Genomic DNA, 144,179 nt, shown 5'->3' with positions numbered 1-144,179 from the left:
AAGCTGTCGGAAGAATTGTTAAAGCTATACATTCACTCAAGACAGTAGTGATCAGGCTATAATCTTATGTACCGCAGTATAAGTTGCAACCACTATGGCTTGAAATATAATGCTAAAACATATTATCTCCGAAGTTGAGTATATTTCCAGCGGTAACGAACTAGTTAAAGCAAGGACAGAAAACGCTGTCCCACCTCATTTGACATCCTATTCCTCGCAGCATGAAAAATGTTAAAAGTTAACTGGTAAAACGAAAGTTCTCGTCCATTGCAAGACTTTAAAAAATGTGCCGCTGTTATCCACTCATACTGCAAATACTGAGGTAGACAGCCTCTTCAGCCTGGACGAGTAACCTGAAACGCGGCAATTTGATTTCTCTTCTGGCGCATACCTTCCTATTTCCGCTCCAGAAATATAAACACTCGTTCGTACTCTCTCCCAGGTATCACCACCGGCGCCTCCTCATGGCGATAGCAGAGACGGGACTTGCTAAACCACATCGCAGACGGATCGCCGTGTCCAGTACGAGCCAGGACCAAGGAACGGACCCTTTCGACGTTCATTTTATGATCTATGTATTTGGCATTGTGGTGTCCTGTGTCGTCCTAGGAGGAGAAATACTGATGGAATCGCGACTTGTAACGTCCTTTCGGAAGAATTATGCTAATCGCGTTAAAAGAACGTGCGACGAAGAAGCGTCGCAAGGGTCGGTGGAAGATAAAGAGTAAGAGAAGACCCGAAAACACTGTTGATCCCAGAACGGCTCATTCGAAACTGGTGCGCATACAGACAGGAACAAAACGAACTAATTACATTTCTTGTGTGTTAATGTGATCTACTTACACTCACCGCTGTGTGGACGTGGCGGATGTTGACAACTGAGGAGAAGACGATCAACATCATAGGGAGGTAATACAGGGGAGTTAGCGGTGAGAAGGGGAGGCGGGTCGACATGCGGCTTATGTTTTTTTTCCTACGGTACACATCGACTATATCTTGGACATAACAAGCTGAATAGGGAGCCGCGCTTGCATCGTTATGTTCAGTACTTGAATTAAAACGGTTTCGCCCACGCCGCCGAGATTAGCCGTCAGGAATGGCGCCCGTTGCTGTTAATAACCACTGCATTACAATACAAGGTCTCTGCGGAGCACCAAAAACCAGCGAATTTTCTGGTTTTCTCTTTTCCCCTCTTTGTCAGCAGTATGTGATTCCTCGCAATCGTAGTAGTGCGCGCTCAAGTAGCCGCGTAACAGGTCGCACAATGTACTGTGAGCATGCAGACGGATAGCTGCAGCCTCTAAATACATTGTACGATTGCCGCTGCACAGCGAAGAGGTATTTTTTTCATGCTCGCATCACAGTGGCTCACTAGCACTCCGGTGGCATACTTTGGAAACTCTGATAAGGCGAACAGACGCTCAGAACATAATGAGTGGGAGTAATCGATAACGATCCATTTTATTCTCCATTCTTATTCAACGAGCCTAATACCTGATCGTGCCGATAAGGGTGACCTAGTTTCGTCAGGGTCGATGACATTTGTCGAAAATATTGAAAAATCAAATGAATTGTTAAAACAATTTGTCAGACCCAACCATGGTTATCATCTACGTACTGAATATCATTGCGCGAATCGTTGCAGCAGGAGACGCTGACGCGCCGTCGACACGCAACGAGATTGTGGCGCCCTTGCGGCCGTAGTGTCGTTGCGTCATTTTCATATGGACTGGCGCTTTTAGGACACTGAGGGAAACCCGAGCCAGCTCAATCAGCGCGATGCTCGTTTGCGTCCCCCTCAATGCTATCAGTCCCGCACATCTGGTCTAAGTATTTGCGCTTGGAGGATGAGAGAAACTTCACTGGGCCGTGCTCCATTAGCAAACACTCAACGCGCTTCGGTGGTTCTCTGTCGTCCGCAGTGAGCTCACATTCAAATCGCTTGGCTGGTTCTCCTCCACCATCCCCATTGCTCGCGGCTGCCGGGCAAGGCCTCAGCTATATACTTGCCATCCTGACTGCATACGGCGGTAGTTATCTGCTCGTTTGCCCACGAAAACGGTGATGCGCAGAGATACGCCGCAAAACCTAGCTGGACTCGAAAAAGAATGCTTCGGACATATAGTTTCGTACAGCAATTACTAGAGGGAACTCTGGCTCTAGCATCTATGGGAGCGCCAATGGGAGCGGTAATAGGAGCGGTTCAGCCAGCATGGGAATTTCGGGAAGTACATGCATTTACCGAAACTTTGTCCTATTGGCGTTGAAGGTGCGTCATTTTAACAAAGTTATGCGTCAATAATAATTAAATAAACATTATACAAATTGTCTGACGGCAGGATTCCAGCACAGGTACTTCAGCACAGAATCACAATATTGAGACCATTAAGCCGCTTGCGCATCCACTGACAAGCGACATAAAAGACCCTTATGCATCTATCTTGAGCAAGCCTGTTCCTTGAGACTCTAGCCACGCTTCGATTTCGCCGCCTCAACAAGCTGAACCGTTTCAATTAGTAGCGATTATGTGTGCTCGCACTGTCTTCTGGACTACTAAAGGTATAGACTGCTCTGAAATTTACAATGAAGGCATATAAATAGCGTAATAAACAAAGCCATAAGAACGTTTCAATCCACAAGCACGAAGATCAGACCAATCCATGCACTTCCCATCATTCCCGTGGTGGCTGAACGATTGCAGCGCCAGAAGTCCCTCTAGTAACTACTGTAGGAAACTCTTTGGCTGCGCAATAATAACAGCAGCGATTTTACAGCGTTCGGTTAACTGTTCTACTGACCACGTAGCAGACAAACATGATCTTGAATATATCATTGATAGGTGTGCAATGTGGCTCCTGTCTCTAAACTTGTCGAAGTGTAGTTTCTTTCTCTCTAAAAACTGTCAGCTCTCACTTCTCTTATCATTTAAATTCTCACATAGTCGACCACACCTCAGAATATAAGTACTTGGGAGTTGTCCCCACGCACAATCTTTCGTGGACTAATCACATCACCTCCATTTCAGATATAACACCTCATATAACATATCATTAGGATTCGGGCGCTGCAACTTAAGAACTGCGCCTTCACCACTACAAAAACTAGCTTGCATAACTATTGCATGGCCCCAAATTGAGTACACCTCTTCTATATGGTCTCCTCATCAAAAATACCTTATCCAACTCCTGGAGAACATCTAGAATAGAACGAGCCGTTTCATTTCAAGAATTTATACATAACCAGTCAAGTGCAGTTCAAATAAAAGTCGACCTTTCGTGGGAATCACTAACTACTCGCCCTTCTATTAATGTTTTATACATTCCTTGACACAGTTGGCCTTTCCTTATAAAACCGGAAGAAAGCATCAGCAACGTCACAAAGACACCCGAATTTATGGCAATACACACGCTTTTAACTTTTCCGCTTTGTCCCACGATCCCTTTATGGAACGTTCTCCCAGGCATTATCGTTTGCCAATCGAAACGCAATGCATATCACAATCTTCTAATCGGTCAATATGCCGTTTCTACCGCCTAACACGTCTTGCTAACAAAATAATTCCAGCGATCCTATTTTTATTGTATTTATTACTGTATGCATGCAAACATTTCATAATGTTATCATGTTATGTGATAGTGTCTACTGTTTTTAATGTTGTTGCTTATGATACTGTATTTACTAATACCGTGATAATGTTCCATACTGCTGCGTCGCGTGAATATTCATTTCATTGTGCTAAAGCATTTTTTTTCGCTTACTCATTCCTTTCGAATACGTTAACGTATTCCCTCCCTCACACGATGTCTTCGCGAAAGCCTGCAAGGTGCCGGTAAATAAAATAAAAATAAATAAACAAACTGTAATGTGCGATAGGCATCAAATGAATGCGTCATGTGTGAGGAAAGCTTTATTTTACGATAAAGGTAGTTGTACTGAAATGGGCAACAAACTAGACACATTTCGGCCGCAAGTTGTGTACTATATTGACACAGTGGATATTGAAAACTTGTGGCCTATATTCAGAGAACATTCTTTCTTCGATAGACCAGTGCGTTCCTTGAAAGAGGTTTTCTTCAAAGCGTCGTATAGAAAAGGCTTGATGTAACAACGAGCTACGCCATCTATAAAGGAAAAAGTCCGGATGTTCAGAGAATACTGCAGAACCAAGAAGCAATATTTATACAGCCAATCGAACATTCTCGGTTCCCAACCAAGGGACAAAAGAAAATTGTAAAAAAGGAGTGCATGTTAGTTCTTGGAAGCAAGACTAAATAATATGCGAAGGAAATGCGGCAATACATTCAAACAAATTAAAAGATATATTTCTGGTGTACCTGCTAGAAAACACGAAGGAAACCTAGTGAAGGACGATATAAGCATAGCTGAACGTTGTAATAACTACGTCTGCCATATTTTCTTCCTAAACGCTAAAACACTGTTTTATATGCACTTAGGCAGGTAGTGAACATGAGGGCCACGGCGGCCGCATTTCGATGGGGGGCGAAATGCGAAAACACCGGCGTACTTATATGTATGTGCGTGTTAAAGAACGCCACAAGGGCCAAATTTCGGGAGTACCCCTGTACGGCGTGCTTCAAAATCAGGCCGTGGTTTTGGCAGATAAAACTCCACAATTTAATTTCACTTTTTACACGACGTGGCGATCATAGTATTAACCTAATCAGGCGTACGAACACTTCTCTGTAAGCTAGATCCACATGCCGCCCAAGGCCCTGATGCCATACCATGTGAAATACTTAAACGCTGCCGCGCACACGTTGCCCTGTATTTAACTGCGATCTTTAACAAATCGCGCCAGAGTAAAAAAAAGCTACTGCAGGAATGGAAGTTCGCCAACGTAACGCCAATACATAAATCTTGTGAGCAGCGCAGTGTACGCAACTACCGCCCCATTTTTGTAGAACACCGAAACATGTGGTGCACTCTGGCATCATTATGTAACTTCAAGACCACAATTATTTCACGGAGACCTAGCGTGGTTTTCGCTCAGGCATGCCTTGCGCAACGCAACTCGCTGAATTTATTTATCATCTATCATTAACAACTCTGTGAAGATTGACGTGATTTCATAAAATTTAAATACAGCCTCTGACGTTGTACCACATGATTTGCTATCGAAAAAACTGTCGATTCTCGGCGTGCCAGGATGGATATTGGGATGGTTCAAAGATTACCTTCTTGGTCGTGAAGAACGCCTTGTGATAAGCGGCTCGTTATCATCCGCAGTAAATGTTTTATCCGGTGTACTATGGGGATCAGTGCTCGGTCCGGTACTTTCTCAGATTTTTGGTAATAATTTGACGGATGAAATTAAACCAACGATTGTGCTATATGCCGACGATAGCGTGCTATATCGCCCGGTCACATATCTAGGTGACACAAACGTGCTACAAACTCCTCGGAACAAAGTTCTTTCTTGGTGTGATAAATGCAAGATGAATTGAAACGCAGCAAAGTGTTATCACGTTCATTTCACCAAAAAGAGAAGGAAAGTTGAAAGTGCATATTTTTTGAAAGAGGAAATGATTCAAGTGGCAGATTAAGTACCTCGGCGTCACAATTACTGATACACTGGCCTGGAGAGCGCATGTGGATAACGTAGCAAGCAAGGCCACACAGATGCTGTAATTCTTTCAGCAAAATTTCAAGCGAGCACCATAGTCATTAAAACAGACATTGTATTTTACCAATATAAGGCCCATAGTTGAGTATGCACCTACCAAAATATTTACAAACTAGAAAGGGCTCAGGGGCTCCCCGCAAGATTCGTCATGGGCAATTATAATTTTGGTGTTAGAAGCTGTGACATACATATAAGTGGATATAAGTAACACATATATAACATGCATATAAGTCTTGGCATCGCGTCGAAGATGCTTCGTTTATATATATATATATATTTTTTCAGATCATCCACCAAAAAACAGGCATTGATAAAAACAAACATTTGAAAGCAATACACTTCCAGCAGCAGGGACCCTTGTACATATGTACCTACAAGTGTCACATTAGCGCATTTCAATATCTCTTTCTACCTGGCACGATCGATAAATTGAATATTTTACCCAGAAAACTTGTTCATGCCTCAAATTTTTAACGAGTGTTGAAAAGATGCCTTGAAAGATGTATTTTTCGTTATCTTCTTTGATAATTGGTTGTATTGAATGTTCTAACAGTGCTTGTTTGTTTTCTTTGTTGTTTGCAGCAATGTTAATCCTTTATAGTATTGGCTAATACGTTTACGCGTACATTGTGATGTTTGGAGCGCTTTCATTCAATTTTGCAAGCAATTTTACTTTTCTGCAATAATGGCTTCTTGGCGCTCAAGGTAATCCTACTAAAGAGATGTGTGTGCGTATATATATATATATATATATATATATATATATATATATATATATATATATATATATATATATATATATATATCGCACAATAAGCGAGTCTCTGACTAAGGTGCAGCGTAAAAACGTACAAAAAGTCGAAAAGCACGGCAACCAGTGGCGCTGGCAGGTGTGTGATAATGTGCGCAAGATCACCGAGTCCGTGGGAGGAGACACTTGCGAGACCGTAGTTTTGTGTGGGTTTTGCGCGCCATAAAAAAGCAACGACGTGCCGCGTAAAAATGTCACGAGAGGGCTGAAAATCGCAAGAAATAAATTCCAACAACAAATATCTTATCCATGAAGTACACGGGTGACGAGAAGACACAAATGAAGAAGAGAAAAAGATTGCCTGGGCCACGTCGCCGTTTCGAATAAGGGAAGGTAGATAATGTGCAGAGGTGCGAGCTTGTCCGGTGTTTGGACATGGGCTCACAAGGCCTCTGCCCAGCCAGCGCTCCTCTTGCCATTCATCTTGCATCTCCCAGCTACGACGAAGTCTACCGTGTGGCGAAGACTGCCGGGGTGCACAGGCGCGATCTTGAGGGGCTCCTCGATCCGGGCCCACAGAGGCTTCTCACCCAGAGCAACGTGGCTCTCCGACGACCTGTAGCGTCTCATCTGCTATGAAGAGAAGCGGGTGGTGTTTTGACGACCTGGACTCAGCCATCCTTGAGTGTCTGAAAACGTCGCTGCTCGATCTTCGCCGTCGGGACCTTTTACGGGAGAAACCTTAAACCGGTGAACACTTTTATTTTTCTGTTGAGAATAACACGAACCGTAAGATTCTCATTTTCTTACAGTGCGAAGCTTAAGAAATTTATGTTTAAGCTGAGAAATTTAATGTCAATCCGTGCATGTTTTTACGTGTTCTTACTCTTTGCGCCGTTGGCCATTTTTGGTACCATCTTTCGGTCACGTCGACTACACCGACGAATTTTCGCGTACTGGAGCATATAATGCTGTCGCATTATAAAGCTCGTACCAACTCATCAGAAATGGCATCCACTTAGTGACGTTTAGCTTATTGGCAAAGAAAGAACTCGCACCAGTGTGAATATCGATGCCAGAGTTGACCTACCAGTCAGGTCAGGACTCCCGGGAGTGGAACTCTAAAAATGGGTTCGAAAGAAACTCGAAGTTGAAATAAAGGGCGGATTGCTGTCCAGAGGAAAATATTTTGGCAGAATTGTTTGCAAAAAAATTTAAAACGAGAGTGGGCCAGGTGGCGCTACTGCGGCTAAGGTTGTATTAGGTCATGGCACGCAACACGCATGCGCCAGTAATAAATAGCCGCGAACTTCCCTCATTGTATTCTTTGGTCAGGTCTACTAAAACGAGACACAAATAAGGTCAAAGAACAGATAAGTCTGAGGGAGAAAGGCTACAGGGAACAGCAGGACCTATCATTTGTAGGAGCAACTGGACCACAGCGAATGCTACGAGGGGACTTGTGATGCACTCGTAGTGAGAACGATGATGTAAAAAGCACCCTTTGACGACACCGTCTCGAAATCCATGGTGATGACCACCCCAAAATCACCACAGGAAATGTAGACACTATAGCAGATTTCGGAGTAGCTAAGAAAGCATAGGTGTAGTTTTCTCATTGCAAAGAGAATTACGACAAATCCCATCAGACGACGACACTTGACGAGAATGCGATTAGCATTCACGCTATGTAGCGACACACAACATTTCTGAAGCCATGTTTACTTAACACCTGTTGTGGTGATTCTGATACTTCCGGTGTTTTCGCGTATGCAGCATACTCCTGTATCGCCACTGTTTGCTGTAGTATTTGCTCGCCAAGGCCAGCCATTAGCACGGTGGAGCTACAAGGAATGCATGACGCCGACGCAATTATGACAATTGAATGATGAAGAAAGAACGAAGCAGATAAAAATACGAATGAGTTATGACAACAATGGCAAAACGACAATGCGATGACGATGAACGACTACAGCGTAACAGCGATATGACGACAATGGGGCGACGACAAGTGTCTAACGACGATGATGGCGTGACGTTCACCGTATGACGACAAAGTGAAGTAACGACGAAGCCGGAATCAAGACGATGGTACCACTCCGACACATGAGGACGGGGTACCAATGGATCCATTACACCGACTGTCTAATGGCGACGCGATCACGATGACAACAATAGTATATTCACCACTGAATGACGACAGCTTGATGATGATAGAATGGCTTAGGGGAATTGACGTCGGATGAAGGAGAAAGGTGTTATGACGATCGACTGCTTGATGACGATGACCTGACGAATACGGCATGGCAAGAGTCGGATGACTAAGTAATGATGACAATGAAGCGACCGCGGCGGCATCACAACGGCATGACAATACGAATGCCTGATGACGACCCTATGACGAGACACAATGACGACGATGGCATGACAAGTGTATGAGGACACTGTTGTGACGAAGACTGCATCACGAAGCCTGTGTGACGACGACTGCGTGATAACTATGGCACGACGAGTGTCGGATGACGAAGCTGGACTGACGACGATGGAATGACCGCGATTACATCACGACGGCAATGCGACAGCGACTGTATGGGGACTATATGATGACGATGGCGTGACGACAACAGCTTGAACACGATCTTATGGCAGTCGTTCTACAAAGCTAGAATGATGATGAGGCTGCTACCACGAGCAGAAACCTAGTGGCCCAAGCTTTTAGACAACTTGAACCAGTGTGTACGCGTAGAATGGACGACGACGACTGCGTGATGAAAGTCCGATCACGAAGCTGGAATGACGGCTATGGAACGTACGCGATGGCGTCGCGAGCACGACAGACAGACAGACAGACAGACAGACAGACAGACAGACAGACAGACAGACAGACAGACAGACAGACAGACAGACAGACAGACAGACAGACGGACGGACGGACGGACGGACGGACGGACGGACGGACGGACGGACGGACGGACGGACGGACAGACGGACAGACGGACAGACGGACAGACGGACAGACAGACGGACAGACAGACAGACAGAGAGATAGATAGAGAGACAGAGACACAGAGAGACAGACAGACAGACAGACAGACAGACAGACAGACAGACAGACAGACAGACGGACAGACGGACAGATAGATAGAGAGACAGAGAGACAGACAGACAGACAGACGGACAGACAGAGAGATAGATAGAGAGACAGAGAGACAGACAGACAGACAGATGGACAGACAGAGAGATAGATAGAGAGACAGAGAGACAGACAGACAGACAGATGGACAGACAGAGAGATAGATAGATAGATAGATAGATAGATAGATAGAGAGATAGATAGATAGATAGATAGATAGATAGATAGATAGATAGATAGATAGATAGATAGATAGATAGATAGATAGATAGATCTAATTGGATTAAAATAAAGTTGAATTGTCTAGCGAGGGATCCCCGGATTCCGAGAATGGGATTGCCCATGTGGCCCGCCCGCTGCGGGAGGCCAGTTCTTCCGAATAAAAGAAAGAACAATTTAGAAGGGCATTTCATGAAATGATATAGGTGCCACCATAAGTAGCCTTGTTCTTATGTCCAGAGGCTACCGGAATGAGTGTCCGTAAGTAAACAGCTTGTGGATTTTGTTCATGAGCCTTCGCAGGTTATTTTCGGCAATGATTTGACGATGTGGCTTGGCTACACGACAATAACGTAACAGCCATTTCTAGGGCAGAAGTACCAGACGAAAGGATTTCTGCTGATACCCCTTACTGTGTACTTGGACAATAATGCCCCTTAGTGAGATTTTTATACATCTGTCGCATTCTAGGATGAAAAGATCGTACGCACTGCACTGCACATCCCGTTTGACAATGGCTCGGGGCTGTCGCACTTTTGAGGTACTAAAATTGTGCTTGCTGTGCGTGCATATTTTGTGTGTGTATTTTACGAGCCTTATAAGGTTCATTTACAAGTGCGATATTACCTTCTTGTATGACGATGTGTGCAGTGTATGCAATGTGTGCATTGTTAGTCAAAAGTGGCCGCTAGGTACTCTCGAGAGCGCAGCAGCTGTGCGCGATAATTCACGTTGTTGAAATTATAGTCTTATACGTGTGCAAAAAACTAAGGTTGACTAGTTATGAGTAATTTAAGGTGAAATTTTAGACGACACACAGCGAGATACAAAGGATCGTCGTTCGTCCGGTGTATTTCGTCTTGCATTGTCTAAAATTCCGCCGTAAAAGCACGTTTCATAATATTTGTACACGTCGCACTCACATTCGAAACGCTTTCCTTCCGGGAAAATAATTCGAAACCAGTGTACCCATGCACTTACTGCAATAATTTGAGCAAAATGACAAAGGTCCAGTCATCGCAGCATTCGTGGTAGAAGACTCTTGCGAGACCGGAGTGTCGTGTGAGTTTTGTGCGCCACTGACTTATTGAATAAACTTTGAACCGGTTGCATTTGTTCAGGCTGAATTCCTCTGTTCAGGAAGCCGTGGTGGTCAGATGCCCTGATGGTCGGCAAGAGCTCAACCTCCATGTTCATGTTCGATAGCAGTGCCTAAGAGCGTGGTAGCGTTAATAGTAGAGGCCGCTGCACGTGGGGAGAAAAACGACAACGATGACATGCCGCTTGAGTATGGCATGAGCACTCTAGGCGTTGCAAGAAAAAAATTGGGCAGACTCCAAACATTGTTGGGATGGCTGTTACCAGGTGAACCAACGTGTTTGTGAATTTGGTAGTTGTGTGAATGGGTCGCAACCATACATGTGTATGGTGACCGCAGCACGATGGCGACCCTGTCGAAGACGATCGTATATGGCAGCAAAGATATTATTTCTACGCTGGCACTTCGATGCGCTCTTACAACGTGACGTTGGGTTCTAGATTACTGTGCAATAAATTGACATTGATGCTAGTTAAATAAGATTGTTTTACTACACTTGTTGAAATTTGCTTAGAACAAGCGACGTGTAGCAACGGTTGAAATGATCAAAATTTTAATTTGGATCAGTTGATTTATTGGTCTAAAGGATGCGTGAACAGTGTGGAATAAAAGCGAAAACACAACGTAATTTTCTGCCTTCTTTGGCAGTCAACGAATTATATTGCGACAGCAGGGATCTCCCTGTGTTAAGACCATCATCTTATTTTGGTTGCCCAAACTTCCCAAATTTATCTAGTTTGAAAAAAGGTTTATTATTCTCACTCTAATGGTGTATCATGTGTATTACGTTTTCGTATGGGTTTTGTCGTTGTGAGGTTGCCCTGTGGTCCCTGTGACAAGTACTGTAAACCCGCCTCCATTAGACTCTATGAAAGTGGATCTACAGCGAAGCTAGTGCGGACGTTTGAGAAGTGCCACTATCCCAAGTGACCAGGAGCAAAACGAAAACAAGATGAAAGCAGGAGCCAACGTTTCGACTAAAGAAAAAATTACTTCGCCGTCATTGAGTGAGCAGTGTATCCAAACGGGAATTTTCTTGAAGTATGCCGTATTTATTGAGACAAAGTATGGAAGTGCTAGCTTTCTGTGACAGTCCACATGCCGTTTTTCTTCACCGCAGCTGTTAAATTGCTCGCATGCTTATAAACTGAGAAATTGTCGTCTTTTTTCTTTTCATCAATTATCAGTTTTCTGAACACGGACTGAAGCAGAGGCTGGGCTGGGCAACCATCATAGGGAAAACGTGGTGGCTCCAAGTGCGAGCGACGATAACGAAATGGGGCCTGTTCACTTATATCCCGTAGTGTACATGTTCGGTTGCGCGATACCATGTGTGGCTCTATTGAAACAGTGCCAAGGTACGAGGATAGGAACACGAAAACAACCACGACAGGACGAGCGCTGTTCTTGCTACTGCAAGCATTATTCGTATGCCGCGCTGCAAATGTTCATGTAGACGTTGCCGTTGTGTTTGCCATAATAATTTGCAGGCACTGTATCTCAGTAACGCTAACATTAAGCAGAAATATACACGTACATTAGGACTACAGTGTGCCCACATTGTTACTTTCGCCGAGAATAAAACATTCGAAACGAAGAGAAAGACATGAAAAGACGAGCATTCGCAATCTTGCTCTTCAACTGCGAAACCGGCTATGATGTAGCCTGTCCAGTCAAGATTTCGTAGACCCGCCGTGGTTGCTCAGTGGCTATGGTGTTGGGCTGCTGAGCACGAGGTCGCGGGATCGAATCCCGGCCACGGCGGCCGCATTTCGATGGGGGCGAAATGCGAAAACACCCGTGTGCTTAGATTTAGGTGCACGTTAAAGAACCCCAGGTGGTCAAAATTTCCGGAGTCCTCCACTACGGCGTGCCTCATAATCAGAAAGTGGTTTTGGCACGTAACACCCCAAATATTATTATTATTATCAAGATTTCGTAGATCCATGTGAACCACTTGAATCAAACAGATTTTTCTTAAATTTCGACATAAACAAATACTGTATCACAAGTTTTACTGGCCGTCTACGTCTAGTCGTTGTCCCCAATCCCACCCACTGTTTAGGCAGCCCACTTTGCGAAAATTAGATCAAGATGGCCAGCTTTCCGTTTCCTACATTTCTTTATACAAGTGCGCACTTTGGTTACAGAAAACATCACAGTGTTTCGTTATCATAATGAGAGCCGTGTCACCTGTTGATTGCGGAGACGTCTCTAGGCGGCTGTGTTTGCAGGTATTATTTTTCCCGTTCGCCCTTATGTGGTGTTTTCCACTGCTCACATAAAAGTTTACCATTGGGTGCAATTGCGACCTCTAATAGAAGCTATGAGCTTACGTTAATTGCACACAGCAACGTCCGACGAGAACAAGGCAAAGTTCTCATCGCTGTCCTCCTCTCCATGCCGACAACCAATACGTGAAAAAGGTGAAAGCAGGAGCCAACGTTTTGACAAGTGCACCTCTCTTTTTGAAGGCGACATATGCTCTCGTCGGCACAGTACTAATGTATTAGTACTCTGTTGCGGCGATAGGTAATTCTTGACACATCCGGGAGCGCTTTTCTCAGACACACGTTGCTTGATAATATTGGGTGGTACCTTCGTCGGATGCTGTTTATGTTTGGGAGGGCATTAGAATATCTGGTGGTCCCTCATATTCAGGTGTAGGTTGTTTCTTAGCGAATTCCGACTACCTCTCTAATTTGATGCGATGCCATAAGTCCAGTCAAGAGGAATCTGTGGACTTCCGTTCATTTCGGCTAGTCTTACTTTAACGTTGTTTAGATGGTGGATATAATCGTTGTCTTCCCCGCAGATTCGTCTTGGTCGTTTCGTTTGTCTGACGAAAAATTGCTCGCTTGCAATGTCGAGGTTGATGACTGGTGTAGTCTAAATGCTACTCGCTATCCATAGGCTTCTAGTAAAGTCTCGTTCTCAGTTTTTCATTTTCTAAATAAACCGTCAAGTCTAGGAAGTTGATTTGACTAGGAGAGTGGTGAGCAGTAAACTTAATACTCGGGTGAAAGCGGTCGAAACGTCAAGTCAGGTCGGCTAGCGCGTTTGTTATGTGTTCCAACATTACGAATAGAATATGTCGTCAATGTAATGCAGGTAGGTGTGGGGTTATAAAGGGTACTATTTCATCAGGTTTGCTTCAAGCTGACCCATGAAAATGTTGGTATACGTGGGAGCGAATGGTTCTCCCATGCTTGTGCCGAAAGTTTGTAGGTAGGGAAAAGAATCGAATTTGAAATAGTTGAGCGTGAGAACTAACTCAAGGAGTGACAGGCAAACGTTAGAAGCGTGCATTTGAGGATTGATTGCGATGGATTTCGATACGGCTTCAATTCCTTCACTCATGAGCATGTTAGTGTACAGAGCAGAAACATCTAAGGTTACTAAAATGGCGCGGTCGGAGATGATTTGGCTTGCGGTAATAGAGTCGATAATTCGGAGGAAGTGGGACGTATTTTGAATAAAATATGGTAGGGTGATCGGGTTGTTTGGCAGATGGTGATTTAAGAGTATAGATAGTGACTCGGTAGGTGTGTTGTTATTTGACACTATATGTCTGCCTGGGATTTCTGTTGTAAATATTTCTTCTGCGGGAACCTTATGTATATTAAGAAGGTAAAATCTGTCAGCTTCTTTGTTATTGGGCACCACGGCGCGATATTCCGGCTGGGCGATTAGTTCCTGTGACAGGGGCTATTGTACTTCACTAACTTGCTGTAGTCCAAAGTTGGGTTAAAGATGAGTTTTCTGCAATGGCAATGGTTGCACAATTGTCCGAAGGCCTCATTTTTGTGCTTTTCATAGGCTTGATTACGATACTGCCGCCTTTGTCTGCTGGTTTTATAACAATATCTTTTTTTCCGCGAGGTCATCGAGAATTTGGTGCTGAGCAGGGGAGCGCTTATGGCGATATCGCGTTGACTCTATCATTTCCATTGAGATTAGCTTTTTTTATACAAATTGTGCTCTGCGCATTGTTCAGCTTCCGGTGTCCACGTGCTAGGTGGTCTAACAGAATCTCCATCCTGTTTTCCTACGTCTGGCCTGTAAGAAAAAAATTGTGCATGCGCATGCATCTTGAAAACTCACTTATATATGTTCTATACTATAGTACCATATATACTGTGCCGATGAGAGCATATGTCGCATTGAAAAAGACAAGTCTACGTGTCAAAACGTTCGCTCCTGCTCTCACCTTGTTCTCGTTTCGCTCATCGTCTTGAATTTCCATCTCCCGCATTCCCTGTGTTTTCCCAGCATTTTTACCCCAACTGATGTTACTCGACGTCACACAAGCACCCCTACCACAAGTGGCATACGTCATGCATGCACACACACGTGCAACATACATTCTGGATCTTCTAGGCCGTCCGCCAAGCGCATGTGCCTCAGGGCAACGTTGCTGTGAAGATAGTACACTGGTAGTGCTACTCTGCGATCATACAACCCAAACACGATTACGTAATTTCACAACCATACCAACGCGATCGCGGTCTGCAAGGAGACGCGGTTGTTAACATCTACACCAAAAGGTGGCCGTTTGGGATTTTGGCATAAACAAATTAGAACAATTCAACATCAAGAAAGACATCAGAAAATCTACCCTTGCCTTCCGCTGGAACGGCCATTGTGCAGGACCAGCGCTGCAGGAACTCAACCTCGCCGTGTGCTACCAAGTAGATCTCAAGCAATCCTAGTAAAATCCTCCTAAAGTGAGCCATGAAAAGACACTCCAGCCGGAGGCGGCTGCCAAACCCCTTGCAATGGTTGCACCAAAGGGCATATGCGCTGGCGGCAAGGACCAGCTTTCACAGGCGCCTTGGGGAGACCAGTCCCTCATGTTTAAGAACATCATCATCATCATCATCGCCTTGGCTACGCCTAGTGCAGGGCAAAGGCCTCTCCCACACTTCTCCAACTACCCTAGTCATGTACTAATTGTCGCCATGTTGTCCCTGCAAACTTCTTAATCTAACCCGCCATGGTTGCTCAGTGGCTATGGTGTTGGGCTGCTGAGCACGAGGTCGCGGGATCGAATCCTGGCCACGGTGGCCGCATTTCGATGGGGGGCGAAATGGGAAAACACCCGTGTACTTAGATTTAGGTGCACGTTAAAGAACCCCAGGTGGTCAAAATTTCCGGAGTCCTCCACTACGGCGTGCCTCATAATCAGAAAGTGGTTTTGGCACGTAAAACCCCATGAAAAAAAAACTTCTTAATCTCACCCCCCCACCTAACTTACTGCCGCCCCTGCTACGCTTCCCTTCCCTTGGAATCCAGTCCGCAACGCTTAATGACGATCGGTTATCTTCCCTCCTCATTACATATCCTACCGATCCTCATTTCTTTTTCTTGATTTCAACTAAGATGTCATTAACTCACGTTTGTTCCCTCACCCAATCTGCTCTTTTCTTATCCCTTATCGTTACACCTACCCTTCTTCTTTCCATAGCTCGTTGCGTCGTCCTCAATTTAAGTAGAACCGTTTTCGTAAGCCTCCAGATTTCTGCCCGCAGGGGAGTAGTGGTAAGACTCAGCAATTATACACTTTTCTCTTGCGGGATAATGGCAACCTACTGTTCATGATTTGAGAATGCCTGCCAAATGCACCCCACCCCATTCTTATTCTTCTGATTATTTTAGTATCATGATCCGGATCCGCAGTCACTACCTGCCCTAAGTGGATGTTCTCCTTTACCACTTCAAGTGCCTCGCTACCTATCGTAAACTGCTGTTGTCTTCCGAGACTGTTAAAGATTACTTTAGTTTTCTTCAGATAAATTTTTAGACCTAATCTTCTGCTTTGCCTCTCCAGGTCAGTGAGCATGCATTGCAATTGGTCCCCTGAGTTACTAAGCAAGGCAATGTCATCAGCGAATCGCAAGTCACTGAGGTAGTCTCCATTAGCTCTTATCCCCAATTCTTCCCAATCCAGGTCTCTGAATACCTACTGTACAACGTAAAGTACTGATTGTAGCATAAAATTAAAATGTAAGGTCATTCAAATGTGTAAGAGAAAAAAACATCCTTTTGGTAGAAACATGTCTTGGTCCGGTGAACCAATTCTGTGGCCAGTGAAGTTTGCCGCGTGGCGCTTCAGAGAAGTCCGCACGTGGCCTGCCTAAATAAGAGGCGTGACGTGCGGGTGCCTCCAAACCTTGAGCATTGTTCCCTCACTTACAGCACACACAGTGCACATAATCAGTGACCCAAGGTGTTGAAATCTTCATCGAAAAGCGGCACAAAGAACTGCAATCTTGGCACAGTGTATGGCAAGCTCTGATATTCTCTCAAGCAAAACCAATGGAAAAAAATGTCTGCCAAAAACGGATGCGCGGAGATAATTAAGCAGGCTCTGGTATTATCTAGACTGGTCATATCTTTTGCAAGCAGATTAAGCGCTAGTATTCTGCGCGCGTGCGGTCTCTCCTGCAAGTGGCCTAAGCCCCCAAATTGTTACGTTTCCTGTTCTTTAAGCTTCTTTGGTAGGTTTTGAAGCCATGGATCGAAGCGAGTAACCATAAGACGCAATATAGAATGTAAACATACTCCCGCCTAGAGCCTTGAGGGAGCAAGGTTGTTCCTTGTAGCGATCAGAAAAGAAGCCTTGCACCTGTTACGCATAAATACTGCAAACGACGACGGGCTAACGTGAATGACTACACGTGCGATTGAGTGTTTTGTTCTGCACATCGATTAGGAAGGATGATTGTACAAGGTCAATTTCAAGAAGTCGCGGCGTGTGCTTTGGTTAGCGTCGCCATGCAATTGCTTGATTGGAGCGGTTTGGAACATTCGGCATCTTGCAACCACAGCTTTGTGTGAAGAACACTGAAAAAAAAAATAAACATCCCGTGGAGGATCACGCATTCATTTTCTCTACGAATGGACTTCGCCATTAGTTACAGCCTTGTTAAAATTTTATTTCTCTGAGTTTGATCTTCTCTCTAATATATGAAGCCAGTGCTGAAGTGTCAAGTATTCTTCACACCCAGGCACATTTGTGCAAGTGTGACAAGACAATCCTGAAGCCGACGCTTTTCAGTGAATGCTGATTGTCCTGTCGAGTTGAGATATTTTAGCTTGAGTTTCAATTTGAGCGAACTGTGTTAACTATTCTCTTATATGAAGCATATCGTAAAGCTTAATTTACAGCTTTAGGAAAGTGGGATTTTATGGTGGGTAAAGTCTGTGCTATAACAAATTATTTATTTGAAGTCTGAGTCCTAATTTTCATAAAATCAATTTGTTAGATAAATACATTGCGACGTTGCTTCATATAGATGATTCATATATTTCATTCAAAAACTGAAGTAGTTGCGGCATATGGCTGTAGTTAGGCCACGCACTGGCGCAGCCTGCCACTGCTTAGTTTTTAAAAAGTAAAGTTTATTTATTGTTCTGCAGTTCTTACACATCGTGTACATTTTCAATTTGTAGTAGTTTGCCGGTTTAAGAACATAGTAGTCTCAGCACTGTACCTGTTCTTAGAGTCACGCTAAACCTCTACAGGGAGCAATTGTAGATCGCTCACCGCTGAGGGTAACGAAATTTAATAAAAGATATTACAGCGTTGTTGTCGCGGTTAAGAACAAAAAACTTGCGCAGCTGTCTTACACGAAAACTAGATTTCTCATGGGTGAACTTGTGCTCATAGATGCAAGAAACACCTAAACACAGCGATATACGAGCACAGGCGTCGTTCATCGACATCTCATCCATGCGTCAAGCGCACGAGTCTTGGAATGTTACAGTGTAGTGCCGGCGCTCGCGTGCTTTCATAACGTACAACGCTATCGGCATCACGCATGCAATCTGATTAGAAAAGATTCACTAGCCATTGAAGAGGCAACGACATCCGAGAGTGTTCCAATACATGAGCTTGCGTCTTGCGCCGAGCGATAACATTTTGAAAAGTATTGTCGCGTCCAACACCATCGCCGCAGAACTTAAGCCACCTTGACGCGTTTCAATATAATGGCTAAAACAGAAAAGTCACACAGCTTTCTTGTTTAAATGTTGTTTAGTAGGAACGACCCGAGTGGAAGGGTTCATTGACACCTTGTTCGAATGGAACTAGTAAATGGTTTTGCGCCTGGGCGGTGAACAGCCTCCTTAACCGCATCACCAAGGTTCTGTACATATTTAGTATTAAAATTTAATCGTAACATGTTTTGCTTAACACAACGACATATAGGGAAATGAACTTCAGATATTTTGGGTGCTGGGGTGTTTTCATAATAAGATATGCTATGTCGTGGTACTAACTTGCCTTTTGCTTAGGATCGACATTACCAAGTCGTTTGTCTACTTATGTACGTATAAGGTTTCATTATGAAGAGATGGCATGGAAGTCAGCCCCTAGCAGAATACCCAAGTAACCCATTGCGAATGGCGTGATCGTCTTGGATAGTTTTTGCTAGAATTTCTTACAACAAGAAGGCACAATCGATTGGAGCAGCATGATTGAAAATACACTTGAATATGTGCCTGAAAAATAATCTGCGTAAACAAAAATTAAGGGAAAACAGAATCTATTGAGATTTTGCAGGAACTGAATATACGGAAACTTGTTTTTTGGCAAATTCATATCATGAGCAGCGTTATAGCAGCCACAAACATTATGTGTTAAATCTTTACTTCGTGTTGCTATTCGTATGAATGGGCTTATATATTCGTACTACTAGGCGCTATCCTATGCTGAGGTAATCAATGCTACACTAGAAGTCGCGCTCACGTTTTCAGCAAACTGAGCGCTTTGCTTTCAAGCGGGACATCGTAAGTCACATGATATTGTGCTAAAAAGGCCATCATTAAAAGAATAGAAAATGAAGAAAACAGGGTGAATTGTTTTTGGTGACGCCTTCAGCATGAGGCGATGTTTAACAGCTACTGTACATATTGGCAGAATAATGGAGAAATGTTACTTGTTGGAACCTTTACCTGTTATCGCCAGTACAATGAATACCTGATTGGAACAGACAAGGTGAAACGTATCGTATCATTTGGTGACTTGATTAGCCAATATTTCACTGTGCCATAGAGGCTGTCCTTTAATACAAGGTAAACACGTTTGCAAAGCACATACTATATTACCGCCAGAAAAATGTCTCGTAGAAACCATCCCTAGCATAACAATATTACATGTTAATTGGGGTTTAATTCAAGCAACGTAGTGACGCACCGTATCTCCACCGCCAAAATGCTTAATATGCGAGCTGTGCTCTGCTGCCCCACTAATCTATTGTACTTCCCTCTTGATATGCTGCGCCGTATTGTGGCACCACTGTGAAGTCCAATCGTAGCACGTGTCTGAAAATGTGTGCAGACAAGATGCCTTAATTTGACTGACGCTGGCTGGATGCCACGCAACACTGGAGAAAAGGATATAATGCTGTTAGCGTTCTTTGAAAACTTCACCCAGTTTGTGGAATGTTTTTACATTCGCCTAACCTCTTCCCCGGCAACTTGGGGCACTGGGTAGTTCTTGATCAAATGAGTGGAATGCCATGTTGCTCTGTTGAATGAACTAGGTATGAAATGAACGGTAGGAGCAACTTGGGTGACAGGGTATGAAACAGAGTACGTGGTGCTGCTTCAATAAACCTGTGCAGCGCCAACCAGGGTCAAAGTGCATTTCTCACTGGGTGCGTGCCAGTCTTTAATAAACCTACCCTTTGCCAATTTGGGTGCATGAGTATGGGTCCTTGACTATGCACCACATTTTTACGCTAATTGTTATATGAAACAAACGAGCAATTTCTCAAAAACATAACGTAGATTGCTAATAGTACTAAAGTCACCAACCATGACTAAAGGATGAATGCAACCCGTTTTTTTTTGTTCTATAAAGCAGCACATACATAGTGATCCATACAGAGGGACCCAAGTTGGCGTGAAATAGGTTAGATACGACATATATCCCGCATGCATGGTGAAGTTCTGCACCAATGCTAATCGCATTCCCACATGATCGATAGCTGGTTGCGATTCTTCTAACCTAAAGTCCATCACCCGAACACTCTAAACGTAAAATCATGGTCCATACACTGGCCCAATTTGGTGCAGTAGAAGTCGGATACGGTCCAAAATACATATGCTAAAATTGGTCAAGTTTCAATGAATACTAATCACATTATAACTAAATTAGGTATACTGTAGTTGCAGAGCCGCGTTTCTTATAAATAGCCACGAAGTCAAGAACAAGTGTGTGCTAGCGACGAAGAGAATTCTTACCGGCATGTGACATGTCCGTGTTATTTGTTTGGGAGCACCTAAATACGGCATATTTGTGAATAGGATTCGCTTGACCATGAAAGGTTCCAGGGAAATCTTCTATTTCAACGCAAAAATTGTGCTGGGGCTTCAACCACCCCCTCGTTTTCTGCATTTGCTTGGTCATGCTGCTATTCCCGGAGACCGTCGCAAGCAGGCCTTCGAGATTTACGCGTTTGCCTTTTAGCTTCCGGTCGATCGCCACAAAGTGGTTTGGCTCATTTCTCTCGGCATGGAGAGGCAGCGGATTTTCTCGGCAACGGAGACCACGGATGTGGAATATCACGCAGCTGCCATTCCTACTCAGTACTCCTTCCTGCTTTTTTGTTACTGATACCACTTCGAGGAGCGGTATATTTTATACGGCGGTTGCCATGGTGTTCAACAACTGCAAGCGTTCCGTCAACGTCATTAGGTAAAGTTAGTGGTTAAGTCGTCGTGCTCGACGCGCAGACGTGACGGTAAAGGAAGACGTCATTATATTACAAATACTTATTAGAACTGCACAAAGGCAAACTTTACTGATGAAATGATACCTGTCCTGCTTTGTTCCAAAATCACAAAGTCTTCCTTTAGGGCTGCGATCGCTTTTTGGAGCTAGAGGTTGTTGTAAAGTAACGCCAGCCGCTATCAGACTGCCTCGCAAGCGCGGACGGCGATTGCGTTTATTATTTCATACCTTTACCTTGTCCTCCCTTCCCCCTCCTCCGCTTATTATATATACGCTCCGAGACGGAAGCCATAACCATTCATATCACAACCTTCGAACTGCGTGCTCTCGTATTCAGTAAGACACGCCACGTGTAACAGAGGGACATGTAACAGAGGGACTGTAGAGTGAGTACTCGCTCTCTCACGAGCTCATCCAATCAAAGATCGGTAAGACCAAACCATGTGTCAAGCTGAGGAAATTTGCGACGATGCCAGAGTTCGTCACGCAAAAGAGCACAACGCATTAAGCCACTGTCGGAACTTGCAGATTAGCATGAACGAGGTGAAAAGTGCGAAGCACCGATCGTGAAATGCAAAGTATCATAGATCTACGAGGGCGCTATTGCTGCAGGGTGGCTGATCGTCTTGCGAAGAACCGTGAACACGAGGCACGTAACGCGGAATGTCGCTGTAGTGACATTTGGCACATGGATTATATATCCTTAGGGGTCGCTGGGTGTGGGCCACGGGGTATGTGCCCAGGGTCCCACGGCCATCTAGCGCTCTTCAAAAACTAGTTTTTGACGTGAACTTGCGTCACTGAAACTATCATAACATCACAATTGTCCGGTGACATTCACGTAATGAGATTCTTCTTGCAAATGAGAAACGACGTAAATGTTTTTTTCGCCTCTCGAAATGCCCCAAATATGACACTCATCATCGCATTTGTACTCTTTATGGGCTGTGCGTAGCAAATAAAGAGCCAATAATCTTTCGCTAAGACCAAAGCGTATCAAGAAGACAAGCCTGATCTTTAGCTGAAGAGCGCATTGAGGATGCGTTTATCACAAGACTACAAAAATTACCAGAGCTACCGCAGTGGATGCGAGCGATAACACAAAGGCTTGTGCGTCTGCCATTCGGCTACAATAGCACTCCGCGTCAGCGGCTCGACACACTTTTCTATACGGAACTCGTGACCTCACCGACATAGCACTACGATGCTCAAACCATAGGCATGCTTCCCTCATGCCGACGTGAAGTACAGTCGAGCCCTTCAACAACGGACATCTCTGAATCGGGATGACCTGTATAACGCTGGAAAAACTCTGTCCTTGTTCTTGGGTGAGCTGTTCGCTGTGCGACCTTTGCAATGATGTGACCTGTATAACGAAGGATTCCGGAGGCGCAAGCATTCAGTTATAAAGGCGGTCGCCCGCATTACGCTTCTTTCACAGGACTGGCACGTATACGACACACCCCACATAGCACGACCTGGAGCATTTATGTGAACTCTAGCTTCCATTCGGCAACTAGAATGCATGACTGTCTTCCTTGCGTCATGAGCGGGAGAGTTTCCGTTCTTTCCATTCTTGCCTTGCGGCCGCTGACGCTTTCGGATGTTGTATTAAACTGCACCCCCACCTTCGGAGGCAGCTCTCATTACTTAGTCTTTCCCTCGTAGCAGAACCTTACGAAGCCGCTGCGAGACTTGTGCCGCCTTCGGATTTGGCCCAGGTTGTACCGTTTCTTTTTGGAGTGAAGAATTCACCGTCGATTGCGGCACTATGAAAAGGCGATACATGTTTTCATTTCGAGCTATATTGGCTGTCGCCGGCAATCTCTTCTGTGCGGCAAACTGCGAACGGAGCGAACTGTCGCGCGACCACCTGGCTAATCGTGAAATCGCGAGGCAGCGCCGGGGTGACGCGCGGGCGCGATTCTCAGCAGCCGCGCAGATAGACCTCCGCTAAAGCCGAGCTTTATTTCTATAAACGGTATCGGTGAAATGGTTTTTTGCAGGTCATCTGTGAATAGACGATGGGACGCTACTCTGGCATTATCGCCTAGCGGTCGTCTCCGCAGAGCCCGCTTTTCTCGGCACTACGCTTCGCACGCTTTCACCATACCTTCCTCCTTCGCTTTCCTCGCACTTTCTTCTCTATCGTCGTCCTTCATGCCCCGCTTCGCTTCGCGTTCGCTCTTTCATCCTTCGCTGTGCTCGTTCACTCGGTTACGCCGACGCCAACGCTCAACGCAGGAACAGGCTCCTAAGAGCGAAGTTATGCGCAAAAAAAGGTAAATGTTTGCCTCGCGATCAGCTGTGCCTGCTTGTCGCTATCATGAACCCCTGCGAGGGAAGCATGTCGGGGGCATAAATCACACAGCCAACGCTTGCGTCACTGCCCTGTTGCCGTTTGTGAGGCAGCAGAGTCTGCTAGATGCTATGTTCGTGTTGACAAAAAACGTTTGACAGAGATGCAGTCACGGCGCACCTCACGTGATATATTTTTTTCTATTTCACGGAGATATGCAATAGGCCGGAAAACACTAATACATTATGCACAGTGTATTATGTATTATGCATAACTGTTATGTACAGCGCTCTACAATGACTCGACTAACTTCACAATAAGGCAGAATACAAAAAATTGAGTGACTCACTGCATACTATACCCAGCAACGTACCATTTGGCATAAGTTTAAACACTGCTTAAACTTAGCTGGGGAACCCCGTATATATATATCTATATATATATATATATATATATTGCTACGGCATGAGCCGGGCGAGCAGAAGAGGAAGAAGACGTTAGCGTGTGCAGCCTCGGGACGCCATCTTGACTTCACCATCAATCTCGTCCCTTAAATAAAGCCGGTTTAACATTAACCGTAACAGTTTTGTGGTGGAGGTGCGGGGTACTTCGACCAAGACGACGGAGCTGCTGCAGCAAGCACCACGCCGGAGCCGACGCCTCGCTCAACTGCCCCCAATACCACTTGAGATCCCGATGTCCCACAGCGGTGACCAACAGCCTTCTCTGGCAGCTCCAGTTCGAACAACCGGCGCCTGGATGCATCAGATGGAGCCCCGCCCTTTCTCAGGCAAATTCGGCGAGGACGTGGAGGAATGGCTCACCCACTACAAGCGTGTGAGCAAGTACAACGGCTGGAACTCCACGGCTCAGCTCGACAATGTGGTTCTGTTCCTCACAGACACTGCGCTAGTGTGGTTCGAGAACCATGAAGATATCTGCACAACGTGGGACAGCTTCGTTACTCACCTTACTGAGTGCTTCGGCGATTCCACCACGAAAAGGAAGCGGGCGGAGCAGACATTGCTTCAGCGCGCTCAAGTCCCAGGTGAGACCTGTACTACGTACATTGAGGCAATCCTGAAGCTTTGCAGAACGGTCAATCCTCGAATGTCCGAAGAGGACAAGGTTGGACACCTTCTTAAAGGCATAGCCGAGGATGTGTACAATTATTTAATCGGAAAGGAGAGTCTCGCCTCGGTCGCCGACCTCATCAAGCATTGCCGCACATTTGAGGCCTTGAAGCTGCGCCGTATCACGCCTAAGTTCGGCAGGTTAGCAAATGTGACAACGGTGGCAAGCGTTGAAGACAATGACAACTACAGTTTTCAACTAGACCTTGCGGCAACTATAAGGCAAATTGTTCGCGAAGAACTTAAAAGACACACCAAAGGGGCGGATGTCGACCAGCTTGGGTGGGTTCCCAACCAACCTCAAGAACATGCATCTGCTGTGTCCGCATTGTCCGCCATGCCAGGCGTTGCAGAGTGTCGAGTAGATCAGCTGCGACAGCACCGACGTACCTTTCCCGACGACGTGACGCACGATCAACGAACTCGTGCAGCTACCACCACGAATCGGAATTCGGAAGGTCGCATTTATTATTCGCAGCGTCCCAGGATTGACCCCGAGGTTTACAACGTCGGTCGCGCATCGCCTGTGTGTTACAGCTGTGGCGCCTCGGGACACATTGCTCGTTTTTGTCGCCGGCGCCGACAGACAAGATATGGCCCACCACCAACTTGGCCTACTTTTGAACGTGACAGTTATGACGACCGTTGGCCGACAGACCCTGATAGTGCAACCACCACAGGCGCGCCACCCCGGAATACCTTCCGTCAATATAGTAGAAGGAGTGGCTCGCCAGCTTCAGACCGTAGCCTGACGCCCCCAACCAGTCGCCAACGCCGTTCACCGTCACCACGGCGACGTGCTGCGTCACCACCGCCGTCGGGAAACTAGCCGGCGCGACCGATGGAGGTAAGGTCGCCGGACAGTCTGCGTCTCTGCGAAATACTCCTCTGCCTATTATGATGGTGAAGAACAAAGTGCGTGTGTTAATTGATAGTATACCTGCAACAGCATTAGTTGATACTGGTGCTACCGTTTCCGTCATGAGTGTGACATTCAAAGAGAGGCTGGGTCGGAAAGTTATGTTCCCGTGGAATGGTGGTGTGACGTTTCGTGGTGTCAGTGGAGAGTGCCTAGTTCCCCTTGGTATTTGTGTTGCAAGTGTTTTGTTCGGAGCAGAAGATCTTATAACAGAATTTCTCGTACTACCGCGGTGCACTCACGACGTGATTCTCGGGATTGACTTTCTTCAGGATTGTGGTGCATCCGTTAACTGTGGCACAGGCGAAATTACTTTGAATAGCGCGCTTCTCGCCACCCTTGCCGACACATCCTTACCAGTGAAAAACTATTGTGTTGTTTCGAAAGATTTGTTGGTACCACCTTGGTCGCTGTCACGTATCCCTGTCAACTTCGCTGCTGCCGACCTTTCATCGTTTGACGCGCAAGTCCAGCCACTTACGTCGAGCTGCGCAAAGAAAGATGTACTCGTACCACGCTCTGTCGTGAGAGTAGTGAATGGCGTCTCAAATTTGTGGGCTTTCAATTGTTCTTGCGTCCCTGCTGTTCTTCCGCGTGATATGAAGCTCGCTGAATTTGACGAGATTACTTACAGCTCCATTACAGTTCTAAGCGAGGAGGAGCAGTCTCGTACTAGCGATCCTCACCAAAGCACTTCTGAAGAGCAGATCCTATGGATGATCAACAAGGCGCTGCCCTCACATGAGCGCCGCGTTCTCGCGGAAGTTTTGTGGGCACATCTTTCTGTATTCGATTTCGCACAAGGCGACAAGCAGGCTTCACTCCCTCGTTCTCGTGCTCGCCACAGAATTGACACCGGATCTGCGCATCCCATTCGGCAAAAGCCTTACCGCGTTTCTGCAACAGAGAGGACAGTTATTGCTGAACAGGTGAAAGACATGCTGCGGAAAAGTGTTGTTCAAGAGTCCTCTAGTCCGTGGGCAGCACCAGTAATCTTAGTCAAGAAGAAGGATGGATCGTGGCGGTTTTGCGTTGATTACAGGATACTGAATGCAGTCACCAAAAAGGATGTGTATCCACTTCCTAGAATTGATGATGTCATCGATTGTTTACATTCCGCTGCCTACTTTTCATCACTGGATTTGCGATCAGGGTATTGGCAGATACCCATGCACCCAGACGATAAGGAGAAAACGGCCTTCGTGACACCAGATGGTCTTTATGAATTTAACGTTATGCCGTTCGGCCTTTGTAACGCGCCAGCAACATTCGAACGATTCATGGATACTATCCTCCGAGGACTTAAATGGGAAATTTGTTTGTGCTACCTCGATGATGTGGTGATTTTTGGCAGCACATTGAGTGAACATAACAGCCGTCTCAGTCTTGTTCTGGATTGTGTCAAACAAGCCGGCTTGATCCTAAATTCCAAGAAATGTCGTTTCGGGGAAACTGAGACGTTAGTACTTGGGCATCTGGTCGACAAAAACGGTGTGAGGCCAGATCCACGGAAGATTGAGGCAGTCAGCTCCTTCGAAGCACCGAAGTCAGTGCGGGAGTTGAGGAGTTTCTTGGGCCTGTGCTCGTATTTTCGGCGCTTCATCCCAAGGTTCGCCGACGTGGTGTACCCCCTAACATGTCTTCTCCAAAAAACCGTCCCCTTCAACTGGACATCGGCTTGCGACGACGCGTTCCGCCAGCTAAAATTTCTACTAACGTCAGGGACCGTATTGCGTCACTTCGATGCATCCGCACCTACGGAAGTGCACGCTGATGCCAGTGGCATCGGCATCGGTGCCGTACTAGTGCAACGTCAAGACGGAGCTGAACACGTTGTGGCTTATGCTAGTCGCTCTTTGACTAAGGCGGAACGCAATTACACTGTGACCGAGCAAGAATGCTTGGCAGCTGTTTTCGCTGTCCACAAATTTCGGCCCTATATCTACGGACGCCCGTTCACTATCGTTACTGACCACCACGCGTTATGCTGGTTGGTGAATCTCCGTGACCCGAGTGGACGACTGGCACGTTGGGCTCTTCGACTGCAGGAGTACGACTTCGTTATTTTCTACAAGTCCGGGCGTCGCCACGCAGATGCGGACTGTCTCTCCCGCCTTCCGCTGACGACGACGGAGTGTGACGCCGACAATTTTGATAACTGTTTTGCTCCCATTTCTTCTACATTCCCAGACGCGACGACTTTCAAAGCAGAGCAGGAAAATGATATTAGTTTGGAACCTCTATTTGTAGCCGCATCGCGTCCTGGAGCCACTGGCCGATTTTGTGTCCGCGACGGCCTGCTTTACAAGACCAATTATTCAGCTAAAGGCGCACGCTTCCTTCTGGTGGTGCCGCAGAGTCTGCGAACGGACATACTGAGAGCCATGCACGACGATGTGACCTCTGGCCATCTAGGATTCATCAGAACTTTGAACCGGACTCAGGAGCGTTTTTACTGGCCCAAAATGCGGGACACAGTCAAGCACTACGTCGCCAGTTGTGAACAATGTCAACGCTACAAACGCCCTATGACCGCTCCGCCAGGTCTTCTCCAACCTCTGCCGCCGCCTCGCCTGCCATTTGAACAAGTGGGTATCGATCTTCTGGGCCCATTTCCCCGATCATCTAACGACAACCGATGGGTGATCGTATGTGTCGACCATCTGACCCGTTACGCGGAAACGGCGGCCGTACCATCTTCAACAGCTGTGTCCGTTGCAACGTTTTTGCTTCGATTCATTATTCTTCGACATGGTCCCCCCCGTGTCATCATTAGCGATCGCGGTCGTCAGTTTGTTGCGGACGCCGTAGAAGAACTGCTTCGTCTGTGCAGTTCACAGTTCCGTCATTCAACGCCTTATCACCCTCAGACAAATGGGCTTGTAGAACGTACGAACAGAACTCTAACTAACATGCTGGCCATGTACGTATCTTCCGATCACAAGGACTGGGATGACGTACTCCCCTTCATCACCTATGCTTATAATACTGCAAAGCATGAGACGACCGATTACAGTCCTTTTTATCTCCTTTACGCACGTTCACCGCTAAGCTGCATTGACACTATACTACCGTTTGACTTTCACAGCGAGTACTCTGTTGCCAAGACGCTTTGTCTTGCCGAAGAAGCCCGGCGTATCGCTCGCCTTCGTACTGTGGCATCGCAACACCGATCGAAAGAGCGCTATGACAGCCGACACCAGTCTGTCTCGTAGGCTAAAGGAGACTTTGTGTGGTTGTGGACTCCGGAACGTAAACGTGGCTTATGCGAAAAGTTTTTACCCCAGTACACGGGCCCATTCGTCATTGTAGATCGCTTGAGTGACTTGACGTACGTGGTGGCACACTTGACGTCCGCTGGTCGTCGGTCTAGCCGGACCCAGTTAGTACATGTTGCCCGTCTTAAGCGGTTTCACCCTGCGCTTTCCGAGTGATTTGGACTTGCCCAGCGGGCTTCGTCTGGCAACCGGGGATTGCTACGGCATGAGCCGGGCGAGCAGAAGAGGAAGAAGACGTTAGCGTGTGCAGCCAGATGAATAAATGGAAATTATAGTGGATGAAAGAACAACTTGCCGCGAAATGCGAAGGTTATGGGTTCTGTTTCCACCTGCGGCAAGTTTTTTCATCCACATTTATTTCCATTAATTTATCGTTTCTTTATTTCGTTTATCAAGCTCAATTAATTTCTCCTATGTTGTCCTTGGTGTCAGTGTTTGTTGGCTTCTTATGATATGACTAATAAAAATCGGGCCCCTAGGTTAACCCCTTTCTTCTCATTGACTACATAACGAGGGTCTCGAATCCGGCAACATTGATGCCTTCAGGTAGCATATGTGGGTTTATTGACCAGCTGCCTTCACCCAAAAAGTTCACGTTCTCGTGACGCCTGCGGCACAAAGGACGTTCCACGTCCGCCGCCAAGGTCTGTGAGTGGTGACGCTGGCTAACACTCCCAGGGTTCTACTAGGACACATAAATACCCAAGAAAGTGGATGGGAAAACAGCGCCGTGGTAGCTCAATTGGTAGAGCATCGCACGCGAAATGCGAAGGTTGTGGGTTCGGTTTCCACCAGCGGCAAATTGTTTTTCATCCACATTAATTTCCATTAATTGATCGTTTTTTTATTTCGTTTATCAAGCACAAGTAATTTCCCCAATGTTGTCCTTGGTGTCAGTGTTTGTTGGCTGCTTATAATATGACTATACATATATATATATATATATATATATATATATATATATATATATATATATATATATATATATTGACACCCACTAGTTACGCTAGAAGTCGAGGAAGAAGAAGTGTGCGTGGTAGCTGCTGCAGAAACGAACTGTAAACGGCCGTTCGCTTAGAACTGACTGACTGGCTTTTCCTCTCGTGACAAACTGGTGGAGGTGCGGGGTACACATCCATCATATGCCTACGGGCCCTCAACCAGAAGCTACCGACGCCAGTACCTCGGGGACGGCAGAAATCTGTCGAAGCAGCCGTCGCCTCCAAGGTCTTCCACCGCAATACAGCCTCCTGGCAAGCTCCGTGAGGAAGATGTCAACAATTACCGCAAGCCAAACCGAGGGGATCCCAAATGCTGCCGTACCGTGCATTCTCAACCCGCCTCGCACGCCTAACCCGTTCCATGGCGACGCCTTTGAGGACGTTGAAGACTGGTTGGACCATTTCGACCGGGTCGCCGCCTTTAACGACTGGGATGGTCGCCGTAACTTGAAGAACGTCTACTTTTCCCTTTTAGACGCGGCGAGAGTATGGTACGAGAACCACGAAGCCTCATTTACCAGCTGGCAGGAGTTTTACCGACTGCTTTGCGAAGCCTTCCGCACTCCTGAAAGGAAAGAAAGAGCCGAACAGGCACTGTCTTCGAGGTTCCAAATGACAAACGAAACCGTCGCCATGTTCGTCGAAGACATCCCGCGATTGTTCCGTCGGGCCGATCCACTAATGCCAGAAGACAAGAAGGTGCGTCTGTTAATGCGAGGCGTAAAGGAACAGCTTTTCGCGGGCCTCGTGCGCAATCCTCCTACAACAGTCTCTCAGTTCATTCGTGAGGCAACAGTCATGGAACGTATGCTTCGGCAGCGGCTCTCGCAGTATGAACGCCAGACCACCATGACTGCTGCATGCTCTCGTACCTGCAAATGATGACAGGGAGTCCCTTACCGAGCTAATACGACAAATTGTTCCAGAAGAACTGCAGAAGTCCTATGCATCGGCTCCGGCACCTCCCAGTGCCGCGGTTCTTACGGATGTCATTCGGGAAGAAATCGGCAAAGTGGTTCATCCCTCGCCACCAACACGACCCGAACCTCCCACGTTCTCGTACGCGGATGCTCTTCGGGCTTGCGCGCCGTCGACGGGCCGTTTTTCGCAGCTGCCTGCTGGGATTTCTCGACGCTCCCCAAGTCCGATCCACCGCACGAATCCGCAAGCACCCTGTCATCCTGGTCCGCGCAAATCTACAGTATGACGCGCCCCCGACAAGTCCGTTGTGCTATCACTGCGGGGAGTCTGGTCACATGTATCGTGACTGCCAGTACCGACGGATTGGTCTGCGGGGATACCATCCGGAAGCCCGTTGCCCGCGCTATGGCGAACGCCCGCACAAAATCGAGCAATACTTAGAAAGTAAGCGGCTTCCTCCTGCCCAGCAGCGAAGACAGTCGCGGTCGCCTTCACCACGTCGGTACGCGTCACCAAACCGTGCTCGACCTGCCTTTGATTCCGCTGGAGTCAACGGTGGAAGCCCGCGCCGGGGAAACTGAAAACGGCGACCTCTGGGGGTGAGGCCGCTGTCATACGAACCGTCAAATATCCTCCGCCGACGCTATGCCCTCGCGACGCACCGCTGACGCCTTCATTCGAAACTGCAAAAAGAACTTCTGCTGCTATTACTGCTTCAATCGACGTTTATCCGGTAACTGCACTTGTAGATACGGGAGCTGACTACTCGGTTATGAGTGCCTCACTGGCCATTCGGCTACGCAAGGTGCTGACAGCGTGGGATGGCCCACATCTGATTACGGCCGGAGGACACCTCGTGTCACCCATTGGACGATGCACCACCAGACTTGCAATTTCTACTTCGACTTTCGTAGCGTCTTTCCTTGTGCTGCCCAAGTGTTCTCGGCTAGTTATACTGGGCATGAGTTTTCTCCAGGAATATGGGGCGATCATTAACCTTCGTGAGTTCGTGACTTTTTTTAACTATGTTTCTTCGGACTCGAGTGTGGAGGATGAACATCACCGCGCGGCTTTACGCGTGGTCGATGACTGCGTGACGTTACCGCCTCGAAGTAGCATCTTCGTCCTCGTTGAATGCCTCCAAGAATAAGGAATAGGCATTGCCGAAGGTAGCCTCACCATATTGCTGGATCGCGAAGTCGGTGTCGCACGAGGTCTCGTAGAGCTCCAACATAGGCAAACCACGATTCTAGTTACCAACTTCAGTGGCGAATACAAGCACTTCGCGAGGCATACCACCATGGCCTACTTTGAAACGGTGGCCGAGTGCAACGCCTGTGCTTCGGTAACGACAATCTCGATTCCGGAACCCAGCGATGTGGACTTGACCAGTCACATCAACGTCAACCCACAGCTAGACCAAAACGAGAAGGAGAGGCTCCTCACTCTGCTATCGTCATTTAGCGACTGTTTCGCCACCACGTCGAAGGTCAAACAGACTCCTTTAATTAAACACAGAATCATCACAGAACCGACCGTCCAACCTGTTCGCCAACACGCTTATCGCGTGTCGCAAAGAGAACAGGATGCTATTGGTCATCAAGTTAAACAAATGCTCGACGATGATGTCATTCAACCATCGACAAGTCCTTGGGCTTCACCTGTTGTATTAGTTAAAAAGAATGACGGTTCACTACGATTATGTGTCGATTATCGCAAACTGAACAAGGTCACGAAAAAAGACGTTTACCCACTTCCTCGAATTGACGACTCCTTGGATCGCCTGCCACATGCCCGTTACTTTTCTTCAATGGATCTGCGTAGTGGGTACTGGCAAATTGAAGTTGACGAACGGGACCAGGAAAAAACGGCGTTTATAACACCCGACGGTCTCTATCAATTTAAGGTCCTCCATTTTGGATTGTATTCCGCTCCGGCCACATTTTAACGCATGATGGACACAGTTTTATCTGACCTCAAGTGGAACTCGTGTTTAGTCTGCTTAGAAGATGTAGTTGTTTTTTCCACCACGTTTGAACAGCACATCCATATATATATATATATATATATATATATATATATATATATATATATATATATATATATATATGCATTCTTTTGTCTGTGTTCCATCGTGCTTTCTCTGACAACACATATGTATGGTGGTGAATAGGAAGCCAACACACAGTGATACTTAGGATTGTATGTAATATAAGGGAACTATAAAAGTTCCGAATTTAAAAAGTCACATCACTGCTAGGCATAGAAAGCCCAATCACAGCGTTAGCTGGAGGAGCGTCCGCGGGGTCTCAATTTTCGGTAGCAAGAACTAGAACCTCTTCGAACTGAAGTGTCTTCGTCTCGTTCTGACAAGAACGATCTCAACTGTCCACCCGGCTTCGATGGCGAGCGGCGGCTCGTCCTGCTGTCTGGACATCGGACTGCTGACCCCGACGTTCCTTGGTTTCATCCGCGTGCGTAGCTTCTACGATTCGCTTCTTCAGCAGTGATTGGTACCTCGCGAGTCGGTGCCATAACGTGTACCGAAGATATCAAGACTACGCAGCGCACACTTCAGATCTCTTGATCCGTGGCACAATAAGATGCTACTCATGATTTATCTGCATCCTGTTTGATACGTGGCGGCGGCAAGCAGTCACCAAACCCGTTTGTGTTAACCAAGTTCGGCTACACGTAGCATGCATCTGTTACATGACGTAACATCTGGTGTAATACAACGCAGTTGTGATCCAATGCTGGCAGGCATCGACACTAAGCCATACGTGCCATCGCATGACAATGGGCTCAATTGTAGGTGGGCGCTATGTCAATATAGACCGACACGGGCGTAGTGGTCGTTGCAAGTCGGCGGCGACGGCGTGGAAATCGAAACTTCAAATTTAAAAAACCGTTTCGCTGCAAACTTCTTTACTAAACTGGTTGAAATTCTGGCCTTTTCATAGTAAGCGCTGATAGGGCCGCACACAGAGATGTTGAAAATGAGAGAAATACAAAACGTATTCTGCGTTCTCTGCTTTTCAGCTGACATATTTAAAAAAGAAATTTGCATACATATGTATAAGCGTCCGTGTTGAGTGTGTTTGTACCTTTTTTTCTCCTCGAATAGGCGGGGCCTTGCTGTTGCGTCATAGTTGCAATTGTTTTTTTTTGTGCCTTGGTTTATACAAGGTATTTTTTCCCATTCTGCAAAGAGTCAGTGAACTCGTCTAGAATTGCTATGCCAGCGCTGCCGCCCGTGCCACACTTTAGATATGTTTACCTTGCTTTCACTTGTTCTGAATGAGATTGTGTTTATACAATATGCTTAACGTACAGAACCAGACCTCATCTGTGGGCCACTGTTCATGTGTTCAGCTCTTAAGCTGTCAACCAATCAGGACATTTTATAACGAATCTTCCCGACTGGGCAAAAAGTGAAATCAACTGTTATGAAAACTGGTCCACCTTTTCCTGTGTAACTTTTCTGGTAACGTCCTTTTTCCCTGAAAAAACAATTAAAATATTGAATTTTTGTGCAGAAGGTGGTCATTTTTTTCTCTTTTCAGCTGAGACATGTTACGATGCAGTAGAATACAAATTTTATCAATTGGTTAAGTCGTCGTCAGCAGGTTGAGTGAAGAAATTGTGGATTAGTAGAAATACAGGTATCACTAAGAAATGTACAAAAGCTCCTCCAAATGCAGCGGCCCGAGTAATGGGAAACCTTGGAACCGGCATGCTAAACACATCGTGGCCAGTAATTTCTATGTTGCTGCAATTTGCATCTCTCGCGCTTATGCCGTTATCTGACGTATCGCCGATTTTAAAAGAAAATAAACTACCTATAACCCTCAAGCCGTGATACCGCCTTTTTGAGGCAGCTGTACGTAACTTCTCGTTGCGCCATATTGCGCTTTTGGACGAGAAATTTCGGGAGCCCACGTTGCGCTGACTTCTGACAACACGCACACGCCGACGTATGGAGAGCAGGGTTACTTTTGTTTCCCCTCTGTTATTCATTGCTTCCCTGTTTGACATGTTTCTATGCATAATAGAGGCAAAAGAATTAAACAAGACAACACAAAATCTCAAGCGAAGCTGGATTGATCTCAAAACTAAATCTTTATTCCCATTTAAATTGCGTGCCGATCTCGCCCGCAGGAAACATCGGAGGGGGCGACGGCACAGCTAGAATTGCGGGTGGCGGCGAGGCGTGCGGTGGCGGGCCACGTCTCGGCGCGCAACTCTAGGCGCTTTACGATACTAACGATGATGATGATGATATATTTGCTTCACTTTGAAACGGTAAATCAGCTAGACGACTTGATTTGACCAGGTGTGCCAAGCATGTTTTTCATTCTAGCATTTTTCATACAAACTCTTAACCTTCTTTTACAGCTAAGTTGTTTTGCGGACTCGGCGCCGTCGTTGTCGGCCTTCGCAAGAAATGGGGCCACGTGACCTAGCGGGAAATAAACACGGCATCAACAGGGGCAAAGGACTCAGAGATAACCCTTTCGGCCGGTGCGAATGTCATATTATACCTGAAACTTATACGGTTGTCAAACAATGCATTTTCGACGATCGACCCAGATGGGCATCGAATTTATCTACAAATGATTCCACCCTGCCGCGAAAGATATAAATGTTATGCCGGCGGTTTCCGACCAACGAGCAGCGCCGAGCGATTGGAAAGATTGGAACGCGATAGTAGGAGTGCGTGGCTGCAGCCACTTCTGGAGCCAGCAAGAAGTGCCGACAGCACGTCAATAGTTGGACCAACCCAACCATTTGTAAAAACGATTGCAGCGCGCGCATCTCTAGTGGTGCGCCTTGTGCCCAATATACGGTGTCTTGGATTATGGGTTCCACACATTCCATTGCAGCTACAACTATGGGAAGACCTCGAGTAGTGCCTACTCCTGAGGAAGAAGTTTCTTAACGCTAGCGTAAGCGATATTGCTTGGGAAGATTAAATTGCGATGTGGAAACTCGGTGTTTTTAGAAATATTTGCTTTGGAATTGCGGCTGCTGCGATTCAGTGCAGCTGACAGTTCCCAAAGCCATCTTCTGTTGGGTATGTGCCACTGCATTTGTGTGGCAGTTGTCACGGCCTCAATTTCATGCCATCGCCCTCCCATAAACATCGTTGCTCCATCCCCGCCATAATCAACAAAATCATAGTCGTCTAATTCTTGTCGCATTGTTGTCGTCACCCCTACTGTGGTGACGTCGTCTACTTATTATTGTTACAATTTTTACTTCGAGAAGCGCATGAAGAAAGAAGCTTAAGAATGCTGAAGTTGTGATGTGGAGGTGACTGCACGATTTTGCAGCGTACCACTAAATGCGCACAGAATCAGCTTTGCGTGCCTGATGCACCTCTGAAACGTTTACAAGGAAACATTATGAAGATAGTGCAGTACTAGGCGGCCCGGTGGCGGAGCTTCAGCAGGCATGAAGCATTCCGCATACGTGGGCCGATCCCGAAGATACTCCACCACCAGGCGAACCCACAGCGGAGGTGATGCAGGCGTCAAGCCCTCCCCATACGTGGGCCGATCCCAAGGATATTGCAACACCGGGTGGACCCGAGGCGGAGGCCATGTAGAAGTTAAGCATTCCCCATATGTGGGCCGGTCCAGAAAATTGCGCGGCGGAGGTGGTGGGAACATCAAGCACTCTGCCTACGCGGGCCCATCCCGAAGACAAAGCGACACCGGGCCCACCCACGGCGGAGGTGATGCAGGCGTAATGCACGTGGAGTGGTCCCGAAGATAGTAAAGTTGCGGGGTGACCCGCGGCAGAGGTCAAGCAGGCGTCAAGCAGTGTCCGTACGTGGGCCGATTCCGAAGTTTTCACAATGCCGAGACGATCCGCGGCGAAGGTGAAGCAATGGTGAGGCAGTCCCCATGCGTGGGCCTAGCCCTAAGATCCTGCAATACCGATCAGAAGCGCGGCGGAGGTGAAACAGGTATGAAGAACTCCTCATACGTGGGCTGATCTCAAAGATAACGCAACATCGGTCCAGCCCTCAGCGGAGGTGAAGTAGGCGTCAAGCACTGCCCATACGTAGCCCGATCCTCAAAGTAGCGCAATACCAGGCCTACCCTCGGCCGAAGTGAAGCAGGCATGAAGCACTCCCCATACGTGGACTAATCTCGAAGTTATATGCAACACCGGGCCTACCCGTGGCGGAGGTGAAGCAGGCGCGATGTACTTCCCAGACATGGGCGGATCCCCAAGATAGTGCAATAATGGGCCGACCCGTGGGGGAGTGATGCAGGCCTCAAGCATTCCCCATACGTTGGCTAATCCCGAAGCTTGTGCACTAGCGGGCCTACTTGAAGTGGAGGTGAAGCAGCCATGAAGCACTTTGCATACGTGGGCCCATCCCGAAGACAAGCAACACCGGACCGACCCCCGGCAGAGGTGAAGCAGGCGTGAAGCACTCACCATAAGTGGGCCGATCCGCATCATAGCGCGGTACCCGGCCGCCCGCGGCGGAGGCGAAGCAGGCGTGAAGCATTGCCCAAACGTTGGCCCGTCCCTAAGCTATTGGAGGGCAGGTTCAACTCACGGGGAAGGTGATACAGGCGTTAAGCACTCTCCGTAGTTTCGCCGATACCGAAGATACTGCGATGCGGGCCGACCCACAGCGGAGGAGTAGTTCGCCGTTAAGTGGCCCGCATGCACAGTTTCGCTAATTATCCTAAGAGAGTGTAAGGGCTGTGACTTTTGTTTTATTTTATTAATACAGTGATGATCACTTGATGGTCACTATGTTACACGGTCATGGGCTCCGCGACAATGTTGGAAAGATTTTTATCAAATGTCAACTCTATACACGACCGATGACGCTTAGTTATCACGTTTCGATGTGTAAATAAGTAAATACATTGAAAGCCGAAGCTATCCTCATCGCGGTATTTGATGTAACGACCAGCATGGCGCGTACCCTTGACGTTCGCGGCCCCCTCGTCGTCGGTGGTCTCCTTTCGGCACAACAATGCTCATTCCCGTTTCTCCTTGCGAAGGCAACCTTCACGGGCACCGTGCTGTCCTTCGTCGGAAGGACGGCGGTTACGTGACGGTGCACGCCCGTCGACCAACTCGTGGTGGGCATCAGCGGCTTCCTACCGCATCAGATTTAAGCGATCATTGCCCAGTCTTCCTTATTTACTCCTCTCGTTCCGCGGAAAGGGATGCCAGATCTGAGCCTTTGATTGTTCAGCGAGTTACACAGGACAGGCTCGTATCATTTAAACAAGACGTCATGAACCATGATTGGTCATCTGTGTTTCATAAAACCAATGTAAATGATGCGTACACAGAATTCCTGCAGGCTTCTGTGCGCATTTACAAACGACATTTCCCGCTCATAGCGATGAAGGTATCTAAAAAGATATGGAAGCCTTGGGTGACTCAAGAACATATAAACATGATAAAAAATAAAAATCGCCTCTATTATTCTTTTTTGCGGACGCGTTCAGAAAAAACGCTCAAACAATTTAAGAGATTTAGAAATCAGCTTAACACAGAGTTGCGGCGATCCAAGATAAACAATTATCAACACATTTTTCGACATATTACTCGGCAACGCCCTGATGTTGCTTGGAAGACAGTAAATGATGTTCTCGGTCGTAATACCAGTATGCCTTCTATCAAAACGTTAACTGTAGGCCACCGTGAACTTAAAGGCAAAGAGCTTGCAGACTATTTTAATACTCACTTTGTTAATGTAAACGTAGCCGATAATGGCCCACCAGACATCGGCACACAATATAGCAATCTTGTTGACAGTATATTTCTCGAACCAACTAACGAACATGAAATCCACAGCACGTTCATGATATTGCGAAATAGTAAGGCTCTAGATATCGACAACATCCAAGTTGAACCCGTCAAGCATGTTTTGCCGTTCATCACTTCCCCACTTACTTACATCTTTAACTTAGCGATGGAGAGTGGAACTTTTCCTGATGCCATGGAAAAGGCTAGAGTATCAGTAATATACAAGGGGGGAGACAAAAACAATGCATCGAATTACAGACCAATCTCTGTTCTATCTGTTTTTTTCTAAGGGGTCGGAAAAAATCATATTTTCACGATTAACGAAATTCTTCGACATAAAAAATGTAATAACAGATTCTCAATTTGGCTTCCGAACGGGAAGATCTACAGAATTATAGCGTTATTATCCTTAAAGGAAACCATGCTGGGAAACATTGAACAACAATTATATACAGTAGGTCTTTTTTTGGATTTTAGTAAGGCTTTTGATTCCATTGACCTCGACGTTCTTACGACAAAGCTTACACAATACGGGATTCGCGGGAAACCTTTGGCCTTGCATGAGTCATACCTGCGTGACCGACAGCAATGTGTTTTTATTAACAATAACAAATCATCTTTTTTACCCGTCACGCACGGAGTGCCTCAGGGTAGCGTACTGGGTCCACTTTTATTTAATATTTATATTAATGACATTGTCCTGATAGACACCGAAATTAAATTTATGATATACGCTGATGATACCACTTTTACTGTCTCCGGTTCTACTTTAGATCAAACAATTATGAAATGCAATGAAGTTCTCAATAAGGTGTCTTTATGGGCAAAAAAGAATAGACTCAGGATTCATGCAACTAAAACGAAGGCGATCATATTCTGTGCAAACAACAAAAAGGTTTCCTCGTCCCATCAGCTTAGTTATGAACACCAGCCTATTGCCATTGTCAGTGACCACAAAACTCTAGGAATATATTTTTCTTCAACTTTGAAATGGGATACTCACATCGCATTTCTTTGTCGAAAGTTATCTGCAGTTACAGGGGTACTATCGCGCTGTCGTAGTATTCTTCCACTACAAGCAAAGCTTCAAATTTATTACGCTCTGTTTTACTCACACATAAACTACTGCAACCTGGTTTGGGCTACCACAACAAAAACTAATATAAATAAGATAGTCACCATACAAAAAAGAATTATACGGCAAATTTCAAATCTTGAACGCACAGATACCACGAAAGAAGCATTTCTAGAGCATAATTTAGTTCGCGCGGATAAAATGTATGCATTTCGGTTATTGCAGTTGTTTAATTTTTCATCAACTAAAATCGTTAATTACCTCTCTTCTCTGGCGTCGTTACAACGTTACTCGTCGACTGTTAAAACGCGCTGCACTGATATGTGGGCAATACCACATTTTCGTACGAATTACAAACTTCAGTCACTTGCTCACAATGTTCCCCTAACACTTAACAAGCACCAAAATACTGCTGGATATAGTAGAAGGCAGCTTCGAACATATGTTGTGCAACTGTAACTAAATAAAAGATCCAGCGTATTGTGAATGACCATTTGGTTTGATATCGTGTTTTTGGCCTATTGTGTATTGTTATGCACAGAGTGTTTGCGATTGCTTATGCATCGTGTTGTAAGACATATTGTTTTTTTCATTTTGTGTTTTCATGCCTACTGATTGCGTATATTGCATTTTGAAATTGTTATTTGAGAATGAACTTCAACTTTGCGTCTTTTCGTTACCTGTTCTCAACTTTGTTTGTTTCTTTCAATACTTAATTTGCTGTTCTTTGACGTATCTTGCAAAACTGATTTCTTAAACGGAAATCGTGTTTGATTCCATTGCTTGCGATTATACCTGTTTTTTTTATGTGACTTGTCCGCTATGCCTTGTAACGGCTTCCGGCGCCTTTTGTCAAGCTGCTCTAGCAGCTTTTAGCCAGGAAGCCGTCCAGATGTTTCTGGGAAATAAAATTGAATTGAATTGAATTGAATTCGCGACCGTTCCCGCTTCTGCTCCTGCGGTCGACCTTGGATGGCAAGCTACTGTTCCTCGGTGTGCACAATACGCGTCCTACTCATAGCACGGCCAGCACGCAAATGCTGCTAACGTCACTTGGCGATGTTGACGTCACAGTTAAGAGCCGCACACATAATGTCGAAATACAAACGCGTCGGATTATACACGCACAAGCGTGTATAATCCGACGTTCTCGGCGCGGGGGCGAGCGTTGCCCGACGCCGGGCGTGTCTGAGGGCTGTAGTTGACTATATGTCTTGCTCTACGCGAACATGTGCTACACAAGCGGACAAAAAAAAAAAAGAAACCTTGTCCATATACAGCTTCGGTCTCAAAAGATGCTCGAGGGAATACTGGGTTAAGAGCACATTCTTGGTAGAGGCACCCGTCCAATGGTTGACGTTGTGGCAAAAAGAAGTCATTTTTGAACTAAAGCTTAGTTCTTTTATCAGAAACAAAATATGAAATCCACGATAAAAAATATACATCTGACGAAGACTGCTTAAGAGGTCTCATCAAACCCACAATACAACAGACGTGATGTGTGACAAGTCAAACCGATGCACTATAAGCATGGACAACGAAAGATGGCAGAACTATAAGAAAATTTTACAAACTAATAAAAAAATTCACGCAAAGTACTGAAGGTAGCAAAAAATGAAAATTTAGGTCGTTGTAATGTGTGAAAGAAAAGAACATCACTTTTAATGAAAACATGCCTTAGTCCGGCGAACCAAACCCGTGGTCAATGCAGTTTTGCGAGTAGCGCTTCAGACAAGTCCGCACGTGGCGTACCCAGATGAGACTTTATCCATGCCGGTGCCTGGGAGTCCTGATAATTGTTACCTAAATTCGGCGCCCACAGAATGCAGATACTCAGTAACCGAATATGGCGACACGTTCATCGAAAAGCGGCAATGACCCCTGCGCTCTGGGAGCAGCTCGCGAAAGTTGTCGTGAAGGAGGTTCATTAAAAAACGGAGCATACACAATACCCGAGTACCCCATAAATTAAAGGATCTTTTTCCTTGTACTTGAACGACCCATTCTCAGTGGTAAATGCCTAGTTAGCCAATTCGGCGTCCAAGACGTTTGTTGAAAAATGGCACGCGCCATCTCGCACATAACCATTCACCCAAGTCGGCATCAAAGGGGTTATCGACGACCACAACAAACTGAGGGGCACGAACCGCTTGCGCCGATTCGGCGTCAAAGAGTTTGACTGAACAGCGGTCCATGTGTACTTATTGCCACACACTCAGTGGTCCAAGTTGGTCTAACGGTTGGTTGCGGGCACTGTTTCCTCAGCAAAACAGCCCGATGTACTAATTTGACCAGAAACTGCCCAGCAACCGAGGTAGGCGGGAAAACGGTTACACACAAACATAGATGCATTGATACGAACAAAGAGAACCCCGAAAAGTGCACGAAATATTCTGAAAATACTAAGGCCTTGTCAAGGTTAAAAAAGGAAGAGAGTGAACAAGGCAGGTGGGAGTGTGACAGAAGAGTAATAATAAATAGTCACTCACGCCGATGCACTTCAGGAGGCTATGTATGAGCTTATCACCTCTAGCAAAGGCCGTTGACAAGGTGTTTGGAATCGAGACGAATGCGTACGTGTTTTTATACTACGGCTGTTAGGCGGCTACGACGAAGGCTCCTACGGCGGAGTGTGAGATTTAGACCTCAACATCACGGCCGATCGGTGTCAGGTGTCGTAATTCAGTGCCGTAAATACAAGAAAGAATGTATGGAGAGGAAAGGTGGGGAAGTCGACTACATGATCATTCTGTTTGACGAACTTCAAAGAATAGAAGGCAAATTAAGAAGTCACAGCGAAAAACAACAGGAGAGTTAACAATGCGGGAAGATGGGGGCTTGTTGTACGAGAATTATACATGGCCAATCAGGTAAGTCGACTTTACGAAATAAAAAATCTACGAAATTACACACTATTCACAACTATTCCTATATACTCGGCCTTCTACCATCGACGCTTCTGTATAGCATCGTTCGTAGCACTCGCAGCAAAAGTGGCGTCCGTTGTTGCTTTCATCTATATGGGACGCAGACCAGAAACGCAGCCAGTAACGCACGACATATCTCCGGACTTGTCCTAATGTGAAGTGCAACTGCTGACGGCCGAGAAGCCATATCTGTTTAATCTCTCTTACGAACAGGCGGGCACCGTAGTAGAGCAGCAGCTTCTAGGTTTCTTTGTTTCATCGGACTACATTGTGTTGATTACTAACAAGCAAAATTATATGCAACTTATATGTTTGGACAAGAAGAAGCGAATTAAGGGTCAAATTTTGTTTCCAGAAATTCGGCTTTTTTGGTATTCACAGAAAACAGTGAACAGATATTATACAGTTTTAGTACTGCGTACGTTGCGTACGCAAAATCGCTACGTTCTGCAAAGTGCGCATGTGCAGAGCACAACACGAACTCCCAGCGATGCGTACGCGGCCGCCGCGTACGTACGCAGGGAGCTTTGAGTGCTGCTCTCGTGGTTCTCATTTGGTCGGGAGAGCGCGAGACAAAAGTTCTGCCAAATAGCTGTGCCGACGGCAACCAGCGGAAGACTGTTCTTTTCCATAGGGTACGATTTGGCTTTGCTGCGCGAAGTAAATACGCAGAACCCTTTCCAGGATCCTGCAAGGTGGGAATGCATAACCAAAAATATGAACTTTGCTTTTTCGAAAGACTTGAGCGTGCGCTGTTTGCGCAAAAGGCTGGAGCTCCGCTTGGCGCAGTTGGTCGCACATGACCGTGCCAGCCGAGAAACTGAGTACTCAGTTTTTATTTTTCTTGGTATGATTCGTGTATTGCATCAGTAATAAATATAGCAGCATTTAAAGGGGTAGACGAAACGCGAACGCGCGCGCACGTGACGTCACGTTGGCGAGAACATCGTCTAGTTCGAGGTTTCGACGCGCTGGTGGACGCGGCCGACGCGCTCAGACGAACGCGGCGTCTAAAGACCCTCGCCTGCGCCCCGATGATACTGGTCTACATGCGCGCCTTAACCGAGGCGTTTCACGTTTGTCCGCGCTGTTTGCGCGCTTTCATTTGTGCTCTTACCACCGTGCTCTGCCCGAGCCGCTGGCTCGAGTTACTCGGCGCCGTGGTTTGTTGTGCGCCCCGGCCAAATGTGTGGCAGTGCGAGCATGAGCGGAGGGTTTTGGGAAAGCAAGCGATATGTCCTGCCCGCGTACCCACTTGCTTTCTGCCTAAAGAGCATGATAGTCGCTTTTCTATTTTGTGCGCAGTGAAGGAGGGAACGAGGGTGGTGTGTAACCGAGTGCTATAAAGAAGATCATTGGAAAGAAGGAAGATTGCCCATAACATATTAGAAAAATTTTCGCGTAACGTTTTACCTCTGCTATTTGTGCACTGTGCTGTCCAAATTGCACTGAAGTATATACGTCAAGTAAGCGCACAATTTAGGATTGTTGCTTAATAGTTGTCAACGTGTGAAATGATGTTTACACCCGTGAGCAAAAGTACAGGGACACCAGACTCCCCTGAAAAAGAAAACTGAATTTATTCGTAATTCAAGCACGCAAACTAAAATCAGAGATTGCATAGGAAAGTTTGCAATGCCAAGTAAGGACTGCAAACGTGAATTCCAAGTCACATGTTTAGCCGATAAATGAAGCGGATTGATTGCGAATTTCTAGTTGATGTATTTTTGCCCACTGGACTACAATTAAAGGTAAGCATCTTGAGCTGGAATACATTTGGCTGGGTTAAACTTCGGCAGCCGCACTAAAGCTGATGTACTCCAGGGACATGAAATGGCTTATCATTAGAGCACGCATCCGATAAAGTGGCGTGTAGAAGAGAAACATTTACGTTAAAGAAAACTTTACCAGAACGCGCGCACAACACAGAGATAAGCTTCATGTAGTTAAAATCGTGAGAATACATGCGGCATGAAAATAAATTATCGGATTTTACGTGCCAAAACACTTTCTGATTATGAGGCACGCCGTAGTGGAGCACTCCGGAAATTTCGGCCACCTGGGATTCTTTAACGTGCACCTAAATCTAAGGTAAAATTTATACGGTTAGACCAAATGCATTAAACAGAATATATGCTGCGAATAGTTATACCAAATAATTTATTATTTAATTGGATTTACAATCCGCAGCTTCCCATCCACTCAGTGGCGTGCAGAGGCGAACCATGAGCTTTTGCCACACAAGTCTTGGTTTTCCCCCGTGTATAAGACATGACTAAGTTACCTTTTAGGTCGGGTACCAAAAAACAGTACGAGCAGAAGGAACGACTCCTTCAGGAGATCTGGACGGTTGCGAGGAAACACGGCTACAAAATCAGAAGCCGCAAGACACAGACTCCTATGGCTCAAGAAAGTGTTGCTACTGCAGCCCGTGACAGCGCAGCAGCTACAGTGGCAACACCGGTGCTGTTAAGCAAAAGTTCAGGTATGTAGTGGCGCGTAGAACAGCTGCTGTGTACAAATCATTGCTATGTAGCCTGCAATGAAGTAATACTTTAGATTACTATAGGTGCGCGTTCACATACAGAAATGGGAATTTTTCGTTTAACCGCTTAGATTATCATTTCATTAGCGCTTTCACAAGTTAGGTCGTATAATGTAGACACTGCTTCACGAAATCCTTTAGGACAGGTTTCCCGGCAAAGCAGGGTCATTCTTGCCCATGCTGCATTGTAGAAGTTAGATCGCGCTCCATAACTAATTACTGCGCTAGTTACAGAGAGAGCGTGATTGTGAAGAGGGACAGGCGCTACAATTACACAATGATGTACGAATCATGGGAACAGCAACATATCTAAAGGAAAAGCGCATTCAACAGCAAGTTTTCTTTTGTTGCTGCGTTGCACTTTTTCATAACACAGCTTTCCAACCGTTTGCACGTGCTGGATGTCACATTTTGTATAAAGTATTGGGAGCAACGAATGTGCAGAGAAGAAATCAATGACGTTCATTTCGGCCTCACTGTACACGGAATGTTCAATATGCGCAACACTTGTGAGACGGTAAGTCTAGAACATCCCTATCTCTTCCACATAACGCAGAGCCACTCAATGCTGATGCGAGCTTTGACGACACAGCTGACAGTGTCACAGAATTGTTGGAGAGAGTGACACGTGGCACAGACTGGAACCGCAAGGTTCCTCTACAGGCAGCGACGACACCCAGCACAGCCAGCGACAAAGGTTGTCGAGCGCCGGCCCGTTAAGACACAATGAGGAGGTAGGGACTGAGACAGCAGCTGTGATAAGCGCGCCTAGTAAGTGAATTGTTGTTCTTCAATAAATTATTCATGAGCATGGGTTGCCTAGGTAAACAAAATTTACTCATACATATTTACAGTACATAATTTTGCCTTAGGCTCACGAAGACTCACCTCACTAATATTTAGGTGACCTCACTCGAGCTGTGCTCGGAAGAACTCGCAGCAGGCAGCTCATTTCCTTTATGAAGAAAAAATCACTCAGGTAGGCTTAAAAAGGGTAATGGAATCGCGGGCCCAAGTTTACTCGCACAGATACACGCTGATTTAGGCTCACATGACGCAGAATTGCACGTTCGCAAGCGCGAATCTGAAACTCCAGCTCACAGTAAACGAGTTTGCTCAATTAGGTGTCATGTCTGTGCATAAAAGCGTCAAATCAACGGGATGCATTAGCGAACCATAGGCGGAACACGTTAGTGTTTGTTCTAGAAGGTCTGGCACAAATGTTTAGTATTGTATGATTACATGTTTTTTTTAGTAATGTCTTGATTCGCAGTAAATTACAGGCTACACACATTGAAACACCTGCAGAAGTTACTTGATAGCAAGGTTCCTTATCATTGCAAAGGCATTGTACACGAACCCTTTAGGCACCAGTCATCACAAATGTTTGTCTCCTGATTTCGTAACTTCGGATCATGTGCAAACATGCTTGTATTTCGTCTCGAACTCTAACAGCTAATGTACTAACACAACGGATGCCACTTAGGCAGATTAAAACTTGCACAAGCTTTCATTGACTGACACTCGCTAAACATTACTGTCCAGTTCCTCACATAGAAGTTTTAACCAGAGAGACTCACTGGAGCTCTCTAACCGTCAAACTCTTGGGTTGCTCTGAGTATTAGCGAGTACGCTCAGGATTTAGATAAGCGACCTGCACTCACACTTTGTTTAGTAATAATGGAGTATTCCCAATGAAAAATTTGTGCACTATTATGTTTTATTGTAATGATGACGTCAATTTTCAAATGTGAAGGAAACAGTGCCTCTTGCTAATTTCGTGAAATTTCAAATTTTACAGGAAAGCGGAGGGCTGAAGCTGCGGCAGCAACTGCGTACCACGAGTTGCTGGAAAAAAAAGATGCAGACATGAAAGTGCCCTCAAGGAGGAAGAACATGAGATAGAAATGGAGTGGCTCGCCATAGAAAGAATGAGAATTGAGCCTAAACTTCTGGGAGAAGAAACATGAATTGAAGCAAACAAAGACGAAACGCAAATTGCAACTGCGCGAGCAGAAATTTCAAATGAAATTAAATAATCAGTCGAGAGGGAGCAGCACTGATGGTAATACTAGACTACTCAGCAAGCAATATCTACTATTGTAGACACACTAAGTAGTAAGCTAGCCAAGTAAACAACATAGACGGAATACCTTTTCCAGTCACCCATTAAAGGGACACGAAATTGATACAATAAGTATATTAACAAACGGCTTCTTTGCATTACAACATAAGTTACGCTTATTGTTAGAAGACGCTTAGTAGGCCATAAAAGGAAAAACAAAAGCCATGTGGCGATGTTGCCTTGAAGTTCCCGCAACAAGGGGCTATGACATCGTGGATTTTGACAATTTCCTTTATTTAGTTACATTTTTCATCTCATAAGCTGGACTGCATTCCATTCCTCATATTTCGCTTCTAACTGCTCTTCTAATATCGCATTACCACTGCATATTATTGGAATAGAGCTTTGAAAAATACTTTATAAGCTTAAGATGCTGCAATTTTACCCTTCGGTGTTCCTTTAATTTATTCTTTCTTCTGTTTTGTCCACAATGTATATTCGGAAATGAAGTAAGAAGGCAATGGAATTGAACAAATGTACCTACGTAGCATATCGAACATAGAGTACTTAGGGGGTTCAGCCTTTGTACCAGCATTCGAAGTAAGACAAGTGTATTTGTGTAAGCTGCATTAAACTGCAATTCACTACTGTCTGGTAGGCCTCAAGTAATCCATGAGTACAGGTAGCTCCACATCAAGATAAGTGGACACTTGGTTGCCATACAGGCATGCATAGAACATAACAGCTACGCTGTACACCCGTGAGCAAAAGTACACGGACCAGGAGTTGCACGATAAAGCCATCTTTTTTTCTCTGCTGGTGAACACAAGTTGAAATTGAGGACAGCCGTCCAAACATGGCATTGTGAACTTGGCAGTGTACTCGTTAATTGCAGTTGATGTTTGTTAATTACGAAAAAATTCAGCTTCTTTGGCGACCCTGTGGTCCGTATACTTTTGCTCACGGGTGTACATACGTGGCACTGCCTGAAGGAATATTTTCTCCACCTTCTCATACAGTTAGCTATCTCGGAGTATTCCTGCAAGCAGAAATAAATATCCCATACAATCCATTTCATTCAACACATTGCACACAATCCGATTACAAGAACTGTAAGTGTTCGCAGTCAAAGCACTGCTAACAGGGTCATGATAGAAACATGTTTCTTTATGCGTGTGGGCACTGATTCAAGTACACACCAACCTTCGCAACCTTCGAAAAGCTTCGCCACTAACCAAAATCGTGTTTTCGTCCCGGGTATGGACCATCCATCTGGCAGATGAGTCCGTTTGGGCAAATCAACGACTAGTACTTAAGGACATGTAGCCGCCTGTGCCCGGAGAAGTACAAGCGTTGGTCTTGCGAGGGTCGGCATATTGGGCATGCTGTACCGTCGATAAACGACCAGCAGTTACTCAGAGCAACAACATTGCGATGAATAGCCTAGGGGCAAACAATTTGTGGCATGATAACAGGCACAGTTTATTTCAAGACAACGAACAACCTTGTCGGAACTTTTCTATGGAAGCAAACGATGCAGAACAAACGCACGACTCACCTCGCTCGTTGCCTCCAAGCCTGAGTGTTTTAGCCAGTGGTGCATTGTCAAGTCAATCAGAATACAACCGAACTTCCCTATGTTGTAAAGGGCCTTAATTCACACGCTGGACACCAAAGAATAGCGTCATCCAAAAAATTCTTGCAAGTCGCACAGCCTGTTCGGTACGCGAGTTGCCTCAGACAAATGCAAATGGCTTCCGTTGCCGAGACGCTCATTCCCTGGGCACTTGTGACGCACTAGGAATCTGCAGGGCACGGACTAGCAGTCGAAAATCTGATTTCTCAAAACGGAACTGTCGTCTGAAAGCCTGGCACCAGATTGAATCAAAGTTCAGCAGGCCATTTCGCGACACCTATCCCCTACGCGGCTGCTCTTTCTTACGCAACAAGAGAGCCTCTATGTCCGTCCAACTGAGGTACGCGAAACAGTACGAGACCCAAAGAACGCTGGATTACACCATGGTTGCAGAACCATGGTGTACTCCATGGAACCATGGAACCATGGAACGTACCATACGACAGGACAAAAAAACAAACAATCGCGAACACTTTGCCACGTGTAGAACGTGACGTTTCTCCGAGTGCACGTTCATAATCCGTTTCGTATGCGTCTACTGTGCCGTATTCCGGCTAGGAATCAGGCCAGCACATTCGAATTGGCTTGGTTTAATTCTAGACAACAAGCGCCTTCATTTTTACATTCCAGATGGCGCAGTGGGCTTACTTACGTAGCCTTTTCGCAGTACTAAAGGCCCTGACGCGACACGCGCTGCTGGGTTTGGCAGCGCGCTTGCGTGCTGCGTACGTAACATGGGCACGCAGCACTAAAACTGTCTATTAATATTGAAGGGCCAGGAAATACCTTGGTAAAAGGATACAGATATCTCGGAGTATGGATAAACGAAGGCGATAGATGCCTGGAAACAAAGTAGGGAACAATAACAGAAAGAGCGAAGAGAACTGCGGCCATAATGAAACAAAGAGCGCTATGGAGATACAATATGTAAGAGATGTTCCGGTACATGTGGAAAGATCTAATGCTTCTATGGTTTACATTTGCAAATGCGTTTTTTTTCCTTGAAGTAAAGGTTACAATGAGGGGACATGGGCAACCGCTCATCAGTGGTACGGCTCGCATTTGGCGATAACGGGAACACTAGTAGTGAAGCTGTGCGGAGTGATATATGCCGGACAAATTCTGAAGTCAGGGAAACTGAAAATCAAATTGAATTTGAGGAAGCACGGAGAAATGCAAAAAGTAAATGGGTTGCGAGAGTGTTCAGCTATTTGTAGAAGAAAAAAGTTGATTCGCCGTGTAGGAAAAGAACTAAGAAGCTTACCACTAAGTATGGGGCCGGTATGATCAGCGCCATGGCAACACAGAAGGTCAAACGGAAAGTGATCAAGGCTCAGACAATTTAATGAGCAGCTACAAAGTAAAAGACACCTGCAGTGGGTAACTACGTCACAGGAGGAAACTAAATTAGGACAAACTCTTTAAGATGACTCAAAATAACGTTTCTTGCTTTTTGTTAAAGATCACGATGACTCAGAAGGCGCAGTTAGAAAGTGAGGTGCGCGAAGGACGATAAAGCATGTGCTTGCTGCCATAAAGCTAGGGAAATGATAGCGCATGTTTTAATAGAATATGGAAATATCTACCCAGCTGCCGGTTTAGATTCCGCTGGCCTCCTTGAGGACCTTGGGTTCAGCGATAATGGGAAGAAAGTAAACATGTGCGTCGTAGACGTTAAGGATTGGAGGATGGTGGCAGAAAAGCAATGCATATCATATTGACCACAAATAAAGACGGGCGCAGCGGAAGAGAGCACGAAAACAGCATGGTACCACACGCGTCGTTTTTGTCTTCTCCTCTGCTTTCCCTGTCTTTATTTGCGGTCAGTATGCTATGCAATAAACACCAAGTAGGCCAAACTGAAGTTCTTTAGAAAAGCAATGAGACCGCTATAAACAGAAGTGTGCAAAAGCAGAGTTTCGAGTAAAGGTTGAAAAACTGTCATGCTGCGAATTCTTTTTCTTTGTGTTTTCTCAAAATATAGGCAGGCCTTGAATCAAAACAGGAACCGGAGCTTGGCGGCACAAGCCACCCCTTCTTTTAAAGGGGACGCTCATAGCATCCACCTATTCTTCCTTAGGCTCCTTTTTTGTCTTCGCTTTATGTTAATGCCGTATGAGAACGACTGAAAGTCTATGAATTGAGGTTAAGATAGAACAGAAGGCCTCTGGACAGGTCTATCTGGAGGACATAGTGCTAATAGCGGACAATGCTTAGATTTAGTGAAAATTGCGAAAATTTGTGGCAACACCGCAACAAATCAAGGCCTTCTGTTTAGCACAGAATAATCAGGAATCATCATCATCATCATCATCATCAGCCTAGTTACGCCCACTGCAGGGCAAAGGCCTCTCCCATACTTCTCCAACTACCCCGGTCATGTACTAATTGTGGCCATGTTGTCCCTGCAAACGTCTTAATGTCATCCGCCCACCTAACTTTCTGCAGCCCCCTGCTGCGCATCCCTTCCCTTGGAATCCAGTCCGTAACCCTTAGTGACCATCGGTTATCTTCCCACCCCATTACATGTCCGGCCCATGCCCATTTCTTTTTCTTGATTTCAACTAAGATGTCATTTACCCGCGTTTGTTGCCTCACCCAATCTGCTCTTTTCTTATCCCTTAACGTTACACCCATCATTCTTCTTTCCAAAGCTTGTTGCATCGTCCTCAATTTCAGCAGAACCCTTTTCGTAAGTCTCCAGATTTCTGCCCCATATGTGAGTACTGGTAACACACAGCTGTTATACACTTTCCTTTTGAGGGATAGTGGCAACTTGCTGTTCATGATTTGAGAATGCCTGCCAAACGCACCCCAGCTCATCCTTATTCTTCTGGTTATTTCAGTCTCATGATCCGGATTCGTGGTCACTGCCTGCCCTAAGTAGATGTATTCCCTTACCACTTCCAGTGCTTCGCTACCTATCGTTAACTGCTGTTCTCTTCCGAGACTGTTAAACAATACTTTAGTTTTATGCAGATTAATTTTCAGACCCACCCTTCTGCTTTGCCTCTCCAGGTCAGTGAGCAAGCATTGCAATTGGTCTCCTGAGTTACTAAGCAACGCAATATCATCAGCGAATCGCAAGTTGCCAAGGTATTCTCCATCAACTTTTATCCCCAATTCTTCCCACTCCAGGCCTCTGAATACCTCCTGTAAACATGCTGTGAATAGCATTGGAGATATCGTATCTCCCTTTCTGACGCCTTTCTTTATAGGGATTTTGTTGCTTTCTTTTTGAAGGACTACGGTGGCTGTGGAGCCGCTATAGATATCTTCCAGTATCTTTACATATGGCTCATCTACACCCTGATTCCGTAATGCCTCCATGACTGCTGAGGTTTCGACTGAATCAAACGCTTTCTCGTAATCAATGAAAGCTATATATAAGGGTTGGCTATATTCGGCACATTTCTCTATCACTTGATTGATAGTGTGAATATGGTCTATTGTTGAGTAGCCTTTACGGAATCCTGCCTGGTCCTTTGGTTGACAGAAGTCTAAGGTGTTCCTGATTCTATTTGCGATTACCTTAGTAAATACTTTGTAGGCAACGGACAGTAAGCTGATCGGTCTATAATTTTTCAAATCTTTGGCGTCCCCTTTCTTATGGATTAGGATTATGTTAGCGTTCTTCCAAGATTCCGGTACGCTCGAGGTCATGAGGCATTGTGTATACAGGGTGGCCAGTTTTTCTAGAACAATCTGCCCACCGTCTTTCAACAAATCTGCTGTTACCTGATCCTCCCCAGCTGCCTTCCCCCTTTGCATAGCTCCTAAGGCTTTCTTTACTTCTTCTGGCGTTACCTGTGGGATTTCGAATTCCTCTAGGCTATTCTCTCTTCCACTATCGTCGTGGGTGCCACTGGTACTGTATAAATCTCTATAGAACTCCTCAGCCACTTGAACTATCTCAGGAATATTGATCTTTAATGAATATGCGTGTAATTGCATGGTATCTATTACAGAGCGAGCCATACCTACAGTCGAATAATATAAATAGCTCGGCTTATACATAAATAAACAAAAATCTTACTCAAGCTGCCACCAGGATAGTCTGAAAAGAAAGTGGAAGAGGAATGCAACAATAACGACAGACAGCTCTTCGAAGCTATATTGAATATGATGCTGGTGTGGGGAATCGAGAAAGGAGTCATGGTGCCAGTGCTGAAGTTCGCAAATGCAATCTCATGTTATAAATCAGAAACCTAGTCGGAGCTGGAAATTGGCCTGTGGGCGCTGGGCCGACTGGCTTTGGGGCCTCAGGTTATAAGCACGACTGAGGACAGTGCCAGGTGACATTGATTCGGTTTAATTTGAAGTCATAGAAGCGCAGAGCAAGATTATTTTGGAAGATTAAGGAACATGAATAAAAGGAAATAGCCCGCTAAAGTGCAGGAAAATGCGTTTCAAAAGCATGGATATAGAATGGACGAACAGGCTAGTTGGCAACGAAGTACAGGGCTATTGAAAGTGTAACTAGAAAAGTAGGTGTCAAAAAAAGAAAGATAGAGAAACAGAGATGTTAAACTGCATGCAAATGACGGAAACAAAGATACACTGGAGATTAGAAACAAGGTAGGAAAAAAACAAATCAGGAATAAAATTGATATATTAACGTGAAGGAGAGTGTCTTGCTAGTTGAGGCCTATTCTTGGCTCTTGCTCGAGCGTGTCTTTTCTGAGAAAAACGCACAGACAGACTAGACATATTGAGAAGGAATGCCAAGAGATTCATCCAGTCAGACCCCAAGGAAATGTCCGCCTTCCAGAAGCATTGGGGTTATAATAAGGTTGAAGCGTCAACTGGTCACTAGTGCAGATAGGTAAGAAATGAGTATAGATTTGAAGTGAAAAACAAGAAAGATATTGATAGAACCGGATTCATCCTAAGTGTAGGTAATGAAACATTATAGTAAGATAGGTTTTTAACGCGAAAGTTAAAATAGGGATGTGATAGGCAAACGCCTCCAAAGCGATGTGTATAGTAAAAGGTTAACACATTAAGCAGGCACGTGAACGCTTCTGCCGGCCTCGTTTCCAGAGGAATACCTGGGGCGCGATCGGAGATATCTTGTTCGATACACGTTCTGTACGGTTGCTGCAACGTCGCAAAGTGGCAGTATGCAAAATTTGTGACAACGGGGAGGAGAGAGCAGCCAATCATGAAGCGGTGACCTCCCTGGAAGTTTACTTCCGTCAGTTGTCGTCTGCTTGCAGACAGTATATTACAAAACGTAATGTTTCTCGTCTTCTAAATGAATGAAATCTTTATCTAAACAAATGTATTTTTTCTTCTCAAGCCCAAACACGTTTTCAAATAGTAGTACGTGTGAATACTGCAATTTATAAGTATTATATTTCTTTGCGTCGTCCCTAGGTGGTGACGCGCACATCGAGAAGAAAAAAGAAAAGGAAATGACGGGAAGAGTGCCGCACTTTTCAAGAGGCAGCGACAACATTCCAGTGGCTCGCTGGCACCGATGATGGCATCGATTTCGCTGCACAACCAACGAATTATTTCTTTCGAGAAACAAAAACGACGCCGGGATTCAGTTTCTGCCATTTCTTCAAACTCGTTTCCCACCGCCACCCGCTCTCCTCCTGCCTCTAGAAACGCCAGCGCAATCGCTAAGGAAGTGCCATTTTCTCGAAATAAACTATGGATTGGATCCAAACGTGCCATGCCGCAGCCGCCGGTTGGATCCAATCCAATCCACCAGATGCGTCATGCGAAGCCGTATGATCGCTCCAAACTTCCCAGCTCCCATCCGGTTCGGCGCCTAGCAGAAGAAATGTTCGGTGGGAGGATGATTGACAGGTGCGTGTCGTCATTTTGACGTTACGAAAACGTGGCCGCGCCCCGCGTCTGGCGACGCCGGCGCGGAGTAGGCCGATCGCACGCGCCGGTAACCGAACGAACGCGCCGAACAACCATAACCGATCGCACCCCAGGAACCGTCATCGTGATCATCATCTAACGGCGTCAGAGGTGGCAGTGGGTGGCAAATCGCCACAAAATATCAACGTGCAAATTGCATCCCTTATTAAGTTTTGCAGGAGAACTTTGTAGTGGCTGCACGCCTACAGATAACCGATGCGTGCGCTTATGCGACACGCACCTTTGATAAGGGCTTATATACCGGGGCGCCGAGCGTAGCCCGCGCACTTCTTCCCAGCTTATCACAGGCGGCGGCCCAGCTGTGCTGGCGCTCGCTAGTCACCTTGTCCATGGAATAAATTAATTCTGCGTACTTTCCCTCCAACTACCTGGTTCCTGCCGGCCTGGAAGAACACTACAAACTTCACGGGATATATCCGCGGCATTTTTTCAGCTCTGCTTGAATGTTTTGCTATATGGACCAAGTTCTTTTTTTAAATTATTTTCTCTTGTACCTTTGTATATCCTTGCCTACTAATTTCGTAATCCGTATAGTCCGCACTTATTGTATGTTTATCACGTTAATGATGCCAGTGAACTGAGCAAGTTGGCATTCATAATACTGGAAATTGAGCCCTAAAATGACGACAATGGAGGAAGATTGTCATTGCATTGTGGCATTGCCGACGACACAGTGCCGTGATCACTTCGCAACACCATAATAATGTCGTTATGCCGCCATGGTTAAGCCACCGTCGTCATAAACCAAAATCATTCTAGTTTTGTCACGTTATTCTCTCCATGCCGTCCTTGTAACTATCATGGTCCTGTGATCCCCCTTATTCTAATGTTGTGATCCCACTGTTGTCATGATGTCATCTGTCATCGTGACGTTGTCGTCATCAGTCCATACTGGCCATTCACGTTATTCGCGTATTCGAGCATAGCTCTTGGGACCTTTTTTTCTGCATAAGCATAAATGCTGCAAAAGGTTAAAGTTGTGACCTTCGAAGCGGATAAGAAAAAAACTATTGGATGACATTCCACGTTGCCTACATGTAAAGCAAACGCTTTTTTTTTCATTTTACTGAAGCTGTGCATAACATAGCAGCAACATGTACGTTAGGCGTGCGTAATTCTTACTTAATGGATATCATATGCTCAGGTGGAAAGTTTCTGCAACAAGAGCGCAATTTTCGCTTCTTCATTTCAACAGTTACGAATAGGGGACCTAAAGAAACATGCACAAATTTCGGCAACAAATTTAGTAGAGACATTTGAAAGAAACAGCTCTACATTCAGAATAATCAAGAGATGAGAAGACAGCACTGTTTGCCTCAGCGCCTTTCTCGTCACCTCTCGTCACCGTTCTGTCTTTACGCCTTTTACGTTCAAGTTCTCTAATATACTAACGAGACCAATTGTGCGAGCTGGTTACTAGAAGAATTAGTGCACCAAAGAGGGGAGTCCTCCCTCGAAAGCCTAAAGGACGTGGGGTTTATGTCTGCTTCTAGGAAACTGCAGATCTTACGTCTCTTTTGATGCTACTTGGCAAAATAGGCACTTCCTTTCCTTGTGTATCCTTATGATACCATAGAAGAAACTACTAACAATGCGAGAGAATAGTACAAATAACCAACACGGCTGAACCTTCAAGGCAGCTTAGCAAGAGGAATTTTCTCCTCAAAGTAAGTATTATGACAAGATCAAGTGGCTTGAAATATAGAGAGTGAGTTTAGCGTAAGATCAGAAAGTCGCTCAAGCAAAACCGAAGTGAAGTACGGATCTGCCAAAAACGGACGCAAAACGATAATTAAGCAGGCTTTATAATTATCTAGATTGGCCATGTCTTTTCCAACAAATTAAGCTCTAGTGTACTGCGTGCGTGGGATCTTGCCTAAGGTCCCAATTATTGGTTGCATTTGTTTTAGCTTCTGTGGTAGATTTTGAGTCTTGGATCGAAGCCAGTACCCATATGACGCGGTTTAGAATATAAGCTACTCCTGCCTAGAGCCTTGCGGGAGCAAGGACCTTCACTGAATCGATCCGTAAGAAACTTTTGCGCCTGTCATGCATCATTGCTGCAAAGGGCGGCGGGTTAACATGGATGACCGCAGCTGGGAATGAGTGCTTTGTTCTGTGCACAGAAAAAAGGAGGTTTGTTGCTCCAGAAGCTCCGTTTCAAAAGTCACCGTGTGTCCCTCGGTTAGGGTCGCCATGTGATTGCGTGGTTGGAGCCGTTTTGGACATTCCGTATCCCCGCAACCGCAGCTTTCTGCGAAGAGCACTGAAGGACACAAAAAATTTGACATCCCGCGGTGGACCACGCATTTATTTGTACTGCGAATGAACCTTGCAAAGAAGTTGTTGCAGCCTCGTTAAAATTTTATTTCGTATAGCTTCATATTCTGCCTGATATATGAAGCCAGTCCTGAAGTGTCAACTATTTTTCACACTCAGGCATATTAGTACAAACATGAGAAGACAATCCTGAAGCCGACGCCTTTCAGTGAATGGTTATTGTCCTGTCGATTTGCGCAGATTTCTGCTTGGATTCCAAGTTCAGGAAACTGTGTGAACTATTCTCTTGTATAAAGTATACAGTAACCTGAATTTATAGCTTTTGGGCATGTAGGAGTTTACGGTGGGTAAATGCTGTGTTTAACCGGGTTATTTATTTGAAGTCGTATTCCGACTTTTTATAAATCAATTTTTACAGAAAGATCTTGTGTTGTTGCTTCATATAGATGATTGATACTTTTCATTCAGAACTCACTTCAGAATTCCGAAAACTGCCTTACTCGCTGCCAAGCTATGCTGTCTAGCTATGCTGCGTTAAGTACTTGAAGTGAAATATCGCGAACGCGGAGATATTCGAAATGGATGTTTATAATCTATTCCTTACCTAAAAATTCTTCCTTGTGGAAGGTGAGCTCTTCCTTGGTGATTTTTTTCAGCGCTACTTCCTGCCTGCTACTGGGCTGTCTTGAAGGCTTCATAGTCTTTGCTTTTGGCTATGGAGGCGGTGTTCTTTCATTTCAAGGAATGGGGCCGTTTCTCTTTCTTTATGTCACATTGTGGTACGGGTAAAGAACTCTAACACTTTTTCTCCAGCCATGGTGGTGGTGAAAGTTATTTTTTAAGCAAAACCAAGTTTCGAATATCCTAAGCACGAGCGTTCACAGAAGCATAATAATTCCGCTGCGACCAGCGCCCACAAATGCACGTGCCCCAATTAGTATAATATAATTATTTATTATATATATATTATATATAATATTATAATTAGTATAATAGTCGCATTCTTAATGTTTCCTGGGGATCCCTGGATTCGATAGACACTTCTTATAAAGAGCCGCCAGTTTTCCAAGCATTATGTTTCCCCCTTCTTTCATTAAATCGACTGGTGTTCCATCTTCTCCTGCCGCACTTTCTCATTTCATGTCTAGCAAGGCCCTTCTGACCTCATTGCTACTTATAGAAGGTGTTTCTGTATCCTGTTCATTACTCCTTCTAATTGAGGTATCCCGACTCCTCTGTCTACTGTACAGGTCAATATATAATTCTTCAGCTCATTGCACTGTATCTTCGAAGTTGCTAATGATATTACGCTGCTTATCTTTCAGTGCATACACCTTGTTTTTTCCTGTGCCAAGTTTTCTTCTCACTGATTTCAGGCTGCATCCATTTTCGACGGATTCTTCCAATCCATTCTCGTCTTGGGTGATAGTCTTCGACCGTTTCTGCTAGAATTTTTTACAAGACGCAAGAAATCGGAGCAGGATTATTGAATATATGGTTGGAAATCTCCCTGAAGAATAATTAGCGTAAAGAAAAGTTTGAGAAAAAGCGGAATACGCTATGAATTTGCTGGAACTCACTTTGAAGAAAGTTGTTTTTCTACAAAGTGGTATCATCACCAGCCTTAAAGCAGCCTGGAACATTATGAGCTAATTTATTGCCGCGTGTTGCTGTTCGTATGAAGGGGCATTCATATTGGTAGTACTAGGCACCATCTCGCGCTGACATAATCAATGCTACACTGGAAGTTTCGACCACCATTAGAAAAAACTAAGCGCCTTGCTTTCAACCCGGACTTTGAAAGTCCTTGAATTTGTGCTAAAAATAACACCATCCGGAGAGGAGGAAATGAAGAAAACAGAGCAATTTTTTTTTGCGATTCACTTTCCATGAGCTGACTTTTAACCCCTGTGGTGCACACGGGCAGAAGAATTGAGAATTGTGAGTTGTTAGAACTGCTACCTGATATGACCCCCACTATGAATACCTAGCTCGAACAGGGATGATACAACTTATCGCATAATATATCTATTGATTAGCCAACGTTCAGCCAACGTTCAAATATTATGGTAATTATGAACCATCGCAAGATAACAGTAACCATTAATTGGCTTATCATTCAAGCAATGGGCCGACGCACCGTACCACTACCGCCAAAATATGCTCCGTGGCTATGGTGTTGGGCTGCTGAGCACGAGGTCGCGGGATCGAATTCCGGCCACGGTGGCCGCATTTCGATGGGGGAGAAATGCGAAAACACCCGTGTGCTTAGATTTAGGTGCACGTTAAAGAACCCCAGGTGGTCAAAATTTGCGGAGTCCTCCACTACGGCGTGCCTCATAATCAGAAAGTGGTTTTGGCACGTAAAACCCCAAATATTAAATTATTACCGCCAAAATACCTGTAGTGCGTGGCGTGGACTGCTGCCGCACTATTCTGTTTCCCTTTGGACACGCTGCGCCGTATTGTGGCGCCACCGTAAAGTGCACACGTAGCGCGCGCCTGAAAATGTATTCAGACAAGATTGTCTTAATATATTTTACGCTGGTTGGATGTTTCGCATTACTGTAGAAAAGGATACAATGTTGTTAGCGTTCTTTGGGAAGTTCACCCAGGTTGCGCAATGTTTATATATGTCTGTTTAATATGACATATAATGTTTATATATGATGTGCCCAACTTTTTCCCCAGCAACTTCTGTCACTGGGTCATTGTCAAATTGGACATTGTGAAATGGGTAGAGTGTCCGGTTGCTGTGTTGAGGGAACCGGGTATAAAACCAACTGTTGGAGCAAGTCGGTAACAGGGCATGATACTTTGGGTGCGTGGTCCTGCTCAAGGAACCTCTTTCGCGCCGTTTATGATCACTGGGAATCTGACGCAGTGTACTGACTACTCGACCATGATCCTCGTTCACTGGAGTCAACTTACGTAACAAGTATGTGTCACTGTGTACGTGTTGCTTTTCAATGTGCCTCAAAACCCCAACTAGCGCCATAGGGTATTTCGCTATTCGGCGAACCTCGTTCACTGACGTCAACTAGTGGAAATGATGTGTGTAACTGTGTACGTGCTGCTTTTCAATGCACATGAAGCAGACAACTAGGGTCGTAGAGCATTTCTTACCGGGTACGTGTCTCTTGAATAAAATTCGTTGATGCCGACTTGGATCACAGAGACTGTACTGTAACTATTAGTATGCTGCTTAAGGAACCTCTCTACTGCGAATTCGAGTCTCTAGGTTTGTGACGCTGAGTACAAGCAGCTCTTAAAGTCCAACTTCGGTGATTTGACGAAATAGTTCTGCGGAAACCCGCAAGGTGGAGAAAAGCAGGGATATAGACTCTTGCCTTTCCTTCGTGTTGTCGACAAATCCGACTTCGCCCTGCCATCTGCTAGCCGCCTGGTTAGCTCAGGTAGTAGAGCGGCTGCCCCGGAAAGGCGGTGGTCCCGGGATCGAGTCCCGAACCAGGGCGAGTTTTTCTTCAACTGTGCGGTTTTCTTTCGAGGATCCCGTATGGGTTTCCTTTGTGGCAATCCCTACGAATGAACGGCTGTCGGTGATTTGTTGATCGTGTCAAGGTAATCGAATATTTATGTTCCCGAGACCCCCCCCCTGACAAGCGTCTGATACATTATGCAAATAAAAGTGAGGCATGCAGACAGGACACAGGAGTGGAGAAGTGGACAACACGAACGCCGACTATCAATTGAAGGGAGCACTGAGGCGAAAAAAAGAAAGAAGACACAAAACTCATCTGCGCATGTTCAGGAAAGGTAACATCACGTGTCAACCGTGTACACGTGCCGGTCTACGTGAGAGATAACTGTTAAGGCACTCAATCTCTTCCTTATGTAAAGTAATCGAAGGCTGACTCACGCACGCACTTCCACCATTATAGATATGCCATGCCTCTACCATAAGACGCGTATCTTCATTCTTATGCCTGTACAATATCGTGCATTCATCTAACTCTGGCGAGCAGTTAAAATATCGGCAATGTAGCGAAAGATTAGAAGGCGATCCACCGGTTAACAACCTTTTATGTTCCATTAGCCTGTGAATGATACACCGTCTCGTTTGCCTTACCTAGAACTGGCCACAGCTAAGGGGAATTTTATAAACCACACCCATACGACAGTCAGTAAAACTGTTGTTCTTATTGTGCTTTACTGGACACATATCTGTTCGTTTTCTGCCTTTTACCCGCTCCTCTTTATTCTGCCCGGCAGCGCATATCTTACCTAGCTTATTGGGAGCAGCGAAAGCAACATTAACATCATATCTACGAGCAACTTTTTTAAGCCTGTGCGAGACTGAATGAATATACGGAATAGCCACTACTCTTTTTTTGCTATTACTGTTTTCTGTAATCACGTCCGTCCCTCTCGAAACCGATTCTTTAGGCGCTCAGCCACAGTGGCCACCGCTGCACTAGGATAACCTGCTTCTAATAGGCGCCGAACCTGCGCAATAAACTGGCGCTCATTTTGTGCATGCGTGATCTGGTGAGGGAGGACCTAATGCACGACATGGCAATTCCGTTTTTTACTAATTTAGAATACTTGGATTGAAAGTTTAGCAACGGCTTCGGAGATCTTGGGGAGTACTGCCAACAAACATGATTTTGTTCGAAGATCAAGGAAATGTCAAGAAACTGAATTACGCGTTGCTGAGGAAATTCCTTGGTAAACTTTAATCCTCCCCCATAAAGCTTACATTGCTCACTTACTGACGTAGCAGCGGAATCGAATTCTTCCCTATTGCAGAAAATCAGGTAATCATCAAAGTAACGAAATATCTTGATAACGCTACACCTAATGCTTTCTCTAAGCAGTTGTCAACCTTACTCAGGTAAATGTTGCTAAGAATAGGGCAACCTTTGGGCCAATACAAATGCCTGATTTCTGCAGAAAAACACCATCTCTCCACCCAATCAGCGTCGATTTCAAGTACATTGAAAGAATTTCTAGGAAAGCTCCCGTGGAAACACCGCATCAGTCAATAAAAGCTGACTCTTGCGCTTGTTCTTTAATGCACTCATTTACGGAATTTAGCAACCCGTCATGCGGCAACGAATAATACAGGTCTTCGATATCCATACTAAAAGCTGTACAATCACCAGGATTTTCCTCTCTCAAATACTGAACTAGTGCCTGAGAATTACGTAGGCAAAAGGGGTCTGAAGAAACTAGTGAAGCTAGGCAGTTTTGTAGGTAACTAGCGACACAGACCAGGCCACGTCCCTTTCTCTGACACTATAGCACGAAAAGGAATTTCTTGTTTATGGGTCTTGGCCGAGAAAAACAGTTCTAAGGTGAGGGATTTAGCTTTCTTCACATTACAGATAAGCCGATCAAGATTATGCCTTGACAAGAAGTCAACCGCACATTGATTAACTACCGAAGGCTTGAGTTTTACTGGCTGCAAATTCTTTTCTATGACTGAAATCGCTTTTTCTGAAAACATGTCATGTGGCACAATCACGAAATAACCTTGCTTGTCAGATATTACTGGTCTAAGTTTATGCTCCACAAGGTAATCAACCCCCGCAGGGGCGTCTGCGCAAGCAGGCGTTTGGTGTGTTGCGACACCACGTACCCGAGCACACGAGGGTTGGACCCTCCCGCGTGTAGCCGTGCGCGGCTTAGCCGTGTCTGGGGAAAAGGGGATCCTGGGGGTTGAGCCGATGCTGGGTGTTTGGACCTTTAAGGCCCCCTGGCTGAGGCAACACACCCCTTTGGCCTCTGCTTCACATAGGCGGCACCCCCGAACTGACCCACCCGGGGGAAATCGGCAGTCGCCTTTTCCTGTCTCTTCCTCTTGAATCTTCGTCTTTATCTATTACTTTTTGACCTTTCCTGTCCTCTCCTCTCTTCCATTTACTTCATTCTCCTCGGCTGCAAGGGTTAACCTTGTGTGGGATAGCCAACCTTGGTTATAACAGATTTGGTTATAGTAGTGTCGTACAGCTGTCGCGCGCAGGCCGTCTTTTCACGGTCCTGCAGCGTCCCCTTGTTGGGCTCCATGGTGGGTGGCTGGCGGTGCTGCCGAATTTTTACACATATCTATGGCAACTTCTTTTCCAACCCTTCCTGGTCGCCCTCATAAACGAGGGCGCACCGAAGAAGTTTTCAAGTTTTTTGGCCGAAATAATGACAATTTTCCAAGATTTCATATAGTACATTCAGAGAAAAAAGAAAAGGCAGCGAGAATGATCTCACCTTTTCTTGTTGCGAAGACACTTAGTGAAGCTTTTGGCCCAGGCTATTAGGTCTCTAAGTTGGCAAGTGGCGACCTCCTCTTAGAACTGCGTGATAAGACACAGTACGAGAAACTCTCTAATCTAGTATCCTTTGGGAATCTTCCAGTGACGGTCACACCGCACCGCACAATGAACACCACCTGCGGAGTCGTTTCCGATGCCGATCTCATGGAACTGACTGAAGCCGAACTACTGGAGGGCTGGAGCGATCAAAATGTGACCAATGTCAAGAGAATAAAAATCAGGCGCGATGGCAAGGAGATTGAGACAAAGCACTTAATTTTAACTTTTGCATCAAGTATGCTACCTGAGACCATTGAGGCTGGCTACATAAAGATCCGAGTCAGACCGTACATCCCCAATCCTCTCCGATGCTTTAAGTGTCAAAGATTTGGCCACAGTTCACAGAACTGCCGAGGCCGCCAGACTTGCGCAAAATGTAGTGCCCAAGAACACCCATCTGACAATTGCGAGAATGCTCCACACTGCGTGAACTGTGATGGGGAACACGCCGCGTACTCGCGGTCCTGTCCATCATGGAAAAAAGAAAAAGAAATAGTCACAATCAAAGTCAAGGAAAATATATCGTTCAAAGAGGCACGCAGGCGGGTAGCATACCTGCCAAAGGAAAGCTTTGCCGAAGTGGCGCGTCAGGGGGCAGCGTCACAACGGCCTCCGGCGGCTGTCCGACCCACACGCAGTGAGTCGGCAGTTACGCCATCTGCCCCCACGGTGGTTGCAGCTAGCGCTGCTCCGCCAACTGAGCAGAAGGGACCATCGGCCCCGAAGGTGTGCGCAGCCGAGGCTGCCACAACCTCCCCGGCCCCTTCCAGCGCTGGCCACAGCCGGCGCAGTCAAATCCCTCAGGGAGCCCCATCGACCTCCGGGCTGGTGGGCGCAGGGGTCTTGCCCTCCAAGGCGGGACTCCCTCTGAAAACGTCTCGCTCGCAAGAGCACGTGTCCGGAGCCTCACTAGAGGCAATGGACACAACACCTATCCTCAAGGCGCACCAAGCGCCTAAAGAGCGGCGAGGCTCCCTCGAACGCTCCAGAAAGGGCAAAACTCCCGTTACAGGGCCTCGAAAGGGCTCTGTAATTTAATCTCTGTAACTTTCATAATCACTACTTCTGTTTCTGTACACACAGCACCTACTGACCTCCAATATGGATACACAAATAATTCAGTGGAACATCAGAGGTCTTCTAAGGAACCTTGATGATGTGCAAGAGCTTATCCAAAAACACAATCCAACTGTGCTGTGTCTGCAGGAAACACACCTAAAACCACAACATACAAACTTTCTCCGACCGTATGTCAAGTTTCGCAAAGATCGCGATGATGCAGTCGTATCATCAGGCGGTGTTGCCATTTTGGTTCGTAAAAATATTTCCTGTCAGCGTTTACAGCTACAAACGACCCTTGAAGCAGTGGCGGTTCGAGTTGTTCTTTTAAATAAGCTCGTCACCATTTCCTCGTTTTATATACCCCCATACTTCAAATTAAACAAACATGAATTTCAGTCATTTATAGACGAATTGCCAGAACCTTATGTTGTTCTTGGCGATTTGAATGCGCGCAGCTCCCTGTGGGGCGACTCTCGTACAGACGAACGAGGTCGTCTTGTTGAACAGTTCCTTTTTTCTTCAGGTGCGTGCTTGCTGAATAAGAAGGAACCCACGTATTACTCCCTAGCAAACAGAACCTTTTCTTCTATTGACCTGAGCATAGTTTCCTCGTCCATTCTGCCTGAACTCGAATAGGAAGTTATGAACAATCCTTACGGAAGCGACCACTTCCCCATACTATTAAAAACACTTAAAGAAAACGAATATCCGCCACAGGCTCCCAGGTGGAAGATTGACACAGCAGACAGGGAGAGGTTCCGAAACTTAACTAGTATATCATTGGATGACATGTGTTCTTTAGAAGTCGATGCTGCTGTGGAGTACTTCACAGCCTTCGTAATAGATGCCGCATCTAAATGCATACGTGAATTAAGCGGCTCGGCATGCAAACGGCATGTCCCGTGGTGGAACAATGAATGCAGAATCGCACGTAGGAATCAGAACAAAGCATGGGGGTTGCTACGCGCTTCGCCCACTGCAGAAAATCTTGTAAACTTTAAAAAAGTAAAATCACAAGGTAGGAGAACCCGCCGACAGGCCAGAAGAGAAAGCTGGCAAAAGTAGCTATCGAGTATTAACTCGTTTAGGGATGAGGCCAAAGCCTGGAACAGAGTAAATAGGATTAGAGGGCGGCAAACACATTCACTCCTCCTGGTAAACACAAAGGGCGATACACTGCAAGACCAGGCAGACTCATTTGGGAAATATTTTGAGAACGTGTCAAGTCCAACAAATTATACACAGTCCTTTCTCATATACAAAGAAACAGAAGAACGTAAGCCATTAACAAGAAAAGGTCGAGAGAATGAGCCTTACAACCGTCCTTTTTGTATTGCTGAATTGAGAGCTGACTTGAGCGTATGCAACAGCTCCGCACCAGGATCTGATAGAATCATGTATGAAATGCTCAAAAACTTACACAATGACACGCAGGTTACACTACTCACACTTTTCAACACCATTTGGGATGCAGGGTACCTTCCAACCGCATGGAAGGAAGCCATTGTGGTCCCTGTTTTGAAACAAGGCAAGGACCCTTCCTCAGTGGCAAGTTACTGCCCGATAGCCCTCAGAAGTTGCATTTGTAAGGTGTTTGAAAAAATGATTAATCGGCGACTCATCCATTTCCTTGAACTGAGCAAAATCCTTGATCCCTATCAGTGCGGCTTCCGAGAAGGGCGCTCCACAACTGACCATCTTGTACGTGTAGAAGCAAATATCCGGGACGCATTTGTACACAAACAATTCTTCTTATCCATATTCCTCGATATGGAGAAGGCGTACGATACGACGTGGCGTTACGGAATCTTAAGAGATTTGTCAGAAATGGGCATTCATGATAATATGCTAAACCTAATAGAAAGCTATCTGTCCAGTCGTACCTTCCGGGTAAAAGTAGGAAATGTACTTTCGCGTCCTTTTACGCAAGAAACGGGTGTACCGCAAGGAGGCGTGCTCAGCTGCACACTCTTCATCGTGAAGATGAACACGCTTCGCGCTTCATTACCACCGGCAATCTTTTATTCTGTCTACGTGGACGACATACAAATAGCTTTCAAATCCTGCAACCTCGCAGTGTGAGAGAGACAGGTACAGCACGGCCTGAGCAAAGTCTCAATGTGGGCAGACAAGAATGGATTTAAGATCAATCCTAACAAAAGCTCTTGTGTTCTTTTTACAAGAAAGAGAGGCCTGGTTCCGGATCCTTCCTTAGAACTGTGTGGACAACGAATACCTATCAGCAAACAGCACAAATTCCTAGGAATCATACTTGACTACAGACTCACTTTCATTCCACACATTAAATATCTGAAAGAAAAATGTCTAAAAACAATGAACTTAATGAAACTTCTATCCCAGACTACATGGGGTAGTGTTAGGAAGTGTTTAATGAACCTATACAAGAGCCTAATTCGGTCTCGATTGGATTATGGTGCTGTAGTATATAACTCTGCCGCCCCGAGCGCACTAAAGATCCTAGATCCTGTCCACCATCTAGGAATCCGACTGGCCACTGGCGGTTTCAGAACGAGTCCCATACAAAGTCTATATGTAGAATCAAATGAATGGTCTCTGCACCTACAGAGATCATACATTAGCTTTACATATTTCCTTAAAGTACGCTCTAATCCTGAACATCCATGTTTTGATACCGTTACTGATATGACGTGCGCTACACTTTTCAGCAATCGTCCTTCCATAAGACAGCCTTTCTCGCTGCGTGTGAAGGAGCTTAGCGATGAAATGCATGTCCCACTCCTCGAGCATTGCTTTATGCGCCTAACCAAGCTCTTACCTCCTTGGGAGTGGCAGGTGATACAATGTGACATATCCTTTATAAAAGTTACAAAGCACGCTCCTGAGGCCGAAATCCGAATGCATTTCCTAGAACTACAACACAAGCACTCCTGCGCAGAGTTCTACACGGACGCTTCGAAGTCAAATGCCGGGGTATCCTATGCAGCCGTCGGCCCATCGTTTTCGGAATCCGATGTACTGCATCCGGAAACAAGTATATTTACGGCCGAGGCCTACGCATTACTCTATGCTGTAAAGCACATAAGAAAATCGAAACTTCCAAAAGCAGCGATCTATACAGACTCCCTCAGCGTCGTGAAGGCCTTAATGTCACTCAGCAAACATAAAAATCCCGTATTTAATGAACTATATTCGGTCTTGTGCAAAGCGTACTCATCTAACCAGAATATCATAATATGCTGGGTCCCTGGCCATAGGGGAATCGAAGGTAACGTTCTGGCGGACGAGATGGCCACGTCAATCACATGGCAAGCTGTTAACCCTACCGCTGCGGTGCCTGTCATAGATCTGAGGCCTTTCTTGCGAAGGAGGCTGCGAGATCACTGTCAACACATGTGGGATGCGGAAACGGATAATAAGCTCCACCTGATAAAACCACAGTTAGGATTCTGGCCCTCTACTACAAAATCGCGCCGAACAGATGTCCTATTCTGTCGTCTCAGAATAGGACACACGTTTGGCACCCATAATTTTCTACTCACCGGAAGTGAGCCTCCAACCTGTGGTAGATGCGGGGAGAGGCTGACCGTACTCCACGTCCTCCTGGAGTGTCGTGAAGCCGAATCTGAGAGAAAGAGATATTTTTCCTTAGCATACCGCCGGCACATCCCTCTTCATCCTCTAATGTTTCTCGGTCCAGAACCGCCTTTTAATACAAACAGTGTCCTAGGTTTCCTCGGAGATGTCGTCTTACATGTTATTAGTCCCATGAATTCGTAGCGCCTCCTCTCTCAAGAGGATGCCACTGCGATAATTGTTTTGCGTAGCACATGCCTCCAGGCCCTTGTGCTTCAAGGGCTCTAAGGAGGCAGTAGTGCTCTGGCATTTCTTATAATCGTGATATATTTTACCTATCGTATCATTCTTTTTATATGCATCTAAATTTTCATAGTACAAGTCATACATCATCGCCATAATTTTATCCTACAGATTTTACGCACTTTAGAGCGTATATTTTAAGGCCTCTTTACAGCCACCTCACACCAACTTCATAGCAATCATAATTACACCGCAAACTCATTACCACAGACATGGCGCTCTTTGGCCACACCTGGCCCTTGCGCCATAAAACTCCACACATCATCATCATCAAGGTAATCAACTAACGATCGGACAGGGTGAGGCGTCTTAAAATGAGAATTTGATTGTTTAATGCTAGCAATGCAATCCGAAATACAGCGTGAGCGTTCTTCTTCCGGGACGAACCTGGTTATGCAGCGCGGTATGCTTAAAACGTCAACGGGTTTTATTTTAGGCCTAAAACAGTGCTTAGGACCTAAAGCAAGGGTTCTTCTATGGTTATCACTTACGAAGGCGTCTCCAAGAACCAGTACATTATTTGACGGTGAATTATTAGACAGGTGTTTCCTCTTACTTTGTTGAAGCTACGAAAGTTTCATCCTCCATAGGAAGTCCGCATGTTGCCCGGCTAACTTATTCCAATCGGCGTAGGGGCGGTTCTAATGGCGACCGTCTCCCAGGGCCGCGCAACGGACCCTTAGACACTCCTGGTAGAACCTAACATGGCGCAATGATTCAGCGGAAAGAATAGCTCCAGTCCTCCTGGCATGCCCAGTTGATGGTTAAAGAAAGCCGCACATTATTTGAACTTCCAATGCGACGACACGATTACGACTAAACCACGACATGGTTCTAGCGCGGAACATACAAATGGCAATTAGGGAAGCTAATGAAGCAGGATTGCGCAGATAAGTAGGGGAACATGGAAAAGGGCTCAGAGTACTAGAAATGAAGCTTAGAAGAAGAACCTTAGAAGAAATGAAGGGAGCACTGAGGCGGGAGCACTGAGGGAGCACTGAGCACATGAGCATGCGCAGATGAGTTTTGTGTTTTCATTCTTTTCTTAGCCTCAGTGCTCCCTTCAGTTGATAGTCGGCGTTCGTGTTGTCCACTTCTCTTCTCTTGTGTCCCGTCTGCACGCCTCACATTTATTTGCATAATGAATCCTTACCAACTAGCTCAGCTTTCTGTCGTTCTAAGCGTCTGATAGTAGAATTGTTTTGGACATTTGAAAATAATTTTAAATAAGCAAGAAAGCGCAAAAACGAAACAAAAATCCGACTTAGCAGCCAAACGAACCCCTTCGTGTGACGTAACAGCTGTCTCCACCGGGGAATGCGCGCAAGGCATGCTGGTCTCGCCCGCTGGCAACGAAGAGCGGACGCTCGGCTGAATCGTGACCGCGCCAGACCTTGGGGTGACAATGTCAGCTGCAACAGCTCTTCGGATCCGTCCAATATTGACAAGAATGATTCTGACGAATTCGATACCCATGAATCACCGTTTGTATTCGGCCCACCATCCCGCGAGCCAGTATACACGCGCTACATATCGTGTTGCGACATTAAGACCAAGCGTAGCCCAAACCATCTATTTTATACATGCTGCTTGCTATCTTAGGTTGTATACCCATTCTCAGGGAAACGCTTCGCATGCTCACTGTAAGGTGTGGAGCAAGCCTTTCCCCATTTGTATCTCGCAAAAATGCCGCTGGAAATCCAAAGCACCGAACTAAGCATTCGTTTACACTGATCGGCAGATGCAGCGACCGCTCGTCGTTCCCTTGAGACATAATACCAGCCGCTCATCGTTCACAACACATAATGTCATACCATATCAAAACAGGTAGATTTTGTGCATGTAAGCAACGTTGCATCACACTCAATCGCGCTGATTTGTGCGACCACCCACCTTCGAAAACAGCGAGCGGGAGACTGTAGTACGAGAGCGTTATGCTGCCTGCTTATCATTATCCATGTTCTCTTCACGCACACAAGAGGTTCCGTAAAGGGGACATAGATTAGGACTTTGCACGTGTTATTGTTCATTTAGAGAACGCGTAGTTTTCCCGCGGAACCACGATGCCAGTGAAGACACCCTTGGCAGCTGAACGAGGCTGCCCATTACTAGCTGCCCATTACGGATACGAGGCAAGCAGTGCATCTCGGAAGCTAAATATAGAGTCGGCATCACAGCTTATAAACATACACTGATCTTCATAGTCGCATTTAATTTAGGGAAGCGCCGTTGAGTGCGGCAGGCAGCTTTCTGTCAAAACTGGCAACGTACCGATGTTGATACTGCTCTGTCTCGTCGCTACTTGCTTTTTGTGTGTGCAATGTACGAATGAGGAAGGGCTTATATCAAATTCGTATGGGCGAAACTGAACCACTGAAGTAGTTTTTACCATTATAATGGCCTAATTAGCTTCCGGTCAGTGCTCAGGTCCGCCAGCAGCAGGCGTAGGCTTAACCTCAGCTAAACACGATAGACATCGGCACAAACTGTGTCTGGGTGACGAGGGCTGAAATTCGTGCAGGCAACAACGCATAACCACTTGCCACCCTCCAGCACCTGCCCGTACCCAGGGAATGCAAATTGTCGTGACAGCAATTTCTCTCGCAAAGCACTAGCTCACTAATGTCGACTCCTCTGCGCTCTCGTCGCTGTCGTCTGCATGATACCGGCATGGCCTCAGGGGGACTCCGCTGACATCCCACACAATGTTGACTGTAACTGAGGGCAAGTAAAGCAAAAGTGCTCGAGGCCATTTATTAAATTCATTTGTACAAAATCTGTACAACTCTCGAACCTGCTTTCTTGAGGTTATGACGGGAGTGTGCGGAGGAATGTACCCAGCGAATTTCATCGACATCCATTAAATCGAAAAGAAGCTGGAGTTGCCCTTTAAACGACCTTCTTTCATGCCGCCTTGGGTCACTTGTATATGCTAGCGGTTATGTGCGGCTCATCAATCAACCTGCAGTGTCGACGCCGCCTAGAGTCACGGGTATCTGTCTCTGGGTACGTGGCGCTGTTGAATAAACCTAATTGTAGTCAACTTCGCTTATTCGGTATGTGTGCTGGAGTAAGGGGTACATTTCATGTGAATTAAATATATGAAGCGCGTGAACAACAATACCGAAAAGCTAAAGATAGATTGCTAATAGTAATAAAGTCACAGATCACTTCTAAAGAATCAGTGCGCCGCAAATTTTCTTGTTTTTAAAAGTGGCATATACCTAGTGGCGCATACCCATTGACCCAAGTTCGCGTGAAAGCTGTGTTTTACAACAAATATACCGAAAGTACGGTTAAGTTCTGCAGCAATGCTAATCGCACTAAATCATGTCCGACGGTTGGTTTCGAATGCGCTGCCCACAGCCCAGCAGCCCAACGATCTAGCCATTAGACCATGGTCAAGTAATTTACCCAAGTTGGCGTGGTGGATGTTGGGTACGGTCAGACCGACGTATGGCAGAATGGGCGAAGTTCGCAAGGAATGCTAATACGATTATAACTAAATTAGGTATACTCTAGTGATGGAACCGTGTTTCCTGTGACTAGCCACATAGTGGAGATCAAGTGTGTGTCGTCGAGAAGCGAGGGTACGGGCAGTGATTAAAGAAGAGAATGTCTAGCTGCATATTACTTATCCATGTCATTTCTTTGGGAGCACGTAAAAATGATATTTTGGTAAACAGGATTCGTCTATGAAGGACAATTTCCTGGCAAATTTCCTTCTAGTTCAACACAATGAGTGTCCTGGGACTTCAACCACGACCTCCTTTTCTGCATTCACCTGGCGATGCTGCTACTCCCGGAGACCGCCGAAAGGACGCATTCGAGATATACACGTTGGCCTACAGTGCGTTTCATCTTGCGGTCAATGGCCCCAAAGTTAACCTGCTCACTTCTCTCGCCAAGGAGAGGCAGCAGATTTTCTCGGCGCCATATAACGCGGTTGTGGAATATCACGCAAGCTGCCGTTGCTATTCATTACTCCTTCCTGCTATTCGGTTACTGATAAGAATTCGACGAACAGCGTATTTTATACTGCAATTTCCGCGCTGTTCAACCACTGCAAGCGTTCCGTCAACGTAATCACGAAAAGTTAGTGGTTCAGTCGTCTTGCTCAACGTGCGCGTGTGACGGTAAAGGTATAAGTCACTACATTACGAATCCTTACTGCAGCTGCATTTTGGCAAACTTTACTGATGGTATGAAACGTGACCAACATTTTTCCAAAATCACAAAATCCTCACTTACCGCTGCGATTGCATTTCGGAGATAAAGACAGTGTAGAGTAAGTACTGACTCTCTCACGAGTTCTACCTGTCAACAAACGGTAGAAACGAACCGAGTCAAGCTGAAAAAATTTGCGAGGATGCCAGAATTCATCATGTTAAAATAGCACAAAACTTTACGGAAGTGCCGGAACTTGCAGATTAGCGCGTACGAGGTGAAAAGTGCAAAGCGCGCGATAGTGAAATGCAATGCGTCACAGAACTTCGAGCATGCTATTGTTTCGGGGCGACTGATCTTCTGAACAGCCCTGCGGACAGATTACGTAATAACAAATGTCGCTGTGGTGAAATCGGGCGATTTGATTATGTGTCAACAGGGGCCGCTGGGTGTGGCCCACTAGCTATGTACCAGAGGGGGGAACGGGCGTCTGCCACTCTTCAATAAAACTTTATTTTGACTTCCACTTGCGCCACTGCAAGTATCGCAACATCACACTTACGTGGTGAATTTCACGTAATTAGATGTTCCTTGCACACAAGGGTTGGCGTTAGATTTTTTTTTTCGCCTCTCAAAATGCGCGTTCTTTTCAAATATGACCTTCAAAATGGCGTTTGTGCTCGTTAATAGCTTGCGCGGAAGATAATGAGCTAAGAGACTTTTCACACTGCCAGTATGGTTCAAGAAGGCTGCGCCCCTTTTCTCGTTAATCATGCATTGACAAGTCATTTGTCCGAACAGTACGAAAATTCACAGAGCAACTGCCGCGGTTATGAGGAGGAACATGTAGGCTTGCGTTTCCGGCATTCGGCTCCAATTGCAACCGTACACGCCTTCTTTCCTTACTCCTCTTGTATCCAACCCCTGTCGCATGTTCAAACCGTACGCACACCTGTCTCATGCCAGGAGAACTGCAGTCGAGCATCTTTACAACGAACGTCTCTGGAATATAATGACATGCATAACTAAGGAATAAATACGGTCATGTAATTGTGTTAGCTGTGCACCGTGCGACCTTTAAAATGAAATGACCTGAAAAACGAAGGACTGTGGAGGCGCCATGGACTTACTTATAAAGGCGTACAACTGCATTATACTTCTTTGACATGACTAGCACTTAGATGTCACATCGCAGATTCACATCGCCCACTAAACTGAATGACGTGGGGTATCTTTGTCACATTCTCGCCTTTTGGCACGTAGCGCTTGCGGACGCTGGGTTAAACTGCAACCCCGCCTTCGGAGTCCGCTCTCATTCCCTGGCAGCGCGACGGGGCGAAGCTGCTGCGAGACATTGGGTCTTCGGGTTGGACTCAGGTTGTAACGTTTCTTTCTGAAGTAAAAATATGCATCGACGATTGCGGCGCTCCCTATTGTGAAGTCTGGACAGGTTTATATTTTGTGATATATTGGCTGGCGTGCACAATCTGTCTCGTGCGGCAAACTTTAATTAAAGCGAAGCGCTGCGTGACCACCTCGCTAATCGGGAGATCCCGAGGCAGCGCGGGGGTGACGAGCGGGAGCGATTCACAGCAGCCGCCGCATAGAGACCTCCACCATATTTCTCGATCGCCAGTGGCCCATTGGCGCAAGCTGCGAAAGTGAGTCAATCGTTAAAAAATACGATCGCGATCGGAAATGCACCGTGTGGTGACCGTATAAGATTCGCGGAATAAGAAGCAAGTGAGTCAGATAACTTTGTTTATTATCCGGGGATTGGGGAGGCCCGGGCCTGTGGCCACCTAGATCACCACTTGATATGAAGCAACAGATAAATAATAAAATCCTGTCGCAGACAAACGCGTGCTCGTCGTAGCACAGGCGCGAATGTAAGACGCTATCTAGCTTCAACGCCACAAACGGTGCCCCTGAGAGAAAAATAACAGCTAAACTATCTGGCTGACGCGTGCACGTGCATAAGGCTCTTGTGTGTACGTCTCAAATCATGTGAGAAAGGCCGCGGCTGCTTGTAGTTCAAAACATGTTGAATCGCTTACACCAAAACGGAGAAACCACTTGCTTCGCGCTCTATAGTATTATGCGGGCTAAATAGGAATATCAACTAGTGAATGCTATTTCTTTGTCGCGTCAACCGCGGCCCGTTTGTAGATTCAAACCTATAAATAATGACATTATACGGCACACACGTCGCACGCCTTTCTTGCAAGCAAAAATATGTTTCTTTACCGCAAGCACAGAAAAAGGCCCATTCGAATCTTAGTTTTAATTCGATACAATGGTTTCTTACATTTTACGATGCAACGGACTCAACCTCCGTGCTTCACATGTCGGTGGCCAGATCACACGATGCCGGCCTTAGGGGCGGTGGCTAAGGGTTTATAAGTAAGTTAATTTCTTCGGAACAGATATTTAACGTATCCCACATTCCGTGACGAAAGCATATGAGTATTTTACTGACTCTGTTTAGTTGAAATACAAAAAAAAGAAGAATATGGACGACGCGAAATTGGCTGCAGGCTGAGGAAGAGAGGGCTGGCAGAGCAATCGAACTTTGCGCGTCACACAAATGACTCGCATGGAGGCGCCATGGGATGTCCTCGCCCGGAATGTGGTACCTGTGAACGCGCTGTCCGCATGCCATCGGTGAGCAGACGACGGCGCGCTACTCTAGCGCCATCTTGTAGCGGTCGTCGCCACACAGCCCGTCTCACCATCTCAAGGTGTGGCCTTAACTTCCTCGTCCGCTTTCCTTGCGCTATCTTGGCTATCGGCGTCTGCCATGTCCCACCTCGCTTCGCGTTCGCTCATCCATCCTACACTATGCTCATTCGCTCGGTTACGCCAACGCTCAACGCAGCAACGGACACCTAACAGCTGCGCACCAAAGTTATGGACAGAAAAAGGGAAAGTACAACTCCTTTTTACTTGTTTTTTGAGCTGCTTCGCCGATCGCACATGCGTCGGTGAGTTCCCGTTTGCTGTTCGTTGTAATCATTTTTATATTTCCATTGCATCGTCATTCTTAGGGTGCTAGAAACTATCGCAATCTTAACTCATGGTTCATTTCACGCCATACGATAAATTTACAATGTCACTCAGGCAAATGCAATATAAAAATAAACAAAAATTATGTGAAATAAACATTCTGTCAAGCGCCGTGCGAGAGGTGTTTCTGATTCGGTCGAGTGCGTACAAGTGTTGAAACTACTGGTGTTCTACGGCTACGAATAAGGAGATTACGGCTGTGGCTGAGTGCGATAGACTGAGTATGTCTCCCTAGCTTCTCACGTGCGCATGTATGATAAGAAATTTTAAGAAATGAGAGCGATTAGCGTAGCTCCGGCGACTGTTATGCGTCGGCATTGGTTTCATCGCATTTCAGTCTCTTTTCCGCGGATGGATGAAGCTGGCGCTTCATCCATCCGCGGCCATCCATCCATCCATCCATCAAGCCAATCCAAGACAGATTGGCTTGAAGAGCCAATCTGTCTTGTCATTCTTTATTTGACTCTGCAGTAGGCTTCGAATGCCTCGCTTCACCTGCCCCTGCCGCTACATTTCTATTGCGACTGAGCCCTCCGACTACGACGCCTTGTTTACGCTGTTTACGCTACCGCTCCGAAATGTTGTCCACTTTGATCGTCTGTTTAGATACAACTATTCGTCACATAGCCTCGGTATTTTTGTGCGTATATGCTCTTGTATAGCATCGCTCGTTCAACTCGTAGCAGGAGTGGCGTACGTTGTGGCTTTCATCTACATAGCGCGCAAAATAAACGCAGTCAATAACGTAGCTATCGGAACGGGACCCGCTGTGGTTGATTAGCGGCTATGGTGTTGGGCAGCTAAGCACGAGGTCGCGGGATAGAATCCTGGCCACAGCGACCACATTTGGATGGGGAGAAATGCGAAAACACATGTGTACTTAGATTAGTTGCAGGTTAAAGAACCCTAGGCGGCACGAATTCTCGGAGCTCCCGCTATGACGTTTCTCATAGTCAAAAAGTAGTTTTAGCACATGCAACCACATAATTTAGTTATTTTTATCGGAACAGTCGATACATCTCCGGACTTGCCCGTATGCGAAGTGTATCTGTTGACGGCGTAGAAGCCATGTCGGGTTAATTTCTCATACAAATAGCCGGGCATCATAGTAGAGCGGGAGCTTCCAGGTTTGTTGGTTTATTTTTTTTTTTGGACGGCATTGTGTTGCTTACTAAAAAGCAAACTGATATGCAACGTCTGGCTCGTATGTGTGGAGGAAAAGGTGCGAAATTAGGACCAAACAGTATTGTGCAAAAATTAGGATTTATGATATTCAATAAAAACAGTGAACATACATTGATATTACAGGGCGAGGAATTATACCAGGTAAAAGAATACAAATACCTTGGTGTATGGATAAACTAAGGCAATAGATATCTCGAGGCAGCGGGAAGAAACAATAATAGAAAAAGGGAAGGGAAAGGCGGCCATAATGAAACAGCATGCCATGGGGACACAATATGCAGGAGGTGCGCCGATGTATGTGCAAAGGTCCAATGGTTCCAAGACATTTACATTTGAAATTACGGTTGTTTCTTTTGGTCAAGGGTAATATCGGGACTCGATGGCAAGCACACGTTAGCCTGTTCTCGCAGGAAGACTAGTGGTGAAGCTCTGCATTGTTATATGTGCCGGACAAATTTTGAAGTGAGGAACGCTAAGAAGAAAACTGATTTTGAAGACCAATTGGGCAATATAGAAACTAAATGGGTTGTGATAACGTTCACATATTTGTGCAGTGAAAATGTTGACTCGCAGTGGAGGAAAAGCGCGAAGACGCTTCCCACCAAGTGTGCCACCGCTATCGTATGCAGCATCGCAACAGAGAACGTCAAACGCAATGTTAGCGAGGCTGACAATTTCTTGGGCGGCAGCAGTTTAAAAGAAACCTGCTTTGTGTGATTACCTCAAAAGAAAAAAAACACGTCAGGAAAGAAACAATTTATGAATCCTCAAAAGGAAGCTCTTTGCTTTTCGTATCAAGATCAGGATGCGATATAACGGGCAGTTATAAAGCGAGGTACACCGAGGACAAATAGCGTGGGCGTGCTGCGCTGAAGCTAGGGAAATGATAGAGCATGGTATATTAGAATGTGAAGGTATCTAGCAAGCTTGCGGTTCAGGCTCTACTGGCCTCCTGGAAGCCCTTCAGTTCAGCTATAGCAGGCCTAAAGTAAACATGTGCGCCGTAGAGGCTGGAAATTGCCGATTTGGTGGCAGAAAAAGGCGGCAGACCGCAGACAGCGTAATCGCGCAACAGGTCTTCCAGTAATCATTGAAAAAGTATGACCCTGTGAATTCGTTTACACCGAAAGCTGTATATGAGTGACCTTCCGTAATTTTTTCGGCGTCTGGCAACAGAATCAAAATTAGTGATTACTAACACACGCATTAAGGGTGCAGCGCGGCGGCGCAGATTAGAAGGCTCGCCGCGAACAATAGCATGCCGTCAGTGTTATCGCAGTATATAAGCAGGACAGGTATCGGCTATAAATACACCTTAGTTATCGATGGGGAAGACACGTATTGTTAGCACACCTGAAGAACAACATGCATACCAGGAGTGCCGGAGGGAACATCAACGGGAATGTCAATTGCGCCGGCGCGAAACAACCAGCGACGTGGAAGGTCAACGTGAGCTCGAACGAAAACGACAACAGCGAGCCCAGGCACCTTCGAACGAGCAACGATGCCTGACTGGCAACGCAAGAAAATGACAACCATTCCAATCTATGAAGATGGAACGGCAAGCGAAAGCAATTTCTTCTCGTTTGATATATCTTAGGTCAACAGACAAAATAATAGCAGGAGCTTGGTGGCGCAAACCAACCCGTTAAAGAAAGGACGCCTATAGCATCCATCCATCTATCCATGGTCTTAAATTTTTTCCCACTTTATGTTAAGGGGGTATTAAAACACGTGGATATCAAATAATTAAGGTTTGATTTATACTACACTAATAATAGAAAACAGGTGCAACAGAAAGTCCCTGGACCGAGATATGAGGACGAAATAGTGCTACTAGCGAACAATGCAATAGATATTCAGAAAACTGCGAAGATGTGTAGTGACGCAGCGACAAATCTGGGCTCTATGTTCAGCGCATAGTAATAAGGAATGATTATGCTTATTGAAGAGACAAGCTGTTACTTGGTAATAATTGCAGAGCAAGTCGTTCCCATAGTCAAGCAATATATATATATATATATGCATCGGTGTATACATAAATGAAGGAAAGGCTTTCGCATGCACCCACCAATATAATCTAGAAATAAATAGCAAGCGAAATGCAGCAGTAACGAAAGATCGCAGTAAATAAGCAGGAGAGGTATCAGCGCTATACACAGCTGCGTTAAAGATGGCGCGGAGAAGTATATTTCGTACACCCGAAGAAAAACATGCGTACGAGGGGCGCCAGAGGTAACAGTAACGAGAATGTAAACTGCGTCTGCACGAAACGATAACCGACGAAGAACGTTCCCGCTATGCTGAACGAAAACGACAATAGCGAGCCCGATGACATTCCGAACGAGCAACGATACCAGACTTGCAACGCAAAAAAATGACAACCATTCGACTATATGAAGATGGAATGGCAAATGAAGCAGCTTGTTTTTCTATTGGACTGCTGAATAAATGTCAGTCGGTGCAGGCAATCCCGAAATGAATAATGGTGCAAGTGCAAATCTATATTTGTGTTATAAAGAAGAAACCTTATCACATTTGGAAATTGACCTTGGGCGCTGGGCCGCCTGGCTTTGGGGGCTCACCTTAAAGCGACGAATGAGGGAGTGGAAGGGCATATTGGTTCCGTTTATATTGAAGTCAGAGGAGCGCAGGGTAAAATACTTTTGAATATTAGGGACATGAATAAAAACAAATTGCCTGCTAAAGCGCACGAATATCTGTGTCTCAAAAGCATGGACACGGAATGAAGGAAGAGGTCTCGAAAGTGGGCAATCAAGTACAGAGCGATTGAAATTCTAAACACAAACAAGCAGGTCTAATAGACGGGAAAGTGGCAGAAACAGAGATGGTACTTTTATTGCAAAGCGTGGCAACAATAGCACCATGGAGATATAAAAGCACTGTTGGAAAAAGAAATCATGGTTAAAGTTGGTATAAAAACGCAAATTATAGTGTCTTCCTAGTTGAGGCCCGTGCTTGCTCGTGGCTGTTCACGAATACATACCGGAGCAATTATGTGCCACAGGATTCTGCGAAATATTCCCAGGCTCCATTGGGCACATTGGTATTGAATGCCAAGATATTCATCGAGTGAGATCCCTAGAAAGTGTCCACCTTCTAGAAGAGTTGGGATTCAAGAAAGTCGGACGCGTCAATTGGCCAGCGGTCGAAATAGGTAAGAAACAATTATAGTTTTGATGGAAAAAATCAGAAAAGATATTGGTAGAACCTGAGTCACTGTAAGCGGAGGTAATGGAACAATAAATTGAGATAAGCTTTTAATACGAATGTTAAGATAGGAATACGATACGCTAAGCCTACGTAGCGATATGTATATTAAACGCTGAATACATCAAGCAGGGTAGGTTAACGCTTGCGCTCGCTTCGTTTCCAAAGGGGATGCCAAGACGCATCATCTTAGCCATCTAACGGCCTAGGAGGCATCGAAGGCAATTTGCACTAGATGTGAACGAGTGCATTGCATCCTTTTTCAAGTTTTGCAAGCGAACTTCTCGGGATATATCAGCGTCATTTTAACAGCTCTGCCTGAACATATCGGTATCTTAACCGTGAAGTACTTTTGCGCCGGTGTTTTATCTTGTGCTTTTAATATCCATACCTACTTATTTTGTAATGTCCATAGTCGACATTTTCGGTATGTTTGTTGTGTAATGAAGAAAAAGAGCACAGGAACAAGGCCAGCCAGGTCGTCTCTTCCATGCCTGCTGTGCAACCAGTGGGCCAGCCGGATCGCCAGTGCTTGGCACGAGTGTGAGCCGTTCGAGCTACCAGCTGTTCCTGCTCTGCGTCACCTGCCTCCTCGGTTACGAAGAGACGTTACCATCGGAACTGTTCAGTGCACCCATTACAGTCAGGTGAATAAGGACAACGAAAGGAGCAAGTTGGTATTGATTCATGCTGTAAGTTTAGCTCTAGAAAAAGCGATGACAGTATATCATAACATTCCACGTTGCTTGGGCCAAAAGCAAACGCAATTGGAGTTATCGGCGTTTATTTTATAGCATTTATTTACCCATTTTACTGAAGCTTTCCTTCCAAAGCACAAGCATGTACGCTGGATTTGCGTATTTTTTACCTATTAGGTGCACCTTCCTATATTCGAGACTCACGTGGAAATATCTGTAACCAGGTGTGCATTTTCGTTTCTTCGTTTCAATACTTTTGCAATCGTGGACTTAAAGGAACATGTACGAATTAGGGAAACAAATTTAGTAGTGCGATTTGTAAGAGAGAACTCTAAAATCAGCGTAATTGCGAGAGGAGAAGAACAAATCAATGTTTTTCACATCACCTTTTTTGTCCCCTCTCGTCGTCATTACTGATTTTGCCCTCTTATCTTCAACTTCTCTAAAGTAGTAAAGAGACCAATTAAACGAACTGGTTACTAGAAGAATTAGTGCACGTAAGAGGGGAGCCCTGCTTTGAAGGCATAAAAAACGCTTGGTTTAAACCTCTTCACATACCACTCGAGCATTATAAGAAAATGTACATATTACGGACCTTTTTATGCTACCGGGCTGAAAGCAGTGCTTCCTTTCCTTGTGTATCATTATAATAATAAGGAAGAAAATACTAAGATTATGGTGATGACAGTATGAATACACGAAACGAGAAACCCTCGAGAGAGCTTAGCGAGAGGGATAGCCACCTCAAAATAAGTATTATGAGACAGATGATGCGGCTCGAAAAGTATAGACCGAGTTTAGGGCAAGTTCAGAAAGTCTCTCAAGCAAAACCGATGTGAAGAAAAGATCTGCAAAAGACGGATGCAAAGAGCTAATTAGGCAGGCTTTGGTATTATCTAGGTTGGCTATCTATTTTGCAAGCAGAATAAGCGCTAGAGTTCTGCGCGCGTGGGATTGCATGGGGAAAATTTTAATAAATGTACTGCGGAACGCACGTCAGCGCGCAGTGGGCGTCTCCCACACAGGGACCGACGGGGAGTACCTGGCGGCCGCTGTGCCAGCCTGCTGGACGGCTCATTGCTGGTCTTGTAGGAGCGGGCTTCGTATAGTCTTCTCCCACTTGTCATAGCACGAGTCGGGCAGAGCGATTCTGCACTCACAGAGCAGGTGTGCGAGTGTCGCCGTGACCCCGCATGAGGGGCATGCATCGTCGGGGTAAACATCCGGGTAGGTGATGTGTAAGGTGGTGGGGTTTGAATAGGTATCTGTCTGTAATAAGCGTAGCGTTATCGCCTGCGGCCTGTTCACTTTGGGGTTAGGGGGCGGAAAGAGACGTCGTTCCAAGTAAAAGTGTTTCGTGATTTCACTGTAGGTTACTGGGGCGTCCCTGTTCGCCTCCAACTCATCGAGACGTGGTTGCCGGGGGTGACGGCGCGGTCGGTAAGCGCGCGCGCAGCGTCGTGGGCTGTCTCGTTGTGGTTCGGGAGGGTCGCCCGGGATCTTACCTAGGTGTGCGGGAAACCAGATGACAGTGTGGTGTTTCATCGGGGGCCCAAGGGGCCGCTTCACTACCTGTCGGATGGGTGTATTGAGCTTGTCGCGCTACGATTGTTTCCACTTATGCATTGCTGCGACGTAGGAGAAGTGACATAGGACGAACGCGTGTACGAGGCGTAGCAGATTGTCTTCTTTGTGGCCGTGGTGACGATTGGCCACCCTGCGTACAAGTCGTATTGCGTTGTCCGTCTTTGTCGTCAGCTTGTGGACCGTTTGGATGTTTGATCCGCCTGCCTCGATAATCATTCAGAATAATCGGACGAAGTCGCCCCTGGGGATTGGGCGACCGTCTCTGGTGCACACGGTGATGTTGCGCTCGGTCGGTGGTTTCCATCCCTTAGGCCTTCTGCCTCGTCGTTTTGGGCTGTACAACAACAGCTCCGATTTGGATGAGGAGTACTTGAGGCCCGTGTGGTCGAGGTAGGATTCGGTAGTTTCGACTGCCTCCTGTAGCGCGGATTCGATGAAGCCGCCGACCGCGCGGAGCACCAGATGGTGATGTCGTCCGCGTATACCACATGCTTCAGGCCTTGTATCTTCGAGAAACGTTCGGAGAGCCCAATCATCACCAGGCTTAACAGCGTCGGCGAGAGGACGGAGAACTGGGGGTGCCGCGCTGTCCGAGCTCAACTTCTTCCGACGTGAGGTCTCCGGCACGGAGCACGGCCTTGCGACGGGTTAGGAAGGAGCGGACGAACTCGAAGAACCGGCGCCCGAGCCCTAAGTCCGCGATCGCCTTAAGTATTGCCGAGTGCTGGATGTTATCGAAAGCCTTCTCCAGGTCAAGGCCGCGTATGGCGCGGGTGCCCAAGTAGCCCCGGCGTCTATGATCTGCTGTTTCAGGAGAAGCATCGTATCCTTAGTCGAGAGCCCGGGTCGGAAGCAGATCATGTGTGTGTGAAGCAGTCCTGGTCTTCGAGATACCGGCCGACTCTGTCGAGTACGACATGCTCGCCCACCTTGCCCACGCCCGACGTGAGCGAGATGGGGCGAAGGTTGTCAACGCCAGGCGCCTTTCCCGGTTTCGGAATGAGGATCGTCTGGACGAGTTTCCAGGCATCAGGTAACTCGCCCCGCCCCCACACGTCATTGATGGCGCCCGTGAGGCACACGAACGAGGGGTCGTCTAAGTTCCGCAGGAGCTTGTTAGTTATGCCATCGGGGCCCGGGGCGGAATGGCAGTTTAGTTCGTGGAGAGCCCGGCGTATGTCTTCGACTGAAAATTCGGCGTCTACGAGGCTGTGGTCGGTACCTGTATAATCCGGATGTAGGGTCGGCGGGCCTGTGGTTATCGGCAGGTACTTATGCCCAAGCCTCTGGACGATGTTATCCGGTGAAGCGGTGTCGTTTGCCTGGTGAAGGACTTTGGTGAGCGAGTGGCGCTGGTTCGTGCGTGTGGTTGGTGTCGTCGAGCAGGTGTTTGAGGAGGTTCCACGTCTTCCCGTTGCGGACCTGTCGGTCAACGGAGTTACAAACCTCGTCCCATTGCTGTTTCGGATAGGGTGCTGCAGCGTTCCATTATGGCCTGGTTTAGTTCTGCAATGCGCTTGCGGAACCTGCGGTTGAGACGCTGGCTCTTCCATCGTGTCAGTAGGGACTGTTTAGCTTCGAGCAAGTGGGCCATGCGGCTGTCCATCTTCTCGGTTGGCATATCAGTGCTGAATGTTTTGGTGGCCTTACTGATGTCGACCTTGAGCTGAGCCATCCACATCTTGAGGTTCGGGGCAGTGTCTGGAGGGAGTCGTGAGGCGCGAGTCTTGCGAAAAAGGCCCCAGTCGCCCCAGGTGTACGACATGGGCTTCCTGACGAGGCTGGGTAAGTGCACGGCCAGTATGAGATGGTCGCTGCCAAGATCCTCCGCAAGATTGGACCTGCGGGCATCAAATCAAATCAAACCAAGTTTATTCATTACAAACAAAGAAACGGTCACATTTTTGTTTTACAGACGAGGGTCCCAAAGTCGAAGACTGCGACCGGGACCCTCGGTGGCTAATTATAAGAAAAAAAATTACATAGGTGGCAGGACAGAAATAAAATTTATAGAATGTACACTACGAGAAACGAAGAGCTCTAGTGCAACAACAGAAAAATGATTATGATTACAATGTACACTAGTACTAACGAAAAATACAAATAATATCGGCGTACAACAGAACCTTTAAATTATGTAAAGAAGGAACAGAACGAAATAGAGAAAAATATAATCGGCAGGCTGAAATGAACATGAAGTAAGAATATGTGTGCTAAAAATATACATATACAAAATTTCAAAAGAGATAAAAAGCATGAGAATACATAAAAAGAAGCATTTATGAACAAAACGACTAAATGCAACAGCAAGTATGTGAACAGCAAAACATAGGGAAAATAGTGATAATAAATAAAACATTTGGAGCAACAATTGTGTCACTGCATCAAAAGGAACTCTTTAAGGGATTTTTTGACGACATAGAATGATGTGAGTGTTCTTATGGTTGATGGTAAGAGATTCTATAATGATCTGCCAGCGATAGATGATGTTAGTTTACCATAGTTGGCACAGACACGAAGTAAAAAATTTCTGTTAGAGGCAAACCTAGTTCTATTGTAGTTACGTATATCGTTTAGGTCAACGAATTATTAAAGCAATTGGTTCTTAAGTAACTTGAAAAAATAAGATTGTTAAATTATATTGAAACAAGTTCACGGTCGTTGCAATGAGGTTTTGGCGAAGCAAAATAGATGCATTCGACTGGCGAGGACTGCTAGTAATGATATGAATGGCTTCATTTTGTAAATGCTGAACTGACAGGTGGTAATTGTACGTATTGCCCCAGGCAGCGATTCCATAGTTAATATGACTATGAATAAAAGCGAAGTAAAGTGATAAAAGAGCCTTGTGAGAAAAGAAGTAGCGTGCTTTTATTAGAGCCCGAATGCCAAATGCCATTCTTTTCTTAATATTGTTAACGTGGGAGTCAAATTTGAGGTTAGCGTCCAGGAGAACACCGAGGAATAGAACCAAGTCACCGGCTGGAATTAGATGAGCACCAAGTGTTAACGCTAGTGGAGAAGTTAGGACCCTGTGACCACTATTGAATATGATATATTTAGTTTTCTGGGGATTAATATTTAGGTAATTACGGAGGCACCATTCAATAACGTCAGTTAGCGCAGCATTTAACTTTGATGTTAATGAGAATAACGACGTGTCTGATAATGATAAGGTGGTGTCATCGGCGTATAAAACGCAGTGAGATGAAAGTAAAAGGTCGGGTAAGTCATTAATGTAAATAATAAACAGTAATGGACCGAGAACTGACCCCTTGGGTACACTTAAATTAATTATTTCAGTTTGAAAAAGGGCACCCGCTACAGAAACCACGTACTGCCTATCCAACAAACAGCCTTTTATTAGAATTAAGGCGGGACGAGTAATACCGTATGCTTCAAGTTCAGTGAAAAAAATGCTGTGATTTATCGTGTCGAAAGCTTTGGTGAAATCCGAAATGACAGAGCAAACGAATTTACCGCAATTTTCTTCACGAAACAGAGATCTGGAGTTGTGTCCCTGAGCGTGGACGTGCCGATGCGGCTAGGGAATGTGTTGTCTACCACTAGGGTGAGATTGAGCTCGTTCGCATGCTGCAACAGCGCGATACCCTTGGGGGATGTCATATACGTAACCCCAGGTGCGATGCGCAGCGTTGAAGTCGCCAGCTATCACGAGCGGCTTTGAGCCTGCAAGACGGATGGCTCTCTGTAAGAGGCGTCGGAAACGGTGACTCTTTTGTCTTGGGCGGCTGTACACGTTGAGTATGCAAACACTTTGTCAGGACGCGTCGCATGGGAAAATCTCCGTCATGACGTTGTCCACCTCGGACGTGCCGAGGTCATGCACGAGGCAGGTGAGCTTTTTAGAGACCAGCGTGGCGGTACCAGGTGCTCCCGTGAGGCCTGGTAACCACTGGTAACCGGCGAACGTGGCGGTGTGTGTTAGAGTTTCTTGCAGTATGATTACGTGGGGCTTCGCGTCATGGCTGCGTAGGTATTGCTGCAGGGAGGCTTTCCGCGTAGTAAAACTCCTGCAGTTCCACTGCCAGATGCGGAACGCTTCATCTCGCCTGGCCATATTGATGCCTGAGGGGGTCTGCCCGGGCGACTGAAGGTTTGAAGGGGGCCGCGTGTGTGGGTGGATTGGGCGTGGGGTGATGTGGCGAGACCGGTTTAGCAGCGGCAATGGCGGGGGTTACGACGTTTTCGAGATATTGTTCGACTGTCCCCAACCGATTACCATGGGCCGTGAGGGTTGACTGTACGCGGGCCATATTCTTTCCGGCAAAGCGAAGGCTCTCTTTAATTGGCGACCGCGTACTTTTATTCTCCTCTAACTCGGGTTTCAGTTCTGATAGGGCGCAAGCGACGGCGCGTTTCTTGGGCGCGCCCTCGCCGTCGGCGCAATCAGCGCTAACAGGTTGTGGCGGTTGTGACGGGGCTACTGCCTTGGCGGCGTTTTCGGCGGCGGGCATATTGGCTGCGCCCGCGCTCCTGTCGTTCTGTAGTTCGGCAATCGCGGCCGTAAGTTTGAGGATTGTCTCTTTCATGACGGCGTTTTTGCGTTTCAGTAACGATATCTCGGATGTGTTAGTGTCTGTAACGTGCTCTGGGAGTGATCCCGACCCTACCTGTGATATGGTGTCGTTTTTTCTTCCGCGGACGACGTCTGTCCAGGTGAAGGTGCCTCGTTTCTTGTTGTGCCTTGGTGGTGCCGGCGAGCTTGGTAATCGTTGATAGGAGGGCCCGGAGCGGCATCCAGAACGGGAGCCCGAACGGGACCCGGGCCCGGACTTGCAGCGAGACACGGAGCGGTCCCGAGATGCTCCGCGCGGCGCACCACGGGAGTGGGCCCGCGGTCGGCGCCGGGATGTCGATGCCCGCCAGGAGCGGCTCCGAGATCGGCCTCTGGATCTAAACTGGGATCGGTTGTTGTCAGCGGCCCGTGAACCTCTAGGGAGTTGCGGGTAGGCGTCTTCGGTGGTAGCGATGGCGGACTTGGGCATTGTAGTACAGTCGTCGCCCTTCCTCGTCTAGCGTGCTCTCTCCCATCGCCGTCGACGGACCACGTATGGCACGTGGTAGCATTCCTTGCAGGCTTTGTCTGCGGTGATATGGGGGCCACCGCATAGCTTACATTTGGATGCATAGTGGTGCTCTCGAGTGGGGTTTGGTAGAGTCACTGGAAAAAAATTTGAGTACCGCAAAGGTCGGGATTTGATTGGCAACACTTAGCGGCCACCGCCATATACCTTCCAAGCCGACTGCGTCGCGGCAAGGCCGCTGTGTTGCAAGAGCTTTATATTCGGCGACACATCGGGTTGAGTGTTTACTGAAGTACAAATACTTTGTGCCCGGAGATAGTGGTTGCCAAGAACGTGAAGGACATGTTATTTTGTGCGATGTTAACCAGCCGGTGGTTGTTTTGCACGCCGATCGTGTTTACAGTTGGAACTGTGCTACGATAGCGGGCAGCAGTTTAGCGCTGCTACCGCGAGCTTGTGCACGCGTTTTTTTCCCCTTCCGCGGAGCAAGCTACGAAGGAAACATTTCGTCACTTCGAGCCGCTATGAGGCAAGCTTGCGCTTTTGGGCATGAACATCGTGGACCGCCGTCGGCTTCTCTTGAATATTTCCAAGCAGGACGAAGCACCTGACAGTATGACAGGTGCGTACGTTCATTGTATAACTTCACGAGCTAAATCGGATACATTTTTTTTGTTTAATTTGTAATCGAATACCGCGCGTTCTCGACGCTGCCTGGCGACTTCGTCCGCCGTATACGCACGACACACTGCGAATGCCGTGTGCAGACTGGTGTTTGGCCGTGATCGTAAGACGATCTGTGCACAGCAGGCGTAAAATCCAACTGCGATGGCCATTTTGCGCACTAAATCTTGTGGAAGACCAATATGAACCATTTGCGTGATTACAGCGGCGTATATGTACTTCTGTACACTGATAATGAGCGAGAGATTGCTGCATTGCGATTTATGAACGCGTCTGTCTAGTGCATTCCCCCCTCCCATGAGCAGCTACTCTTCTCAACTAATTTATGACTGTTTTCTTAGACTGCTAAGATTTCCTGCGTGCGTAAAAAAAAGGCAGGAACGCCCGCAGGTGACGCAGCACTTCTTTTTCTGAGTTACATGTGCGATGTATGAAATTATTGCGCTTTTAGAGCGTTTTATGTAACATGCATAGTGACAGAGTGAAACTAAAGTAACTGCGCGTTTTGTTTTTTATTTCTTATTATGCATTAAGCATAGCATTATTTGTGTATGCACCGTAGCATTTCAACATAAAGCATAATATGTATGCTGACTTCAGTTCATTATATGTGCTCGGCTTACAACCTCAAAGTTTGAAGCATGCTTTGTGAATATCACCTGGCCGTTGGTTTCAAGCTCAAAATGCATATGTATGAATGAGCAAAGGATAAGTGGAAAAAAGGAAGTATCAAGGGCCTCGTATTGACCAAATATTACGAAAGGACTGCAATGTGTCAGATTCTGCAGTCCTGTGTGTGGGTGACCAAAGGAAAATAAATCAAAAGATGAGTTACTTGATATTACATGAATGCAGTGTTTGGTAATATTTTCCTAAATGTAATGTGTATAGGTCAGTTTCATTTGTAATATAGATCCAGGTACAAATTACACATTCAATTAAAGAAAGGCAGTAAACAATATGAGTGCTGCTTGTGCGTTAAGCGATAGCCAGCTTGCATACATTTATTGACATTTATAACATATACATTGCACTTTCATTTTCCCGACCACAAGCCTACGGCTTTAGTCATGAACAAAGTGGAACTTTGGGCTAGTTGGCAATACTTTTTACAGAGAGACTTGCCGAAGAAACAAAGCACGGGGAAAAAAGGATGGGGCAAACGCAAACAGACCAAGAAAGAGTTTATTTCAGAGGCATACTCAAGGAGACCGACATGTCGGTGCTCACCGCTGATGCAGAAAGCCTCTTTCAGAAATAGTGCAGAGAATATAGATGGGCCACTGTCCTCAGTGCCACAAAAAACAGCAGAAGAAGAAATTTCAGATTTTGCACTCCTTCCACCGTATCTCTCTGTTCCCAAATGGTAGCAGAAAAGTTCTGCACAGACGTAGCCTTTACAGGCTCCCGCTGTCCGCACAAATGTCAAGCCTTTACACATTTATCAGCCGAAGTATGGTGAAAAAACTGGTTTGTAATATGAAGCGTATCACCAGGTTTGTTCAATGTGCAGCACTCATGGTTTGCAAGATATCTCTGAGCTGTAGGTCTGTTTATATAGGGCAAACAGGTCGTTTCCTAAACAAATGACGAAGAGAACATGGTGCTTCACCTAATAAAAATAATGTTCAGTATCTCCGTTTGCACTGTAATGCTTGTAGTTTTTATCTGCTCTACAGAAACACAGACGTCTTAGGACGATTAAAAGACAAGTTAGCTAGGGGGATTCTTGAGGCGCCTCTCATTCACAGGTTAGGAAGAGACGCATGTGAATGATATATCTGGTGTTCAATTTCTTCAAAGAGCACTTAGGTTGGTTAATTCTAGATAATATAGTTTTTCTTTTACATTTTAAGTTAGGCTTTATCCTGTTTTTTAATTTTGCTACAGGTATGAAGCTTTCACCTCCTTTGCTTTCGATGGTTTTTGCTGTGATAAAAATTTTTTCATGTAATCACAGAACATTCATCATTCCTGTTTAAGTGTAGTGGCAGGGCGCACACATTGCTTTCTTTAATGCTGTTGTCAATTCGAGCTCATCCCATCCTTCCTTCATCATTCTGTATTTCTGAGTAAAGTCTGCCTGTCAAATGTGATCATGATGCAGGTACACCATGCAAACTTAAAAAATGGGCAGACTAAGACACTTTGGCACCTAAAAACACAATGCACGTAAATGAGTGATAACGTTTTTTTCTCTCTTTGTGGCACATAAGGCAAATATGCTTATGCTGAAGAAACTTGGAAGTGGAGGTACACCTGAAGTAGAAATTAAGGATGGCTTAGTTTTGCGCCTTGCGACTAACAAACTGCCTGCAACATCCATCATGTACGGAAGCTACAAGTTCTGAAGCCTAATGAATTTTATTATTCACTTTTCTCGGATTTATAAAAATAGCTTTAAGTAAGCTTCAATGCGTGTGTTGCTTGGAACGTATCACGATCAGTTTTTACTGTGCTAGCAAACTAGTTTCAGTTGCAGCGCCAATCATCACAATGGCAGTGAGGTGAAGCGAATGCCCCTGCTGTAGTGACCTGGGACTAAGCGGGGTAATCATTGACTAAAGAATAAATAGTAGTAATCGTGGCAGCAACTGCATTTCTTTCATACATTAAATTTTGATGGCACTTCAATGATGGCACTGATGGCACTGCAAACGACGGAGGTCTAACATGAATGACTGCAGGCGGGATGGAGCGTTTCGTTCTGCACGTCGATTAACAAGGTGTGTTGTACCAGAAGGTGAATTTCAAGAAGTCACGGTGTGTCCTTTGATTAGGGTCTGGGATATTCTGCATCCGTCAAGCACAGCTTTCGGTGAAGAGCACTGAAGCACATCAAGATTCGAACATACTGTGGCGGATCACGCATTTTGTCTGTACTACGAATAGACTTTCTGTAAAAGTTGTTGCAGCCATGTTGAAATTTTATGTCTCTGCGCTCCATCTTTTCTCTAATAAATAAAGCCAATTCAGAAGCGTCATGTATTTTTTACACTCAGGCACTCTTGTCCACATCTGACAACAAAATCCCGAAGACGATTTGAATGTTTATTGTCCTGTCGAGTTGTATTATTTACTCTAATTTAAATCTGAGCAAAATGTGTTGACTATTCTCTTATATCAAGCTTATCGTAACGATAATATATAGTTTTTGGCAAGCAGGCGGTAAAGGTGTGTAAATTCTGTCTTGTACCAAATTATTTTTAATACTTTAGTCCTAACTTTTTTAAATCAGTTCTTTTAGAGAATGCCTTGCCTGGGTGGATGATTGATAAATTTAATTAAAAAACTTTATTAGATACGGCATATTGGTACAGTAAGGCCTCGCACACGGGCAGCCTGCCACTGCTTCTAAAGTTCATTGTTCTGCAGTTCTTACACAACGTGTACATTTTCATTTTGTGGTAGTTTCCAGATTAAAGAACATAGAAGGGTCAGCACTGCACCCGTTATTAGAGTTACGCTAAACCTCTATACCGAGAAATTTTAGAGCCGTCACTGTTGAGGGTAACAAAATTGAGTGAAAATATTTAATCGTTGTGGTTGCGGTTAAGAACAAAAATACAGCGCAACTGTAAATGACAAAAACTAAATTTTTATGGGTGAAAGTGTGCCCAGAAATGCAAGAAACACCTACAATCTTTCCATCACCATCGGCTCTGTAGTTTTTGAATGTTTGTGCAGCCATCTTTACAACCATCACGGATTCAAGCACATCACAGGATTGGTGAAGTCACCGGGAATTGGCGGACACCTTTCTTTAAGGTGGGACATCCATTTTTGGGACTTTTACTGGCCTTTCTTGGTGCAAGAGCCAAGTAGGCCTACTGGCCTCGCCGGGCCGCAATGGTGGAAACGCGCATGGAAGATGAAGACGCTACCGGATTAGAAGAGAATGAGTAAGATCTAGGTTGGCAAATTGTGACAAGCCGAAAATTTCGCTCCACCACAAGGATTGCTGGCCATGGGAGAACATCGCCGCAGAGCCAACAAGAGCAACAGCAGCAAGAACAAGCATCCTACAACCACTATGTTCAAAAACCGGACTATCAGGGGATCAAGGATGGCCCAATTGCCCGAGGAGCACAGAAAAATCATCATCCGCCCACGAGGAGGTCTCAACTTGAGCAAAGTGAGCACCACAGCCATAAGCGTGGCGATTATTGAAGCATCGGGCCTGACTCCGCAAGAAGCCCGAGAGGATGTCGTTTGTCCTAACTTCACGCAAAACATCGTGGTGGTTAGTACACCAGATCCCAGTCATGCTGCCAGGTATGTGCGAAGCAGGTCAATCATTATATTGGAAACCGAATATGAAGGTAACGCCTATGAGACAGCTCCATGTACCACGTGTAAAGGGCTGATTCGGAGAGTTGACTTCAGAGACAATCAGGCCACGATAATGAAGAACATTGTGCATACTTTAACCCACTCGCATTGGCAGCCAAATGTTTTAAATCGACGGGCTCAGTCATTGTTCTGTTTAGTGGGCTCAAGGTACCCAATTATGTCAGATACGCGTCGACCCTTTTAAGGTGCTACCTGCATAGGGTGCAGTTTGATGTCTGCTAGGCTTACGGAAAGATTGGACATCAATCAGATGTATGTCCAACACCGGACGTGGTACGGTGCAGAGGATGTGGACCTCAAAAGCCGAAGGACAATCACATGTGTGTGCTAAACTGCAAATTCTGTGGAGGGACCACCCAACTGGGGGCAAGACTTGCCGACAGCAGTACCAAATTCCATACGTGCTGCGAATTCGACGACGAGAACGCAACAGAACTGCATCGGGGGCGACATCAGCTTAGCTGCAATGGGATGCTCAAACGGGCACCAGGGGGCGCCCGCGCTCAAAACGCCCCACACGGTCAAGAGGCTGTACGCCGTCGAAGGGCAGAAGCCGCTCCAGATCACGTGAAGTGCAGGTGCGCTTCGTAGGAGGAGGGCAGGGGCCTGGTGACGAGAAGACATCCGGAACAGCCTGGGCCGACAAAGTGAAAGGTACTGGGAGGGCTGCCGAGAGCTGTGCGGGGATGCCGGTCGGAGATAACGATGCCAGGATAGAACAGCTAATTAAAGAAGTAACATATCTGAGAAAGGCAAATGAAGAACTTACTTAGCAGGTTGTAGAACTTCGCAAGAACTCGCAGACTAGCTCCACGAAAGTAGCAATAACCAAACCGGTGAATAATGACAACAGTCAGGATGAAGAAAACACACCAGCTCCAAAGAAGCGGGCAATAAGCCCAGTAGAAACGACAGTGTGCTCTCCTTTGGAAGAGATCAAGGAGGCGATAAAACAACTTAGAGATTCCATAGATAAAACTACCTTCAAAGTTGATTAGTTATGGAAATGGAGACTGAGGACTGAAAAGTGGCTTACCAAAGTGGAAGCGCAAGGCGAGGACGACGAATACCTACCCTCAGAAGCAGAAAGCGTGAGATCTCTCCATGGCTCGTCGGGGGGTTCTACGAAGCGTACTCTAGCGGGGAGCAGTAAGGTGGGTTCCATAAGCAATGGTTAGCAGGGGCAGCATTACCGTGCGGCAATGGAATTGCCGAGGATTTTATCATATAAAAGCACCTCTCATGCAGGTAATAAAAACCTCTCCAGACAAACAGAAAATAATTATGCTGCAGGAAATCGTGGCGGATGAGATCAGCCAATCCGAATACAAAGCGACATGCAGGGGCAAAGAGCCGGGTAGGGGGCTAGCCACACTCGTAGATAAGAAAATAATATACATAAAACATTACTTGCGCTTTGGACTAAACAAGTTGGAATACTTACATGTGGAAATAATTTGGACAGGAATAGAAGCAAACCACAAAGCCTCCTTCTTCTCAATGTTTATAGCAGCCCTAGCGACATGAAACAGATTTTGAGGGCAGTTCTTAATAAGACTATGGCTGTTACTAAGCACGCTCCACTCATTATTGGAGGGAATTTCAACGCCCCACATCAAACCTGGGGATATCACTGGAATACTAAGAAAGGGGATGGACTGTGGCACCTAGCTACAGATCTTAATCTCTCACTGATCACAGACGCAGCTTATCCCACTAGGTGTGGTACATCTACATGCAGGGACTCCACCGCAGACCTTACTTTTGTATGAAGTTTAGCGAACGCTGGCTGGAATAACTCCAATATTGACCAGGGTAGTGATCATTACCTATTATAAATACTATTGGAAACACCCAGTAATGAGATAAAGCACTTTAACTACATTGACTGGGTTTTTTTAGAAAGCAAGGAAAAGCAGAGCTGAGACAAAGACAGGACAAAAGAAAACACTCCAAACTTGGACCACTCAGCTCAGGGAAGACGTAAAGGCGGCAACAAAGGATATTACCACAGAGGAGGATATCGAAATCATGGACAGTAGGCTGGTGCACTTGATTGAAGCCAAACAATCTATGGTAAAAAGATGGAAAACGCAACGGCTGAACAGGAGACTCAGGAAGCGCATAGCCATGTGGAATAGAGAGATTGATGAACACTCCAGAAATTTACAGAAAGAACAATGGGATGAGCTTTGTAAATTCATATGTGGTCCAATCAAACGTGGTGGAAATTGGAACTTATTTAGACATTTGCTTCATGAGAACGACACGGAATCTAATAGGAGAACAGCATTAGCATGGCTCGTCCATCGTGAGAGTCGGGACACAACGGAGGAGGACATTCTGGATCCGCTCTAAGCTAAGTATTTGCCACTTAAGGATGGCAATGAGAGTACAGACCAGCCTGAATATACAGGAGGAGACTGTGAGCCTAAGGATCAAGACTTGAGAGAAAGCGAAGTTCGCGCAGCCCCGTACGACCTCAACAGTATATCCGCTGCGGCTCCAGATGGCATTTCCAATAAGCCGTTGAAAAATCTGGACGATGAGTCTATCAAATATTTAACAAAGTATTTCAATGAACTCTGCAAAAACGGTGATTATCTGAAGGAATGGAGAATTGCTAACATTTCGTATTCCAAAACCAGGCAAGCAACTCAATCTAGATAACCTAAGACCAATATCGTTAACATCATGTCTGGGCAAAACCATGGAGCATGTCATACTCAATAAACTGAATAAGTATGCAGAAAACAGAAATGTTCTTCGTATAGCCTGATCGGTTTCCGTCCTGGGCTTTCGACTCAACATGCAATGCTTTTAATCAAACATCACCTTATTCTCGCTAGCCCGCTACATACGAGAGCTCTCCTAGGCCTAGATGTAGAAAAGGCCTTTGATTGCATCAAGCACAGGGCCATATTGGATATCCTCTCGGAGATGGGATTCGGTAAGTGATTGCACAATATAATCAAAGCCTTTCTCGGTGGCCATTCTGCTTCTCTCAGGTTAGGCGAACTCCAATCGACAACCCTGGAACTTGGGAATCGTGAGACACCACTAGGTTTTGCCCAATCTCCCATGTTATTTAATTTGGCAATGTCAAAAGTGGCTCGAGATCTCGCGCAGATTGAGGGTATTCCCTTTGCAATATATGCGAATGATGTAAAAATCTGGAGTGCCAACCGTAATATAGGACAGACAGAGACCAAATTACACGAAAGCATTTATGTGGTGGAAACAATACTTGAGGGTATGGCACTGAACTGTTCTCCAAAAAAATCGGAACTATTGGTACTACGGAGCAGCAAGCGTGGCCGCAAGCCGAACGGATATATCCCAGAGGTAGAACCCCGCATTGACATATACGCCAAGAATGGAGAGCCAGTCAGGCAGGTGGAGACTATTAGAGTGCTAGGCCTTCTCCTGCAAGCGAATGGATCTAATTGCACGATGATACAACGTACCTCTAACAAGTCAGAAGAAGTCATTAGGCTTCTGCATAGAATTACCAACAGGCTTAAGGGGCTAGGAGAAGACAGTGCCACAAGACTGGTACACGCATTCGCCTTTTGCCACTTCTAGTACGTGGCAGGCATGCTACAATGGACACAGGCTGATAAGAACAAGCTAAACGCTTTAATCATACGACTTATAAAAACTGTGCTAGGACTTCCCATCAGCACGGCCAACTATAGCTCATCGCGCCTAGGGCTGCATAACACACTAGAAGAGATAGCTGAGGCTGAACAGGTGGCCCTCCAGGAGAGACTAATGAGGACACGACCTGCGAGGGCGCTACCTCAAGAATTTTGCGTAGAAAATAACAACCACACCAATGAAGAAGTATTATTAACAGAATTGCAAGCGGGACTACGAGAAACAATAAAGACGACTCCGTTCCCTAGGAACATGCGCCCAACCCATAACCTCGAGAGACGGAAGGCAAGGACGAAGGCACTCCTTCAAGACACAGATCAACATGAGCAGCAGGCGGTGTTCGTTGACGCTGCCTACGTTAAAAATAAGGATGCGTATACCTCCGTTGTTGTAGACACTCAAGGTAACATACGGGATGCCATCACCGTCTATACAAAGGACCCAACAGTAGCAGTACAAGAAGCAATCGCCTTAGCCATCCGTGCTAATCGGTGGACACATATTTACAGCGACTGTATAACAGCCAGACGCAACTTTGCTAACGAATATATGACATGGATAGCCACAAGATTAGCAGAGAAGGTCAGCAGTGAAAGGATTGAAATCCGCTGGTTTCCTGCACATTTGCGGGTGGTGGACGGAGCACGGAGAAACCTCAATGAGGTGGCAAATGAAGCAGCACGAGGACTTTCTAGCCGTGCTCTTCAAGGCCGATCAACTTACAGTTCACCCGGGGAACACAGGGGTCGATTATTAACATATAACGAAATCATGAAGCATTATTATTTAAGCAGAAGGGAACACCCATTACCACACGGTAAGCTTTGCAGAGCACAAGCGGTCACATAACGTTTGCTACAGACAAGAACAAACCTAAGTCCAGATTTCATTAACGCGATCTCTCCGTAGAGGGAAACTCAAACCAACTGTTAAAGTGCAATGGCATCTTTACTCTTGACCACATGCTTTGGCAGTGCCCCGCAGGCCGGCGATGTGGCTGAAGGGCTCGGCCTGACTGCCCCAATGTGGGAGCGTCCTGCGTGAACCTAGGGTTGACCTTCAGGACCCAATAAAGTTATTCATACCATATCATGCCTACATACAACGACACATGAGCACAGGCGTTGGTCATCGAAATGTGATCCATGGTGTGGAGCGCGTCGGTCATCTATAAACGAGTCGTTGAACATTTCAGTGTAGTATCGGGCCTCGCGTGCTTTCATCACGTGCAATATTATCGGCGTCGTACATGCAATCTGAATACAAAAGGTTCCTAGCTATAGAAGAGGCAACAACATCCGAGTGTGTATCAATACATGAGCTTGCATCTCGCGCCTAGCGATAACATTGTAAAAAGTATTGTCGGTTAAAACACCATCGCCGCAAGATTCCAACCACTTAGGCGCGTGTCAATATAATGGCTAAAACAGAAAAAGCACACAGCATTCTTGTATAAATGTTGCTGAGTAGAAACTACCCGACCAGAAGGGTTCGTGGTGGCCTTGTCCGATGGAACTTGTAAATGGTTTTGCCCTTGGTCGGTGAACGGCCTCGTTTCTTTCTTTCTTTATTTATTGACTTATAAAATACAATGAAGAGGTTGTCTTAGGGGACACAGCTAAAGGCAAACATTTGCCTCACTAGGCCGTGTCACCCGTACAAGAACACCATCATCAACTAACCGCGTCGCCAAGGTTCTTGAAATATTTATTTTTGGAATTTAATCCTAATATGGTTTTGGTCAACATAACGACATATAGAGAAATAAACTTCAGACATTTTGGGGGCTGGGCTGCTTTTATGATAATATATGCTATGTCGTGGGATGGGTTGTATTGTGCTTGGGATCGACATTACCACGTCGCTTGTCATCTGATCTACGTAGGAGGTTTCATGATGCAGAAATGGCATGTAGGTCAGACCTTACAGCTTACCAAAATAATCAGTTGTCGAATGGGGTGATGATCTTCGAAAGTATTTGCTAGAATTTCTCACAGCATGAAGACACAAGTGATTGGAGCAGGATGACGGAAAATACGATTGAAAGTGTCCCTGAAGAATAATCTGCGTAAGCAAAATTTAACGAAAACAGAATACGTTGAGAATTTGCAGGAATTGACGACTAAGAAAGTCGTTTTTCGGCAAAGTGAAATCAGCAGCAGCGTTACAGCAATCGCGAACATTATGCGTTGCACTACTACTTCGTGTTGCTATTCTTCTGAATGGGATTTTATAATGGTAGTGCTAGGTACCATCTTACGCTGAGCTAATCAATGCTACACTAAAAATGGCGTCCACCTTTCAAACGAACTAAGCGCTTTGTTTTCAAGCGGGACTTCGCAATTGCTACGAATCGCGCAATAAAGGCAACAATTACAAGAGGGAAAAATGAAGAAAATAGAGTGAGTATCTTTTAGGGGGTGACGTTTTCAACATGAGGCTATATATAACGGCTACTTTGCATATTGGCCGAAGAATAAAGAAATGTGAATTGATGGAACCTTTACCTTGCATTAGGAATACCCACATCGAACACAAAATATGAAACGTATCGTATGTTTTATCGAATTGATTAGCCAGTATTTCAATGTGACATAAAGGCTGTCCTTTAATACAAGGTAAACGCTTTTGTATAGCCTATACTATATTATTGCTAGAAAAATGTCTGGTAGAAACCATCCCTAGGATAACAACAGTATATGTTAATGGGAGTTTAGTTCAAGCAATGTAGCGACGCACCGTATCCCCACCACCAAAATGGGTAATGTAGGATGTGTGTACTGCTGTCACGCTAATCTAATCTACTTCCCTTTGGGCACGCTGCGCCGTATTGTGGCGCCACTGCTACGTCCCCTTGTAGCGCATGTCTGAAATTAGATTCAGACAAGATTGCCTTAATATGTGTGACGCTGGTTAGACGCCGTGCATCCCTGGAGAAATGTATATAATGCTGTTAAGGTTCTTTGCGAACTTCACTCAGTTTGCGGAATGTTTCTACTGTCAAGAGGTGTTATAGTCTAATTGATGAAACCTCAGATAGTAGAGCACCGCAGCGAGGGGACGCAAGGCTTCGGAAACACAGCCACAAGGCTTCCAACGACACGTTGGCGTCGTCTTTCTCGAAGCAGTGCATGCTGCTCGTTCTTCTCCAGTACACTATATATATTGTAACGATGTTAGTAAAACAAGAATATTTATTAAAGGCGAACTTGTGCCCACAAGTAAAAGTCACTGCGGTCGTGCTGAAATCCGCGGCAGTCGCGTTCTCAAACTGGGCTCGAACCGTGTTCCTCTTCTCCTCGCGTGATACCTCGTGCGCGTGGCGCATGCGAGCCAGGTCCAACTGGCTGCCCGTGCCACGAAGATCGCTGCCTGTTGCTGAACAACACCACTGTACGGCGTGCACAGTTCCCAATGCAAAGGGCGCGCAACTTGAATGTCACCAAGTTTGTCGTGGCATTATCCCCCTCCTTACCGCATCGGCCCGAAGCGTAAGAGGAAGTAGGGGTTCCTGTGGGCTCTCACTTTTTTTTGTTGTTGTTCATGACCTCTCCCGGTAGGGTTTCATGCGGACACCATGCACAACTTCCGTGGAGTTGCGCCGTCTTGGGCTCTCGTGTCCAGCGGATTTCACTTCGTAAGTGACGTCGCTTATGCGACGAAGTATTTCGTAAGGGCCGAAGTATCGGCACAGAAGCTTTTCAGACAGTCCACGGCGTCGCACTGGGGTCCATACCCACACCTTGTCACCGGGCTGGTAATGAGCTTCACTACGGCGCTGGTTGTACCGGCTGGAGTCGATGCGTTGTTGGCGGCGTATTCGGTACCTTGCCATCTGTCGTGCCTCCTCGGCTCGTTGCAAGAAATCATCTAGGTCAGATGAGTTATGGTTTTCTTGACCTAACGGCAACATAGCATCCAAAGTTGTGGTTACTGCTCGGCCGAATACAAGTTCAAACGGGGCGACTCCTGTTGTTTCCTGAACGGCCGTATTATACGCGAAGGTGATGTATGGCAAAATTTCGTCCCACAGCCTATGTTCAACGTCGACATACATCGAAAGCATGTCGGCCAGTGTTCTGTTAAGCCGTTCAGTTAAACCGTTTGTCTGAGGGTGGTAAGCCGTAGTTTTCCTATGATCAGTATGTGTCATTTTCAACAAGCATTTGATTAGGTCCGCAGTAAAGGCCGTTCCACGATCGGTAATAACAACTATGGGAGCGCCATGCCTGAGCACGATATTGTGGACAAAGAATTTTGCAACTTCGACGGCCGTTGCATTGTACTGGCAATCAGTTTCTGCGTAACGGGTCAGATAGTCCGTGGCAACAACTATCCACTTTTTGCCTAAAGATGATTTTGGGAAGGGTCCAAGGAGGTCCATACCGACTTGTTGGAATGGGGCTTTTGGTGGCTGTATTGGCTGGAGGAGGCCGGCCGGTTTTACGGATGGAGCCTTGCGCCTTTGACACTCGCGACAAGTCTTGACGTAGTGCTGCACTGATGCTAATAACTTGGGCCAGTAGTATTTCAGACGAATCCTGGCGACTGTACGGCTCATGCCCATATGTCCAGACGTCGGCTCATCGTGACATGCATGCAAAATTTCTTCTCGCATAGATGTGGGTACGACAAGTAAAAACTTTGTCTCGCTGTTCTCGAAGTTTCTCTTGTAGAGGACACTTCCTCGCAGACAGAACGAGGATAGCCCCCTAGAGAAAATACGCGGCAGTTGAACGTCGAGTCCCTCCAGGCGCTGTATAAGTGGAAGCAATTCCGGGCCATCTCGTTGTTGTTGAGCAATTTGTGACGCGTCAACAATGCTAAGGAACGGGAAATCCTCTTCTTCTGGCACGGTTGTCTCGACGGGTGCGCGTGACAAGCAGTCGGCATCGCTGTGTTTCCTCCCGGATCGGTATACGACAGTAATGTCATACTTTTGAAGCCTAAGGCTCCATCTTGCTAGTCGTCCGGATGGAACCTTGAAATTCGCCAGCCAGCAAAGCGAATGGTGATCGCTGACTGCTCTGAATGGTCTACCATAGAGGTAGGGCCCAAATTTACATATTGCCCAAATGACTGCAAGGCACTCCTTCTCGGTCGCGGAGTAGTTTACCTCTGCTTTCGAGAGCGTACGGCTGGCATAAGCAATTAATTTCTCCTGGCCGTTATTCCACTGCACTAGTATGGCACCGAGGCCGACGTTACTCGCATCGGTATGAACTTCAGTGTCGGCTGTCTCATCAAAATGGGCAACGATTGGAGAAGCTTGCAGGCGTTTCCTTAACTCGTCAAAGGCGTCTTGTTCGCTTTTCCACATGAAAGGTTGATCTTCTCTTGTCAGTATTGTAAGGGGCTCAGCAATGTTTGAAAAGTTTTCCACAAATCTTCTGTAGTATGCGCATAAACCCAAGAAACGTCGCACTGATTTTTTGTCTGTGGGTGTCGGGAACCTCGCAACCGCTGCTGTCTTTTCCGGATCTGGCCGAACGCCTTCAGCAATGATGACGTGTCCGAGAAACCGAAGTTCATCGAAGCCGAATTGACATTTTTCCGGCTTAATTGTCAAGTTTGCTGCGCGAATAGCTTCTAATACTAGTCGCAGGCGCTCTAGATGTTGGTCGAAAGTGGTGGAAAATACGACCACATCATCCAAATACACTAAGCATGACTGCCATTTCAATCCTGCAAGCACAGAGTCCATCATTCGCTGGAACGTTGCGGGTGCGGAACAGAGGCCGAATTGAAGTGCTTTAAATTCGTAGAGGCCATCAGGGGTTACGAATGCTGTCTTTTCACGGTACCGTTCATCCACATCTATTTGCCGATATCCACACTTGAGATCCAGGGAGGAGAAAAACTTTGCACATCGGAGCCGATCTAACGTATCGTCGATACGCGGAAGGGGGTACACATCCCGCTTGGTTACGCTGTTCAGTTTACGGTAGTCGACGCAGAATCGAAGTGTGTTATATTTTTTCTTAACCAGCACTACCGGAGACGCCCATGGACTGCTGGAAGGCTGAATAACGTCATCTGAAAGCATCTCCTCTACTTGCTTCTTGATGATCTCCCTTTCTTTTGGTGACACTCGATACGGGTGCTGGCATACCGGTCTTGTGGCGTCCTCTGTTATGATTCTGTGCTTCGCAACAGACGTGCGCCGTACCTTCGAGGACGTGGATAAGCAGTCAGAAAAATCCTTTATCAGGGCATATATCTGTTTCTTTTGGGCTTCAGGGAGTCTCGGGTTGACGGTAATTGATCTGTCGACACTGCAGGTTCCTGGCAGGGCAGTTGACGTAGTTAGGCTGCATAATTCGGTCGCTTCACAGAACTCGTGGAAATAGGCAATAGCTGTTCCTTGTGCGATGTGTTGGAATTCATTACCGAAATTTGTAAGTGCGACATTTGCACGGCCATCGCTTAACTGAACAAGGCCGCGAGCCACGCAAATACCTTTGTTGAAAGGGAGCTCTATGTTTCCAACCGCTATGCCTTCGCGGTCAGAAAATCTTTCATTCTCCACAAGAACCATTATACTGCAGCGTGGCGGCACAGTTACGTCATCGTCAACGACACGCAGTGCAGCGAGACGTCGCTCCTCCGATTCTTCCACAGGTATAGCTTGTTTTGCCGAGAAAGATACACTGGACCTACGTAAGTTAATTATGGCGCCGTTAGCTTGTAGAAAATCCATTCCCAATATAAGTTCCCGTGAACATTCTGGCAGTACAATAAAGTCAGAAACGTAAGTGAAGCCTTTTATCGTAAGTCTTGCGGTGCATCGGCCAAGGGGCGTAATAAGATGGCCACCTGCCGTGCGTATCTGCGGACCAGTCCACTTCGTCAACACTTTTTTAAGGTGCTTCGCCATCTTGAACCTTACTACCGAATAATCAGCGCCGGTGTCGACTAAGGCATTCAGCTCGCATCCGTCTATTATCAACCGCAAATCTGACGTAATCGTTTCGTTCCTGCACCTGTAGACTGGAATTATCTCGTCACCGCACAGGAATCGCGTTGGAGGATCTTCGTAACTCTGGTTATCAGCGGCCTCACCTCCACAGGTCGCTTGCTTCAGTTTTTCTGGTGTGGGCTTGGTGAACGACGCCTAGGCAATCTTGGAGACGCGCGTGGGCTAGGCGATCGGTAGCGCATGGGCGACGGTGATCGTGGTTGACGTTGGCGAGGAGTAACGGGGCTTTGGCGCGTCGACAGGTATTCTTCGATCTCCGCTGGCCGTTCGCTGTTTCGGGGGCATGGTGCGCTTAAGGGAAAACCCCTTAACCCAACTTGACGGTACGGGCTGAACCTATACAGGTGACCCGCTTCTCCGCGGTAGAAACACAGAGGCCTGCGCTCGTGGTCACGCCAGACGTCACTTTTCCGGGGCCTTTATACCACAAAACGAGGTGCACTACGTGCTAAAGGCTGATAGGCAGCCGGTGGTTCCAGTAGACGAGGTGCACTGCGTACTGTAGACGGGTAGGGAGCGGTCGTCGCAACTGCTCCACTACTGTGTACCGCATGTTGCCTGAGTATGTCGGCGTACGTTCGGGTGCGCCGCGTCGGCTGTAGCTCACGCTCTGGATCCCGTATGACGTTTCTGAGTTCGTCCCGGACAACGTCGACGATAGATAGTGCAGCTGGAGCCTGAGGTGTCAGCAACTTGTTGAGCTCTTCCCTGATCACTGATCGGACAAGCTCCCGCAGGGCTTCCAGGTCGTTTGGCAGGCCTCAAGGGAAGACATGGACAGGTGCGCAGCTTGCCTCACGGTTGTATTACCGAGCCCGCTGTTCCAGCGTCTTTTCGATGGTCGTTACTTCACATCTGAACTCGGCGACCGTCCGCGGTGGGTTGCGGACGAGAACTACGAAGAGTTCCTGCTTTACTCCACGCATGAGATGGCGCAGCTTCTTATCTTCACTCATGGTAGGATCAGCACGCTTGAACAGGCGGGACATGTCCTCGATGTACATCGCCACGTTCTCGTTTGTGAGCTGGTTCCTGGCTCGAAGTGCGATTTCCGCCTTTCTTTTACGATCCGTGCTGGCGTACGTTGCTAGCAGTTGTCGTCGAAATTCCTCCCAAGAGGTCAAAGAGGGTTCGCGGTTTCATACCACGTTTTTGCGAAGTCTTCCAACGCGAAATTTACGTTACGGAGCTTCTGTCTCTCATTCCTATCATTAAAGCTCGCCACTCTCTCGAACAGTTCCAACCAATCTTCCACGTCTTCGAACGAGTCACCATGGAATGTTGGCGGCTTGCGAGGTTGGGTTACGACTAGCTGTGCCGGTGTTACCTGGGTAGTCATTGTGGCGGCGTCCGTTGTGGCAGTTTCTCTTGGCAAGAAGACAAGAGGGCCGAATTCGGGCGAGTCACCTCGAAGACGGCGGCTGGTCTGCTGGTGTACAGGGGTCAGTTCCACGGGGTGGACTCGCGGGTTGTCGGGGCTACGCTGACTTTCGTTCGTGGGGCTTCGACTCATACCCCGCACCTCCACCAGAAATGTAACGATGTTAGTAAAACAAGAATATTTATTAAAGGCGAACTTGTGCCCACAAGTAAAAGTCACTGCGGTCGCGCAGAAATCCGCGGCAGTCGCGTTCTCAAACTGGGCTCGAACCGTCTTCCTCTTCTCCTCGCGTGATACCTCGTGCGCGTGGCGCATGCGAGCCGGGTGCAACTGGCTGCCCGTGCCACGAAGATCGCTGCCTGTTGCTGAACAACACCACTGTACGGCGTGCACAGTGCCCAATGCACAGGGCACGCAACTTGAATGTCACCAAGTTTGTCGTGGCAATATATATATATATATATATATATATATATATATATATATATATATATATATATATATTGTAATGAAGAAGAAGAGCACAAGAACAAGGCCAGCCAGGTCGTCTCTTCCATGCCTGCTGTGCAACCAGTGGGCCGCCGGATCGCCAGTGCTCGGCACGAGTGTGACCCGTTCGGGCAACCAGCTGTTCGTGCTCTGCGTCGCCTGCCTCCTCGGTTACGAAGAGACGTTACCCTCGGAACTTTTCAGTGCACCCATTACAATTGGTGGAAGGGGCGGGGTACTGAAGAGCACCTACACCCTAGAACTCCAGTCTCTGACTCTGCCTCCCATCATGCCTGACTCTCCCCAGCCGACGCCGACGCCACCCCCTGTTGCCTGCTCTGGCGCTGTCCCGCAACGCCATCCAGCGGTTTTCAGCGGTACGGATGAACAGGACGTCAATGACTGGTTGGCTACGTACGAACGGGTGAGCTTGCACAATCAATGGGATCATACCGCCAAGTTAAATGCCGTCATATTCTACCTTGCGGGAGTGGCTCACATGTGGTTTAAAAATCAGGAAGCCAACTTTCAGTCCTGGTGCGCGTTCAAGACCAGTTTCGCAGCAGTTTTCGATCACCCTGCCGTCCCCAAGTTGGTCGCCGAGCAGCGGTTACGAGAGCGAGCGCAACAACCCGGTGAAACATTCACCTGTTATATTGAAGAGGTTCTCGACCTATGCAAACGTGCGGATGCGTCTATGCCCGAAAATGACAAATTGAAGCACATTTTGAAGGGCATCGCCTATGATATTTTCAAAATGTTGATCGCCAAGAGCCCGCGCACTGTACCAGAGCTCATAAACTTGAGCCAAAGCCACGACGAGTTGAGGAGGCAGCGCGGGTTGACTAGGCGCCCCTCAATGGCTGACGAGGCCCTCTCTTCCATGATAGCCTTCTCTCATCGTTCCTCCTTGCTCACACCAATCCAAGCTTTCGTGTGGGAGGAAGCTGCACGTCAGCTTTCTCTGCTACCCTTCGCTGAGCTACAGCAGCCACTGCCGCAACAGCCTCCTACACAGCTCGCTCCTACGCTCCCGCGGGTTATTGAAGACCAAGTTGCTTAGGCTCTACCACTGCAGCAACAGCAGTACCCTGCCGCCGCGCCACTTACTTACGCATCCGTCGCCGAGCAGCCCCCTCGTCAACCACTCGTTGCGCTACATCCTCGGTCGCCACCACCCGTTCATAGTCCCGTTCATCGACCTGCTCCTGCCTTTACTAATCCTTGGCGCACGCAAGACAACAGGCCCATATGTTATGCCTGCGGTATTCCCGGCCACGTTGCACGACTCTGCCGCCGCCACATGCTGCACTCTGATGAGTTTGTGCAGTCGCCTCCCTACGCCAACGTGCAGCCTTTCCACGGCACTTATTTTAGTCGGCAGTCGAACAGGCCACCAGCCGAGCGCCCGGTCCTTACACGTCGTTCGCCTTCCCCGCGTCGCCGCTCGTTGTCCCCCATGCGTCGGCGCCCTTCACCCACGCAAGAGGAAAACTAAGCGCCGCAGTTCAGGAGGCAAGAACTGCGTCGCCATCGATCTGTACAAGTCCTCCATTGTCGCCTTCGAACGCTGTCGATCTTACTTTTGACGGCGTACCTACCATTGCGCTAATTGATACTGGAGCAGCCGTGTCTGTCCTAAACGAACGCCTCTCTCGCGCTTTACGAAAAGTTACGACGCCGCTTTCTGGGTTTTCTCTTTGCACAGTAAGCGCCCAGCCAGTTTAGCCTTCAGCAGCATGCACAGCTACAGTTGTTATTCAGGGCGTTCTCTATATTGTGGAGTTTGTGGCTCTTCAGTCCTGTTCTCACGACGTGATACTTGGGTGGAACTTTCTTTCGCGAAATAACGCCGTCATCAATTGTGCACGTGCTGAAGTCGAATTATAACCTCTTTGTGACGTGCCCCTCGTCGGCGCCACTTCTCTTCCCGCTAAGCTAGTTCTTCGAGAAGACATCGCCATACCGCCGTACTCGTCTGCCGTTGTTCCCGTCTTCTGTGGCGCTGTCTCTGAAGGCGCTGTCCTCTTCACTCCTTCAGAACTCTTCATGACCCGCAAAGACGTTTCCCTGCCTTTCGCCGCGCTTGACATTTCAGCCGATTTCAGCGCCATCGTTGTCTGCAATCCGCTTCCTACAGCCCTGATGGCTCTTCGCGGCGAAGAACTTGGCCGTGTTCAGCCTATTGATGACATGTTAATAACCGACGTGCCGGATGCTTCGTATGCAGTGCTCACGGACTTCTGTGCACTTTCCGCTTCTGCTCCACCATCACCTGACTTATACACACCTTTCATTGCCGATGACCTTACTTCCGAGAAGCGCTCCCAGCTTATTCACCTGCTTGCCCAGTTCCGCTCTTCTTTTGATGTCGCTCAGCCTACTCTGTGTCGTTCGTCGACCGTCAGCCACCACATCGACAATGGCTCTAACGCGCCATTCCGCAGCGCCCGTACCGCATATCCACCAAGGAGCGTCAGGTGATCAGTGAGCACGTCGACGACATGCTTCAGCGCGGCATCATTCGACCTTCCAATAGCCCGTGAGCATTACCGGTGGTTCTCGTCACAAAAAAAGATGGTTCCATTCGGTTCTGCGTCGATTATCGCCGTCTCAATAAGATAACGCGCAAAGACGTCTACCCTCTACCGCGCATTGACGACGCTCTGGACCGCTTGCAAGGCGCTAAATTCATCTCTTCGTTGGATTTACGCTCGGGCTACTGGCAGGTTCCGATGTCAGTAGTTGATCGCCCTAAAACTTCATTCATTACGCCAGATTGTTTATACAAATTTAATGTGAAGCCATTTGGCCTATGCAATGCGCCTGCTACCTTTGAACGAATGATGGACAATATCTTGCGCGGCCTAAAATGGAGCACGTGTTTGTGCAATCTCGACGACATCGTTGTGTTCGCCCCTGATTTCAGGACGCATCTACTTCGCCTTAGGCAAGTGTTGACGTCCTTGACCAACGCAGGCCTGCAACTGAACCTGAAAAAGTGCCAGTTCGCCGCGCGCACGCTCATGATCCTAGGGCACGTTGTATCACAAGACGGCATTTGCGCCGACCCATCAAAACTTCGCGTCGTGGCAGAATTTCCAAAACCTAAGCCACTAAAAGAACTCCGCGCCTTCATCGGCCTCCGTTGTTGCTTCCGACGCTTTGTTTGCAATTTCGCCTCGATAATATCACCTCTGACACAACTCTTAAGTGGCGCCAACGACCTATCCTCCTGGTCTCCTGCATGCGACACCGCGTTCGTGTCCTTACGCCGTCTCCTGACGTCTCCGCCTATACTGCGACACTACGACCCCACCGCCCCAACTGAAGTGCATACAGATGCCAGTGGTATTGGCCTTGGCGCTGTCTTGCACAGTGCAAGTCTGGCTACTCCGAGTACGTCGTTGCGTACGCCAGTCGTGCGCTGACCAAAGCGGAACGCAATCACAGCGTCACAGAAAAAGAATGCTTGGCCATCGTTTGGGCACTCGGGACGTTTCGCCCCTATTGATACGTTAGGCCTTTCAATGTGGTTACTGACCATCACGGCCTTTGTTAGTTATCCTCTTTAAAATACCCGTCTGGACGCCTTGCCCGCTGGGCTCTGCGCATTCAAGAATACGACACACACGTTCAGTTCGCAAGCACACTGACGCTGACGCTCTGTCCCGCTCTCCGCTGCCAGCCGGCACGGCCTCCCTCACCACCATTAAGGCGGGATCCTCGGTCGACATAGTCACCTTCGCATCAGAACAGCGCAAGGATCCTTAGGTGGCCTCTCTTTTGGATCTCCTTTCTGGCTCGCCTGCATCTCCCATCTCCCTCTCCCTGAGTCGCCAGGCTGTCCATTTTACTGTCCGGGATAAACTCTTGTATCGACGGAACCACCTGCCCGATGGTCGCAAGTGGCTCCTGGTTATCCCTAGGACATTGTGTTCCGGCATGTGCGCGTCTTTCTATACTGACTCACAATGTGCACACGCAGGCGTTTTGAAGACGTATGAGCGCCTGCGGCAACGTTACTACTGGCGAGGAATGTTTACTTTTGTCCAAAAGTTTGTCCGCTCGTGCCCGCAATGCCAACGCCGCAAATCTCCGCCTCATCCGGCCCATGGATTATTACAGCCGCTTCCGTGCCCTGCTCGTGCCTTCGAACGTGTGGGAATTGACCTGTACAGGCCGCTACCACTAACACCCGCTGGAAAACGATGGATTGTTGTCGCAGTTGACCAACTTACACGCTATGCCGAAACCGCTGCTCGACCTGCAGCGACCGCCAGTGACGTTGCATGATTTCTGCTCCATCGTTTCATTCTTCGTCATGGCCCACCTCGGGAGCTGCTGAGTGATAGAGTCCGTGTGTTTTTGTCGCAGGTGGTTAAAGCTCTGCTTGCTCAATGCCGTATAGTTCACCGGACTGCCACGGCGTACCATCCTTCCCCGCGGGGGCGTCTGCGTAAGCAGGCGTTTGGTGTGTTGCGACACCACGTACCCGAGCACACGAGGTTTGGAACCTCCCGCGCGTAGCCGTGCGCGGCTTAGCCGTGTCTGGGGAAAGTGGGATCCTGGGGGTTGAGCCGATGCTGGGTGTTTGGACCTTTAAGGCCCCCTGGTGGAGGCAACACACCCCTTTGGCCTCTGCTTCGCATCGACGGCACCTCCAGACTGACCCACCTGGAGGACATCGGCAGTCGCCTTTTCCTGTCTCTCCCTTTATCTTTATCTGTCTTTATCTCTCACTTTTTCACCTTTCCTGTCTTCTTTTCTCTTCCATTTACTTCCTTTCTCCACGGCGGCAAGGGTTAACCTTGTGTGGCTATCCTACCTTGGGTACACCATATTTGGTTATAGTAACGGCGTACGGCTGGCGTCGTGCAGACTTGTATCCAATTTCTGCCGCGTCCCCTCGTTGGGCTCCGTGGTGGGTGGTCGGCGCTGTTGCTGAATTTATTATGCCTATTCATGGAAAATTCTTTTCCCCCACTTCCTGATCGCCCTCCTAAACGAGGGCGCACCGAAGTCTTTCACTTTTCGGGCAACCGAACATGCAACTTCCCCCGCTTTCACGTCGTCCACTCTGATCAATCTGGAAAGACGGTGAGAATGATCTCACCTTTTCTGGTATCGAAATCTCTGATTAAAGTCTTTGGACCTGGTTACAAAGCGTCGAAAATGGCAAGCGGCGATCTCCTACTGGAGCTTCGTGACGAGAAACAACATGAAAAACTTCCTAAACTAGTGTCCTTTGGAGATGTTCCCGTTACAGTTACCCCACACCGTACCATGAATACCACCCGCGGCGTCGTCTCTGATGCTGATTTGCTAGAGCTATCTGAAACTGAACTCCTGGAGGGCTGGAGTGATCAGAACGTCATCACTGTCAAACGAATTAAGATGAGGCGGGAAGGAAAAGAAATTCAGACGAAACACCTAATACTTACTTTCGGCTCTAGTGTTCTGCCCGACACCATCGAGGCCGGGTACCTCAAGATTCGTGTTAGGCCATATGTGCCAAATCCCCTGAGATGCTTCAAGTGTCAAAGGTTCGGCCACAGCTCACAGAACTGTCGAGGCCGGTTGACTTGTGCCAAGTGTAGTGAAAATGAACACTCCTCTGAAACCTGTCAGAATACCCCACACTGTGTCAACAGTGATGGCGAGCATGCCGCGTACTCGCGGTCCTGCCCGTCTTGGAAAAAAGAAAAAGAAATTGTGACCATAAAAGTAAAGGAAAATATTGCTTTCAAGGAGGCACGCAGGCGGGTATCCTACCTGCCCAAAAACACATTTGCCGAAGTGGCGCGTCAGGGGGCAGCGCCACAACGGTCTCCGGCGGCTGTCCGACTCACATCCAGTGAGGCGGCAGTGACACCATCCGCCCCCCCGGCGGCTGCAGCAAGCGCTGCTGCGCCAACCCAACAGAAGGGGCCATCTACCCCCGGGCAGGTGACCACAAAGGCCTCGTCCAACGTACCGAGGCCTTCACGCCAAACGAAGCGATCGCAAGAGCGCGTGTCCAGCGCCTCGCAAGAGGCGATGGACACAACCACCAGCAAGACGGCGCCACCAGCGCCTAAGGAGCGGCGAGGTGCTCTCGATTGCTCCAAAAGAGACAAAACTCCCGTCACGGCGGCAGACAAAAGGCCCGTGAGCTAACCTCTATCTCTTAAACACACAGCACCCAACAAATATAGCATAATGGATACACAAATACTACAATGGAATGTTAGAGGACTCCTCCATAACCTAGACGACATTAGCGAACTTCTACACAAACACAATCCCAAGTTGCTGTGTGTTCAAGAGACACATCTGAAACCTACGAACACAAATTTTCTCCGACATTACACAATCTATCGTAAAGACCGCAGCGAGGAGAACGCCTCGGCTGGCGGTGTAGCAATAGTTGTTGACAAGTCAGTAGCATGTCATCATGTCGCCCTTCAGACGCCCCTTGAGGCAGTGTCAGTCCGGGCAATTCTTTTTAATAAACAAATCACTGTATGTTGCATATACATACCCCCAAATTATGATCTCCGAAAAAGCAATTTTTATAGCCTGAATGATCAGCTCCCGGAGCCCTACCTCATCGTAGGCGATTTTAACGCCCACCATACCATGTGGGGAGACCCGCGATGTGACGCGAGAGGTCGTTTTATTGAAAATTTCCTTCTGAATTCCGGTGCATGCCTCTTCAACAAAAAGGAACCAACAAATTTCAACAGTTATCATAATTCATATTCCTCAATAGACCTGTCAATTGGCTCTGCCTCAATTTTCCCTGATTTACAATGGCATGTAACCGAGAATCCCTATGGAAGTGACCACTTCCCTATAACGTTAAATTTAATACATCAACACGAATGCCATCCACACGCCCCCCGGTGGAAACTAGCCTCCGCCGAATGGGATCATTTTAACGCATCCACATACTTATCGCGAGATTTTATCAGTAATTTTAACATAGATGAAGCAGTAGTATATTTTACTTGTTTTATACTCGACGCAGCTCAAAAGTTCATTCCACAAACACAGGATCTCTCTTGTAAAAGACTTCCTGTCCTGGTGGAACGAACAGTGCAGACTCGCACGAAAGAAACGAAACAAAGCGTGGGGTTTGCTGCGTCGCTCCCCGACTGCAGAAAACCTCATTGAATTTAAACTGGCCAAATCGCAAGGAAGGCGCACCCGGAGACAGGCAAGGAGGGCTAGCTGGGAGAGGTTTCTCTCGAGCACCACATCCTACACTCAAGAGTCTAAAGCTTAGAATGGTGTACGAAAGCTAAAGGGGCAGAACATCCACCCATTACCCTTAGTTGACTCCCAAGGAACTACCTTGGAAGACCAGGCCAACGCTTTGGGCGAACACTTCGAGTATGTATCAAGCTCCACACACTACACTAGATCATTCCTGAAGTATAAACAAATAGCTGAACTTCAGACACTTGATCGTAAATGCCGTCCGGAAGAACCATATAACCGTCCTTTTAATATTGCTGAGCTTAAAGCTGCATTGAGCACATGCAGAAGCTCTGCACCGGGAGCTGATAGAATCATCTACGACATGATTAAGAACTTACACGAAGACACAAAAATGACACTTCTGGCACTTTTCAACTCCATCTGGGCTGCCGGGTGCCTTCCATCCTCATGGAAGGAAGCTATTGTTATTCCCGTCTTGAAGCTGGGTAAAGACCCTTCCTTGGCGGCAAGTTATCGCCCGATAGCTCTTACAAGTTGCTATTTGAAAAAATGATTAATCGTAGACTAATACATTTCCTTGAACTGAACAATTTGCTTGATCTCTATCAGTGTGGTTTCAGAGAAGGGCGGTGCACGACTGATCATCTTGTACGCATTGAAGCAAATATCCGTGATGCATTTGTACATAAACAGTTCTTCTTATCGATATTCCTTGATATGGAAAAGGCATATGACACAACGTGGCGATATGGGATCCTGCGAGACTTATCGCGAATGGGCATCCGTGGAAATATGTTAAACATACTAGAAAGCTATCTGTCCAAACGTACATTCCGCGTGAAAATTGGCAATGTATTGTCGCGACCTTTTATACAAGAAATTGGTGTACCCAAGGAGGTGTGCTTAGCTGCACGCTCTTTATTGTGAAAATGAACACCGTTCGTGCTGCATTACCGCCAGCGATCTTCTATTCCGTTTACGTCGATGACGTACAAATAGGTTTCAAATCCCGCAACCTTGCAGTGTGTGAGAGGCAAGTACAACAGGGCTTGAACCGAGTGTCCAAATGGGCAGACGAAAACAGATTTAAAGTGAACCCGAACAAAAGTTCTTGTGTGCTTTTTACAAGAAACAAAGGGCTCATTGCAGATCCCAGTATCGAAATGTATGGTCAGCGAATACCTGTGAACAAAGAACACAAGTTCTTAGGCATCATACTCGACTGTAATCTAACATTTATTCCACACATAAAGTATCTCAAGGTCAAATGCTTAAAAACGATGAACTTACTGAAAGTTTTATCCCACACAACATGGGGCAGCGACAGGAAATGTTTAATGAATCTTTACAAGAGCCTCATTCGATCACGATTAGACTATGGTGCCGTGATCTATCACTCAGCAGCCCCGAGCGCGCTAAAGATGCTAGATCCGGTTCACCATCTAGGAATCCGACTGGCCACGGGCGCTTTCAGAACAAGTCCCATTGAAGGTCTATATGTAGAATCAAATGAGTGGCCACTCCATCTGCAGAGAACATACGTCAGCCAAACCTACTTTCTAAAAGTTCGCTCTAATCCTCAACATCCGTGCTTTAATACCGTTAACGATATAACAGATGCTACACTCTTTCGCAATCGTCCCTCTGTAAGACAGCCCTTTTCACTGCGTGTGAGGGAGCTTAGCACTGAAATGGATGTCCCGCTCCTCAGACATTGCCTAATACCTCCAACTAAGCTGCTACCTCCTTGGGAGTGGCAGATGATACAATGCGATATATCTTTCATGCAAGTTACAAAGCACGCTCCAGAGATTGAAATCCGAATGTATTTCCTCGAACTCCAGCATAAGCATTCCTGCACGGAATGCTACACAGACGCATCAAAGTCGCACAATGGGGTGTCCTATGCAGCCGTCGGTCCATCCTTCTCAGAATCCAATTTACTGGATCCGCAAACTAGTATCTTCACGGCTGAGGCCTACGCAATATTGTCGACCGTGAAGCATATAAGGAAATCAAAACTCAAAAAATCAGTTATATATACGGACTCCCTAAGTGTTGTGAAGTCTTTGATATCGTTCTGTAACCACAAAAATCCTATAATAATTGAACTCTATTCAGTCTTATGTAAAGCATATGTATCTAACCAGCATGTGATTATATGCTGGGTGCCTGGCCATAGGGGCATCCAGGGTAACGTTCCAGCGGACCAGATGGCCACATCAATTGCGTCACACACTGTTAATTCTACCGCTGCAGTCCCTGTCACAGACCTCAAGCCTTTCTTAAGAAGAAAACTGCGAAACTACTGGCAACGCTTGTGGGACCTGGAAACAAATAATAAGCTGCATGTAATAAAGCCAAAATTAGGTTTCTGGCCTCCTGTAACAAAATCACGCCGGACAGATGTCCTATTCTGTCGTCTAAGAATAGGACACACATTTGGCACGCATAACTTTTTACTCACTGGAAATGAGCCTCCAACCTGTGGTAGATGCGGGGAGAGGCTGACCGTCCTCCACGTCCTCCTAGAGTGTCGGGAAGCCGAATATGAAAGAAAGAAACATTTTCCCTTAGCATACCGGCAGCACATTTCCCTTCATCCTGTTATGTTACTCGGTGCAGAACCGCTCTTTGATACCAGCGCAGTCCAAGGTTTCCTGAAAGATGTTGTATTACATGTAATTAGCCCATACGTTCGTAGCGCCTCCTCTCTATAGAGTATAGCGCTGTGATAATTGTTTTGTATAGCACATGCCTCCAGGCCCTTGTGTTTCAAGGGCTCTAAGGAGGCAGTAGTGCTCTAGCATATCTTATACACTTATATATTTTTACACATCGTATCATTCTTTTTAACTGCATCTTAATGTTCATAGTACAAGTCATACGTCATCGCCATAATTTTATTATACAGATTTTACGCACTTTAGAGCGTATATTTTAAGGCCCCTTAACAGCCACGTCACACCAACTTCATAGTAACCATTATTACACTGGAAACTCATTACCACAGACATGGCGCTCTTTGGCCATACCTGGCCCTTGTGCCATAAAACCCCATATATCATCATCGTACCATCCTTTAGCTAACGGACTTACAGAGCGTTTCAATCGCACCCTTGGTCATATGCTTTGTGCTTCATCGGAGCATACAATCTGGGACATCATCCTCCTATTTGTCACGTAAGCGTATAATACGGCTACACAATGTACCACAGGATTTTCTTCATACTTTCTTCTCTACGGTCGCGATCTTTCCCATACCATTGATACGATTTTGCCTTATACACCAGACACGTCAGAATGTGCTCCCGTTTCAGCCGTCGCCCTATACGCCGAGGAATGCCGTCAATTAGCCCGAAAGTTCACCTCCGCTGACCAACAACGACAAAAAGCCAATCGTGATGGCGACGCTACGAATCCGAACTTCGCTCCCAGCACCCTTGTCTTGTTGTCCATGCCTTCTACCACGCCTCGACTTTCGACAAAACTTCTCTCGCAGTATGATGGACCATACCGCATCGTCGAACGGACCTCTCCGGTCAACTATGTCAGAGAGCCGCTTACATCGACATCCGATAAGCGCCGCCGTGGTCGGGATGTTGTTCACGTGCGCCGCCTGAAACAATTCTATGACCCGCTCGTCTCCACGTCGTCAGTCGCCAGGATGGCTCCGCTTTTGCACCGGGGATAATTGTAATGAAGAAGTAGAGGACAAGAAAAAGGCCAGCCAGATCGTCTCTTCCATGCATGCTGTGGAACCAGTGGGCCAGCCGGATCGCTACTGCTTGGCACGAGTGTGAGCCGTTCGGGCAACCAGCTCTTCCTGCTCTGCGTCACCTGTATCCTCGGTTACGAAGACACTCCTCGGAACTGCTCAGTGCACCCATTACAATATATATATATATATATATATATATATATATATATATGTATGTATCCACACGTAACCTCTTCGCCAGCAACTTGGGACACTGGGTAGTTCATCATCAAATGGGTGGAATAGCAAGTTCCTCTGTTGAGGGAACGAAGTTTGAAACGAATGGTCGGAGCAACTTGGGCACCATAGTAACAGGTAACATAATAACACGTGGTGCTGCTTCAATAAACCTGTGCGGTGCGAATTAGAGTCAAAGTGCGTTTCTCATCCGGTGTGTGCCGGTCTTTAATCAAGCTACCATTTACCAAATCGGGTGCATGCGCATGTGTCCTTGACTATGTGCTACATGTCATGCTAAATATTATATGAAACAAAGGAACAACAATTATCCAGAAACCATAGGATAAATTGCTAACAGTACTAAAGTTAGGAACAATGTCTGAAGGATGAATGCACCCCGATTTTTCTATACAATGTCGCCCATACCTAGTGACCCATACTCATTTACATAAGTTTTTGTGAAAGAGGGTAGATACAACATATATCCCGCAAGCAATTTGTCGCAGTGGAACTTGGATAGGGTCAGTAAGACATCTGGCTAAATGTGTCAAGTTTTCAAAGAATGTTAATCGCGTTATAACTAAATTAGATAAACCTTTATTACGGAGCCGTGTTTCCTATTAATAGCCATGTAGCGAAGACCAAGTGTGCCAGCAACGGAGTGAAGGTACAGGCAATGATTAAGGAAAATAATTTTTACCGGCATATCACACGTCGGTGTTATTTGTTTCGGAGCACCTAAGTACGATATATCGGTGAAAAGGATTCGTTTAAACATTAGAGATTCTTGGAAAATCTCCCATTTCAACACAATGAATGTCCTAGGGCTTCAATCACCATCTCGTTTTCTGCGTTCGCCTGGTCATCCTGCTATTCTCGGAGAGCGTCGAAAGAAGGCTTTTCAGATATGCGCGTTCGCCTCCAGTGCCTTTTAGCTTCCGGTCGATCGCCACAAAGAGGTTTCGCTCATTTCTCTCGGCATGGAGAGGCAGCGAATTTTCTCGGCGCCGTTGACCGCGGAAGCCGAAGCTGCCGTTATCACTCAGCACTCCTTCCTACTATTTCGTTACTTATGCCACTTCGTCGAGCGGCATATTTTATACGGCAATTTCCATGCTGTTAAACAACTGCAAGCGCTCCGTCAGCGTCATCACGTAAAGTTAGCGCTTACGTCGTCGTGCTCAACATGCAGATGTGCCGGCAAAGGAATACGTCATTACAATACAAATCCTTATTGCAACTGCACAACGGCATAAGAAATGCTGAAATACAAAAGAAATACAAAAAAAGATATTTGTACAAAAGAAATGCTGAAATAAGCTGAAATAAGGTTGATTGAGTTAATTGATTGAAGCTTTACTGACGGCATGATACGTGACCTGCTCTGCTCCAAAATAACAAAATCATAATTTACGGCAGCGCCAACTTTTTGGAACTAGAGGGACTGTAGAGAAAGCACTGACTCTCTCACGAGCTTTCCCTATCAAGAACTGGCACGAACAAACCGTGAGTCAAGCTGAGGGAAATTGCGAGAATGCAACAGTTCCTCACGCTAAAAAAGCAGAATGCTTTACGTCAGTGACGGAACTTGCAGATTAGCACCAACGAGGTGAAAAGTGCAAATCACCCGATCGTGAAATGCAAGGCGTCATAGAACTACGAGCATGCTATTGCTGCGGAGTGGCTGATCTTCTTTCGAACAGCCCTGCACACGAAGTACGCAATGGCAAATGTCGCTGTGGTGAAATTGGGCAATTAGATTATGTGTCAACGGGATCCGCTGGGTGTGGGCCACTGGATTTGTGCCCCAGGGTCCAATGGGAATCTAGCGCTCTTCAAAAAGCCTTTTTCGACGTCAACTTGATAACATCAAGATTGCCGGGTGACGTTCACGTAACGAGATTCTTCTTGGAAATGAGGGTCGGCGCAGATGTTCCCTTTTTTTGCCTCTCGAAATATGCATTCTTGCCAAATATGAAATCTAACATCGCATTTGTGCTCTTCGCCGGCTTTTAAAGGAAATAATAAGCTAAAAGGCTGTCGCAGTAAACGAAGTGCTTCATAAATATAGTTCTCATTTTCACTTTCATACTGCAGTGACCATCCATTTTTCAGACGAGTATACAAAAATTACCAGAGCCCCTGTGGTTTATATGAAGGATAACAAACCGGCTTGAGCGTCTGTGTTTTGGCTCCAACAGCAGTGCGTCTGCGAATTCTACTTTCATTAGACAGGACTCCTGACGCCACCAATATAGCCCCACGATGTTCAAACCGTACGTATGCTTCCCTTATGCCGACGCGAAGTACAGTCGAGCACTTAAACAACGAACGTCTCTGGAACGACATGACCTGTATGACGTAGGAATAACTCGGTCCATGTTTTTGTATTCGCTGTGCGACCTTTGCAATGATGTGACCTGTATGGACAAGAACGGCGCCGAGAGCAGGGCTGCTGCGTCGGCTTTGAGAGCGCCGCATGCGACGCAAAATTCTATTAGTGGGTGGTACTCCTCAACCACTCCTCGTTCGCACCGCCTTGATTGCCTCCTGCACTTCGCGTGTTTGGGCACGTTTCGTGCCGCGCGCGGTGTGTGCCTACGTCTGTGCGCGTGGACATTTCATTCGAAGGGCGATGTACAGTCAACAGACTGTACATCGCCCATCACAGTTAGCGGAAAACTCGGAGCCTATTGCATCGCGATGCGGCGAGCGCTTGAGTCAGGCGGCGGCAGCAGCTCACGCAGGTGCTCGAGGGGCGGGATCTTGAACGGCGTCGTCTGCTACGGCGTCGCGCGCTGGCCGCATTGTCAGGAAACGTTCTACTGTCAGTTGCAGGGCGCCGATCTCATCGTTACTACGTGAAATGAGCCGGTATTCTTTAGCGTTGTGCGGCGCCCACTGATACGCCTCGAATGCAAGTTCATCGCGGCAGGGCAGTCATAGACGACGTACTGATTCCATACATTCTTGACGACCCGTTTCTGGAAAGCGACTATATATTCAAACGCGATAGGTCGCCGAACCACACTGCTTGTGTTGTGCAAGAACTGCTGGAAGAGCGCGCAGTCACTCTCCTGGAGTAGCCGCCTCAATCCCCGGGCGCCAACATCATTTAAAATATCTGGGGCTCGTTGAAAGTATCGCTGCCGCACCATCGCTTCTATCAGTCGCCCGAGGATAAGCTTCGATCCACCATCGTCAGTGACTGAGACGTGCTGATAATGAACACATCCCTGATCAAGTCATTCTACACTTCACTGCCTTCCAGGATGAGCGCTGTCATCGCTGCCGCTGGGGACATGACGAGATGCTAACTGAAGTTCCGAGCGTGACGGGTCCAATTCCCCGCCGGCGGGCAGGGTCTGTCTGGTGTAGTGAATGATTGTCGATAAAATTCACTTTCAGCTGTGTCTTAACCTAAAACATTCCTTTAATCGGATCCGTTTGTTTCATCGTGTTCGACCCCCATAGTTATCGTTGTTGAGTGCTTTGTTTTCCTTTCGAGTCAAACAAAGACTGAGCACGTTGCGCGCACATCTTGGTGCGTTATGATGCTGCTCATTACGGTAGGTAGCACACACAGGGAAGAAATACTTGCACGCGCTCAGTACCCCGGCCTTTCGAAAGAACAAACGAAGCATGCTGTCAAAAGAAGTTTGTGGAACTCCATTATTGTCAATGAAGCCTCATAGTTTGGCGATGCACAACGTTTAGTAAAGAATATCAGCTGAGTTCCCGCAGTACCGATGAAATCGGTGCACTGCACCTGAAAGTAACACGCTTCCCGAAAATGCGGCCAGCGCGCGCCACCGTAGCAGACGACGCAGATCACGACTCCGCCCCACGAGTGTCTGCGCCTGCTCGAGCTGCTGCCGCCGCACGACTCCATTGCTTGACGCATCGCGATGCAATACGTTCGAAATTTTACCCTAAGTGTGAAACAGACTGCACACGCTTCTATTTGCCTTTAAGAAGATCGGTACGCTTGACGATTATTTTTATGGCTGCGATGCGGCGAAAGGGCAGCGTCTGTTTAAATGGCACACTAAAGCGAAACAATAAATCAATTTAGACTAATGAAGCATTGCTTGAGAACCCTGCAGGCAGTAATTTAAAAAGAACAGTTTGATTATTAGATGAAAAAAATGAAGATCCAAGTATCAATATTTGAATTTCACGCCGAAACCCCAGCGCCGGTATGTCAGCGTGACGTCAGGGATTCCAAAGTATGTTTTCGCATTTGGGCCGCGTTGGCTGAATAAAGGTTCCCGAAACTGGCCATGTTTAATATCTGTTTCCTTTAGAAACCAATGTAGTCAATCTGCATCGCTATATATAGTTAGTAGTCCCTAGAAGATGCCATCAAAATCCAAGACGTCACAGCCCCCAGGTGCGGGAACTTAAGTAGGCGTCGCCACCCGTTTTTCGTTCTTGCACTTTTTCTGGCTTACCAAACGTCTTATCGTTGTAAGAGTGGTATTTGTGATGTTGTAGATCAGTAATTTACTGATGCAAAAGAAATCATTTTTTCACTTTAGTGTCCCTTTAACCATGTAAGTTACGCTGAGCAGGTAATTGGAAACGACATCGTATGTGCCACCGGAAAAATCGTCAGCACATACGATGCGGCACATACATACGGCACATACGAGCTAAAGTCATTTTTGCAGTTTCTCACAATATGTTTGCTATAAATCTGTGTTGGCCTCTGATGGCGACAACGGACTTCCATCGACACTGTGCGGAAATAAACAAAATATTTCGCTGCATAGCACAAGTGCGACATGCGCACACAACTTCAACTAGTACGTCCCCGACAATATGGAATAGAGGCAGCAATGTAGACAGCTTGGCCATTTTTTAACAGTGCTCAAGAGACAGAAGTTGAAAGTATTAGTAATCATTCCTGCTTCTGCAATGCCGGCGCGTCCAAGACGCGGGCGTGTATCGTCCAGTAACTCGGTGGATCGGTGCAGTGGTGATGCGGGAATGAACTCCGGTCATGTTCAAGGCATCGTGCACATATTCGATTTCTCGGCACGCGTGAACTTCGGCCACTGCTCGAGCATACAACAGAAGTGGTTCCCATTCTTGGGCAGCGCACACACAAACGAAACACGAAAAAGAAGACAGGACAAGCGCTCATCGACCAACTTAAAGTTTTTATATGAATAAAAGGATTATGTACCGAGTAATTATTACATTCATGTGGGTTAAATATAAAAACCGTCGTACACTCAGGAGTGATCAATGAACGAACTCGCTTCGTTTGCCAGTTGTTTGCTTCGCTCGGCGCACCGCATTAATCCATGTCTGTCGTCTGCTTTTTTCGTACCATTTTCTTGTGAATCGGCAGAATTTCACTGGTGGCATCCACCCTTCCGTGTTTACATTGCCGTCGTGACAGTTAACAACACAATAATAATTTCCGGTCATCCGAAGAGTCACCGTCGGAAACAAGAGACGTTTCGCGCGCAGCGTGAACTGAACGCGGGCGCGACCGCTAATAAGGGAAGCGGCGGCGGAACCCTACACCCGTTGGAGATGAAATCGTTCCGCTAGGGGAGAAACGAGCGCTGGCGTCTAGGATGAAACTTTGCGTGCGGTCGTCCATAACGAAAGATTCCGGAGGCGCTAGCATTCCGTTATAAAGGCTGTCGCCCGCATCACACTTCTTTCACAGGACTGGCATGTATACGATACACCCTACATAGCACGAGCTGGAGCACTTTTCTGAGCTGTAGCTTCCATTCGGCCACCAGCATCTACGACCGTCTTCCTTGCGTCACGAGCGGGAGAGTTTCAGTCTTTTCCATTCTAGCCTTCTGGTAGCTAATGCTTTCGGACATTGTGTTAAACTGCACCCCACCTGCGGGGTCGGCTCTCATTCCCCAGTCTTCCCCTCGCCGCAGAACCTTACGAAGGCTCTGCAAGACATTCCACCGCTTTCGCATTTGGCCCAGGTTGTACTTTTCTTTCTGGAGTGATATTTCACCGTCGATTACGCCACTCCATAATGCAAAATCGGCACTTGTTTTCATTTCGAGCTATATTGGCTAGCGCCGACAATCTCTTTCGTGCGGCAAACTGCGAACGGAGCGAGATGTCGCGCGACTACCTAGGTAATCGGGAGATACCGAAACAGCGTGGGGGTGACGCGCGGGCGCGATTCTCGGTAGCCGCGTAGACAGACCTCGACTCAAACAGATCTTTATTTCTATAAATGGTATCGATGAACTGATTCGTCGCATGTCATCTGTTAATAGACGATGGCACGCTACTCTGGTATTATCTGCTGCCGGTCGTCGCCACGGAGCCCGTTTTGCTCGGCACTACGCTTCTCACGCTTTCACCAAACCTTCCTCCTCCACTTTCCTCGCGCTTTTTCGCTATCGTCCTCTTTCCTGCCCCGCTTCGCTTGGCATTCGCTCTTTTATCCTTCGGTGTGCTCGTTCGCTCGGTTACACCGACACCAACGCTCAACGCAGGGACAGGCGCGTAAGAGTCAAGTTATGGGCAAAAAAAAAGAAAGGAACTGTATATTTCGCGATAAGCTTCGCCTGCTTATCGCTATCATGAACTGCTGCGAGGGGAGCACATTGGAGGCGTAAACCACGCAGCCAACGCATGCGTCCCTTCACTGACGCATGCAGCACACCCTGCTAGATGCTATGTTCGTCTTTACAAGAAACGCTTTATAGAGCAGCAGTCACGTCGCGCGAGGGGGCACCTCACGCAATATTCTTTATTATTTCACGGAGATCTGCAATAAGATGGAAAAGACTAATACATTATAAGCAGTGAGGTATGTATTATGCACAACTATTGCGTAAAGCGCACTACAATTTGCTAATTGGAATTTTTCGCCTAACTTTCTTGCTTCCCAAGTTGGTTTATTAGTGCTGACTAACTTCACAATTAAGCGTAATACGAAAAATAGAATGAGTCAATGCATACAACAATCAGCGACATGCATTTGGTGGCTTCGTCTGAGAGTGCAGCGGCACATTGTTAAACAATGGGTAAACATAGCTGGGGCACCCCATATATATATATATATATATATATATATATATATATATATATATATATATATATATTGTTACGAAATGTTGCGAAGAAGTAAATGGTTTTATTTACAGGAGATGGACGTTGGTCGTAGCACAGCCAGGCCTCTCTAGCCTCCTCGTTATCTTTGTCTTCTCTCTTCTTGTCCGCGCCATTCGTATCCGTTACATTTCCCCGCAACCACGCGAAGCTCGAGGGCCGAGTCAGGATGGACAAGCAGGGTAGAAAGGCTTCAGGCGCGCAATAGGAGTCAGCTAACTCCTGCTTGATCGCCGACAATTGCACAGGAGGTGAGCTATGACGTGAGTTCGCTCAGGCGGTCCCCAACTACAAATGGGCCTGAATATTGTGACAAGGACTTTTGGCACAATCCACTCTCGCGTTGCGGTGTCCAAAGAAGGACCAAGTCACCTTTTTCCAATGATACTTGTACGTGACGGTCGTCGTATCGCTCTTTCGAACGACTTTGCGAGGCCAGAGTACGAAGACGAGCCATTCGACGGACTTCTTCGGCGAGACACAAAGTTTTCGATACAGAATCGTCACTGTACAGTACGAAGGGTAAGAAAGTGTCCAGAGGGCTTCGCGGTTACCTTGCATACTTGAGATAAAATGGGCTATAGTTGGTGGTTTCGTATTTCGCCGTGTTGTATGCGTAAGTGATGAATGGAAGCACGTCGTCACAGTTCTTATGATTGGAGGAGACGGCAAGCGTGTTGGTCAGCGTTCTGTTCGTCCGTCCTTTCAACGAGGCCATTGGTCTGTGGATAATACGGCGTGGAATGACGGAACTGTGAAGTGCACAAACGATGTAACTCTTCAATGACGTCAGCATTGAACTGGCGACCACGATCGCTGATCATGACACGTGGTGGGCCATGACGAAGAACCACGGAACGCAGCACGAAGACAGCCACGCAAGCACGGTGGAGGACGGTATGGCTACAGTTTCTGCATACCGTGTAAGATGGTCTACACAGACAATTTTCCAACGGTTCTTGTTGTTAGATAACGGGAATGGACCCAAAAAATCGATGCCTACTTGCTAAAACGGTGTACTGGACGGTGTCAATGGCCGAAGGGGATCCGGGGCTGCGGTGGTCGGTCGCTTGTGACCTTGGCACGTTTCACAACTAGCGACATAGCGCTTGTTTGTTTCGTACATCTTGGGCGTGTAAAAGCGCTCCTGCGCGCGGTGCAGCGTTCGTACGAAGCAGAAATGGCCGGATGTCAGATCGTCATGCATGGCGCGTAGAACGTCGGAACGGAGACTCCCGGGGTTAACAAGCAGAAAACGCGCTCCATACCAGGAGTAATTAAGTTTGTACAGCAATTTATCACGGACACTAAAGCGACTGCTGCCTTTAGAAGTACGGGTGGCGACAAAAAGGGGATCGAGGGTGACGTCATTCCGTTGTTCTCACTGAAAGTCTGCCGCTTCAGGGAACGTAAAAGTAACAGCAGCGAGACAGTCGTCGAAATTCTTAGCATTGCAGTCGGTAGTCGCAAGAGGAATCCGAGAGAGAGCAGTCTGTGTCAGCGTGACGGCGGCCACCCTTGTACGACACCACAAAGTCGTATTCCTGGAGGCGCAGCGCACAACGTGCGAGGCGACCAGAGGGATCACGCAAACGCCAGTCAGTATAAAGAATGATGGTCGGCGATAATCTTGAATGGTCTACCGCAAAGATAACACCCAAACTTTTGCATGGCGAGAACAGCTGCCAGGCATTCCTGTTCCGTAATAGTATAATTGCGTTCAGATTTGCTCAGGCAACGGTTGGCATATGCGACGACATGTTCTGCGCCACTGTGACGTTGTACAAGCACCGCTCCTATGCCGATTCCACTAGCATCAGTCGGGCAAGATGGATCGAAGTGACGCAAGAGGGGTGCTGACGTTAGTATAAACTTCAGTTGAGAGAATGATGCGTCACACACTGGTGTCCAATTGAAGGATGCATTTTGTCGCAAAATACTTGTCAACGGGTAAACGATGTCAGCAAACCGGGGAAAAAAACGACGAAAATACCGTATTTCTGCGATTCTAAGCAACACCCGATTCTAAGCACCGCCGTCTATTTTCGCGAAATGTTAGGAAAAAAGTTTGGATGCGAATCTAAGCACCCCCCCCCCCCCTATTTCTCAGAAAGAGCGCGTAGCCAAGGCCGTCAAACGCGCTTGCTCACTCTGGAATCACTGCTTGGCGGACCTGCAGGCACGCGGTCGATGCTTCTGTTGGACGCGTTTCGCGGCCATCTGACCCCGTAGGTAAAGACAAAACTTCGGAACATCAATAGCGACGTGGTTGTGATTCCGGGTGGCATGACGCCATGAAGCCCTTCAAAGCCAATCTCCGACAGGAGTACGAATAGTGGGTGCGAAACCCTGACCGGAAGAAGACGCCGACGGGAAAGCTGCAGAAAGCGTCCCCATCAACCATCGCAAAGTGGATTTCGGACGCGTGGAAAAAGGTCCACGTGGACGTTGTAGTCAAACAATTTAAGAAGTGCTCGACCACAAACAACTTCGACGGAACGGAAGACGACCTGCTGTGGGATACCGAGAGCAGCGGTTCAAGCGGTGCGACGAACTCGAGTGGCAGTGATAGTGACTGAGCATCCTACACAAGCGGTGGGTTCACTGTCTGCACCGATTTTTCTTTTGAATGTTTGCAAAATAAAATGTTACTTGTCGCACCCATCCCGTCGTGATGTCGCAGCGAAAAGAGGGAGGGGGGGGGTCATTCTAGATTTTTCGAATATATATAAGCACCCCCCTCACTTGCAATCGTGAAAAAAGGGGGTGCTTAGAATCGAGTAAATACGGTACGAACATAGGCCGCTGAATGAGCGGAGTTCTCGCGCTGGCTGCGGGGGCTTGAAAGAGCTCACCGCTTCAATCTTACGAGGATCGGGCCTGACGCCATCCTTGTAGACTAAGTATCCCGGAACCAGCGTTTGACGTTCGCCGAACCGACACTTTTTTGGGATTAGAAGCGCCCAGCTTTCTCAACCAGTCGAGAACTAAGCTGAGGCGTTCGTTATGTTTTCAAACGTGCGGACAAAGATTACAACATCATCGAGGTAACACATGCATATCTCCCACTTTAGACCGCGTAATACTGGGTCCATGAATCTTTCAAAGGTGGCAGGAGCATTGCGAAGGCCAAAAGGCATAACATTAAATTCGAATAGGCCATCTGGAGTCCCGAAAGCGGTGTTTTCCTTGTCGGCAAGGTCCATAGGTATTTGCCAATATCCCGATCGCAAATCAAGTGTTGAGAAGTAAGAAGCAGCGTGTAAAAAATCAATGACATCATCGATTCGCGGTAGTGGATAGACATCCTTCTTAGTCAGTGCGCTTAGATGTCTGTAATCCATGCAGAATCTCCAGGAGCCATCTTTTTTTCGGACCACGATTACTGGGGCTGCCCATGGACTAGATGACTCTTGAACGACACCTTTGTTCATCATCTCCTTGACTTTCTCTGCAATAACTTTGCGCTCGGAGGATGACACTCGGTGGCGCTTCTGGCGGATGGGGTCTGCTGAGCCGGTATCTATTCTGTGACGAGTGCGGGACGACAGTAAATGAAGGGGTGCATCTCCATTCATGAAGTCGAATCCAGCTGCATGTCTGGCAAGGACCTGTACCAGTGCTTGCCATTCCGTTGTACGAGAGCCTTGCTGATCATGCCAAGCATTAGCTCTTCGGAACGGCGATTATCGCAAGAAGAGTAGGCTGTAGAGACGTCCGTAGTTAGTGCCGCTATTGAGCTACCTACGGCTTTATCGAAGAGAACGATTTTCATACCGCGAGGAAGTACAACCGGCGTGGCGGAACAGTTCAGCGCCGACAATGTGGCGACTCCTTTCCTCATGCACACGACAGAGCAGGGCACAAGCATATCTTTTTTAGCACAGTTTATGCGGAGAGGCCTAACTGCAAGGTCAACACAATCAGCATCAACAGTAGTTGCAGAAACACGAACGGGCGTCAGGCACCACGATGGTGCTACTTCATCAAGAACACTGAGTGTGTCTGTGTCGCTGTCTTCACCACCCGAGCTTTGTTCGGAACGTGCTGATATAAATAACATGTTCAATGATATTTCGCCACAACCACAGTCCACGGAAGCGCCTCACTATTCAACAAAATTGATACCAAGAATAACATCGTGCGAACAAAGAGGAAGAAGAAGGAATTCCGACACAAACATTTTTCCAGGCAACAAAGCACTCACACCACAAACACCAAGCGGATGAAGACACTCGCCGCCTACTCCACGAAAGGTAATACCGTCGTTCCAAGAAAGCATAACTTTGTGGCCTAGACGGTTTTTAAAAGCGAGGCTCATCGCAGACGCAGTCGCACCAGTATCAACTAACGCCATGGTCGGTATTCCGTCAATCGAGACATTCACTTTGTTTTTGAACATAACAACAGGCAGAGGTATTTCTTGCAAAGACCGTCCGACGACCACACCTCCGTTGGCTGCGGATGCTAGTTTCCCGGCGGCGGTGAGGAAGAACGGCGCCGAGAGGATTGAGAGCGATCAGGACGGTTATTTTGTGGCGTCAAACTCCGCCCAGATGCTAGCAAATCGCTGCGTCTGGTCTCGTGTGAGAAGTAGTCCATTGGAAGCAAATCGGTCGTCCGCAATCATATGAAGTACGGGTTCTGGGTGGCAAGAACATCGGTGGTGTCCTACGTGATTGACGGCCTTGGCGACAATACCGAGCTATATGGCCTGTGGAACCGCAGTTGTAGCACATGGGAGGGTCGCGGTTCACAGCGTCTTCCACGTAACGAATGGTAGGCGGTTGCGGGTGGCGAGAAAGTTCGTTTTCATGTGAGTAACTTGTCTCTGCTGCTTACTGAAATCCGTTATATCGTTCATAAGTGACGTCGTGGTAGTAGGGTCGGTGCTGTTCTTATCGCGGCCTGACGGAAGTCACACGGCATCGGGGGTAAAAACACGGCTGCTCTCGTTGTGGCCGAGCGTCATAAGTAGGGCCTATGTCGTAGAGACGTGGCTGGTGTCGGGGCGCGAATTAATAACCCTTAGTGCCCCTTGCCGCAGGATACGGGGAGAAGGATGCCACGTTTGGCTCGAAATCTGGTGGTAGGCGGAAGCTATGAGTGCCTGGTGTGTCACTTTCGCGTGCAGGCTGAGCTCTTCCCGAAATATTTGTGGGATCGTTGATGCAAGATCAAGGGGCTGGTTGCTGTCCACGCTTGCAACTGTGGTCACATTGGCTAGCCTGCCAAACTTCGGCGTGATGCGCCTCGTCTTTAGTTGCTCGGATTGGATCGGAAAACATTTATTGGGCTCTAGAAAAGAGATCTTCGCGGCATCAGACGGCCTCTTCCATCTTCTGATGGACTCTTCTGTCTGCAATCACAGGGTTGGGGCCCTAGTCTGAGGCTCCACTGAGTATGGCCAACCCGCGAGCTCGCTCTATTAGGCGATTTTGGCTGTTCAAGCTTACGCTGGAAAGCACACTCTCCCGCTGTTCCGCACTCGGGTTTTTAATTTTATAGATACTTGGGGACACAATATTTTGACAGACCCATGATATGTGGTATAGATCTGGTTTCTCTGCGCACTATGGGCACTTAGCCTCATACTGTGTAGGGAAAATTTTATTGAGTAGGTTTAGATTCGGGAAAGTACCCGTCTGCAGTTGTCGCCATGCAACAGCATCCACTCTGCTTAGATCCTTATCTGGGGGTGGGTACTTCAGTCTGACCGCTTTATAATAATTTAGGATATCTGAGTAGCCCATTGGTACTGACTCGGGTTCCTCAAGGCTGGATGTGTCCGACACCCGGTCGGCATGCCCTCGAGCTATCCTATCCGCCTCTTGGTTCCCTGTTAGGCTAGTGTGCCCTGGTACCCAGATTATGGTATGCTGAACTTTGTTTCCCGGGTCGCATGAGCAGAGTATGTGGCGTGCTCTGCGCCCAATTCTGCCGTTTGTATAATTACGGCATGCTGCTTGAGAGTCTGTTATTATTGTTAGGGACCTGCCAGATCGATAGCCCTCCAGTGCTGCCAGAGCCACAGCTACCTGTTTGGCTTCGACTACCGTGCAGTCCTTCAGTGATGCGCTGGTGATCTCCATGAGGTCCGGGTCACCCACCGTCGCCACTGCTCTGCTGTTTTGTCTTCCATCTTTGACGAACGTTGCCGCATCCGTATACCTTGTGTTGTCCTTGTTCGCCAAGGTTCTCTGCACGTACTCCGCTCTTGCTTCTCTACGCGCCGTGTGCAGGTTCCGGTCCATATTCTTGGGTATCGATGCGACTCGCAGTGTACAGCGATACTTGTCCGGGATGGCCTCGGTACGTTCGATCTCTTGGATCATGTTGCCGCCGCCGTATCTTCGCAGGAGCACCCTTTCCGTGGGGCTCTGCATCAACCTACGTGCCTGAGAGCATAGTAGTGCTTCTCTTAGTTCACTGAAGGTATTGTGCAGTCCCAGGGCCAGCAGTTTCTCGGTCGATATGCACTGCGGCAGGTGAAGCGCAGTTTTGTACGCCTTTCGCAGTATGGCGTCCGCTTGTTCTTCTTCTTGCTTGATGCATTTGTGGTAGGGAAGGCTATACACCACTCTGCCAACCACGAGGCTCCTGACTAGCCTGAGTGTGTCACTCTCCTTCATACCGTGTCTCTTGCCAGATACTCTGTTGATCATATGGGCTACCTGCATGGTGGCAATCTTCAGCAGTGTCAGAGTATGATTGCACTGTTGATTTGACTGAAGCCACATCGTCAGGATCCGAATGATGGTCTTCTACAGAATGCGTTATCCAGCGAGGTATACGTTGAGGCTGAGCTCATCGCTTGTAGGGACCGTTCGATTTTGTTTGCCTCGCCTCACCCTTAAGAGCTCGGACTTCTCCGTCGAGCAGGCGAGGCCCCTGGCCCTAACGTAGGTTTCTACGCAGGTGGCCGCTTTTTGCAGGCACTCTTCTTTTTCGCTGAGCGATCCCCGGTTCACCCATACCGTGATGTCGTCAGCGTACATGGCGTGCCGTATGCCTTCAAGTTGTTCGAGTTGTCTTGCTGGCCGGATCATTGCGACGTTGAAGAGGATGGGGGAGATGACCGACACTTGAGGAGTTCGCATGTTTGGGGTGCGAAACTTCTCTGATCTGACTGCTCCCAGGCCAATTGTTGCTGTCCGGTTGGAGAGAAAGGCCTTGACGTAGCCATGAATCCTTCTACCACAGTTCAGGCTATCCATTCCTGTGAGGATGGCTTCGTAGCTGACATTGTCGAAGGCTCCTTTAATGTCCAGTTCCATGATGACGTGTTCGCTGTTTCGTGGGACGTTGCTGAGCACCTCCTCCTTGAGCTGGAGGAGCACGTCTTGCGTCAATAATTTAGCGCGGAATCCAAACATGCTGGGGGGGGGAGGTGCAGCTCATTGTCCTCCATATAATTTTGTAGCCCCATTGTAACCAACCGCTCGTACAGCTTGCCTAAGCATGACGTGAGGGAGTTTGGTCTAAGATTCTATACTTGCAGTTTTTTGCCAGGTTTTGGAATCATCACTACCTCCGATTGCTTCCACTCCTCGGGTACTGTCTCCTCCACCCAGTGGTTGTTGAGATAGTAAGTTCGACTACCAGCTCATCACTGAGGTTGCGAATCAGCGCGTTCTTTATCTTGTCTGCGCCTGCAGCCGTATTCCTAGTGGTATTTCTCTTTGCTGCGTATACTTCATCTTTTGTTATAGGCCTGTCCAGATCAGAATTTTCTTTCCCCTTGTAGCACTCCGTGTAGGCTGCTGGGTCACCGTCCCCTATGCACTTGTGCCTTACTCTTTCTGTGAGCTCATACTCTGAGCACTGAGACTGGTGAACCAGCCTCTGTATGGCCTTGTTGTTCCCCGACTTGGTTTTAGTCGGGTGCAGGAGTGCTTTGAGTATGCTCCACGTTCGGGCAGTACTCAGGGTTCCGCTTAAGGAATTGCTAAATTGCTGCCAATTTGCTCTCGCCAACCGTTCCGCATACTCTTCTGTCTTTTGCGTAATTTCCGCAATCTTCTGCTTTAGCTTCCTATTAAACTTCGGTCTCCTCCATCTTTTGGTCAGGCTCTGTCTTGCCTCCCATAGCCGAACCAATCTAGAGTCAACCTCCGGTATTTGCTTTGTGCGGTCAATCTCCTTGGTGTACTCGCTTTGCCTTTCCTTCAGCATATTCCCCCATTCCTCGATTGACATTAGCGCGCCCAGCGGATGTCCATCACAGGCTTCTCTAAAGGCATCCCAATCCGTTATTTTTGCTGTACCTATCTGACGCTTTACGTGAGCCATTCCGATTTGCGTTTTGATGATGTAATGATCACTACCCAGGCTTTCCAGCATAATTTCCCCGACCGCCTGTCTCGCTCTTACGAAGGTGAGGTCAGGGCTGGTGTCCTCCTGGACGCTGTTTCCCATCCTGGTGGGTACCTCTGGGTAAGCTAGGAGTTGGCAGTTTATGTTGTCAGCCGCCTCCTTGACTGTCGTACCCTTTTTATCGGTGGTCTTGTATCCCCAGCTAGGATCCTTGGCGTTGAAGTCTCCAATGATTACGAGCGACGAAAGCCAGGTGGTCTTTTGCGATGGAGGAAATTATAAATATCCTTGGAAATTCCTTTTAGGATGTACCCGACTTTGTCTTCCTCGGACATTCCAGAGTCCACCATCCTACACAGTTTTATTACCGCCTCAATGTAGGTCGCGCAGGTTTCGCCTGGCGCTTGCGCACGTTGCAGTAGCGTCTGTTCTGCTCTTTTTCCTTTTCGTCGCGGAGTCGCCGAATCGCTCTTTGATTTCCGAAACAAATCTTCACCATGTTGTGAACGTTTCCTCGTGATTGTCTATCCACAGCAACGCAGTATCCATTAGAAAGAACACGTCGTTCGAAAGCTGAGAAGCATTGTTCCACTTGTTGGCGGCACTCTCCCGGTGATAATGGATCAGCCATTCTTCGACGTCCTCGTCCGATCTTCCGTCGAAGGGACGCACAACTCTCAGTCGTAGAACAGAACTTGTCGGCGCAGCAGTTGGAATTGGCCTTTGTTCCACTGCGTCGTGGAACATATTCAACTCCGGTGGATTCGGTGGGAGTCCAGCAAGGCGACGGCTCCGTCGAAGAACTTCTTGTTCAGCCTCCGTCTTCGGGTCTCGATTTCCCCGCACGTTCACCACAACTGATACGAAGAGTTGCGAAGAAATTATATTATTTACAGGAGACGGACGATGATCGTAGCGGGATCGTACCGCAGCCCGGCCTCCCAAAAATCCTCGTTCTATTCGTCCTCGCTTCTCTTCTTTGTGTATGTGTGTGTGCACGTGTGCGTGTGCGTGAGAGTGTGTGTGTGTGTGTGAGTGTGTGTGTGTGTGCCTTTTTATTTTGGCCGTGTTCCATCGTGCTTTCTCTGACTATATATATACGTATATGTATCGCGGTGAATAAGAAGCCAACAAAGAATGATATGAAGGTCTGCATAGGGGGACTTTAAAAGTTCTAAATTTAGGAAGTCACATCCCTGGTAGGAATACAAAGCCCAATCACAGCGTGAGCTGGAGGAGCAGCTCCGTAGAATCTCTATTTTCAGTAGCACGAACTAGAACGTCCTCGCGCTGAAGTCTCTTCGCGTCGTTTTGACAAGAACGGTCTGAACTGTCCACCCTGCTTCGACGGCGAGCTGCGGCTTGTCCGGCAGTCTGCACAGCGGGCTGCTGACCCCGACGTTCCTTGGTTTCATCCGCGTGCGTAGCTTCTGCGAATCGCTTCTTCAGCAGCCATTAGTACCACGCGAGTTGGCGCCATAACGTGTACCGAAGATATCGAGACTACGCGGCGCACACTTTAGATCTCTTGACCCGTGGCACAATACAATGCTGTTGATGATTTATTGACATCCTGTTTGACAAGTGGCGGCGAAAATAGAGAGCAAGTCTACATGATTTAACCAATTTCGGCTACATGTAGCATGCATCTGCTACATGTCGTAGTACCTGATGTAATCCAACGCAGCTGCAATGCAATCTTTGCACATATCGACACTAAGCGGCGCGCATGACACATCGCATTTCCGCTTTCAAGCCGTTTCGCTTCAATCTTCTTCGTTAAACTGGTTGAAATTCTGGCATTTTCAAACTAAGGGCTGAGAGGGCCACTGGGATGAGGAAAGTGAGAGAAATACAAAACGTTTTCTACGTTCTCTGGTCTTTAGCTGACATATTAAAAGAAAGACATTTGGTTACATATCTAAAAGCGTCTACGTTGAGTGTGTTTGTATAGTCCTTTCTCCATGAATATGCAGAGCGTTGCTGTTGCGTCGTAGTCGCAATTGTTTTTTTTTGCTATGCCTCGGTTTATACAAGATATTTTCCCATTCTGCATAGCGTCAGTGAATTCGTCTAGAATTGCTAAGCCAGCGCCAACGCTATTGCCACTGTTTAGATACGTTTACCTTGCTTGCACTTGTTCTGAATGAGATTGTGTTTATACAACAGGCTTTACGTAAACGAAACAGACCTCTTCTATGGTAAACTTTTCCTGAGTTGGCGGGATGAATGCGGTAGAGGAGGTAAGGGGACGGAAAGGTGCGAGTCTACAGCTGTCGCCACAGAACTTCACACCTACGCGGGGATTTGCCCATGAGTGGCGGAAAGGTTAAGCGGTCTAATCGGTAGTGTGTGCAGATATCGTGGTAAGTAATAAGTCGATCCCGCGCTGTAAACGGCGCCTCCTCCGTGGTGAGGTCCGACGCATCTGATGCCTGAGCCCGGACTGTAAATCCTCGGGCACTGGCATGAGCCGCCTCGTTTCCGGCAAGGCCCGCATGCGCGGGAGTCCAGATTAATGCCACAGTTTGATTGAAAGGATGAGCCAAGAGGAGAGAAAAAGCTGGCTTAGAGACCCTACCCGCTCCGAAGTTATATATGGCTGCTTTGGAGTCGCTAACGATAATTGATGAATTTGGAATTGTGAGGGCCAGGGCTATGGCCGCTTCCTCCGCCTCCTCCGAGGAAGAGCCAGGAATGGAGGCGGCCGCAGCGACCTGCCCGTGAGAGTTAATGACTGATATTGCGTAATGATTTCTGTTCCCATATTCGGCTGCATCAACATAGAGCACGTCTTTAGAGGTGGAGAATTGTTTTTGGAGAGCCTTTGCTCGCTGGCTCCTGCGCTGTTTGTGATGCACAGGGTGCATGTTTTTAGGAAGTGGGGGGATGCAGAGGTTCTCGTGTATGTGATGTGGAATGGTGTATTTAGTCTTGATGATGGGTGCCGGAGTGATAGAAAGAGTTTGTAGAATGTGTCGACCTGTTGCGGTGTTAGAAAGTCTGCTATATTGGGATGTGAGGTGGGCTTCTGTGAGTTCAGAAAGTGTGTTGAAAGTTCCAGTAAGCATTAGCCTTTCAGTGGAGGTACGTATGGGGACCCCGAGAGCGAATTTATATATTTTGCGTAAAAGAGTGTCGATCTTATCTGATTCTGATTTAAGGAAATGTAGATATGGTGTTGCGAATGTAATCTTACTGATAATGAAGGCCTGAATCAAGCGGAGAAGTTCGGCCTCCTTTAGTCCACCATGTTTATTGGAGACTCGCCCTAGAAGACGCAGGGTGTGATCGACTGTGGTCTGGAGTGTATGTAGAGTATATGTGTTGAGCCGGTTGCTTTGAATGTGTAAACCGAGCACCCGGAGCCTGTCCACTCTAGTAACGGGGATGTGGTTTAGGATTACCTCTATGCTGGACATGTGTTTTCCGCTCCCCCGGTGGGATGGCAGAAGTAGCAACAACAGCAATTTTTGCATGAATGCTACAAAGAGACTGCTCCAAGGAGTAGACATGTAAACGTATTTCCTTTACGTAGAAATGTAGAATCACTCCTCCTAATGCAACCGCCCGAATAATGGGAAACTTTTCATCCGGAATGTTAAACACATCGTGGCCAGCAACTTCTATCTTGCTACAATTTGCATCTATCGCGCTTATGCCGTTATCTCACGTATCGCCGATTTTACCAGAAAATACAGTGCCCACAACCCTAACGCCCCTGAAGCCGACTTTTTGAGGCAGCTGTACCTTCCCGTTGCGCTATCTTACGCTTTCGGAGGAGAAGTTTCGGGATCCCACGCTGCGCTGGCTTCTGACGACACGCACGCGCCGACGTGTGGAGAGCAGGGTTACTTTTGTTTGCACTGTGTTATTCATTGCTCCCCGGCCCGACATGTTTCTATGCTTAACACAGGCAAAAGAATTAAACTAGACAACACAAAATCTCAAGCGAAGCGGGATTGATCAAATAAATATTTATTCCCATTTAAATGGCGTGCCGAATAAGCCGACGATAAACATCGGCGGCGGCGCGCCAACGTGTCGGCGCACACCTCTAGGCGCAGTACAGTACTAATGATGATTATGATTCATATTAATTGCTTCTGATACGAGACGGTCTCCAACAATCACCTAGAGTGCTTGATTTGACCAGGTGTACCAAGCATGTTCTTCATTCTAGCAATTTTCATACAAACTCTCAACTTCTTTCACAGCTCACATATTTTGCGGACTCTTCGCCGTTGTTGTCGGACTTCGCTAAATATGGGGCCACGTGACCTAGCGGGAAAGAAAAGGAAGAAATCAACAGGGGAAAAGGGGTTACAGTGACCCCTTTCCCTAGTAAGAATGCTATCTTATACTTCAACCTTATACGGTTGTCAGACGGTGCATTCCCGGCGATAGAGCCCGGTGGGAAACAATATTATCGACGATTGATTTCACCCTGCCGCGGAAGATACAAATGTTTCCAGCCAACGAGCAGCGCGCAGCTATTGAAACGCGTTACTAAGAGTAGGTGGCTGCCGCCACTTCTTGAGCCAGCAAGAAGCACTGTCAGCCGCGTCAATCGTCGGACCAACCCAACCAATTGTCAAAACGAGTGCAGCATCCACATCTCCAGTGGTGGGCCTTGTACCCAATACGCCGAGTTTTCATTGTGGGGGCCACACCTTCCCTTCCAACTACAACTATAGGAAGACCACGAGTAGTGCGTACTGCTAAAGAAGAAGCTGCAGACCGCAAGCGAAAGCGAGACTGCTTGCGAAGTTTACACTCCATTGTGTAAACTCGGTATAATTAACTAAGCTTCGCTCTTCGGCCATCTTCACGGATTGAAAGTGGTCGCGATTTCTTTTGCAGCGTTAAGTTTTCTTTGCCATTTGCTCCATTTTGAGCCGCTCGGGTCTTTTGCAATGGCGGCGCTCCCAGACAGCGCAGCAGATAGTTCCGAAAGGAACATGCTGCTGGGTATACGCCATTGCATTTGTACCGCTGTTGTCACGGCCTCAGTCTCCCGCCATCGCCCTCATAGAGTCATCATCAGGCCATATCAGGCCATCCACGCCATAACTGTTACAATCTTATTCGTCTGATTCTTGTCATACTGTTGTGGTCATGCCACGGTGCATACGTCGTCCGCCTATTTTTGTTCCAAAGTTTACTTCGAGGAGAGTATGAAGAAGGAAGCTTAAGAATTCTGAAGGTGTGACGTAGTCATGACGCCACCATTTTGCAGCATCCAACTAAATGCTTACAGAATCAGCTTTACGTGGCTGACGGACCTCTGAAACGTTTAGAAGGAAATGATGTGAAGATAGGGCAATACCAGGCGGAGCTGCGCTGGAGCTGAAGCGGGTGTGAAGCACTCCCCATACGTGGGCCGATGTTAAAAAAAAGTAGTGCAATAACGGGCCGACCCGCGGCGGAGTTGAAGCAGGGCTAAATGAATCCCGATACGTGGGCCGATCCCGAATATAAGGCAACACAGGGTGGATCCGCGGCTGAAGTGATGCAGACGTTAAGCATTCCCCATACGTGGGCCAATCCCGAAGATAGTCCAATACCGGGCCGACCCGGGGCAGAGGTGAAGTAGGCGTTGAGCACTCCCCATAGGTGGGCCGATCCAGAAGATAGTGCAATACAGGACCGACCCCTGGCTGAGGTGATGCAGGCCGTAAGCACTCTCCATTGGTCCGCCGATCGCGAAGATAGTGCAATGCTGTGTCGACCCACGGCGGAGGTGCACTTAGCTTTTAAGAAGCCCGCACACGCAGTTTCACTACTCATCCTTCATAAAAGAGTGTAAGGGCACTGACTTTTATTTTGTTAATATAGTGATCATCGCTTTATGGTCACAATGTTGCACGGTTATGGGCTGAGCGGCAATGTTAGACATATCTTTAGCAAGCGTCTAGTGGTTACATGACCGCTGACGAATAGTTGGTACATTCCTATGTGCGTAGCGTTGAATGCCGAACCTATTCTCATCGCGGTATTTGATGTCCCGACGAGCATCGTGCATACGCTTGACAATGGCTGGCTGCTCGCCGTGCCCATTGCCGTTTTTGTACACGAAGGCAATCTTCACGGGCACAGCGCTGTCCTTCGTCGCAAGTAAGGCGGCAACGCGACGGTCCAGGCCCGTCGAACGACGCGCGCTCGGCCTTAGCGGCTTGCCACCGCACTTGCGCCCATTCCCCATTCTACTCACGCGGTCGCTCTTGGAAGGCAAGTTACTCTTCCTCAGTGCACACAATACGAGGCCTACCCATAGCACAGCAAGCATGCTTTTGCTGCTAACGTCACCTGGCGATGTTGACGACACAGTAAAAGGGCGCCCACAAGAGTTGGACTGCAAACGCGCCTTTAGCACCCACAGTCCGACGTTATCGGTGCCCGTACGAGCGTTGCTCGACGCCGGGCGCGTCTGAGGGCTGGGGCGCTATAATGTAAAACTATTCCAAACTTTTCTATTCCAATTCTGCTATCAGCCCTCCACGATTGGCCAAAAACTTTTTTCGACCCCGCCTACTTCCCGTCTGTCACGCGACGTCGCAAAAACCGCGATACCTCCCCATCTGATATAATGTGTACACACTGATTATGCATGATTTGACAGAAAAACAAAAAACAGTTGTTCCTGATTCGACCCTTTTTCGCCATTAGCCCTGGGCTATTGGTAAAATTTTTCGGGCTGCACCCACTTCACCTGCCTGTCACGCGACGTCACAAAACCGCACAAACTCACCGCGTCAAAGTGACGTGTACGCGATAAAGACGCATTAATATGCCGAACAAAACTGAATTTTCTTCGGAATAGCCGAAGGTGGCCCCGTTCCGAAAGGAATAAAAAATGGCTGCCGCCGATCGCTGAGACGCTGGCTACTCGCACCTGCCGGAGAGCATGGGTGTATTTGCGTATAATAAAACTTCTTGCGTGGCCGTGTAACGTTTTCAAACCCTTCCGGCACGTTTAGCACCTCATTCTGCCAACTCTTCTTTGCTGAGTGTCTGCTTTAGCGTCATTCTTAAGCTTCCGTTGCATGCCGCCGTGATTTTTGACCAGCCACCACAAGCTAAGTAAGGGAAAGCCGACCAATCGTAGACGGCGGCACTACCCTCTTCATCCGGTTATCGATTTTCAGTGCACTGGCTCTGCCCCAGTGAATCCCTCTCCACTTGAGCGTTCTCCTCGCCTGTTGTCAGCCAATTAGATACGACAAGCCGCTCAGTATAGGCAATGTTATTGGTTTTTCAAGCAAACAGAAGTGACCTCCTATGAACGAGGAGAGCATTTGATTGGTCTGTTCAGACAACCCTGCGGGTAACCGCCCAGTGCTTGTGTCGGTGGTTGCGCAAATTTGACGTCAGGAGATTGGAATAGAAACATATTGGAATAGTTTTACGTTATAGGGCCCCTGGACTTGCCCATATGTCCTGCTCTGCGCGAACATCTACGCACGACGAAGAAACGGAAACCTAGCCATACACAGCTTCGCTCTAAAAAGATGCCGTAGGCAATACTGGCATAATAGCAGATTCCTGGACGTGGCACCCGTCATGTAGTCGATGTTATGGCAAAAAAATTCATGAATAAATCAAAGCTTCTTTCATACAGCAGTAACAAAATATGCAATACAGGATAAGAAAAGAAACATGCTACGAAAACCCCTAAAGACGCCTCATCAACCCCACAATACAAAAGACGCGATGTGTGGCAAGTCAAACCGATGCGCTATAAATATGGACAACGCAAAATCGGATAACTGGAAAAACATTTTCCAAACTAATAAATAAAATCCATGTAAAGTACTCATTGTAGCAAAAAATTAAAATGTAAGTCATTCAAATCGGTAAAAAAACATACCGTTTATTATAAACATGTCTTATTCCGGTGAACCAAACCCGTGGAGAGTGCGGTTTCGCGGGATGCGCTTCAGAGAGAGAGATAGCAAATGATAAATGATAGGTACGGAGGTTAACCAGGACTGATGCGGTTGGCTACCCTACACTGGAAAAGGGAAAAAGGGGACGGTGAGATTAAAAGACGAAAAAGTCCACTGGGGATATCATTCGGTCACTCAGTCCGGATCACAAACGGTGAATCCATGCGGTAGTTTTTAAATATCGCAGAAGCGCTTTTGTGGCTTGTTATAGCTGCGATATGCGAGGCAATGATCGGAAACTCTCGTGCAAGAAAATTTGAGGGCATCATGGTTTATCCGTTGCAATCAATCTGCACGTGAGTCTAATCGTGGCCCCCTGTCGGATATTTACGGCAGTATCATACATAAATAGGATGTGTTTTCTCATTTGTTGCCATTTGCGTACTCACGATGCGACCCGCATAGGAGGCGAAACGTCTGTTTTTGTTATATTTTATTATCGAGTAAAGCCAGTGGTAACAACACGTTCAAGCATAATTGCTCCTGCGTATACACAGATGAAGGAAAGGCTAAATTAAGCACACACCAAGATAATCTAAAATGCAGGGGAAGTAGAATGCAACAATAACAAAATATAGAGCAGGTTGGGGCTACTGTAGATATGAGGTGTTGCGAGGAATCCAGATAGAACAAATGGTGCCAGAGCTCACGTTCGCAAATCCTATTTTATGTATAAATCAGAAACCTAGTCGGAGCAGGAAATTGATCTGAGGGCGCTTGGCAGACTGGCTTCGGTTGTTCACGGTAAAACCTCCAATGAGGCAGTGTAAGGTGATATGGTTGGGTTTAGTGTGAAGTGAGAGAAGCGCAGAGCAAGATTACTTTTGATGATTAAGGAACATGAGTAAAAGGAAATAACCTGCTGAAGTGCAGGCAAATGTGTCTCAAAAGCGAGCGTACAGATTGTAGGAAGTTGCCAAGAAAGTTGACAAGCAACTACAGCGCGAGTGAAAGCTTAACGTGAAAAGTAGGTGTCAGAAAAAAGAAAGCTAGAGAAACAGAGACGGTAAATTGGATGGAAATGATCGAAAACAAGGTACCATAGCCATTTACAAACACGGTAGGAAAGAAACCAACCAGGAATAAAATTGGTTTGTAATCTGTATAGTCCGCATTTATTCTATGTTTATTAGGTTAATCAGGACAGCGAACTGAGTAAATTGGATTCATTCGTGCAGGAACTTCAGCTCTAACTAAGACGACGACTGCGGAAAATTGTCATTGCATGATGGCATTGCCGACAGCACATTGCCGTGATAACTTCGGAACAGCATAAGAATGTTGTTATAGCGCCATGGTCGTGTCAGCGTCTCCATACCGCCGAAATCATTCTAGGATTGTCAGTTCATTTTCTTCATGCTGTCATTGTAACTATCGTTGTCCTCTGATTCCCCTCATTCTAATATTGCCATCCCACTGTCGTCATGGTGTCATCTACATTGTCACGTTGCAGTAATCAGTCCATATTTGCCATTCATGTTATTCGCGTATTCGAGCATAGCCCTCCGGTCCTTTTTTCTACATAAGCATAAAGGCTGCTTATGATTGGAGTTGGGACCTTTGAAGTGGATCAGAAAAAATATTGGATGACATTCCACGTTGCCTAGGCGAAAAGCAAACGCAATTCAAGACACCGCTGTTAGTTGTATAGCATTTATTTATTTCTTTTTACTGAAACTGTGCTTAAGATAGCAACAATATATTTGTTAGATTTGCGTAATTCTTATCTAATATCTGTCCTCTCCTATATCATACGCTCAGGTGGAAAGTGCCTGCAACAGACAGACAGACAGACAGACAGACAGACAGACGGACAGACAGACAGACAGACAGACAGACAGACAGACAGACAGACAGACAGACAGACAGACAGACAGACAGACAGACAGACAGACAGACAGACAGACAGACAGACAGACAGACAGACAAAGAACTTTATTAATGGTCCTGAAGAACAGCGTTAGGGTACCTCCCTTTTCAGGGAGTCCCCGTAGCCGTCGCGGGCCGCACCCACGTCGGGGTAGGAAGGTCGTGGTCTTCCGCCCTGTCGCAGGTCCTCTGGACAGCCCGCAGTTGCTCTGAGAGGTCGCCGCTTTTAAGGGCTGCCTCCCAGTCGATTAGAGTGGTTAGCGATGAGCTGCGTAACGCAGGGCATTGTAAGAGCACATGGGATAAGGAACAGTACCCCTCCCCACAGTCTGGACAGTGGGGTTCTACATTAGGCGCAAAGTGACTCAATCGGCCCCTGGAGGGGTACGACCCCGTTTCTAGCATGCGAAATACCGACGATTGTGGTCTATTAAGTTTAGGGTTTGGTAGCGGAAAGGCCCGTCGAGCGAGTTGATAATGAGCCAAGATTTCATGGAAGGTGAGAGGTGAATCCCTGTACAGTCCTAAGTCGCCGCCCGTGAGTCCACCAGAACCGCCGCGGTGTGTAAGACCTCGCGCACAGTCATGGGCCAACTCATTGGCGTTAACAACTTCAGAGTGCACATTGATTCCCATATGGACCGGGAACCGTTTGATCCTATTAAAACCAGCAGCCCCCTCACTGCCGAGGATGGCCGCCGCCTCCTTTGAGATCGAGCCGGAGGCGAAAGCTCGGGCTTCAGACCTGGAGTCTGTAAAGATATTGGGACGTAGAGGGTCCTTCAGTGCCATCGCTATAGCAACCTGCTCGGCTACTGTTGCAGAAACCTTCCGCACGGATGCTGAGTTAATGAGAGTGCCGCTGGAGTCAACCGAAACTACGGCATAGTGATCAGAGTGCCCGTACTGGGAGGCGTCAACAAAACATGCCAGATTCGGAGTGGCCGCAGCCGCTTTCAGCAGGGAACGAGCCCTGGCTACCCTGCGCCCTACATTGTATTTAGGGTGGACGTTACGTGGCATGGGATCTACCTTGAACGAATCTCGGACCATGGGTGACCTGTCTGCAACGAAGTGGGCATTCTCGTTTCTTCATTTCCATCGTTAGGAAATGTACCTAAAGAAACATGCACAAAATTCGGCAACAAATTTAGTAGAGATATTTGAAAAAAATAGCTCAAAATTCAGAATAATCACGAGAGGAGAACAATACAGCACCTATTTTTCTCAAAAAGGGTGCCCCAACGCCCCTTTTTGTCTCCTCTCGTCATCGTTTTTGCCTTTGCGCATTGTACATTCAACTTCTCTAAGATACTAACCAGAACAATTGAGCGAGCTGCTTACTAGAAGCATTAGTGCACCAAAGAGGGGAGTCCTCTCTTGAAACCTTAAAGTCGCGGGGTTTATGTCTTCTCATATACCACTGAAGCCTTCTAAGAAAATGCAGATCTTACGGCTCTTTTGATGCTACTTGGTCTCAAAAATGGAACTTGCTTTTCTTGCGTATTATAATGATACCAAGGAAGAAAGTACTGAAATGCGAGGGAATAGTACAAAGAACCAGCACGACTGAACCTTCGAGAGAGCGTAGCAAGAGGGATTTTCTTCTCAAAGTAAGTATTGTGAGACAGATCGTTTGGCTTGGAAAATAGAGAGCGAGTTTAGGCAAGCTATGAAAGTCCCTCAAGCAAAACTGAAGTGAAAAACAGTTCTACCAAAGACGGATGCAAAGCGATAATTAGGCGGGCTTTGGTATTATCTAGAGAGGGCATATCTTTTCCAAGCAAATTAACCGCTAGTGTTCTGCACATGTGGTGTCTTGCCGAAGCTCGAAAAATGACTATGTTTGCTTTTCTTTTAGCTTTCTTTGGTAGGTTTTGAACACTTGGAGAGGGGAGGAGGGAAGAGAAAAGTAGAAGGCAGGGAGGTTAACCAGAATAACGTCCGGTTGGCTACCCTACACCGGGGGAATGGGAAAGGGGAAAACAAAGATCACCGGGAGAGAGAGGAGGGAAGGAAAGAAGGAAATTGCGGCGAGTTCACGAACGCGTGAGGTCTTACAGAAATTGCAATTACAGTTACAGATGGTCGCACAAACCCGTCGTCCTTAAGAAACACAAAAGGGCCTTCACCGCTTTACGGGCCGACGGGCGATGGGGGCGGTGTTCCAGCAGCACTTGCACAGAAAGTGGCCGATTGTCCAGTTTTTGAAAAGCTCTGACAAGTTCTTGTCTCTCTGGGGCATATCTTGGACAGTGGCACAGCAGGTGGTCAATGTTTTCTTCGGTGCCACAGACCTCGCATGCTGCGCTGTCAGTCATTCCAATTAATGTAGAGTATGCCTTTGTGAAGGCCCCTCCTAACCAAAGGCGGCAGAGAAGCGCAGCTTCACGTCGAGGAAGTCCGAGTGGAGGTCGGAGTTGCAGGGAGGGGTTTAGTAGATGCAGTCGCGTAAGTCGTAAGTTTGGCGAGTTCCACTCGGTCACTGTGAGACTGCGTGCCAGGTGTCTAAGCTGCCTTGCAGCCTCAGTTCTCGAAAGCGGAATTGGAACGCTGTGCTCTTCTTGATGTGCTTTGCGAGCAGCGTTATCGGCAGAATCATTGCCATTGATGCCACAATGACTAGGTACCCATTGAAAAACGACCTCGTG

This window comes from Dermacentor variabilis, chromosome 4, assembly GCF_050947875.1.
Source record: "Dermacentor variabilis isolate Ectoservices chromosome 4, ASM5094787v1, whole genome shotgun sequence".
Classification (NCBI taxonomy): Eukaryota; Metazoa; Arthropoda; class Arachnida; order Ixodida; family Ixodidae; genus Dermacentor; species Dermacentor variabilis.
Note: the sequence above shows the minus strand (reverse complement) of the source record.